Source organism: Dermacentor albipictus, chromosome 3, assembly GCF_038994185.2.
Source record: "Dermacentor albipictus isolate Rhodes 1998 colony chromosome 3, USDA_Dalb.pri_finalv2, whole genome shotgun sequence".
NCBI classification, from domain to species: domain Eukaryota; kingdom Metazoa; phylum Arthropoda; class Arachnida; order Ixodida; family Ixodidae; genus Dermacentor; species Dermacentor albipictus.
In genome coordinates, this window is record NC_091823.1 from 39,505,538 (window position 1) to 39,623,279 (window position 117,742).

The 117,742-nt window shown below is 48.4% G+C and overlaps 1 protein-coding gene across 2 annotated transcripts; it reads left to right on the forward strand.

The window, feature by feature from the left end:
- The first annotated feature begins 440 nt into the window (after positions 1 to 440).
- Positions 441 to 61,987, forward strand: LOC135902583 (uncharacterized). Of its 2 annotated transcripts, none has more exons than XM_065432766.2 (3): positions 441 to 816; positions 53,232 to 53,513; positions 58,777 to 61,987. In XM_065432766.2, exons 1-3 carry the CDS (start codon positions 790 to 792, stop codon positions 59,146 to 59,148), a joined length of 681 nt encoding a protein of 226 aa, XP_065288838.2. In that variant the 5' UTR covers positions 441 to 789; the 3' UTR covers positions 59,149 to 61,987. The 2 variants fall into 2 exon arrangements, with proteins under 2 accessions (XP_065288838.2, XP_065288840.2); XM_065432768.2 differs by lacking the exon at positions 441 to 816 and adding an exon at positions 7,511 to 7,637.
- Positions 61,988 to 117,742: the final 55,755 nt, after the last annotated feature.

Genomic DNA, 117,742 nt, shown 5'->3' on the forward strand with positions numbered 1-117,742 from the left:
GAAGGAAAAGATAACGAGAAGACCGTTGCGAGGATACCTAGAAGGGTAATTTGACATCCAGCCTGGTTCAACATTCGCTTTTATGTCCCCCTGACAAACTGCCAAGCTCAGACGGACGGCCGCGGGTGCTGAAGGATCCGTTGAGGACGGGTCCTTCAGCTCGGAAAGTGACGCGCTGGAACAGCCGGGCGAAGCTTCGTCGTCGAGTCGTTCGGTCGGTCGGTCGCGTTTGACGCCTAGCGTTTTGCAACGCGACCCGGTGACGGCGTCTCGCGCGCGCGCACGCTTGTTGTCGTCGTTTCGAAGGGGACGGAAGAGAGGGAGAGGAGCGGACATGCTTGCCAGCATCATCGTGGAGGGCGGGCGAATCGGCCGACCCGACCTTCGCGCCGGGCGGCTCGTGTCATGAACGACTTCGCGCGGCGCGCTCTTACGTCGCTGCTGCCGCCGACTCCTTTCTTCTCCTCGCTGCACGCCGGCACATCGTCCTTTCTCGGCAACACCCCTCTCTCCTCCCTCCCCCCTCCACCCGCGCGGCGCTGCTGCCTTCCGAGAGAGCTGTCGCCGCCGTCCGTCCGTGGTGCTCGGTGGAAAAAAAGCGCGCCGGTCCAGTCGCCGCTCGGACATCGCTCAGCGGCAGCGGCAGCGCCCCACCGACCAGCGTCACCCTCCAGCGAGTGAGCGAGAGCCGTGCTCTGTCCACAGCCACCGCGCTGCTCTTCGGCCCGGCAAAACCCGCGCACATACGTACAGCCAGCGAGCCAGAGGCGAGACACCCTCAGCAGAGAAATGCTCCCCACGGCGATGCTTCTCCACGTGAGTGCCGCCACCCGACCGCCGGCCCATTTGCCTCGTTTCGGACGCTTTAACTTCGCTCCTTTCTTGCTCTTCGTTTTTTATGTTTATCGCCCTTTTTATTTCTTTCGTTTTTCGTGCTTTCCTTACTGCTGCTTCTTCCCTTATGTTCTTTTTTAACGTTTGCTGCTACTCTCACGTGTCCACGCGTACGCAAACAACGGTCGCACCAGTGGAGACACTGGTGCGATGAGTCCTGCTGCGGAAGAGACGAAGAAAGATGGAAGGGGTGTTTTCAGTGAACGCTGGAAAGGGTTGCTTTCTGTGCGATAACTTTCTTTTCGTTCATGCGTGCACTCTCCCCTCGCTTTTCCCGAGCAGCGACAAGGCCGGCACACTGTAGCGATTCATTTCGCTCGATTCCATTGCTTTCTCATCAGATACCGTTCATGACCGCTACTGATCCTTGTTATGCCGTAGGCCAAGCCCCACTCGGATCACTGACGAAGCGCGAGATTAAGGAAGGACATTGGAATAGAATCGTTACGTATTCCTTTCTCTCAATTCTATTCCTCTCCTGACATCCACCTTTCACGTCTGGTCGATCCTGGTGGTGATAACGTACGAAGGCAGGCGCCTCTTCAACAACTGACGGAGTGCGGAACGGAAAAGTATTGGGATAGCCCAGCATTCACCATGTGTCGCGTAAGCGCTGCGCGCGATGGACCATCGCCGTCTCGTTATCACCTTAATCGCTGCCTTTAGTGTGGTGCGCCTCAACGCTGGCCCCGGAGGAAGCAATCTTACGTAAGACAAGTTTTGTGAATGCGTGCTCAGATCTTCAAGAGATGATGTCTGTACAAGGCTCGTGCTCCGCGCTTGCTGCTGGTTCGTTGAACTGAAGCGAGTGTGTTGTCAACAACTTTGTTTATGCCGGAGGGGCCGCCTTTGCTCTTATACAATAGATGGCTCTGTTTGCGCAAGTGCAACTTTTTATATTGCGCACGTCTTTGGTGGGATATTTAAGAGAGAGGTGCTCAGGCACCTCTTAAAGTTCCTCCTTGATACAGAGTTGGGAAGGGAATGGTGAGCAGTATGGGCCGTCGAGATTCGGAAGGCGCGCAACGTATTGGACTCCGAGTCAACTTATTTTTGGAAACTGGTGTTGTCAGTTGTACTTCGAAGTGTTTGAGATCGTATCGCGGTTGGTAGGTTGGTTGGCAATTGCCGGCAACTTTTGAAAGGCTATAGTTCCGCCTGCGGCAAGCAGCGCCCTTTCTCCTCCTCCTTCTCCTCAACAATTGGAATTGAATTGTAGGCAAAATGTAGGAAGAGTAACTCTTTATGGCGCTGTATTCATGACAAAGAAAGATATAGACTAGCAGTAAATTCGAAGTAATACGGGTACGTATATACAGTAATCTCTTACGATATAGAATAGTTCCAAGAGCAAATGCCAGCCGAACGTGATGCTGGACATATTACCGAAGGCACTCGGCCAATGGCAGGTAGCACTTACGAACGAAATATTTTGTGGATTCGTTCGTAGTTTTCTTGCTAACTCCGTTTCATTATCATTTCTTTTTTATGGTTCCATAATGTCGTGCCTAATTTAGGATCTGCAAGTCAGAGTCACCTGCTGGTCGACATTCATGCATGTGATATCCACGCGAAACTTTATCTTCTTTCTACATATCAACCGGCACATCTCCTCACGTCTTGCCCCACTAAAGATGCACGTAGAGTTTTGTAAAGGTTGCAAGTGAGATACTTCCGGCAATTCTCGTGAAGGTCAGCACCGATCGAGTTCGACAGAAATGTAAATTTCGCGATTACTTTGTTTCGCGTCAGAATTCCATGCGTGATTGCCTTCACTACCGGCAACTATAGCAATGGAAATGCCGGTTAATACTATTTTGATACGTGCTCAAAACAACGGGTGCTGTGTTAACAACATAGAGAGTTTCACAAAGTGCTAAGCGCGCAGCTCAAGCGTAGGGATTTGGCTGAAAATTAAGCTCGAAATTTTGGCTAGGGCTCGACTGGTCCTATTCTAAGTTTGATTCGCTTGATCGATTCTTAGTACGCTGATCAAGTATACTTTAACAGGAACCTAGTCCAGTGTTTGACAGAAGCTAATCTGACCGAAGATGCAACAAACGTGACATAAAACGTGCAATCGTCTAAATACACATACTAAAAGTAGAATTGCTGGTCATACGGGTCTCTTGTTCGCAATATCGATGAAAAGCTATGCCTATGCATTATTCATCGAAACAGTATGCCATCACACCGAAGCGTAAGGAACGGTTGAAATTTATAGAGACAATGACCGAGGACACAAACTCTGACGGCCTCTAATCGGAGAAAATCTTCCGGTCGCGTTGAGCGACGAAGCTGTTCGGGGAATCTATCGGAAAAGAATGTGGATCTCAAGAGGATAGCCCTATTTGGGCTTATCTGGAAAATATGTTTTGCTAGTTCAAGCATGTCGAACGCTCTTGTGCTGCCTTATTAGCCTCAATCAACACGCGTACGTTTCGATTACTGGACATGGAAGAAATAATTGCATAATATCCAACGTTACACAAACAGTTGGGAAAACAGTAAGTGCTAGGCGAGGCGGACTCGTCAGGTGCTATCAACTGGATTGCCGACTTGATAGTCAGTCAGCGTGAGCACTTACGTTGTCCGCTTCCCTTTGTCCTGTTTTCTGCACCGTTTATATAATGATAAAAGCAATTAGCACAACTTCATACACTGGCGAAAATGCGTTTATATGACGATGAATTTTCATGTGGCATGCGCCACCAGGCGAAGACCAGTAAACGTGCGTAACTATGCGTTTGTTTATTTTTGGATCTGCAAATCGGTAAGGTAAATTTCCTTGTGCCGCATTAGTTAGGTCAAATGACTTGCAAGTAATTCTGTCATTCTTTTTTTGCATGGAAAAAAAACAATACGCGAAAGCTTCCCTGAATTTCGCCGCGAACGTCGTGAGGTCAGGAAGTACATTCTTCAATGAAGGATGGTTCACCGTGTCACACTATGCGCAGTCTAATCTTCCATTTCTGAAACTGCGTTTCAAATTTGAAGCTAGCTTAACCCTTCAGTGATCGACGGGTGACATCTCAGCCATAGATGTAGCGCGTGCGTGAGCCACTCCTCTACTACCTTAATAAGAATTGTCATCCATAAATTACTGTCTTTCGATAGCGGCCAGGCGGCTAGACGACTGACGGTTTGACGCTTCCTTCGCATACGCATGCGCATGTAGTTACTGTGCCATACTTTCTATCACCGTTATTGTGCGACACTTAAGTTGATATTCGCCGCTTCTATTCAGTGTATTCAGTGTTGTCGATCTTCCTATACACATGTATAGGAAGCGAACGCAAGCGAACAAACCACATGTCTGTGGTTTGTTCGCTTGCGTTTCCGTACCGTGCAACTTGTCGAGACATATTAACCTTTTTCCCGCTGTAAGTTTGCTCGGTTGCTGAATACCAGCGTTATCTCCAGCCGAAGGTACCCTTATATATCCGCGAGGGCCCTTCACGGCTTTCGTGTACAGAAAGTGGTAGGGAACTACGCCCGTGTTTCACATTGTATAATGTATGTAGCAATAGAAGTGTGGTTCACGTCGTATCCTCTGCTTAAATGAGGCCGGTGATTACGCAGGAGGGGGTTGAGGGGGGGGGGGGGGTCGACTAAGCAATCGGTCGTTATACTGCAGGACAAATGTACCGCATGCTATCCGAATCGCTCGGTAGCGGCCTTCAGCTCGGGAAGATCGCCGTCATCAGGGCGCGGCGCGATCGTATAACGTCGCTTCTCACCCTGACCCTTTCTTCGCTGCGCGTACCGCGTATTTAAGATGTCTCGTCCTACGTGCCGTGCGACATTATAAAAGTGCAGCGTAGTAGAAGCCGCAGTTCGATGAAATAACTTGCGACGGAATTCAGATGCTTTTCGTATGTCACAGCGGTACATCGCCAACGCTATAGTCGTTAGAATCCATTCCGGCGGCACGTATAGAGGCCGGTGTTCCTGTTAAGTTCACGGACTGTTTGTGTGTGGCCAACTTACGTAGGCGGCTGCATACTATCAATAGTATGTAGCCGTATGCTACTATCAGTAGTATATGGTCCTAGGTTGTACACCACCGAGGACCATGGTTTGTATGCAAGTACATACAAGGCCATGCTCTCAGGCAGCTCCATAGACAGCTTTCACGTGACTTCGCGGTCACCGTGTTTACACCCCATTCATATGTTCCACTTCACTGCTGCTGATAAGCCGTAAACAACTGCGTAATATTAAGGTCCAGCCTCTCGACAACTAGTACTTTAACATGGCGGTTGTGATCACATAGGTGCAAATAATCGCTTGTGGGTATGTTAACTTGCAGCCTTACACCATTGGCCAAACGTTGTCTATATATATGATGACTGTAGGGTTAGGGTAAGGCTAAAAAATTGTGTACATGGGAACGCATAAAGTAATGTCCGTGAGCACTCTATTCACCATCTAGGTCTATTTCTAAATGGACTCACAGTGGTTTACACGCCAAGTCACAGGACCGCACGCTGTCCTATCAAGTTGGCTAGCGAAACGGACGTCAAGGCTGTAGAAACCCACGAGCCACTTAACAAACCTGCAGTGTTGTGAAGTGTAGTAGGGACTGCCATGCCTGATATTCACCTTCCAAGTATTAAGGGTAGTGTAAAATGCGAGGAGAGAGTGATACGTGCGAGAGTTTTAAAAGGGGATCGGCGTACTCGCCAGCTCCGGCTTTCGAGGCGGCGTGTACATATCTGTGAAGACTGCGAAGAGACTGGCGATGATGAGCAGTTCGCACTGCCTTGCTGTTCGTTATATCACGGAGAGAAGCTTACTACTTGGTGCCCTGCGAAGAAGAGGATTTTCACAAGATTGTGTGCAGTATTTTTTGCGTCATGGAGGTCAGGAGATTCTTCGACGGGATGTCTCGCACTTCCTGCTTAATTGTATTTCATCGTGACCGTAAGTGTTTACGAGTGTATAGTGATACGTATTCATATCTGTGAAAGAGGTGCTACAGGCGGTGCGACTGCCAGCCATGATTGCCAGCCACCACCAGGCCCCCACTAGATCTTTATAACATAGCCATAGCGCCATGCCGTTTGTATAATGGTTTGGCCTACAACAGCAGCAGATCGTAGTGACCTATGTCACTACAAGTTGGGGTGTTTGTACAGGTCAGGAATTTTCGCTATAGTAACGATGGTCATGATTGTGGAACAAGTTTCGCTTTTGCGCGAAACACGAGCCATTGCGTGATAAACGCGCGCACCGTGAAATGACAATCGGTGTTCATCGCATCGCCCTGCCTTGATGAAGCAATGGGTAATGTTATAGCGTGCTCAACCCGCTTGTACCTGTTTTGTATTTCATCTGCGGCGCCAAGACGCAGGAGGCTTATACGTGTCATAGGTCTAGCGGCAAGTCGTCAATCCTCCCTTTTGACCACATGAAGTCAGGAGTAACGTCTGCAAAACCTCAGGGTCTCTGTTAGTATACGTTGTACTCAACACAAAGTCGTGTTCCGATCAATAGACACACGCTCGTCTCGGGCCGCGTCATTTCGTGTCACCGCCACCGCATAGCCACCGATTCAGCAGCAATCATCTCCGTCTGGACATTAAGGGTTAGCCGCGGTAGCAGGGCGATACCTCTCATTATATATGCGATGAGTCGTAAAACCAACCGCGCACTCTCTGAGGCCCTCCCGCCGCCGGGACAACGGCGTCACATGGTCAAGCTCCGTCGCGCCGCGTCCGTTAGCGTCGACCGATCACTGCTTCTCGACCTCTTTCGCCAGCGCTGCTTTTTTACGCGGGGAGGAATTTTCTGCTCCAACGGTGTGTTGTGCAATGTTTCAACGCTGGCGTGTGCATGCACAAGGGTAAAACGTCGTGCTCCTGCGTAAATCGATTGCTTTTGTACTCCTTATCGTTTTCTTTTTATGCTTCTGCGTGTACGTGATCCGGGATATACTTCGAGTCCTGGACAGATCATTCATCCGTGCCTTTTAATGCGGTTCCGTGGTCGCGCTATGGAGCGCGACTTGCAGCGGCGACTGTTCGCGCGTGGTCGCGCAACGATTTCTCGCTGGCGTCATATTACCGCGCACGGATGACTGCGTTAGCGTCGATGCGATATCCGTGGATGGCAGCCGTTGGCCAAAACGGCGAAGTTGATCGGTTCTTTTTTCTTCTTCTTATTATTTTCTCACGCAAAAGGATGACTGCTTTCTTCGTTTTGGGAAAAAAAAATAGAAAGACCGGCGATACTGTAAGCGATAACGTTCTTTTTAAATCGAAGCCTTTATTTGCCTCTGTTCCCCCATTCTGCTGGTGCTGGCTGCAGGTGTCTTGTCGATTATACAACTTGGGTCACCGGGTGTATGACAGTGGCTGTGTGCCCGAATGCGCAACCTAAGCCACGTGTTCAACTCGACAAGCGCATGCGGGTGTGCGAACGTTGTTGGCCGATACATGCGATACAGATCGAGAGAAACCGATCTGATATCGGTGAGCTGATCCGATACAGATTGTGAGAGAAACCGATATCGCCTTTCTAGTGGGGTCTCTGCTTTTCTAAAAGAGCAGTCACTTGCGTGATTCGAACACACATAGAATGACTGAGCAACCAGCCGGCTTTCGCGACAAGGCGAGGCAAGGGATTTAAGAAGTGCTAGGGCAAAGACGGCCGGATGGGGCTGGAGATCGGTAACTCGGCACCACTCATGCACTACAGTGATTCAACACCACATCGCCACTGAAATGTCCTGTCACATCGTAAGTCATTACGCACAACAGAATTCTTATATACCTTCTTCCTTCATCCCTAGTTTGTACGCCGACGAAGCGTAATGTAGGTCGAAATCAGTAAAATACGCGACAGGAAGACGACCTCAAGTGGAAACCGCTTACTATGTTTGCTAATTTTCTTCTTATCATTTCTTGTGCAAAACCTGTTGAACGAGAGCGCTGACGGTGACTCAATCTCGTTCCGTTTCTTCTGAGCCCTAGGGGCTAAATGTATATATCCAGAACGCGCATCTTTTCAAATGCGTCGATGCCATTTCTTTCCTTTTTCCACGAAAGAAAAGAAGAAGAGAACAGGCTAGAAATGACCTAAGAAGGTGCTTCTGTGTAGCAGTTGCCTAACTCTGCAAGGTTGGGAATGGCATACATCCGGTAGCAACGTTCCGCTGGAAGCGGTGACGAGAGCTCATATAATATTTTGAGCACGACTCGCCTTTGGTGTTCGGCGAGTCCGCTAAGCGTATAGCTGCCAAGACCATTTATGAAATGTCATGCTTGTGCCTCGAGGGAAATAAAGACGCGGTGAACGAAAAAGAGCGCTATACGCTGTCTCGCTATATAGGAAAGCACAGAGTTATTCGTTGAGCCCACAATATGTGCGAGTTGGTATTAAAGTGGTTAGCGTTACGTGTGCTGCAGATCACTTAATTTCTTGCTGTGAGGAACGTCTGCTTATCGATGTAGACTCGTAAAAAACGCCCTCCGTGTCACGCCACGCTCGGTACCGCTTCGTCTGCTTTGCGAATTCGCGAGCAGACGATGCTGGCCGCAGCTTACAACCATCGTGGACAAATGGAGTTAGTTCGAGCGCCAACCTCTATTATGAAGAGAGGCAACGGTGGTCGAGGAAGGGCTTGTAATAACTGTGGCTAGAGTAATAGCGCGATTGATTTTAACCTGTCCAATTGTATGACCACACTTCGGAGGTCTAAACGAACCATGTTCACATACAGCTATGTCAGTGTGTCACTTTGAGAACCTCTGCTGCTGTCGCAGAAATTGATATCAAAGTCGTGGCATTTGTTGAAGTCCCTATTTTCTTTGTACGCTTGCCCCCATCAAAATGAGGCCACCCCTGGAAGGCCGGCAATCGAACCCTCAAACCTTGGTAGCTGTTGAAAGCCACAGTGGCCGAACCAGCGCAGCGGGTCATCGTTGCACCGTTCTATCCAGTCTCCTTTTGTACATTATATTTATAGGGTGCCACGGAGCGGGCCGGGCGGTTGTGCTCGTGCAAAGCACGCTGTGGGAATGTAGGAAGGCGAGGTGTTTGATTAACGACGTTCAGACGGTGTCCGTTTTTTCGCCGACGTGCAGACGGCGCTCACTCGGCCGCTTCCAGATTTCCGCGCTCTCCGCGTATTTTCGGCGACGAGATAGAGCAGCAGGGCTCCTTGACGCGCAGCGGCGTGTTGAGATGTGGCTGGACCAGATTGCGCCATCGAGCATGTGGATGCTCTGCCGAAGACGGTGTTCCGTGTTCGTTTCTGGGGTATACGTGCGTGCGGTTTTGCTTATTTTGTTTACCTAGTTAGGACAAAATTAATAGCCTCTCAGATCGTGCGCAAAACGAAATAAGCGCGTTGAGATTAGCCACACGATTAGGGAACATATAAGTGTGGCTGGCGCGATTATGATGATGCGCATGTTAAAAAAAGAAATGTAGAGCAATCACACCAATCGTGAGGTACAGGTCCAATTTTATTCCCCGGCGTTATTGAACATAATATAGAGGGATCGTAGTACTCCGTAGGCTGCGCCTACATGCGTGCTGTTATGCAATGCGCATCGTTTCGGCGTAAAGTGTGCCACTTTGTGCCGAGTTGATATCGCTTGCTAGGTGTAGTCTAGTGTGGCCGTAGGGATTACTGCGGTGGTCGAGTGATCGAGGCGCTATAGGGGGGCTACAACTCACCCAAAAGAGTAGGAGCGAGAGAATGTGTTTTTATTGAAAGGATGACCTCAATGCCTCAGTGCTTGCTTCCGAGTTACGGTTTTCCTCTGAACCACAGCGCCGGTGACTTCCGTTTTTCTGTCATCATCGTGACCTTCACCTGAGAAAATGGGTCAGTATGCAAAAGCCTCACAGGTCTTTCTGACAGTAAAAAGCACTCCCTCCCCCCCCCCCCCCGCCTCGCCCCCCCCTAAAAAAAGAACAACAAAAATAAATCGCTATTATTTGCAAACGTGAGAGCAACTTCAATATTCAGGAGGTAATTGTTTCACTGTACGGGCATCTGTTAGGTGCACAACATATGTTACGTGGCTGTAGTCATGACACTGCAGTTACGAACGCACCAGAAGCTGTAAAAATAGATGCCCGGTCTGTATACCGTGCGACGGTCTCCAGACTCTACTGCCCTTTGATAGGTCTCGCTCAAACTTTTGCAAGGCTAGGTCCGCCTACAGCAAGCAACGTTACTCCCCTCTCTTCTTTACCACGGGCGCTATAAAAATAAAAATAAAAATAAAAATAAAAATAAAGAATTAAGTAAACGAAAAAGAAAAGAAAGAAGAATATGCGGAATCATCCCACGCACTGTGGGAATCGACGTAAGCGAATGTTCGCTTTGATTGATGACAAATAGCCGTGACGTTGACGGCGAGTGCTTAATTTCCTAAATGCTTTGTCTAATACGAAGGTGGCGAGTTGATGTTAAACGTTACCTTGCGTGCACCATAGCTGTTTGTCTGCGCAGTGCACAGAACACACAGCGAGATGTGTTTGCTTGAGTCGTCACGCGCCGTTCTTCATAACCTCCGAGAAGGTTAGTATTGCCGCACAAGGCACACCGTATCGGGGCGCAAGGGTTCGACTTCAATTGAATTATGGGGTTGTACGTGCCATAACCACATTCGGGCTGCGAGTCTAGTGGAAAACTGTGGATTAATTTTGACACCCCGGCGTTCTTTAACGTGCGTGCACCTTAATTTAAGTGCACGAGCGTTTTTGTGTTTCGCTCCCGTCGAAATGCAGCTACCGCGGCCGGGATCCAACCCGGGACCTCGAGGAATGTCATAGCCGCAAAGCTACCACGCTGGGCGTAGAAGTGTTGATTTGATGTGCTACCGCTTCCGTAGTGAACCCTATGCTGCTTTAATGCGGCTTTGCAGTCTGCGCGCCCAGCGTCAGTCGTCAGCTTAACACATTTGCATTTTCATTTGCAAACACCGCTGTCGTGTTTGTAGTAGCGTATCCATGCCTTCCCACGTCATCTCTTTCCTAGCAGTTAAGGAAGGGGCAAAGTAAGCTTCGTTTTAATGTGCTTATCTACACAGTTCTTGAAACTCGGGAATGAACAACATATTCAAAACAAATGTTTCCTAGCGCCGAATCCTTCTCGCTGCGAAGCCAGTGAGCCCGTAATCACCGAGGGCAAGAGAAGGTAGAAACCAAATAAAGTATAGTATATAGAGTGTTATGGGCAGCACAGGCACACATGATCACAGCCGGTCACGATCGTGGCACACAGGTATCACAGCAGAGGGTCACGTGCGGCGCAGTGAACACCCATTAAGGCTATGGCCGCTTGCGCACGGTTGGTCGTTATCAAGTGTACTACTGCCTTCTTCAGGGCGTTCTGTTAAACTATAGGAGCGATTCCAACCCCGGCGCTTCATTCGGAAGTCCAAGACCGAGGGGGGGGGGGGAGGTTTAATTAGGCGTCGTGCACGGAGAATCACGTGCGATCTATAGCTGTACGCTTGCCCTGACTGTGCTCGCATATTGCCTGGCAAGGCGCGGCGTGCTCCACAAACCGCTCTACATGTTCGGCTGCCCCAACTGGGTCAGTCTCGTACACAGGGGCGCTTTCCCTTTCGTTGCGCCCAACTTCCGCCGCTGCGGTCGTCGTCGGGCTCGTGGAAAACCGCGTGTCGCCGGCGCATGCTCTCGGAAGCGTAAAACGCGGGCGTTTCCTGCGCGCTGCCTGGGCGGGTTTCCTCGCGATCCGCACCGCTTGCGCGGCGCGCGCCGCCTGTCACACCTGCACTGCAGCGGGAGACTGGCCTCCATTGTTTTCATCGCTCTCTTTTTATCCCCTCTTTGTTTTCTTACTTGCCTTTTTCCCGCTTCGTCGAGCACTTAAGACTCGAGAGACTGGTTTCTATAGTCCTGGTACAACGGCAACAACATTGCCGCGGCCACTTCCTTGCCGGAAAGCACTGCAACGATGTGCCTGGGATAATCGCATAAACGGAGCTGCCGCAGGAGTGCAGAACCGCAAGCTTGCCAACGTGGGCGTTGGTCCCCACCCTCCCGCTGAGTTCGTGTATAGTGCCGGCTATGAGAGCGTTGTTTGCGTTTTCGGAGATCCACGAGTGTTGATACAGCGTCCAGTCGACGTTCTGTGCGCATGCACTATATCCTGCACACACCTTTTTATAGAATGACGCGCAAGGCTGGCATGACAAAGAAAGGAACGCACGGGACTCGTGCTCCTTTGTGTCACGTGTCCCAAGGTCTGAATGCAAACCAACTGCGTTGGTGTTACCCCGGGGCGCCAAATCCCGGAAATTAATCATAGTAACTTATATGTTCATTTAATCTGTGCTTTCATTGGCTTTTCTGTATACTTTATGTGGTGATGACTTGTCTAAAACGTCGAGCCTCAATTTTCCCCCCGATTCTTCTCGATCAGTGCGCCACCATTGATGATTCTGCCCCGACAGCGCCGGCAGCTTTCAGCGCCCCTCTCTCCGAATGCGGGTCATACGGAACACAAATCGCTGGCACCGGCCGCCGCCTGTCGTCTTCTGTTGCAAGGACGTTTTACGGCCACCTTTGCCACCGCGAAACGTGTTTCCGATTCGATATGGTCACGGTGAATAACGACTAAGCGATGCTCTATTGTCGACCCATTCATGTCTCCTCTGTTTACTCTTCTTCTATTTGCTTTATTATTTCTTTCACGGGCTTCATCGCTTTCATGCCGCGCGGAACCGCCAAGGCTACCTGTAGTTACGTGGTTGCAAAGAATTGTGTGTGCGGACACAAAGAAGCATTACGCTGTATGCGCTAAACGCTTCTAGAGATGACGTACGCTTGTGCAAACATGTCGCAGAGTCGTCGGGTTGAAGAGCGCTCGCCCATTTGTCGCGCATTGGGAAACGAGTCGAGATCTGAGTCTACACCTTACCGCATAAGCCAGTTCCCACGAAGTGCATGTGGCAAGATTACCAACGCCAGCACGTGACACCTTTGGCGAGTGGTAGGCAAAGGGGCCAAGCAACGGTTATGGTGACGGGCGTTTATCGCGTGGGATTTCTGCACTGTCGAAATACCGTTTGAATTTTTATTCTTGCTGCAACAGAACAGTTCGGGTTACCATAGCTCTATAGCAGCAACAATGCACTGAGCACGATAGTAATCTCATTCGCCGTATCCAGGTTCTCTACTCGATTGAAAAAAAAAAAACGGAAGCTACGGGTCTGGATTCAAGGCTATGAGTAGACCTGCCCGTTACGTGGTATGAGTCTTCCCTCTGTCGTCATAGTCAACCACCTTGTTACTATTTTTCCCCTCTTCCTCAGCCCGCTGTAAATGGCTAGAGGAACGCACGTCAGGCCCACCTCTCTACCTTTTTTACCATCAAAATTTCTTTCTGTCTCTCTCTCGTTTACATGCACCTGACGCGAGCGGGTCGACTTGCGAGCCTGGCTGAGACAGCTCAGCGTGGCAACGCTTACACGAGCTCATTTTGGCGTTCCACGGAGAGGGCCTATACATCGAGACACGACAACGAAGCACACGAATAAAGCGTTGACCTATTCCTCGCTCGCTGCCAAGCAAGTCGGGTTAAGTACAACGCGGTTTTCTGATTCTGCCAGGTTCGTGCACACTTTTGGCAGATAAATGACGTAGGAATCCCGTAGACGAAGGAGTTGTGAGTTGGCACGTCGACAAGGGCTTCCCCACATAGCTTCTGTTCTTTGAAGAGGCAGTGCATATCTTGTTCAAAGTGATAAACGCAGCGTGTCCAGAGCGCATGATGTGAGCATATAGGTTGCAAGAAGCCCGGAGCGTGAATTCCGCTATACGTTATGTTTCTCGAGCGACAAGCTGAACCGCTGTTGTGTCGTCATCCTACACGCTAATGATATAGCTACTCCTGATTGGCAGATTATTCGCCAAAGTTTGCGTTTACCTTTTGGATAGTCACTGGGCGTTGTTACCTGCAGTTCGAATAGCTTGTGTATGCGCTGCTCAATGAAAACTTAACTTTTCGAACCGGCAAGGACATAATAGTTTACGGTGGTACACAGACTCTTCAATTTCTGGCTACACTGCCAAACCGCCTGGAGCTGCTTGGCAGGCATTAGGGAAGAAGTTTGGAGGGTTGTTTTTCTCCGGTATAGAGCGATTTTCCCCTGCAGAATTCTCAGAAAGTGATTCGGAGTATGAAGGACAACAGCGTGTATGTCTTGTAATTTCTTACTTAACACGACAGACGAGTTTCTGCCAACTTCAACGACGCTGGCTATTGGAAGGCGCAAAAAGCACGAGAAAAACGTATGGTGCCTCCATAGCAGCGTCGCCATTTGGTGAGACGCGGTTCCGACGTACTCTAGGAAAAGGCGCAAGTCTGTTGTCAAATCTTTTGTCGCGAGAACTTCCGTTAGCGGCTGGCCAGAACCCAAAGAACGTAATGGTGCTGGTGGGTTGACGAAGACGCGCCGCTAACAAGACAATAAGGATACCGGCATCCTCCGTTGCTATGGTAATGATAATGTCCTTCGGGCACTATTGTACACTGACACAAGCTTCCTTTCATACTTTTTTTTAAGCTCTCCAGGTGATGAGAGCTTTGGCTCCAAACGGCTACCAAACGACAATCAAGCGAGGTTTCTCCGTTAACGCAACGGCCGTACAAGTGCGTCACGCTCACGTAACGAGATGGTCGGTGCTAATGTTCTCGCGGCGATTTACTGTTTTCTCTTTCTTGCTTCCTGATGTAAACACCATCTGTTGACAAAGCTAATGTACGCCGCGGGTCTCGGGTGACCGGCGCCTGGACAATTTGTCTTTCTATAATTATTGTTGATTCACCAGCGACAATTTTTTGTCTGCCGCGCCATGCACCGGTGTGTGTCGGAAAAGCACGCCTATCACGCGAGGGTAAAAGTGACGACGAAAACAATAGGAGGAAACAAATCAAGCAAAAAAAGGGCCGCGCAAGATGAGTGGCGCACATGCTTTGTGGCTGTTTACGAACACGTATTTTTAATGCCCCGAACGGAAGAAGAATAGCGACGATTAGGCGTTTAGTGGTGGAGTCAGAAGCGTAGTGGCACTGGCTTCGTTCTAAGGTACCTTCTCTCGCACCCTATTCAACTCCTTTATTCACCCCCCCTCTCCCCCCAAGCCACTTCTTTTCCCTGGAAGTGTTTGTACCCAACCGCTTGAATCCTACGTCTTGGCATCGTGCCCACGGTTGCCTTCGTTTTAGGCGAACGTCTGCGGGGCAGCTTCATGACGAGTCTGAACAGGTTGAGGAGATTTTCTCTCGGAACTGTGCGTGCACGTCCAGTGGCGCTCTAATCAAACACGGGCTAAAATTTTATGCTGAAGGGATTCGACCCCTCAAGTACGGCTCGGTGTGTGCCACCCCAAGAGAGCGTATATGCTGTACGTAGTGAGGCACTCTGTCACTACAAGCCAAAAGCTCTCCATCCGTCTTTCGGAACAGTCCAAAACCAAGGTCTCACTCTGTAGTGTAAGCAACGCTAGGAATGGGTAAACGAGTTTTTGGGGTAACGTTGAGGTGGCTTCCTCACATAACATCACTTCGTGTGATGTGCAGAAAAGCTCCTCTAGTTTAGCCGTTGACTATTTTTTCATGTAACAGCGTCGGAAGTGAGAGATGTAGCAACGGAGGGATACAGTATCCCTTTCACAACTTTTCTTGAGACTTCGCGTGCCTGCCACTAAGCTAGAAAAAGAAGTCCTTGCATGATTTCAAGCAAGTCCAAATCTTTCCTCCACGATACGTTCCATTTCTGTCAGGCGCCGCCGACTACGACGACGATGACATCAGCAACAAGACGACTACGCAAGCATATGAGTATAGGCTCCACATGCTCCCGCGTCCCTGAAACTGTCTGACCTGAGAGAGGACGTACCTCAACTGAGCACGCCGACTAGACCGGCTCGTGCAGTGACCGTAGTATGGAAGCGTGTAGTTTCGGTCTCGGCTGTTTCCAGTGTCACCCCAATTTTGTACCGACTAAATGACGTGCTTCGGTGCCGAAGCAATCAGGCATTCAAATATGCACGCATATGCTGTTCGAGAAGGTACATCGCTACTTCCCCTTTATACACGGAAGGACGTTTCCTCAAAAGAATTTTCTTTTTAATCCTTAAGACAATACGCGATCTTGTAACGAGGGGAGGTGAGCGGGTGGAGGGAGAGGAAGGTGGCACATCTAGGAAAATTAAATTACGAAGAATGCTTAGCTTTAGAGTTTTATGTCACGGCTCTAATTAACGTACGTACGCCTTATGCCCTGTCTTCTCGGCAGGCCCATCAAGGTAAGGCTACTTCCGCGCACGAAATGCTTATTGAAAGTAAACGAAGGTTTCATACTGGGGGAAAAATAAGCCACACCTCAGCGATAGCGGTGGCAACGGCAGGTACGCTGGCAGCTGCGCTCAGGACGTCGAGAAAGGCCGACACATGTCAAGGACACAGAGCGTTTCGTTTCGGGATGCGTTTGGTCGTAGTAATTGTCGTTTATCTTGGTGTCGCTGTCGTCACCTGTCACCTTGTAATGAACGCGGGGTGCCTTTTCAGGGACCTCCGTGGAAGAAGTGACGCGTGAATGCTATACGCGATTTCGGCCTTAGCAATCTCGTGCGCCTCTCCCGTGTTCGACCCTGTCGGAATCTCCGATGCGTGACGCTTTAACTTCGTTCAAAGCGTTCAAAGTAGTTATTAATTTTTTTCCCTTCTACAGACTGGGACACTGAGTTTTCAAAGACGCTCGCGTCCTTTCTCTAGCTATAGCGACATGCGTCTGACCGCTGGGTTGGTGTCCAGAAAGCGCGTTGTCATTCCCCCGCCGTCAGTTTGCTCTCGTCTCGGTTTAGGGGTCCTTCGGAAACAAAACCTTGATATGTCGTCCCCGCCGCCGCCCCCAGCAGCGTTCCGTTCTCCGCGACCCGGGACCATTGTTTCTCGTTCGGCGCGCCTGACACACGGTGCCAATGCCGCCGCCACTAGGAGACAGGCCTTGATGGGTTGTCGATGGCGCGGGAGACGGGACGATGCGACCTTGCCTGGTGGCACTCACGCACGCACACACGCACACACATATGCCGAGTATGAGACGCGGTGACGCGCGGTTTCGTCGTGATTAGTCGCCGTCAACGCGGCGAGCCAGGCTGGCATGTCTAGTGCCATTAAAAGCGTGCAGCAGTGCAGATGCTGTACGACTGGCTGGCAGCAGCTCAGAAATTGTAGCAAAGCGCGCCGCACGACACTAGACGAAAGGTTAAGAACAAGACTAAATGTGCTGGAAAGAAGACGTCTGTTGATCTGTTAAACTAACGATACGTGTCAGTCGTAGGCAAATCACGGAAACCCAATAGGAACGAAAGCCTCTTTTAATCTGACCTTATGTTCGCAAAACCGTTCGTGCGCAGAAACGGGTCGTGAGACTTGTAAAGGTATGTTATCACATGAATCGTAACATGACGCAGCTTATACGAAACCACAACAGTCGGCCTGTCAAGAACGACGGATCATAAAAACGAAATAGTAGCAGGTGAAAAGGATTGCTATACATTACATACCAACCCTGCTATACTGACACCAGACCTAGCGTTCAGAATGCTGCACAGTATTCTAGCGAGACGTACTTTAGAAACTGGTCGCCTTTCATTCCATCAATGTGTTCGGAGCTCGCGACGTCATCGGTCTCCGCCCTTGCTCAGAAGCAGCCTTTGTCGCGTCTGCGAAAGCGGCTGGAGCGACGGCGGGAGCGCGCGAATTGTCCTTGCAGGCTCGACATCTTAACCAGGTCGTTGTTCCCCTCGACACATCAAGTCATGTATGTGGCCGGTGACACCGTTCATATGAGACGTCTCCCTTGATTGGGGCAACAGTCGCCCAGTCGTCCTTTGCAATAACGGATGTGCTTTCTTCTCGGAAAGCAAATGTCGAACGCGACGCGGAGTTGCGTTGCTGAGCGCTATAGCTGGTGTTTATTCACTGGTCTGTGGAGATCCGACACCGCAAATATCTTGCTCAAGACCGAAACCTAAACTATCCCTCTGAAAGTGAGATATCACAATTTCGCCGTTTCAGGCTGACACTGCCCCAGTTTCTGACAGCCCAAAATGACAAGGCGCTGAATTCACAAAGCTTTTTGTTGTAAGTTCTTTTTCCCATCGACTGGCCTCGCCATTAATAAAGTCAAGCATCAAGGTTGCATAGACTTCGCTCTTACGAACAATGCTAGCTTAACATATTTCTGTGAATACGGGCCCAGCTCTTTAATAATTCATCCCGTCTTTATAACACAGGTGTTACGTGCTTGAGTGTTTAACAGTAAGCGCTGGTCAACAGAGATAGCGAAATATGATTGCTAACTCACAAAAAAGACCTTGTGAACTAGAACTTTGGCCCAGGGACTCAATTCATAAAGCTTTGCGTCCGTTAGTGCTCTTTGCCATTGGCCGGCCGCCTTGGCTAATATTATGTCCAGCGTAAGGATTGGCTGTAATTTTCTCTTACGAAAGATTTTGGAGCAAAAGGCTTTTGCGAATATGGGCCCTGGTCATTAGCCCTTAATACTCGCATGTTGTTGTCCTAAATTCCCAAAGTAAGGGATCGGAGGGGTGAGGTTGGAGAGAATACTTGTTAGAGTGGGTCCAGCGGGAAACATTCATACCCTATGCCATGACACAGCGCGGGGAAATTGCCTGAGGCGGGTTTCAGAACATTTTATCCTTCTGTGTGCGCCTGATACGTCGCGTTTGCTTCCGCTTCCTGGTTACCACCGTTGTTTAATTCTCCGGTTACCGTCGCTGTAAAATTGCGTTGCACCTGTGCTCGCATTTCGGGCAGCCAGCGCTCTCCTCAGCGCTCTAGAAAAAGCGTGATTCCAACGACCTCCCTTGGTTTTCTCATGGCTAGAAGCCTCGGAACGTAGTTAACAGTCGCCTCGGCGCACGGTCACACACAACAGCCCAAACGGCAGCACCAGTTTTACACGAACAATGCGCCGCCGCGCATTTGTATATAGCGGGCAAACCAGAGCGGCGTACACATGTGCGCGTTAGTCAAGGACCGGAACGGCCGTGCCGGTGTGTGCATAACACTTCCCAGAAAAAAGCGAGGCAGTCCCAGGCTATCGAGATCATTTAACGACCGGATCGGAGGCGTTGCATCTGTGTTCGGAGCTCGGTTTGCGATCACCTTTTGGCCCGTCCTTCCAGTGCGAGCCGATAAGAGACCGCGATCTCCAGCTCGGGAACGCTGCCATATTCCGCAGCACAAAAGATCGTTAAGACGGCCGCCCGTGCGCTTCGCTGAACGCCCTGTGGTCTGCCAGCCTCGGTCGCTTCTCAAAGTTGCGCCGACTTCCGCAGCCCTCGAACGCGCGGACACGCTGTTGACTCAGGGTCGGTGAAACCGATCTCATTCAATGCTGATACCTCCTTCTTTGCGTTTGCCCTTTCTATCATCTCTTGTCTTTATACACCGTGTTCGTGCGAGGGTGAACACAGCCGCGGAGGTTATTTCCGCCAGGGTAAGCCGTATGCCGTCTTCAGAAATTTTAATTTATATGCCGGAAATCAATTTACAACAGCTTCGAGGAATCGGTTGATTTTAATGCAGGGATTTGCCGACTAGCAACGAAATTGGAGGCCCACAGCTCTGGCAGCCTTGACATTATTTAAAAAAAAAAGGTACGCAAAACGTGGAGTTAAACACGAAACGCAGCTACTTGGGAAAGAGCGGACGACGCGAGATGACGGCCGACGCGTCGCATACACGCGCACGTCCATACGGAAGCTATATACAGCGGACAGCGAAGGCAAAGTTACGGGGTGCCGGGATGTGCTGCGCTGTTTACGCGCCAAATGGTTTTCGTCAAACCTAACTTCACCGTGTTTCGGCGTCGTTTAGCGGCGCCCTACATCTGCGCGTGAGATCGCGCTGGGAGATTATTGAGGAGTGCGGCCCTCTCCCCGTGTGGCATGCTGCAGAGCGGCCCGCCGCGGCAGATAGCGCGTGAGCGAGTCGTCTTAAATGGGTCGCTCTTGCGTGATGCCTACATCCGCCGCTGCGTTTCGTCCTATGCCCGGCCCACAGAGCTGAGGACAAAGAACTTCCGCTGATTCGATTTAAAAAGCGTGAAGTTGGTGTGTGTGGTCGTACGTACGCGGGAAGAATGGAATGGGAGACAATGCAGAAGCCGAACGGCACGCGACCTCCTTGCGTGTTCCGTGTCACGGCTTGTGCCGACAAGAAATCGTGCCCATCCGCAAAGAAAACGCGAAAGAAATTTCACTCGAATGCCGCAAATACTTCCCAGTTACGAGCAGGGTACAACTGGGATAGGAGTCGGTGAACCGTGAAGGACTGCTACACCACAACACAAAGCAGAAGGCGTTCGCGTCAGGCTTATTTATTCTATATCCGCATATGTAAAAAAGCCTCCATTGCTGAATTCGCGAGTGTCATGTGGCAATGAAGAGTACTGAAAAGCACATTACTAAGAGCCTTGCGCAAATTGGAGGTGTCACATTACCCGAAGCCTTACCCGAAACATTACCCGAGCGCGAAGCTCTCCGAATAGCGTTGAACAGGCTGGACTCTAGACCATTTTCGGAAACGAAGATCCTCGGACCATGGCCGTACGCGTCGATGGCACAGAAGGCCACGAAAGCGTTGTTGCACTACCTCAAGTCGACACGTCTTGGCGACCGTGTGTAGACTCGGTACGAACCTTTAAAAGTGTGCGAAACTGTGCTATCTCTATGTCCTCTCTCTCTCTCTCTGTTCATCCTTATACCCCTTCCCCCAGGATCAGGGTAGCAAAACGGGCGCGCGTCTGGTTAACCTCCTGCCTTTCCTCACTTCTATTTCTCTCTCTCTCTCTCTCTGCACAAAAGCATCAAGTTAGTGTTGCCACAGTGACTATGCGTCTCGCAATAAATTCATCTTTCACGCACATTTGAGTTAAACTGGGAAGTAAATAAGGTATCTTTGTCGCTCATGTACGAGCGCTGTATAGCGTTTCGCGTAGTAGTACGCGTTCGAGTCTCTTGCCGTTTGAAAGTGCTGCCAAACGAATAAAATAACAGCTGAAGGGAAAAAAACATGAAAGGAAAAGAAAGGGAGGGGAAGCTTTGAACGCTGCATCATGCAGCTGAGTGTCTCGGGAGTTCGAAAATTGTCCTCCAGCGCAAAAAGCAATAGGCCAGAATTACCTTTGGAAAATGAGCACTGTATCTGCTGCACTGTAGTAAACAGCAAGCTGGACTTCCGGCTCTGATTGTATCTATCTCCTCTCTATCCGATACCATGTGTGAATGCCTCTATCATTCAGTCTAAATGCGAAGGTGGGATAGTGTCGGGAAAGCCTGATATGTAACTTCACGTGATGGATAGGAAATGTTATACGCAGGGAAAAAAAACAAAAACAAATATACCGGAAACAGCGGATACATGCACATGCATGGACACACGTACTAAATTATTCATAAAGCTGCGTGGAGGCCTATACATATAAAAAATATCACAGGTGCTAGGGAATATTCTGGTTTAGTGATACCGTTACTGCACAGGCAACGCAACGAGGTGGAAGCCTTTCAAAACGATGTAGTTTTCACACACGCACACCCATACGCACACGCATACGCACACGCATACGCACGCTAAAGCACGGAAACGGAACAAAAGAGAACACACAGACGCAGCACTGACTACTGTATTTATAGTTAGTGCTGCGTGCCTGTCTTCTTTATTTTCCCGTTCTCGAGCTGTCTTTTTTTTATTGCGATATCAATTATATGGACACTGTATGCGTATTTTTGCCATCAGCGTCGCCATGATGTTCGGTATAAAGTCCAAGGGCGATAACATCATCCCCGCGCGCCCTATGCTGCACGTGCGAGTGAAAGCGTGCCAGGATGAGTCGACGATGGCGGCTCAATCTCGTGCGCGCAAGGGAGGAAAGCGGGGAGCAAGCGCGCCGTCTTCCGTCGCGCGCAAGGCACTGAGTGGACAGGAGGGAGCTGGGAGCCGAGGGGGGGGGGGGGGGGGCGTTGGGGGCGTTCTACTCCGGTGGCTGCTGCGTATGGCGCGGGCCCTATCTTGAGGGCGATCTGCGATGGGAGACACTGAGTGCTGATAGCTTCGTGTGCGTTGTGTTTTCTCCGCTTAGTTCGCGTTGAAGCCACAGGCAGCACGAAGGTCAATTCGTTCGCTGCTGCTGCTGCGCTTCGTCACCCCAGCGTTTTGACAGCATGTTTCCGCGGTCATCCCCCACGAGATGCGTTCATGTTTGCTTGTGCGCGTGCGACACAACGCTTGCTAATTTAGTAAGCAAGCAATGTTTACAAGCTTATACTGCCGATAAAACTACTATCCTTACTTCGCGTGTAGCTGTCTACTAATATGCTATCGCAATCGATGCTTCGCCTTTTGGACGAAACTGCGACTTTTTTTCACGATGACCGCTCAATTAGTACATCTGTGTATCCTACAACGCAATTTTATTATTAGTTCTTTTTTTTTCAATGTCAAGTTTGGGTTATTTCTCATCTGCATGTTTTCGTGTCCGTGTGAAGGAGTATCAGAAGTATGCGGTAAGTTGGGGCATGTGGCAAACGAGGCCGAAGTGATCGCCTGCCTATCACTGCACTCGCCTGCTAAAGGAAAGCAATCCGTAAGCAACAAAGTGGTGCGGCCGCACCCTTTCGCCCTTTTTATACTTGATGTAAAAGGTGCCAGATAATAAAGAAATAATGTTGAACTCTTCACATGTAGCATATATTTATATCCAGACATGACTAAGGAAAATAGCTAAACTGTGAATAAATACTAATCACCTCTGCTTCTCAGACTACGTGCCATTAACTGCAGAGTGCGAGGTCTTACGTCTGATTTGTCCGGAATTCAAGGGCATACGCTTTAGCACTGACTTCGTAGTCGGAATTACGTCGCCCAGCATAGGACGCCCAGCTTCTCTAGCGCAAACCGCGATTGTCTTATATGGAAAACAAGCTAATTTATGAACCTGTTGAAGTACTTGATATCGACTTCAAAAGCAGTCAAAAAGTAACCTAACAACGTAGCAGCCCGAAATTCTGTAGATAGAATGCTCCTGAACTAGCCAATTTGGTGCATACTAACCGAGCCTGACAACCCTGACAGGTGTCGCCGTTTCAGGGCAAATTTTAACGCCCAGAAACGGAGCAGAGTGGTCTTGTTAATCACGGCGATGCCCCTGAACTAGCCAATTTGCTGCAGACTAACCGAGCCTGACAACCCTGACAGGTGTCGCCGTTTCAGGGCAAATTTTAACGCCCAGAAACGAGCAGAGTGGTCTTACATGTTAATCACGGCGACGCCTTTTCAAAACATAACATCCGCGCGCTTTGAGCTGTGACGTCACGACGAAGAGGTCGAAATGCCGTATTCTTCTGTGGGGTACGTGGACGACTCTTAGCGCGATCACGTTTCGCGTTGTTTCCCGATGGGAGCATTTGGTCATTCCTACAGATGACGTCATAGTCGGAGCGCGGACGCCGCCTTTCTCTTGCTCGCGCAGATGTATCCTACAGCTGGTTGCTGCTGTGTGCCTTCCTTTAACGTGCGTATGCATAACAAGGGAGGGGGGGGGGGTCTCCGCGCTACCTGCCTCGTAGATGCGGATGACTTGTCTTTCGTCCTCCGCCCATCTATACGCCGGAGCACGCCAGGCGCGCGTGCTCCAGCGCTTAGTCGCGCACTGTGCGCGCCCGGATAGGCGCGTCTTCGGCGGCGTCCGGACGCGCCCGCGGGCTCGGGAGAGGGGGGAGGAGGGGAGGGGGGGGGGGTGATTTCACTTAACCCACATTTTCCGCCGGTAGACAGCAGCGGCACCACGCGCGGAGCACAGGGATGAGCGTTCCATTGTGCGCGCGGCGGCGACGGACAGGCGCCGGTTGGGGGGCCACGCGGAAACTGATGGAACAACATAGAGAACCACGAAATATATGGCGGCAAATGAAATGAGGGTTTAGCGAACGAGGCGAGAACGAGAGGAAAAGAGATAAGTTGCACCGGCGGGGAGGGGGCGCCCTTTCGCGTCCTGTCGCAGATGCGAACAACACGGCAGAAGCTTGCGTGGCATCTATAGGTTGCGAAGCGCCCGACGTTTTCTGCGTGCCTCGCTAAATCTGCGCGGCACTGCGGAAACTCGTCAGGGGCACAATTCACTGATATTTTTTTTTTTCAAGAGGCGTCAAACCGCCGCGGTTGCTTAGTGGCTAAGGTGTTGGGCTGCTAAGCACGAGACCGCAGGATTGAATCCCGGCCACGGCGGTGCACCTTAAACATTTAGGTGCTCCTTAAAGAACACCAGGTGGCGTGCCTCATAAGAACACCCCACTATGGCGCGCCTCATAATCAGATCGTAATTTTGCCACGTAAAACCTCATAATTCAATTTTAAGAGGCGTTTGCCATTGGCCGGCTGCCTTCTATGGTAGTGTGTCTAATGTCACGATTTGTTGGTACCTGCTCTTACGAATAGCTCGTAAGTACATTATTTGTGAATACTGGCCCAGAGGACAAATTCACAAGGCTTTCAGTTTGTCAAAGTTTTTTATTTATTCATAGACACTGCAACCCTAGATGGTTATAGCAGAAGCGGACGCAAGGTATACGAAAGAAGTTGTCATCTAAGAAAAAAAAATGTTACCTAATAACTGATGCTAAACAGAAATATTAACAAGACTTTATATGTTTGCAATTGACCGCACGCGTTATCTAATAGTACGTCTAAAATCGCTATTGGCTTGCGTCTAGTTTTGCGAACAGTAGTCGTTGCGTAACAATTTTCTTGTGAAACGCAACCTATCTTACGCGAAAGTGTTCTTTCCTCATTGGCCTGTTGTTTCCTCAAGCGCGATCGATGCGATATGAAGAGAAGGTCGTTTCGTTCACGGCCAATCTCTTACGATGGTTGCGTAGGATAAATTTGGTGACCTAGGTACCAGGGACCGAATCAGGTCACTGTGTTGAATCGACGTCCCCAATCGGCATCGCGACTGGCGCGCACTCGCACAGTGGCTAATGAAGGAACGCCCATGGACTATTGATTCTTTATAAATATAGGGAGGTGCCTTGGGACGGTGGACCTAGCAGTCGGATTCACGAAGGCTTTGCTTTGTAAAAACTTTCGCTCATTAATCGGGACCGACTTCCCAAATGGTGTATTTCATATTGCGATTTGGGGACGTCTTTTCTTACGAACAACTCCAGCGCACGGCCGACTACTTTTTTAATGCGGGCGCAAGAGCACGAACGTAAAAGAATACTGTGCCTACAAAACAGCAGTCCGTGGTAGGCGGGAGCTTGGCGGTCACGGTATCTCTGCCGTCGACCAGCCGCAGAGACACAGTCACGATGGCGGCAACGGTGCTGCCGCTATAGTGGCTGCTTACAACACTTGGCTAGTGACCGTATAAAGCTTGTTGGCATTGTGGCCAAAATACATTAAGAAGTGCCACTTTTATGAAATTATATATATAAACTCGCATGCATGGAAATTATCCGTGAAGAGCCCACAAATGATCTTGTGAATATGTGCAATACTTTTTCGTAAAGGTACTTAAATTTTTCAGGGGCGCTCTACACTGTCTCCGCGGCACTTTTTGTTGAGACCGCGCGTAGCGGTGGTCGGGCCATCGCTCGGCACAGGTTGCGGGCGTAAGCGCGGTAATTGCACCATCCTACGCTCGACATAAAGAATAATGCACCTTCGTGCGGGGTTGATCATTCCCGGCGTCTTGGGTCAACGTGGGCGGTTGCTCGAAGATGAGGTCGCCGCCACTTTGCTCGCCCGCAGTTCCATACACGTGGAAGCTCGTGCTGCGTTCTCTCTCACGATAATGTTACAGTTCGCCGGGACCCTAAGGCGCCTGACCGACACCGTCGAGAACGTGCAGAGATTCGTTGAGTTAGTTATTGACAAAAATGTCATTGAAGCAAACAAAGAAATAAACCAGTCACGTGTATTTCATTTGCTGAGTATGCAGGCAGTTGTGTCTCACCTCCACCATAAAGGACTTGCAGTGATTTATTGAGCTATCGAGCGATAAGGGAAGTTAGTGAAACAAACAAACAGTCAAAGAAGCAAGCAAGCAAGCAAGCAAACGTGAACTTAGTTTGCAGAATATTATTTCCCCCAATGGGCATTGTTTCTCGAAAGCAATTGCTTCTCCGCTTTCTTAGCGATCGGTCTACTATAACTACACCAAATAATAGGTAACTATAATTGCAACACAAAGTTAAATAAAAGAAAAGGAGGAGTGAAATGAAGAACAAGAAGAGAGAGAAAGAGAAAAGAAAGGGAAAGCTCACAGGAAAAACGAATCGTTCAAACTAAACAGGCAGTACGTTTTGCGCTTTTCTTTGATTTGAACGACTTATGCTGCTTCGACGTATAGACCCATAACTCTAATCAAATCCAGGCCACGGCGGCCGCATTTCGGTGGGGTGAAATACAAAAAACACCCGTGTACTTAGATTTAGGTGCACGTTAAAGAACCCCAGGTGGTCAAAATTAATCCGGAGTTCCCCACTGCGGTGGGCCTCGTAATCACATCGCGGTTTTGACACGTAAAACCCCGTAATTTAATTAATTAGGTTAACCCATAAGAGTCGGGACTATACGACTGCTGAATTGAAGAACGAAAGAGAACAGCGCTGTGTGCTGCCTGAATCTTTAAAGTTAGAATAGCAGGGCAAGGACAGCAGAGGGGACAAAAAAGAGGACAGATCGCTCCGTTCTCTCTTCTGTCCCTTCTGCTGTCCTTGCGCTGTTATCCAACCTTTAAAGCATGTTTCACCAACAAGCACAATCCCACACCCTTCTGTCTGACTCCTTATTTTTGTCAACTGCTTTAAGCTATACTGCGTGTGAATCATTTTTACTGCTCACTATTTAACCGTGGTTCATGCGACATATGAGCAAGTTAGAAAACAAATGGGCGCAGATTTCTAATACTTTGGGAGGACTGTTGGCTTAATCCATTTTTTTTATTATGGGGTTTTACGTGCCAAAACCACTTTCTGATTATGAGGCACGCCGTAGTGGAGGACTCTGGAAATTTCGACCACCTGGGGTTCTTTAACGTGCACCTAAATCTAAGTACACGGGTGTTTTCGCATTTCGCCCCCATCGAAATGCGGCCGCCGGGCCGGGATTCGATCCCGCGACCTTGTGCTCAGCAGCCTAACACCATAGCCACTGAGCAACCACGGCAGGTGCTTAATCCATTCGGGTTAATTCTTGAAGTGATATACGCTTTTTTGCACACACCTTTACGGTCCGTCTATTTGACTAAGCTCATATAACTCTCGTTACACAGCCATGAAATTTTGCAAGAGTGCCTTTCAATCTAGTCTTTCCACTTAGCACTCACTCGTGCACCAAATCCAACGCACTAAATCACTGACGACACAATACAGAGGTAGGCGAATAGACGTGGCATTCAGTCCATGCGGAATATTTGAATTTTTCCCTTGGAAACGGGTTTTAGACAACCCTGTACACATAAGATTGCACCTCTGGGGTATCACGTATTGACGACACAAGTACTAAAGAGCAGCTGCTTCGACCTGCGCTACAGCGTCAGAAGATGCAACTGCACTTTGTCTGGAAGAACTGCGCGAAACAGCGCAATTGGCAGGTATACTGGAGGAAAAAATCCCTCACCTTCTTTTCAGATGACGCCTGCAGAAAGAAAGAGAAAGAAAATATCCCCCCTTTCGTTCGTGTAGTTTGCGAAATAGTCAGAAAGACCTGCGAAACCACAGTCAACAGACACCTATAATCTCCCGAGGAGGCTTGTGTTTGCCAGCGTCACATTTCGCTGTCAAGCTTGTACAACGTGGCCTTTAAAAAAAAGAAAAAGAAAATAGAAATAACCGCACATTTTACCGCACGGTGCAGAATTCGATCCGCCAAGCCCCGATAAATACCGGTATGCGCAAGGGCGCAAGAAATAACACCTGGCTGCGTCGTGTACGGCCGCGTACACAGGCGACACCTTCTTCGACCGAGCCCCTCTTGTCCTCTGCATGGGTACGGGCTCCTTTTCAGTCCGGGGAACGAAAACCACGAGTTGCGTACGCGCTCCCTCGATAGCAGGGCATATACGCGCGCGCGCACGCGAGGGGGCACGGCAGTGCTTGTAACCCTCTGTCACATGTATACTTGCGTTGCAGTGGAGGGCGGCGGAGGACGGGGGTGGTGATGCGGACTCCGTTCCACTTCTTTTCGGCCCTCCGCCATGGACGGCCATCGGCTGGTCGGCGTGACAGTGATCGAGCGAAAGCTATGTTCTGGTTCCGGCTTCCACGCGATGCCCCCCCCCCCCCCCCCCCCCTCTCACTTCGCCTTCGGGCCTCTGGTCGTTGCACCTTCGCGCAATCACGCTGGCACACTGACTCTGATTGTGTACGGCGCGCCGCCGAAGACACGACGTTCGAGCCGACCGAGGCACGCAGCGCGCTCCTTCCATACACGCCCACCAGCGCGCCTCGGTGACAGGCGTCGGTTCGTCGCGGCGACACTTCGTCGCAGCGCCGATGGGGATCGCCAACGGCCCCCGCCTTGTGCTGCAGCCCGTTCGTCCGAGAGGCGATCGTATACGCGCTGGCTTCGGCGCGGTCGATGCCGCCGGAGCACGAAAACGTGTGTGCAGAAGAAGCGGCGCGCGCGCTGAAGCCGAGAACACGCCGTGATCGCGCTCTCTCCCTCGGTGTGAATATGTAATAACGCGTATAGTGACAGCGACGCTCCGATCAGTGCGATGAGAGGAGAGTCCTGCTCCTCTGCGGCTTCGGAGCTGATGTCAAAAGACCCCCCCTTTTCACGCTTTCTTTCGACTGTATAGAAAAACAAATACTTCGCAGACTACTTTATGCATTATTCTATAGCATGACAACTTGCAGCCGACACGCAGCTTTTAACTTCGCGACGTTTACCAGACGGACTCGTACTGAGGCGGCCTGTATTGATCGCTTAGTCCCCTTGACTGGCGAACCTTATCGACGAACAACGGCGCGTTGTCGGCAGACGTGTTCCGTCAGAGCAACAATTGTTAGGGCCCACGTCGTCCTCAGTCAACAAGCGTCGACGGCTTACGCTTCGACGCTTTGTTGCTTTGTTTATATCGGTGACACGTTTCTGCATCGTGAATAGGCCCTAACCAGTTCATGATTATACGGCACGGTGCGTGGCTGACGCACGGTTGCTTGTTAACGGTTGTACGAAAAATGTGGAATCAGAGAGAGGGCTTCATAGTTACACTTACGGTGAAGAGAAGCAAGCTTCAAACGAGCAAACACGCCAATATGGGTCACGAAAGAAAATAAGCCGATTCCCTGGGAATTATATATCAGTAGGAGACAAAAAGATAATAATAATAATAATTGGGGTTTTACGTGCCAAAACCACTTTCTGATTATGAGGCACGCCGTAGTGGAGGACTCCGGAAATTTTGACCACCTGGGGTTCTTTAACGTTCACCTAAATCTAAGCACACGGGTGTTTTCTCATTTCGCCCCCATCGAAATGCGGCCGCCGCGGCCGGGATTCGATCCCGCGACCTCGTGCGCAGCAGCCCAACACCATAGCCACTGAGCAACCACGGCGGGTAGGAGACAAAAAGACTCACGTGGGAACGCGGAATTCCTTTAGTAACGGCATAGGCAGCGACAGTGAGGGCGACTGTGTGAACGCTTCAGGAATTCTGTTCCCGTGTAGTTTGCTCATTCTCTTGCATCCTATAAACCAGCCACTATTGCGGTCATTCTCGCTTATTAGTTCAGTTCTCATCTAACTCAAGGATCGGGTGATTATTTCAATTATCTGTTTTGTATATATAAGTAGGAAAAAGAAAGGACACATTATCTACGCTTAAGCGCCACTGTTATCTATACATCTCTGCGCCTGTCACTTCCTTAGTACCTTATATAGAAATTCAACCGCCGCTCCGACTATTAGGCAGTGAGATCTGATGTGCTTCTCGAACACAGGCCCACCTCTATGACGCTATTACGGCCTCTCCCGTTATACTCCAATGACCACCGCGGCGACGTAGTTAATGACACAGATTGTTACGCTGCTCCTTCGCGTATGATCGCTGCGGCCTGTTCTTCAATCCGTTTCCCAAGAGCTACTGCAGCCTGCGAACAAGCCTGTTCGCGAACTCGTTTACATTATTCTGCGTGATTCTCACGGGGGCATGCAAATGAGAGAATCCCCGACCCGGCGCGCTTTCCTAATCCCACGTTTCTTCGCCGGGTTCACTGTCCCTGAAACAGCGACTTGAGCGTCATTTGCACCCAAGTGTATACAAGGTCAGTGGGCTGTGAAACTCTCTGTACCTCACGTCACTCGGCACTTCTTTTTTTCGGCGCACGAGAAGCGACGTGCCACTTCTGCGAAGGGACTTCTGTGAACAGCGTTTCTCTCCGTTCCCCAAAATCAGTGTGACTCGGGTTTTACCAGTCTGTTGATGTTGATGCTGAGCTCGCTTTACGCGCCGCTCAAGTTAACTTTTTTTTAATCCTTTATATTTTTGCACTCATTTCAAGTTCTAATTCTGAAGAACAAAGCCCTTGAAATTTAACTAAGTACGAAATACAAGTACTCAGTTTTGATACCTGCGTTTACGATTGGACCAAAGGAGCCGTTATAACGCCTTCGAGGCTACGAACGATGCTTAGTACTCTCGGTGCGGTGTACAGGTCAGTGCACTGATAACATTAACACTGAAGACTTGCGCGTATCCTGCGCGACTTCTTATTCTTCATTGCCGAAGCTTCCTTATAGCCTGGAATTGCCGCATGATGCTCGGGGCATCAGCGTAAACGTGTCTCCGAAATGACAACATGCCAGGCAGTGAGAGGATGATCGCTTTCTTGTCGTCTGGTGTGCATAAACCTTGGTTCAAGTCGAGACAAGTATGGAGGACAGCAACCCGGGAAGCAGCACAGAAGTGTGCGGTTAGAATTTTCTTTTTCTTTTTGCAACGGGGCCTGTGTTGCACCCGCATCGATGTAAAGCGACATCCTTTGCGTTGCGGCTTGTGTCAGGAACAGGAGGAAGACTTGAAGGTTGTCTGGACGTTTGTTTCTCTGTTCACTCTGCGGACAAGGCAACCGCGTTCAAAGGGATACCGTTAGCACATGGAACAACGACTCACGTTTTCACCGAGCTTCCATGTATTGCGAAATTTCAATCGGCGTCGCATATACAACCGGAATGGAAATGCCGGATTAGTTGTAAAGCAAGACGGCATTTTTTAAATCGTGTAACGTAACTGATGATGAGGTCGTAGAACTTAATTAAAGTCTTAGTAAATCGTTAATTCTACCAAATTTGTAAGGAAGTAATAAAAATAAGCAGAGGAAATGTGGGCTAAGAGATCCCTTCTCATTAGACAGTGCTCGCCAGGCATGTTTAGACTGATTAGTTGTTTCAACTTAACGTCCTATAAGGCAACACCTGAGCCATGACGAACCCCGAAGGGGAGGAGATTTTGTCTACCTTTGACCACGCAGATCAACTTAACATCCTCGCAATGCTCACTTATCGGAATATACGGCTGCCGCCACTAAGGCATCGAAGACGTCGTGCTAACCTTATAGTCACTCAGCCACCTGACCAAATCGTAATAAGAATCGCCAACTGAGTTCAATACAAATCGTATTACGCGTTCCTGTAACGTAAAGTATCCTTTGTTGTACTGCATGTAAGCATGTTGTACTGACGGCTTTGAACTTTTGAGCAGATTTCGTACGGCATTATCAAAGTACGGCTCTAAACTTGCAACGTATCTTCCTTTGTCATGTCACTTTTTTCCGCCCTCGCTGCTACTTCAAAAGAAGTGACGGCTACCATTGCGTGGAGACTTTATTGCCGCCTTCTTTTGGGGTAAATAACGAAAATTTAATCCAGGTTATATATATATATATATATATATATATATATATATATATATATATATATATATATATATATATATATATATATATATATATATATATATATATATATATGGAGTTCAGCCCAGTTAGCCACTCTGTATTGGGAAAGCGGACCATACGATTAGTAGAATGAGGGAAGAAATTTTCTCAGTATGCGCGCACAGCCACGTGCACAAGCGTTTATCGTTCAGTCGGTCACGAGCGGTCATATTGGCTGGTGGATCTCTAGCAAAGCAGGAGCGGATTCGCGGCTTTACGTGAAATTTCCTTTACGCCGGGGCCGCCTACATAACACACGTCACCGCAGGCATGCAGCTAGTATGTATGACGGCGCGTAGGAACTCCAGCGTGTTGTGAAGCGTTCGAAGCAGGATTTTCTTGGCCAAGAGAGAATAGTGTCTCGGCACAAAAAAAAGCGAAAAAAATTAAAATTAGACCAAAATCCTCTTTCACGGACGCCCTCCGTGCTACGCACGTACCCGAAAAGTAAACGGACAAAGAGTGAAGAAGCGACCCGAACCGAAGGAAAAGGCAGCGATAGGAGAGGAACGGCTCGGGTGAATCGCGCCGCCGCTCAAAAAAAGGCCTCTCGTCGTGCGGCCGGCGCGGGACGCCGATCGGCACCGTGACCTTGTTACGCCGGGCCACGGAGCAGGATGCCTACGGCGCGGTCACAGGAATAGAGGCGGCGGCGTTGGCTGCAGCCGCTGTGCTCCATCGATGCGGCGGCTAAAAAGGCTGGCGCGCGTCGCGCTGCGCCGTGCGGTTTTGCACGGCGTGCGATGCGCGGTCTTCTGTGGGCGCCGCCGTATCAACCGGTTGTGGAGCGCGCTCGAGAAGCGCTGCCCATCGTGGCCCGTTTCCTGCCGCGCGCGCGCGAGAAAGAAAAACCCCACCGGAGTCGAGAGAGACGACGCGAGACAAAACCCGCGACGCCGAGAACGCGGGAGCTCTTGTTCCTCGCGAAACGCTAATCGCCTTATTTGAAACAGTTCGATGAGACGAAGGACACAAGAAAATCTCCCTGCATTTCTCTATCTCTCTCTCTTTTTTTTCTCCTCCTGCGAAGACAAGTCCGCTTATCGAAACGTTCACTCCAGCGACATTCCTTGTGCTCGACTTCTGTTTATAACTTTCAATATTCATCTTCCTGTGAACCTCGCGCAAGAAGAGGTTACGGAATAGAAAAGACTAACGCGTAGAGTCAGTTGAAGGAAAGGTGACACTTGTAGAACGACTGTACCTGCCCAGATGGCAAGGAGGATGAAAGCGACGATGACGATATCGATTTCGAAGACAGCGACGGCAGTAGTGATGACGAAGACAACGATGAAGGCACGACGAATTCCCCATGAAACAGACAACCCGCGTGTGCTCTTGGATTTGCATTCACGTCCAGGGGAAATCACCGGCATGTTTACAATCGCCGGTTCTTTATGAATTGAAGCAGGGTTCTTCATGAAGGTGGCGCGGACAAAAGAGAGGGAGAGAGAGGAAAGGAGAGAGGGGCCTTTTTAGTGAATCTTGGAGAGGTTTACCTAGCGGCATTCCTAGCAAGCTGCTGCAAATGGGTGTGATGCATTGAAATGGTATGCACTTTGTGTGTCGCAGATCTACACAAACATACGCGGAACACCGAACGTACAAGAACGTGCGGCACACAGGTTAAATTGTGGTGATCCAGTGTTGCTTTAAATGAATTGTTCTCTCATTCTCAAAAGATGACATCGGCTCACAAGTAGTGATCTCGGCATCGCGTTGTGGCTGGGGGTATAGATAAAGCTTTTCCTTTCTTCGCGACTTCTGCCCCGGGAACATGATATCATCTGTGACAGTATGCCACGATAGTTGGTGGAAGCGTACGTTATCATTTATTTATCAATGTAATAAGTTAAACCTGTAAATTGGGAAAAAAGTGTGGTTTTCTAAGGAAGTATTGATCTATTCACATAGACCATATATAAGCCCTGTCATAAAAAAAATATAGAGAAAAGAAAAAGGAAGCGAGGTAGTGGGAACGTTTCGTTTCGTTTTGTTGAGCCTTAGTCAAGAAAATGTAGGTATTAAATGTTAATGACACTACCTTTGAGAACACTTGAAGAACCTTCGTGATTTTTAGAAATTCCTGCTCCTATTCCTTATATACCGCTTAATTTATGTAGTTCCTGGAAAGCTGACCTCTTCGGTAGCCTATTTCCTTATGTTGTCATAATTTAGGAGCAACTTGAATGACCACGAAACATTGATGACGGACTAAAGAAAATAAAAAACACGCTCAAGAACATGATAAATTTCCCATATTTATGTGTTTTGACATGAGATGACGAGCAGGCAATTATTGATTGACCGATTCACAAGACACATCGAAATACTTGGCTGCAATAGGAGGAGGATGAAAGAAAGAGAGAAGGCAGGCATATGTTAACTAGAAATGCATCTGGTTGGCTACCCCACACTGGGATATGAAAATGGGGACTGATAAAGATGAGATGGAGAGAGGGTGGGGGAAGGATAAACGCGGTGAACTCGCGCCCGCGCCCGGAGGGTCCCATCAAGCCAAAGACGTTCACACAGGCCATTCGCCCTCAAGAAAGACAAAAGTGCCTTCACAGCCTTGTAGGTCGATGGGCGATGAGGACGGTCTTCAAACAGCGCCTGCACGGACAACGGCCGACCGCCCAGTCATTTGCATTAGTAAAATCTTAATTAGGGCTAGTTGGTTCATATAGTCGTTGCGATGCGATAGATAGTGTTCGCCTTTCCGACTGAAATCTGCGGCAGCGGCTTCTCTTCGCTGCCGCAGAAGTCGCACGCAGCACTGTAGGTCATTCCGATAAACGTAGTGTAAGTCTTCGTGAAAGCCACTCTCAGCCATAGCCGGCATAGAAGCGATGCCTCACGTCGGTGAAACCCGGGTGGAGGTAGGAGCTGGAACGAAGGGTTCATTTCTTGTAAGCTGGTGCACCTTATATTTGGGGTGTTCCACTCTGTTAAGGATAGCTTGCGTGCTAGGTGACGGAGCTATCTTGCAGCGTCTGCCCTGGAAAGGGGAACGGGAACGCTGCGTCATGTGTTTTTAACGCGCCAGTGCATGACAAGCGCCGTTGTACTCCAGTGTTCAAACAACACGGGCCACGGCTTCTCCCGCTTCCAGCGGAAATGTAGCTGCCTTGCGGAGCAACCGACTGCCGCGACAACCAGCCGAGCGGCGTGCTCTCGCGACAGAACGTTCTCGTTATTAGCCAAAGGGCGTCCGCGTCGCTATGCAAAACTCGTGGCAGAGCCCCGTCGTTTCTTGGTTACTTCTTTTTTTAAAAAGCTTCATTCGTATACTGCGGGAACATCCGGGAAGTCCCCAGCGCGACTCCGGGCGACCAACAATGGGAGACGTTATGTGAGAAAACTATAATGAGGCGTCCTCGGAAAGGTGGGGAGGGGGCGAGGGAACTCTCCTCTACCACTTCTACTGTCGTCGTTGCAGTCCTCCATATAGCGCCTTCTCTCTCTCTCTTTCTCTCTCGTTCTTTCGCATCGTGCGTACGTGAGTGAGCTGACCTCGTCGCATCCAACCGGGTTTTTCCCAGTGGGTCCAAAGAGAAAGAAAGAAATAGACTGAAAAAGCAAGCCACTTGTGCGTGAAGAATAAGGTAACGAATAAACAAAGTCAGTGAAAATGAAAGAAAAAGAACAGAAAAGATGGGGATTGAAACCTAGCGACGGCCAGGCTGTGGGAAACGATAACACGCACAGAGTGCGTGTGTACCTTCGAATTGAGGTAGCGGGGGCACACTTAAAGTCGACAGCGTATTACGAAATGAAACTGGTCGCTTTTAGATAGGATACCTTCCTCTTTCTCTCGCTCGCTCCCCTCCCCCGTTTCTTTTTTCTCTCTTATTTTTACCGGAGTTGAATCGCAGCTCGGGCTGAAGCAGCCTTTGATCGCTTATAACTACGCTTTTCAATCAAGTTCGCGCATTCACTAGCAGCCGAATCACGGTGGTCGTCCTCGTATACGTATACACTGACCGCAGGCGTGCGGGCCTGCTTGCATGCATCTGCAAGCTCAGACAACACACTTTATTTTACAGGTGGAGGCGACTTTGTGATGTCCTAGCTTTTTTTTTTTAGTGCATCGACTGTCCCGTCGTCGTGATACAGATAAGCGAAGGCAAGCCTTGAACGCGCAGCGACGAATATTCGATATCTGTATCTGGACCGTCAGTGGGAGATAGACCACTCATTTGAATCCTTGTTGCGCGGTCGTCCTCCTCCTCCTCCTCCTCTACACCTCCTCCTCTTATTAGGTTTTGTCTTTTCGGCTGTTGACGAGTGCGCCAAATCGAAGCGTGAGAACGAACGTGCGTTTTCCCAGGTGGTGAGAACAAGCTGGACAGCAATCGCGTATACATATATGAGTAGCAACGGAGCGCGACGCTGGAATCGGAGAGGAAAGAGCCGTTTATTCTGACCGGTGACTCCTAAACAGGGAAGCGTGGGTTAGAGAACGAAGACGGGGTTGAAGAGGTGCCCTAGGCGAAATTAAGAAAGAAAGATTGACTCAAACAACAACCGTTGCGGTTCTTCATCGACGTCTATCCCGGCGAACTACGAACATTTCAACAAAGCGATGAGTTGCGCTAGACACGAAGAAGTGTCTTCGTTTCGAGTCAGTGCTCATCTTGTCCCCGTTAGTGTGTTGTACATAGTGCAATAAGAATGTGCAAACATTTTATTTAATTTCTTTTTTTTATAAAATTCGTTTTCGTACAGAAAAGAGACCGTACAGATACAGAAACACGCCACACCGAAGCAGCTTTTTTGCCGCGTAACTTATTCGGAGTAAAGGACATTAGATCTTCGTTAATTGAGAAGTCAAACAACCGCAAGTACAGACAATATTTGTGACATGTGAGACGCTGAAAGGCTCGGAAGCAGGCAGGGGGCATTCCCGTGGAGCCTACAATTTTACTTTTCCGGATCCGATTATGTTAAGGGTGAGGCAGAAATCAAGTGCAAGAGTTTGACATTATTTCCCTTCCAAACTTTTTTGTCCACAGTCTTCTTCTTGTGGCTAGTGGGCTTGTTGTACTTTTTATACCAATGAATTTAGAGTGTAAGTTAGATATTCGTTTGGGTACCAATGACCATGATCGATCGCATTGTATCATTCGTGTATCGCAGTAAATGCTTCAAGCTTAGGCTTCCAAGCAAGGAAGAAAGGAAGGTTCACAGGGAACGTTTACAGGAAGATGGATACTTGATGTGATCACCAGTGTTACAACAAGGAATATAGAGGCATCTCTTCGGCCACTGTGGATCGCTCAAGCTCAGAATGTTGGAACAAAATCTTAAATTTTTAGCTCTGCAGATCCGTGGTTAACATGTTGTAGTTGGCTTTTAGCGTTCCACCCGGAAACCTACAGTCAAGCTCGTTCACTCACCAAGCACAGAATGATTCGATGCCGGGCGGGCTCATTTTGCCCTACTGGTGTATACCCCGATTAGTCTAGATACGTTTAGGGAAAGGCCTTTGGCGCTTCGAAATGTGGTTTATCGTGTTCTATTTCTTGACCCCTTTCTGTGTGTCTGAATTGTGCAACGTCCTGGCTCACAAACGGTAAAAACCGCGCTCTTCTGTTTCCTTCCCGCTACAATATCTGATGTCACACATCCCGGGCAGTATATATATAGGTCCGTCTTGAATTCCGGGAAGACGTCTGAGAGTCATCACCGGTGAAAACCCCGAACTTAGTTGCGCGATAGGCCTAACGTTTCGTGCTTACTCATAGCCCTTGCTGTTTTTACAGCAAAACAGAGACCGGACACACCGACGATGATGACGCCACCGTGCGCACCTTGAAGTGCCTAAACGATGAACCATTCTGAGTACGAGTACGTGTTGGCACTGGTAATATCGTGTGCCACCTAGGCTGTTGTGATGTTTACAAACAGGGTACGTAGGCTACAAACAGTTGTGGTAGGTTTACGCTTTGCAACACTGAAATAGAGCGGGCAAGAAAGGCTGACGAACGGCGCCTGTGTGGCAAAACGGAGCCCCGCATATTTTCAGCAAAGATAATCTTCAGGTAATCACGAATGCACAAATTCATTTTGCAATATAATAAATAAATAAATAAATAAATAAATAAATAAATAAATAAATAAATAAATAAATAAATAAATAAATAAATAAATAGATATACCTGTGCCGGAACCATGATAAGCGTTTATATTATTCGAAAGCGTATAATGGGGCATATCCTACGTCAGCTTGAAAACACGTCTTTCCTTTTCGGCAAATGATTTTTACGTGTCCTCTGCTTGCAGGACACTGGCCCTGAAGGTTCCTGGGGTCCGCGGGCTAACTTCTGTCAGGGAGCTTGTAAAATAGTCTATAATATTGTCTTATGAGTTTTAACGGAGCGCCGACAGACATAACTAACTTGAAGATATTTAATAACTTCAGTAGAAACCTTCGAAATTTCGGGCGAAATACTGCAAATCACACGAGCGTCCTGAATAATCTACAATGATACTTATTTCTATGAACCATACTTCCCATTTCGACATCAATGAGATTTAATTTCACTCACTGCATGAGATTTCATTTCACTCACTGCTACGTTCCAGCGATCATTTCGGCTGCCACACGCAAGAACAGACTGAAGAAACACAAGCAGCACTCTAGACTATTATTGTTTTTCATCACTAGCCTTATTGCGGCACGACGTCAGCAAATATTGCCCTGTGTCATGGTGGCACGGTAATGTCTATGACTCCATGTCTGGCATAGCGAGGCGATTGTAGCCTCAAAGTAAAACATCTTGGCCCGTATCAAAAAAAAGTTCTTGTGCCAGAATTGTTCGTAAGAGAGAAATTACAGCCAATCTTGATACTGGGCCTGTTATTAGCAAAGGCGTCCGAACATTGCCAAGGAGCCAGTGCTGCCACTCTCCGAAGCCAGTTTTCCCCGACTTCCCTAGGTTTTCGCGGAATGTCTTCATTTCGTGAATATGATTTCTGCAATCATAAATTTTTGTTTGTGTTATGCAAATTACTGCACACATTCTAGTTTCAAATTATGTCTAAGCTATTTTTAAAATATTCCAATAATGAAATCATATAACTCAAGCTGTAATGATTCCGGAGTTCAAGTTGTTACGCTAACAACAGAGCTTCTTGCTTGAAGCCATATTCGGAGAAGATGTCAGCACGTGTATACTTTGTTGTTGGATGAAGTTGTTTTGCACAGAGTTTCCAACATGTGCGTTGAATCTGCATAATTTTTTTCTCGCCCTTAATTGTCCCCATAAACAATTCTGAGCCAGAAATCGGCCGAGCGCTTTTTATATTGCTTTCACTACCTTTCCCTCTAATGTCCCTAGTATATGGGCCAACCGACAGCTTTTACCCTGCTGACGTCACGTGACTTGCATAATAATTTTGACGTCACCACTTGTGAAGACGGCACACGAAGTGTCAGGAAAATCCCGGAAAGGAGCACGTGCTTGTCTTGTCTAATTATCAGTGTGGTTTAAGGGCCCTTTAACCCTCTCCTTATGTAGAGTAGTAAATCGGACGTGCGTCTGCTTGACCTCCCTACCTTTCTTTCGTCCTCTGTCTCTCCCTCCTTTTGTGCACACATTTCGAGAATTCGCGCTAAACATCGGAAACTACTAAAAACTGTCGACCTAGTGGCGCGCACTTATGTTGCTTCGACAGCGTGTACCTCTTTCTTGTTCTCTACGTATTATCGAAGCGTCTCGATATGTGGAGCCCCCCCTCCCCTCCCCCTCACTCCCCAGCGAAGTGAGCGTCATTCCTCACAAGAGGTCAGGCTTTTCTTTGCCCTTTGTAGCGTGGTGGCTGGTACGGCTCTTTCTTCTTGTCTTCTTTTTTTTTTCGATTCGCGAACGTGCAGCAATCTCTGAGGTGAACACGACTCGCAGTTATTTCTCTCTCTCTTCTTGCCTTAATGTTTATTTTTCTGTTGGAACGTGTGCCGATAACGTGGGGTGACTTGTGCCGTAGAAATCGCCGTACAGCTCCACTCGCCAATCCGCACATGTTTGTGCGACGCGAAGCGTGAAAGACAAAAAAGGCAGCGCACTTCGTGGACGTCGCGAAACTATCGGGCATCGCTTCCTTATCGCGCCTCCTTCCGGACCGCTATTTTCTCTTCGCAGTCCAAGGGCGGTTACGTGCCGAAACTTAATCGTGCCAGCGCGACAACGAGTATAGTGGAGGCCATGTAAGGTCGAGATGCGATCACTGGTCTCGTACCGACGTGATCGCTGGTTGTTCTTGCGGCGTCTGGGGTGCATGGAGTTCAATGACCGCGACTCTTGTCGCACACGTTACGTCCAAGACATGAAGCTGTGTGGTTCGCCATTCTCTTTGAGTTCGCGCCCGAGAGCAGTTGGGACGCATTGGCCTAGCGCCGGAGGGTTTCTGTGTATTGTGCCCAATGCCGAACGAAGTCACGTTAGCGTAACTGTGCCGCCAACTGTGGCGCATGTTAAGAATTTATATGGCAAGACGTAAAAAAGCCTTGCGATGCGAGTTGTACGTTTAATTATTTACATTCCGGGATTCTAGATGTCAAAATGACGATCTGTTTATGAGGCACGCCGTACTGCGTGACTTCGCATTAATTTTGACCGCCCAGGGTTCTTTAACGTGCACGCAATGCACGATCCATGAGCGCTTCTGCATTCCGCCCTTTCGCATCGCAGCCAACGCGGCTGAGATCGAACCCGCTTTCTCGAGCTCAACAGCGTAAGGCTATCATCATCATCATCATCATCATCATCATCATCATCATCATCATCATCATCATCATCATCATCATCATCATCATCATCATCATCATCATCATCATCATCATCATCATCATCATCATCATCATCATCATAATCATCATCATCATCATAATCATCATCATCATCATCAGCCTGGTTACGCCCACTGCAGGGCAAAGGCCTCTCCCATACTTCTCCAATAACCCCGGTCATGTACTAATTGTGGCCATGCCGTGCCTGCAAACTTCTTAATCTCATCCGCCCACCTAACTTTCTGCCGCCCCCTGCTACGCTTCCCTTCCCTTGGGATCCAGTCCGTAACCCTTATTGACCATCGGTTATCTTCCCTCCTCATTACATAACGTAAGGCTATAGGTTCCGCCAATGAGCTACCATGGCGGAACCGAAAAGGATCAAGAGAGACACAGAAATGAGATAGATAGATAGATAGATAGATAGATAGATAGATAGATAGATAGATAGATAGATAGATAGATAGATAGATGAAAGGCAGGGAGGTTAACCAGACGCGCGTCTGGTTTGCTACCCTGTACTGGGGGAAGGGGTATAGCGATGAAAAGAGAGAGAGAGACGGACGAAAGACAGAAGAGATGTAGGGACGTTAGCGATAACCGAAAAATCTGGTTTGTTGCCCCACACTGGGGGATGTGGGAGGGAAGTTGAAAGATAAGAATGAAACGGAAAAAAGACAAACACACAAAACAGGGCACACGATCGCAGCGCAGGGTAGAGCATGCGTTAAGAAATGTATGACGGTTCCTGTCGCATCGCCGGTGCGCTTGTGCTCAGGAACCTTGCAACGACACCGGGGCTTGATCCCAATATGCATAACTAGTGTTATTTATATCTTGGTTTGTGCGAGCTTTACCTAAAAAAAGTATAGAGGACGAATTGAACATTGGTAACGCATCCAGTACATATAATGGAATAATTAACACACAGAAGTGTCGATGGTGATTGTTGATGATACTGGCAATGCCTAAATGAATGACTGCTTTTTCACATGCTTCGGTGTTGTAATATACAGCACGCTGGCTTGTGTTGCTGGAAAATATGAATTGTGGAAATTAATTCTCGATTACAAAAAGTTTAGAAAAGAAAGCACGATAAACACATCTGTTTGAAACCCTGCTTTAATGAAATACTGCTCTGTAGCTTCTGCAGCGGCCGCTCACAGATGTGGAACAACGCTTGTCTCGAGCCCTGGAACGAGACATACGGCGAAAAAAAAAAGTAAAAGTGGTGTGTGTGGCGGGGGGGGGGGGGGGGGGGAGGGGAGATGAGGGCGACAAAGAAAGGCGCACTGACAGCACGAGAGCCAACTACGAGCTGAGCCTGGAAAGAGAACTACCTATAACCACATTCATCACGTGATATCAAACACTTGAGATAGACAACACTACCAGACTAAACTTCGGCAAGCGTGTTGTGTCCGTCTGCTAATATGGTTGTGCCCCTGTTGTTGGGGCAGTGTTTGATATCTCCCAGGCACTGTGGTTATTAGAAGTACTTTTTTCCAGTAATAAATGAGTTGAGCGCTCGTCTTCTCAATGTGTGTTTCCTTGCCCACGTGTTCCTTTTTTTTTTCTTTCGCGCCATATTGCTTGTGCCCGCACGTACGACCAATTCTTTGCTCTACGTCGCGATGTCGTTCAACGCCCAGCATTTGAAAATGTTATGTTGCGCCACACGATGTCGAGGAACACCGCCTCCCTCCCCCCCCCCTTTCCCCCCTTCCCCCATTCGAAATAAAACAGATGAAGCCGAAAAGGAAGAACGTGATACAGAACTGCCTTTCAGGATGCAGTTCAGGGACACGCACGCATCATCGTTGGTGCAAGTACACACAGTCGACGCGAACCAAACAGTCCGCACCTGCGCGCGCGCTCACTCGCATTGTTTTCTTTACACGCGAGGGCCTGCTGTATATATTTTCCTTCTTCTTCCGTTCGCCATTCGTTCCCAGCGATCGGGTGGCTCAACGACCACGTCGAGTCCGCAGCAGGCATGCGACGTGCCCGCGCCTCACTTTGGGTCGTGACGCGGCTGGTCGGCCGCCACGATACCCCAACTCTCTGCAGACGTCCGAGCGGCGGACAGAACGAGTCGGGAGACGAGCGGCGAGGTGCGGTCGGGTAAATATATCGGCACGACCGTCGTCGTTTCCGTCCCCGTGGGGTCCGGCGAGCGCGCGCTCTCTCACGACGCCCGTACGTGCGTGCCGTCCTCGGCCCCCATCGACGAGACGGCCGAACTCTCGCGTTCGTGCGTTGCCGGTCAAGGCAACGGCGCCGTCGAACGGCACGACGAACCGAGCGGTGGCGCGTCCTCCGAATGCCGGAGTCGAACGCCGACGACGATTGGAGGCACGCCGTGCTTGTCACTGATGCCGCGGAGCGCCGATGGGTGCAGTGCGTGGCTATGATCTTGGGGAGCCGCGCCGATAGGACAACGCTGGTGTGTCACGCTCTAGTATAGCGTATATGTATACATATATATAGATGGTATGCATCGACGCCATCGAAGGGGTTGCCGTGTTGTGGTACTAGCGCGGCTGCTATAAACAAGAAACGCACAGCAGGGCCGCCGGTGTAACGCTGCGATTCCTTTCGATAGGTTCAATGCCTCCCTTATCGTCATTCACCGTTCACGGCCGGCTGATCCCGCTGATAACGTGCGCGGAGCGCAGCTCGAACGTGCGCTCTGAGCACTGACCGCCTTGGTGAAAGGGCTAAGTACGTGAGGTCACTTGAGAAGTATCTATAGCCTCAATTAGGGGAGGGGGGTGCCATATTTGGTGGATTTCAGGCTGGATAAGGCATAAGCGTGGCTTTCGTGAAATCTTATTCGGTAGTTCATGCTGAAAGGCTGAGGTTAAAAAAATAAAATGAGAACCTGAAGCTTAGTAGAAACTAGAAGATCTTTGAAGATTTGGTCTTGGGCCCTTGACTTGTCTTTCATATGGTCAAATAGCTAATCGCTTCGCAGGTTCTTTATTAAAAACTGAGATAATTTTTGAATACCTCTTTTAGTACCTTCTTGAGTGCCTCATTATCTAAGATTATGTTCTCGAGATATGAAACATTCTTTCCTCTTCATTCATTTAACAATTTGGCGTTGTCGACTGTACTTTTTGCCAACGTTCGCAACACATCATAAATAATTAAAGCACGAAGACGGTCCAAAGAAGCGAAAACTGCGAAACCGGCCATTGCCGAGTTATAGTGTAATGCCTTCTATAAACGCTAGGTTAAGTGATGTGAAATTAAGTCAGTGCAGCGGAAAGGAGATGTCGGTATTAATACGATTTAAAAAAAGAAGTTATGTCGACAAGAGTGATTACTAGACTTCGCATTTGTTATTTAAATAGGGGCACGACGAAAATATACGCTATACAGTTGAATACGCGCGGCTGGGCCAAATATAACCACGGCGGCAAAGTATGCAATGGGTTGTACGCGAATAAATTTAACTGTAGCGAGCATGGCCGAGCGAATCTTGCCTTCCGTACACTGCACAGTATTTGTGGAGTGGTCGTAGATCGGCGCCATCACGCTGGCTGTCGAAGTGATCACGATTTCTCGTAGACACTTGTGCCGACGCGAACGGCGGTGCGGGTGTTTTTTAACGTCGCATTTGACGCTGCATGGAAGCGCTGCGATTCGTCAGTTGACAAGTCCAGCGGGAGGCGCCACCGGCGTTTTTAAAAATTTTTTTAAATGTTTCTTTTAACAAATGAAGCGCGGTCGTTCTTGCAGCTATACCACTGCCGGCTGATCTCGTCGACCTCTGTTGAGATTGTGCATTACTGATTTTGTTCGAGTGTTTCTTCTTCTTTTTCAACCACGCGCAGATCCGACGCGTTCTTTTAGCGGGGAGGGACATCATCGAAGGTGATCGAGCGCGCGCTTTCGAAAGCCGTAGCCTTTAGTTTGAACTCATTCTCTTTCCGACTCTGTTATTTTCCTTTTCTTTTTCACGTTTTCGATTTCACGTGCGACTCCCCGGTCAGTATAGCAAAGGTTGTCGGGGAGTGGCTACTAAACGTGTTATCACGACACCGTTCGCATCGCCAGTATAAAGTTCATCCTGCGAATACAGCACAATGATTTTTAACATTTTACCGTAATCTTAATAATTTATTATTACAACGAAGCGGTAGTATTATCGCATATTTAGTTAACTGGCTGACCGTGCTTTGTCAAGGTCATGATCACAACTTATTTATGGTGCAAATATCGTTGGGAACTACGGCTTCCCAACGAAATCGACCAGAGTTGTCGGGGGAGGAGAGGGTGTGCTTTAATGGAAACTGACCTGAGTAATGCGGAGAGTTATTTGTAGAAGAAGAAAAGAAAGAAAGGAAAAAAGAAAGAAAAGAAAGTAATAAATGAATGAATGAATGAATGAATGAATTAATTAATTAATGATTAATGTGATCGCCCCAGTTTACTCGACACCAGGTAGGAAATAAAGATAAGGAAAGGCACGGAGGTTAACATGGTCCCACCTGTTTTGCAGCTCTACACAGGGGAACGGGATAGAGGGCAGGAAAGGGAAAAGGAAAGGCGTTTAAAACCTTACCTCCATAAGCAGGCTGAAAACAGTTATTTAAACTCGCTCATCGAGTGATCAAATAACATGTAATAAAGAGACGTGCCGCGATGTTTCAGTGGCTGTGACGTTCTGCCATGGTCGCGGTTTCTTTCAATTACAACCGAGCGGCAGTCTTATCGTATGCTTAGTTAACTGGCTGACCATGTTTTAACAAGGCCATGACCACAACCTATACTTATTTAGGGCGCGGATATCCTTTCAAACTGCGCAGAAACACGGCCGCAAGACTGCTGTGGCGGGTGCATTTAAGTGGGACAGAACAGGGACAGAAATACCCGTGCTCTAAGATTCTGAGTGTAATTAACTTGGACATTTACGCTACGTCATTCCTCTATGCCGTTCGACTCTTTACTACTACTACTGCTATTACCCACCGTGGTTGTTCAGTGGCTATGGTGTTAGGCTGCTGAGCACGAGGTCGCGGGATCGAATCCCGGCCACGGCGGCCGCATCTCGATGGGGGCGAAAACACCCTTGTACTTAGAGTTAGGTGCACGTTAAAGAACCCCAGGTGGTCGAAATTTCCGGAGTCCTCCATTACGACGTGCCTCATAATCAGAAGGTGGTTTTGGCACGTAAAACCCCATAATTTAATTTTTTTGCTAATAATAATCTAATTTTTATATCCACTGTCAGGACGAATGCCTCTTCGAACGATCTCCAATTACCCCTGGCTCGCGCTGTCTGATTCCAAGTACTGCCTGCAAGTTTTCTCTTTAGGATGCGACTGTTCAGGATGTTAGAGTCTGTAAATTGAAAAATCAGTGGAGGCTCGAGTACTCAAAGCCGCGCTTGTGGGCAATACGCGGCACTGCACACGTACGATGATCAGTGTTGCTTAGCTCAGTCAACATCGATATTTTGCCAGAGCATGTCGGAAATTGGCCCAGTTTGTCGTCGTCTCTTTACAGTAAACACCGTGCTGATAAATGAATCGTGTGTTCTTCCCTTTTATGCACAATACATCATGCATGAATCCAATAAGGGTTGTGACTTTTAATTTCCAGCATCACATTTAGGATGCCTCGTGCATTCTCAAACTATTGGATGTCCCGCCTTGGCAGTACACCGTGGGATGAGACGGGGTGTTGCAAACCCATTTTGCAAGAATATCTACATATTCTGTATTCGGCATCTACAAACATTCACGTACCTTTACATGGCGTGCACGTAAAAAACGAGTGGGCACACTGAACACAGGAACTACACTGTACCGGGCCCTACGAGGGCATTCTAAAATAGAGTAAACTATGCGATTCGCTGTATAAAGCAGTATAGCGAGTATGCTCTAATGTCTAACGGCATAACCGCTGCAAAGCTCTCGTGGCCACTCTGTTGCGTCTAGCTATGTCCATTGCCCCGCTCGGGGTCTTCCGAAGTCATTCTGTGAGCCACTGCTTCCACGAATTCGCTGGCCTTATTCCTATACAGGAGGGCGTCACGACCAGCACCGAACACGGGTCGTTCTATTCACCGTCTGCTGCGCGATGCGCACGCACTTCGACTTCCGCGCGCGCGCTCGACACGTGATCGCCGCCCCCCAAGAAAACCACCCGCGGACGGAAGCGGGCCCAACTCGCAAAACTTACGCCTAAACCTGCTTAGCGGCGAGCACCGTGGATGGGAGCGTCGCCAATTAACTGCGGATTGACCGCACCATACTCGGCGCGTATCTCGGTCAACGGGCGTCGATTTTCGCGGTCTTCACCGATGCGCTGCTGCCACCGCTGCCGTGGCGTCAGCCAGCGAGCGAGAGATCGTGTCTCTGCATATCTAATAACGGGGGGGGGGGGGGGGGGGAGGCGACGCGCGCGCAGGCGTTGTTGCGGGCTCGGACTTCGTGACGAGATGCAAGGGCGAAATGTGCACACGCCTCCTCCCTAACTCCGCTGCAGTTCAAACGCAGTGTCGTAAGAAGCTCCCGCGGCGCGCCGCTATACGTGCGTTGAGGGTAAGCAAAGGTTTAACGCGGATGCGACCGCGTCTTTCTCCGCCTGCCGATATCCACGGGCGTACACGTGTTGCTGATGCGCGCGGAGAGAGACCCGGCGGAACATCACTGTACGATATCTGGAAAGCGCTGCGCTGTGTACTTTGTGAGGGAAACCAGTAAGATTGCAGCTCCGCCAACGACGCGAACCAGTGACGCGATAGCTGGCGCAGGTCCTGCACTGTTTCGTCCTTTATCGGTTGGAGTAAGCGTTCGAAAATGCGTGCGAGAAACCTTCTTTTGTGCAGAAGAACGAAACGTTAGTCAGCGATGCTTCTATCCTGAGTCGTACTTGTTTGTGTATAGGCTTTGAAGAAGCGGAGAGAAGCAACTCTTTCTTCCTCCTCTTTCATGTCCTTCCTTTCGCTTGTTGCCACTTGCTTCCTTTAAATTGTTGCACTTCGGCGCTGGCTTACGAATAGGCTGCACAGCGTAGCCTGAGCCAACCTTGGTAACGAGAGCTCGAGAGGCCATGCGCAGTATTGTACAGGCACAAAATAGGCGGAGTGGCGGAGAGGTAGAATCTTCAACTGGCAACCAGTGGCTGCAAAATTCAGCTCCTGCGGTGCCCCGCGACTTTGTTTCTTGACCAAAGCCTGGGCCAAAATAATCTGGGATTTCAGCGATGTGTGCCGGCGGCGGCTGACACCATCGGGCATTAAAACGACTAGCGGAGTGAGCAACAATGACGCTCGCCGTAAAAACACCACTTTCTTTCTCTGTGGCCAGTAGTGGTACGCAATAACGGAGGCAGCTCCGTATATATTTGAGCTGTTGGGAACTTCTTAAAGTAATAAATGGCTTAATAAGAGTTGTTATAACGTTGTGACGGCCGCGGAGGTCTGTCTTCTATAACATTCTGGCTCATTGCTGATTTGAGTTCGTTTCATCATCGAGTGTTGTTTTGCTGTCCGCGAGTAATCAGCGAGCCTTAGCTTCCGGAACTCGCCTTAGGTTACCTTTTTAGGTTAAGCGCTTCTAATTCTTTAAGTTTCTTCTTTTGCCTTCCCGCCATTTCCTCTGGACGCGTCTTAGTTGATCCCTCTGCCATCTACTGCCGGACAGGGTGCTGTGTCTGATTTCGACGATGAGAATCTGCTTGAACTTCAGCAGTGCTTCGTGTGACACGCTCATCAAATCACAGATTACGCAATCAGGAACGCCTGATATTTCGCAACCCATCATAAGACACGTGTGTTCGCGATGCGAACGGCGATAAGTCAACTCACTGAAAGACCCAACGAGAACAGGCCCTGCGGCAAGTGTTTTGCCGCATAACATCATTGCAAAGCCAAAAAGCCCAATTGCGTGATCATCGCGTGCTTGTCTCGATACTGAAGGCGGCGAGCTGCGCTTGCCTGTACGTAACTGATCGCGATTACTGTGACTGCATGTGCGCACGCATACGTTTAAGTATACTCTAATGAATAATGAGCTGGGAATTTCTCCTTGGGTCACAAAAACAATCAAAGACACTAAGGCAATGAGCGCAGATACCTGCAGATGCTTGAATTGTGGGTACACGTAGAACCCTCGGCCTGAAGTAGCTCTACGCAAATAAGAAAAAAATATATATATATTTGTAAGAGGGGCCTGGCGCTTGGCGGACGTCCAGCAACGCGGGAGGTCGCATGACCCGTGCGCGTAGGAGTCGTATTGTGTTTGGCGTGCTCTTTTGCGATGGTTGGTGTAACGCACGACCGAGCCAGCCGGAGGGGCTCTTTCAGCTCAGCTGGTTTTCCACCTTGCTCAACTTGGGAGGGGGGGGGGGGCGGCCGCGCCCGTTGCACAAGAGTTAAAACGCCTCTTGCCATATTTATTACGCGCGTTTAAGCCGCACCCCTTAGCCAAGTGCCAGACGAAGTGACCCGTGTGTGCAGACGCGTCTGTCGCGTATGTTGTGTCACTCCAAACAGCGCGTTTCTCGGAGACACGCAGGAATTCTCGCGTGATCCCTGCGCTTCTCTCCACGCGGGCACCTGGCGGGCAGCCGGGAGCGTATAATCAATGCTCTCGAGTGCCGACGTCCGATCGCGCTTGTAAATGATCACGATGGAGATCGACTTGAGCGAAATTACGCCTGTGTATACGGTCGGCGATTGATGGTGCACGCCTCGGACGAAAAGCTACCCATCCTCGAGACAATCGACTACTGACGCGCGGTTGCGTACGCGCCGTAACCGTGGAGTCGCGGTCGCTGGAGAACCTGCTGTGGGAAGCAGCGTTTTCAAGGTTACACGTGTGCCGAGGTCTTCCCCCGCCGACAGTAATTTCTTTTTCATTCCGCCTTTATGGCACGGTGTCGTTAGCCCACGTGCTTCGCGTATGAGGATGCGCTCGTGGTTGCTGTAAACTGGCTTTCACTGGTTCGTCGTTACGCCTAAGCGGGCACGTCAGAGAGTGGTCGAGCATTAGCGCCCACCCTGCTTAATATGAACGCCACTCTCAATGCCCGCGTGTACCATGAAGGGTGCTGTCATGATAACGTCAGTATATCATCCATTCGAGACCCCCCCCCCCCCCTCTCTTTCCAGGCCACCCGGTTAGCCATGGCTAATCGCGTTGGCTCGGCTTAGCATCATTCCGATGTGATCCGCAAGGGTGAAGCGGATAAATATTCAGCACAAGTTCAACAGACTTGGACGTAGTGCATGCTCATCATGTTGATTTTTTTGCGCGAGAGTTACGGAACGCGCACGTAATCCAAGCGGCTCTTGGCGTATATATAACTACTGTATGCAGATTCGCTAATTATTTGTCCTGCGTAATGAAACTGTGGGAGAGCGCGTGGGCCCTTGTGTCACGCTTACGGAGCTCGCCTCGAGCGCTAATTGCGCTGACAAGCCGGCCTTGTTCGGGGCGATTTGCTGTGGGGGTAACGACGCGGAGTGATTTTTGACCTCGAGAATTAGGCCAACTGTCTATTTTGTGCCCATCCTTTAATGATTTCGCTGTTGTGCCGGGCTTGCAAAGAGCTGTCAGATGATCTTTACATGACGTTACTTTTTATCTGGAACTTATTTTGATGTTGCTAGGGTCAGGGTCGTCAACAGCATGAGCATAAAATAGTTTGCGGATTGTGCAGAATTAACGGTTCCTTTCGGAATGATGGAATGTCCGTTACAAAGCATGACACCTGCACGAAAACAAAATACCTTCTTAGTACACATCCATTCGGTAATGCTGGTGAGATATGCATCCAGGACAAAAGGCGAGGGTAGAAAGACGAGGTGAATGAGGGCAATGAGAAATAGCGATACCGCGTGGAATTAATGGGAAACAGTCGGAAAAAGAAGTCGGAGATTCGGGTTTCAGGCGGAATGTTCATCGACTTCTGAATATGCCCGACCATAAAAATCGATTTGCGTGAAGGACAGCTGCCTAATTCAAGCGAATGCATTTAGTTCATGGGCTTCTTGTGAGTGCGTATGTTTCAAGATGTAATTCGCCCCTGTGCATACTTTAAGAAATATTAAACATGCCTGGAGATTCTGCGCCAGCGCCAAGTCATAAAAAAGGGAACGAGAATATAGGCTGTAGGAAGGTTTGGACTGGGAAGTGCAATATTGAAATCATTGATTTATAGTTAATAAAGAAACAAACTAAGGAAACAGGAAAATGTAGAACCGTGTGAAAAATTTGTGAAGGCTCACGCCGACACAGGGATGGACATCTTTTTACACTCACTTTAGTCGACTTCTATAGCACTGCTGTCTGTATACACACCTTTGAAAACGACGTGCCCTCTTAGATGAACATGATGGTCCATAGACAGTGTGTAGATGTTGCGGCGTAAGCCTTGCTTATCTAGTACTGACATATTCGTGCTCCTAATGTAGTTGTAATAGACATTGGTATAATGGACACAATGTGATACAATGGGCGTTACTAAAGCTTCAATATATATATATATATATATATATATATATATATATATATATATATATATATATATATATATATATATATATATATATATATATATATAGTCAATTGCAGGCATGTTCTTACAAGGCTAGATCCGCCCGTAGCTAGCACCATCCTCCTATTACACTAACACGAAAGGTTCAGCACTGGTCGCTTGAGCAAGTGGCCATCGAATCTTTGCATTTAAATACGGACGTCGTAAATGAAAAAAAAAATCCGGCAGAACCTATTTCACGACGAATGTCGACGTTAATGCGATTAGCATTGGAGCAACGTAGCGACACACCGTATTGCCCACGTCGAAGCGTGCATGCAGCTGGGCTCCTCTATCGTGCTTCCAATTGCACACGTGGCGTCATCTAACGGCGCCGCCGCGAAGTCCGCGCGTGGCGCGGGTTCGATTCCGCCGAGCATCGAATAAACTTAAAAGGATATTTTCACGAGATAGGGGGGGGGGGGAGGGGGCTGGGCTGGCGATTAGCATTCTTAGGGTACTTCACGAACTTTCCGAGGTCTGTCTGTCTGTCTGTCTGTCTGTCTGTCTGTCTGTCTGTCTGTCTGTCTGTCTGTCTGTCTGTCTGTCTGTCTGTCTGTCTGTCTGTCTGTCTGTCTGTCTGTCTGTCTGTCTGTCTGTCTGTCTGTCTGTCTGTCTGTCTGTCTGTCTGTCTGTCTGTCTGTCTGTCTGTCTGTCTGTCTGTCTGTCTGTCTGTCTGTCTGTCTGTCTGTCTGTCTGTCTGTCTGTCTGTCTGTCTGTCTGTCTGTCTGTCTGTCTGTCTGTCTGTCTGTCTGTCTGTCTGTCTGTCTGTCTGTCTGTCTGTCTGTCTGTCTGTCTGTCTGTCTGTCTGTCTGTCTGTCTGTCTGTCTGTCTGTCTGTCTGTCTGTCTGTCTGTCTGTCTGTCTGTCTGTCTGTCTGTCTGTCTGTCTGTCTGTCTGTCTGTCTGTCTGTCTGTCTGTCTGTCTGTCTGTCTGTCTGTCTGTCTGTCTGTCTGTCTGTCTGTCTGTCTGTCTGTCTGTCTGTCTGTCTGTCTGTCTGTCTGTCTGTCTGTCTGTCTGTCTGTCTGTCTGTCTGTCTGTCTGTCTGTCTGTCTGTCTGTCTGTCTGTCTGTCTGTCTGTCTGTCTGTCTGTCTGTCTGTCTGTCTGTCTGTCTGTCTGTCTGTCTGTCTGTCTGTCTGTCTGTCTGTCTGTCTGTCTGTCTGTCTGTCTGTCTGTCTGTCTGTCTGTCTGTCTGTCTGTCTGTCTGTCTGTCTGTCTGTCTGTCTGTCTGTCTGTCTGTCTGTCTGTCTGTCTGTCTGTCTGTCTGTCTGTCTGTCTGTCTGTCTGTCTGTCTGTCTGTCTGTCTGTCTGTCTGTCTGTCTGTCTGTCTGTCTGTCTGTCTGTCTGTCTGTCTGTCTGTCTGTCTGTCTGTCTGTCTGTCTGTCTGTCTGTCTGTCTGTCTGTCTGTCTGTCTGTCTGTCTGTCTGTCTGTCTGTCTGTCTGTCTGTCTGTCTGTCTGTCTGTCTGTCTGTCTGTCTGTCTGTCTGTCTGTCTGTCTCCAACAATTTTCCCGCCAACTTGGCTCACTGGAAGTGTGTAGTTTGCGGTCTGATGGATAGCGCGTCGGGCTGTTGTGCAGAGGGAACAGTGTTCGAAATGAACCGTCAGGCCAACTTGAGTCACTGAGTATGTGGCAGTGGGTACACGCTGCTGTTCAATGGAAATTTCTTTGATGCGAACTTGAAGTAGTAGGTATGTGCCACTCCTTGGTGTGTGCAGTTCTTCAATGAACCTGATGCCAACTTGGATCACTCGGTATGTGCCACTAGCTATATGCGGCATTCTTCAGTGAACCTTTTTGACGTGTCAATAAAGCTTGTTTCTCTCTCTCTCCCTCTCCTTGGTGTGGGAATGTTCCTGGGAAAGACATTTTGCGGTATCCGCACTTTTACGTCTGACCACATGACATACGAAGGCACAAACGGGACCTTTGGCTTCGCTGTCTCTGCAGGTGGCCCTTGTATCCTGCTTTGCGTCCGTCACGTTAGCGGCCGCGCCCACTCACGGCCCACCGCCGCCGCCACCGAGGCGGCCGAGCCCGTACTCGGCGTTCCGCAGCATCCGGCCCCCCATGTGGTTCCGCGTGGAGCCCTCGACCAGCCGCCGAGCCGAAAGCTTCGTCGAAGTGCCCAACCTGGAGTCCCCCGGCGGGGACTTTGTGGGACACCCGCTGGACTACGGCAGCAGCCTGAACTTCGGTGGCCCACTTGCCACCTCCGTGGGTAAAGTGAAGGTAGGCGAGGGAGAGATTGCAGGGAACCCGCAAAAGATTGATGGTCGTAAGTCTGGCATGGTGCGCTTCTAGCAACGACGACATACGAAGCCGTACGCGCAGACAACATGGGCGAACACTTATAACTGCACCGAAATTTAACATTAGTGCCCTGTGTAAGCCACCCTCCTTGAGGACAAAGAAGCATGGGTGTTGCTGTCCCAAGTGTCAATCACGTCACACACCCCATGACAATGTCCGCGGCACGAATGCACGTCGGGATTGAGAGAAATACTGGAAGATTAGCGGATGCTGCAACCGCAAGGTTTGTGACGTACTTAGGAGTATTTCTTGTCGGACTAGTTTGTGAAACATAGTTATGAGAAGAGGGACCCAAATTGACATGACATACACAGAGAAAGACAGAGAATACAATACAGAAAGTGTGTTGCACTTGCTCCTATGCATCGCACGCATGGCACATTTGCGATCGTAATGGCTGAATTTTAATTAAGAAGTGGTTCGCACGGGCGAAATTCATGTGGTCACGGTGTAGGTATATGTTGTCGCGTTTGTTAAGGCCGCGCGTAGTGCTGAAAGTGTACATAGCTAGTACAGGGCACGTACACGTTGCCAGTACTGTGAACGAAGCAAGCGCCTTCGCAGGGATTAACCTTGGGAATTTTCGTGAGTAACTTGCAATGCGCGAAAAAAGTTGCGCAACGTATTCACCTTTTCGCTAGAAAGAAATGGGATGTTCCGGAAATATCCGGCAAGTGTAGGGGAACGGAGTGATAGACAGCGGTGCGCAAGGCACAGTACGACGAATTATATGCAATGACGCGTCACAAACAGAAAATTCATGTTGCGATAAAACTGAGTCCTCATATCGGCGCCTTTATCAGCGGTCCATGGACAAACATTTGTGTTGCAGCCGGCAAAGGGGTTTTTGGCGTTAGTTCTCAGGCGACACGAGATGCAATGAGGGCTTTGTACTTGACTTTGAATATATGTGCGTGCTTTTATCCTGTGCGCATAAATGATCATAAGCTGCGTTTCGTGTCACCTTTAACCAGTTTTTAAAGTGGAGAAGCGTTGAAAGACTGCGGCCAGATTAATTTCTTAAGCTTCCATTAAAGAAAGGAATAATATCTTCAGCTTCCGTCATCCCAGTATGTACTCGAGTTACAAGATGAAATCGCGGGACGAAATACATTCCGCAAGATTATCTGCCTCTGCTGAACTATATGTGACCGGTGGGTACCCGTCTATACAGCACAAATGACCAGTTTATACAAGAGAAAGGAATTGAATAAGGGAAGAACACTGCACTCTAAGAACAGTTTACACCCTTTGGCTTGCCCCTTCTGCCACAAAAAAATAATCGTCATCTGCCTTGATGCGTTTCCTTTCTTTATCGCTGCAAGCCCGGAACTTTCCAGTGACGAACGGCACGCGCGTTATCAGAAGAGGCACTCCAAAGGGTGTAAACTGTTCTATGCTGATAACGCGCGTGCCGTTCGTTACTGGAAAGTTCCGGGCTCGCAGCGATAAAGAAAGGAAACGCATCAAGGCAGATGACGATTATTTTTGTGTGGCAGAAGGGGCAAGCCAAAGGGTGTAAACTGTTCTTAGAGTGTGCACGTTGAAAAGAAGACAAGAAGAAAATGCCACGTTGGCTTTTGGTTTCTTTCGTGGAGGCGTGGAATAACCGACGCAAGGACGACGAAAGAGACGGTCACGTTTTCACTATAGTCGTGTACAACTTTAGAAGGCAGCAGCTTTTGCCCCTGAAAGGCGGATGCAGACGAGCCTCCACCAATGGGCGCGCTCTAGAGTGACGTCATGAGCCAGATTGCCGGTGAACCCACCGACGGAAAAGATGGCAGCTCGCTCTTCGAACTGGGCGAATCGCATCAGCGAGACTATCTATTTAGTCGCAGAGACATTCGGGTGCCGCACTTCGGTCATCAGAGCGGGGCCTCTCCTGCCTTCTTAAGTTGTACCCGACTACTGAGAAATCCTATGGTTAACGAAAACTTCAAAGGTTAACGCAAGTGCAGGTTCGGGGTCCTTTCACAGGTGATATGCAAGCAAGAACTGGCGTTCGCCTGAAGATAGCCGGGATCTAGACGGCAAGCCCACTTGGACTATAAACAACCTGACGTTGTTGACATCTCTACCCTCTTTTTCCTTCAGGGGGGTTCTCAACAAAGAGGAACCCCAAAGGGTTTTTTTCCTTTGTAGTGTGGTGCTATCGTCAAGCGGGTGCCAACTTTATATTACACGGAACCTATTTTACCATGCAGATTTCCACAGAACACGAATTGAATTCTGGGATTTTACGTGCCAAGACCACTATTTGATTGTGAGGAACGCCGTTGTGGGTGACTCCGGATTAATTTCGTAGAACTCATTTACATAATACAGCTGTGTATGACAGGTGTGCGCTACCTTTGCGACTATAGTTCCACTGCGACCAGTAGCGTGACGGTACGCACACAGAATGAAGAATATGATAAGATGGGTGTGTACTGTTGGCACGGTTGGAAGCTGGTGGTCACTTCGCTGCGTATTATTGCGACTTATGAGCGCGGCTTGCCACGGGCACTTGAGTACTCGCTTCAATTATGGAAATGCCGCTGCTACAAGTGTTATACTGCAATTTTCTCGCCAATAGTACTACTGGAAGGCGCGCTGAACGTCGTTTCGGCGAAGAACTCTTCACGGGCGTAATGATTTTGTTGCTGGAGATTGAAACAATGGCGCTTCTGGAGTGCTTGTTCCGGGAGATAATTGCGCACGATCAATCGCGGTCCTGTTTTGCTCCCGCGTGCCTCAAAGTCGTGTGCTATACCGGAACCCTTCGCTCGTGTGCCCGTTGCACAAGGCTTTCCACTTAGCGCCATTCCTACTCACACACGCACACGTGGTGATCGCACCTGCTTCCTGGTCGTCCGGCTTTTCCCGCTGACAGCCAGCGTTCGCAGTGGCCCTAACCTATCATTAATGCGAGCTGAGAGCTCGATGTCGACTCGGCCTTGTAACGTGCCGATTCTTTATTGTTCCCCTGCGGTATTTACGTCGATTTGTCTTACTACGTTTACGGCGGCGGTGACATGAATGGCCACGTGGCTGGTCCTCCGACCGCTATTATATCCATCATGTCTTCGGAAAAGTGATTGGCATAATTAAGGGTTGGCGGGGCTCGCGTCAAATTTTGGCGATGGGGATCGATTAATGATGCGTTTGACTGGCCGATTTGGTCAATGATTGCTAATACGCTTGAGCACGGCATCTCGACGTATCTGAGCATCGTAACCAGTTACGGCACAGAACCTTGAAAAATAATGATTTTATGTGCTGTAATACCCTCTAAAGAACAGCATCGGGGCCAGTAACACAAACATATAAATGCCAGAGGAATGAATTGCTTTCGTACGTGCAGCGTGATAGCAACACCATTGTCAGCAACAAATAAAAAAGTAATAGATTCCATCAAAGTTCCAGGCACGTTGAAGGAGTTGTATCAGACAACTTTGCGACTTTGACTTAACCGTATTTTATTGCCTTTAACAACGCCATTCATGTTGCACGAAAGATCACTTCTGTGCTTTATGTGCACCTTGAAGGCAAATAGATTCTGTGTGCACTTGCGATGATAGTTAAGTGAACATTCATCTGCGCATGTACGTGCCCCGTCTTACTTTCTATTAATAAACCAGCTCAAAAGAAGAAAGAAACTTTCACCTATAGTCGATTACCAGCGCACTGTCGTTCGCTTGATTACCGCTGGTCTTTTATTACTTCCTTGTTCGCTACACTCTGCAAACTGCGCTGATCAATGCCACGTGTCGATCGCGAGGAAAGTCTGTGCATGCTAAACAGAGCATGTAAATGAGAAAGCAGTGTGCTTTATCTTCTTTGTTTAATTTCGAGGCGCAGTACTTTACGGCATAGCAAAGAAAAAAACAAACTTATAGATATGAGCACAACCTTGCGTCCTGCTGGAAATCCAGTAAGGCTTTGTAATTACAGTTAACTTGACTCCGCCTGCTTAAGTCAGCATGCCTATACGCACCGGAAAGACGGCTGGCTGCATATAAGCATGCTCACTGACAGCTGAAACTAAGATGAAAGCGTTACTGAACGTCTTCGTTTTGACTTCATTATGCACGAGTGCATCCCAACAGGATAGTGTCTCGCCACTGCACTGCCACGCGCATTGCTTGCGTTGCATATTATTAAAGACGGCACAAAACAATCAAGTACTAACATTCAAGTGATACGTTCGTTCACTTCATTGGTGCTATGTACAGCTTCGAATGTCTTGTCGTCACAAATTCAGTACCAACTACGAGCCGGCACCGAAGGAGCAGCGATGATTAGTACAGCGTCCGTGACCGATGTGCAAGCGCGCCTTATTGGGATTCGCATCTTTGTCGGCTTAAAAATCTGTTGTACTGCGTGCTACCCATATTACTCAGCGATGGAAAGCGTTACAGGTTACATCGTTAACAAAATTGTCGTTTGCATGCATGTTCACAGGCAGCAACTTTGTGCACGTCTGAACAATGCTATTTAAACACATGAACTAACGGGCGGCGCGCTGTTTGCAAGCGGGTATGTGTTAACAAAAGCAACAGCAATAAAAAGCTCACAGATGAACGGCTAGACCCAACTGTCGCTGCTCAAGCGTTTGATTCCTCAACAGCGACAACACTTGTGCTAGTACTCATACGCTCACCACCTGCCCGCCATAGTGCAGGAGATGTGGAAGATGCGTGCTTCGGCGTTGTTACTAAGTTATTTGAGCTCAGTTCATCAGCCGGGCATTGGTGAGGTGTGCTTATTAGGGCCTGTGACGTGTTCTGTGTGTGTCTTCTTTTCTTTTTTTGTGGCTGTGCCCTTGCGCTACATGATGCCATCAAGTTGTTAATAAGCTTCGCAGAAATATGCCCGTGGAGCCGCACAGTTCTCTAACAGCGCCACCGAAGCAGTAGTCCCGCTGGCAGAGCATTGGTAAGCGTACGTGATTTCGCACAGAGTGTGTGGTCGGAGCAAGTGTGCGCGGTATTGGGCGCAATCAAGTGCTGCTTGAATGTTCTAGGTTGTTAAAAACGAAGGGAGTTGTTCGAAGGTTGTCGGTAACACTCACTTTCTTTGCCGGAAGGAAAAATAAACGCATGGGCGAAATTAACGCCAGAAATAACGAGGTGTACAGCTACGGAAACGTAGGTACATTAGGAGAAAGTGTGTTCACAAATTTGCGAAACATCTGCAGGTGCTGGACTACGCGAGTCGACTGAACGCCGAGGACGGCAGCAACAGCCGCTACGGCAAACCGCTCGTCAAGCCCTACGAGAGCATCTACGAAAGCAAGTCGCAGGGCGGCCAGAAATACACGAGCGCCACCAAGAAGCAGAAGCAGCTGCCGAGGCCCAGTTGGCGGTCGCAGGGCGAGAGCAGCGAGAACGAGATCGAAGGCTCGTCGGTCGGCGGCGGCGATGTCAAGGACGGAGCGTCGCCGGTGCAGCCTTCCCAACTCGAGGACGACCACCTGCCACCCTTTGACTTCGCAACCTCCCGGAGCGGCGAGGACTCGAGAGAGTCGCCTTTCCCTGAGGCCGGGGAGATGGCGGGGTTCTTCTTCTGATCAACCTATAACGGTGTTCGCCTTCGGCGATTCCGTACTCTGGCCGCAGTTCTCGCTCCTGTTAACAACATAGCGAGAGCGAAAGCGAGTGGACCCCCCTCGTTGTGTCGCGACAAAGTACTCCTTCTGACAGGACAGTATAGCGCAAGGGTTATTGAGCGGATTTTCTTTGGCTGAAGTACTACTTCCGTGCCGGGAGTGGAAGGATCGCCGGTGAGACTTAATGTGGCTGCCGTCTAGGGCGGAGACGATAAAGCGTTTGGGTGGTTTGGGCGGTCTCCTCATTGCCGTAAAGTCTGGAAGCTTGGAAACGTGCACGACGTGGCGCTGGCGGTTGCACAGCCCGTGCGCTCGAACGCAGGCTCCGGCAGGGTGGCAGTGATGCCAAGCGCGTTTACATTCTCAGCACTTGGAACTTTGCGATTGAACCATCGGCGTAATTGTGTGGCGCGACGGCTGTGAACTAAACTGGCCTTTTGTCAGGCGGGCAGCGTTGCTTGAAGCGGTGGTTTGGTACGGATAGCTCCAGTCATGAAGCTTCCGGAGGCAGAGGTACTCGTTTTGGTTACATTGGCTGTATTGCACGGCGTAAGGGGCAGTGAGTGGAAGTATATCTGACAAAGTGTACTGAAACAGTGCCGACGATGCGCGAACGTATTACGATGGGTGGCAATCTAGTTCACCATGTTTAGGAATGCATTGTAACGTTGCCCGTTAATAGCCGTGTAACACTGAATAGCGTTAAATAAAAATTTCAACGGTAGCGATTAATCTACGCATAGCTAACAACACCTCGCTTAACGTTTTTCCGTTTGTTAGATGGAGAGTTAGAAGTCCTGAGAGTGCAACTATGAACGGCCAAATGAAAGTGTATTCACAAAGTCTGGCTTCGTTGTGTTAAGAACCGGTGCCTTCATCTTTCTTTGCTGGTGCGAAGCCTTGGTCTCTTCGCTTGCCATTCAGGACGCATTACTTATCCTCACACGTACGTACGTGTGTGGGCGGGCGCGTACGTGCAAAAATGATGTAGCAACAACGTAGTGGCTTACCTTCGTGTGATGCGCGGCGTACCGTTGCAGTCAAACGCCTTGACGCCGTGCCGTTCGAATACGCGTCGAGATTCCTTTGCCAGTAAAGAGAAGAAGAATAAAAAAAAAGGTAGAATACTCACGCTTCAATTTCTAGGCCACGAACAAGACTTGTTACGTCCCCCGTGGAATATGGACGCGAATCCCAGTGACCGGCAGAACGACATATACGCCCTACCTCCACGATTAGCATGCGAAATACACTGAGGACGAGGAAGAAGACAGAATACGCCAAGACCCTGGTATATAGTGTGTGCAACCGCGAAGCGTCTGATAAGATGCGCTGATCCGTCATACGGCTAGCAACTGGGGCCCCGTATAGAGTGCGGAAAAGTTGCTGCTCCAGCTAATCTTTGGCATAGTACATGTCGCCAGATGCACTGATCTTGCAAATCGTCCACTCGTTTACTTCGACTTGGAAATGGCGCGAAGTAGCCCTTGATGTACAAGGACAAAGCGGAAGTTACCGATGACTTGACGACAGCAACTGCACGTTCAATTCGCTGAAGAACCGTGGAGACGCCGTCGAGGGCAACTTTTCATTACTTGCTTTCAGGAAGGTCAAAGTGATTTAATTCGGCCTGCAGAGTTATTTGACAGGGAATAAGAAATATGTTTCCTGCGTGACCTGCAAACAAGTAAAGGTGCGTTCCTGCAATCCTGCTGAACTTGCAGGCTTTTTCATCTTGTGCAAGTTGCGTTTCCCAACACGGAGGATGACCGTGGTGCACGGAGTCCCCAGAATCGTACGAAACGTTAAATGTATACATGTACTCCCACTTAGTTTTCTAACTTTAACTTTACGTGCGGAACGATAGCGCAAGAGTGTCGAAGACAACTTTGAACAAAAAAAAAAGAAAATACCTTTTGATGGATGTTTGTTATGTTTGCACTGTTCGGAAAAACAGATAGCATATGTGACCTAGGACAATGCTTCAAACACCTTTTTGTGGTGCGAAGATGTTAGTGAACTCCTGTGCAGTATGTAAAGATTCCTACTAAAGAGTGCATTTTCGCGCGCTCCTAAAGTAAGTAAAACGTTTTATGACGACAACTTGCAGTGGCGCCATTCGTAACTATGTAGAATAATATAAAATCCGCATCGGAGAGTCGTACAAATTGCGAAGCATGTTTTACACGCCATCGCCTCAGTATGCCCCATTCTACAAAAGGAAAAGCAAGGGTTATTGCCTGAGATTGCGCAGCTGCTTTAAGGTACTCGAGCTTTTGCTTGTTCAATTTGAACGCAAGAAAGTTATATTGAAAAGCCATTCTTCCGTAATCGTAGATGTCGTAGGAGCGTTGAATGCTTGTCGATCAAGAAATCTTGACTAGAAGCAAAATCAGGCCGCGTTATTTTTAGTGCGGAGCGTGCTGTCCTGTTTTCCTATAAGTGCACCTATGCTTGAAGCAACTTGAAACGTCCTTCCATCTGCTGTATATAGATTATCATCTTGTTTATCTGTGTCGTATCTGTTCTTTGTGGTGTGTAACGGCAGTTTCAATCATAAATAGTGTGTAATGTTGTGGTTATGGACACGAAAACTGCTGTCATGTTTATGTGCTTGCCGTGCTTTGCAGAAACACCCACGCGATTTTTATGAGGGTGAATCACAGCAGCTGTTTTTTTGTTTCGTGAGACATATTATACTTCTTTTTAGCCTACATCCTAAGAAAAAAAATGTGAGTCGTGTGCGTGATACTATGTGCCTGATCACAGTGTTGAAATAAACCTTATTTTACGTACAAAATGAAGCTCTGTTCTTGAGTCTCTCGCTTAGAACAGTCTTATTTCGGAGCATCTGCTAGGAAAGCGCTGCCTCAAGTCGAAAAAGAAATGCTTTCAGATCTGCTTATTCATTCAAAGTCTCTGCCGGTAAAAAGTGCCATGGCTGCAGCTCTTGTTCCTGCGTTCTCTTTGCGATTGCATTGTTGTTATACGTTTCGTTTTGGGTTCATGACGTTTACGTCCATACTTCATGCCAAAAAACACACACTATGTGCTCATGGCAGTGACATGGCGACATTAAGTGGCACAATATGGTCTGGTGAAGCGAGACATAGATGCCCGGAGACGGCGTGAAGAGGCCTGAAGAGGTGATATACGATTATGATGATGATGATGATTATGATGCTGCTGCTGCTGATGATGATGATGAAACGACGAGGACGACGACGATAACGACGACGTCGACGGTGATAGTGTTTGGAGAATAGTAATCGCTGAGTTCGTTCGGGGAAGGGGGACTTCCGTTTAGAGTTGTGGGCTAAACTTACAGATAATTCGTCTGATAAAAAAACAAAAAAACACAGACACAACACATGAAGAAAATCTGCGTTCCTCCCTTCTTGTAGGTCGACTGATGGCAACTCAGGCAGGGACATCGCAAAATGGGCCTAGGTTTGGCCCATTTGCCTTGGCCCATCTGCCTTGGCTTTGAGGCAAATGTGCTTATCTTTACTGCAAAATGCGTATGGAGATTATGCTAATTTGTACGAACGACTTTGTTTTATCTGCGAGCTGCCCGAGCCCCTTTGCCATCCCAGTTAAGTTAGTAACGTCCAAGTTCGTATTGTCCCCGATGATGATAGCGACAGCGACTGAACTTACCGCTACTTTTTTTATTACATTAGTTTGCCCTACAGCATCAAAAGTAATCATGCACATAATTATGAAGCTCTCTCTCCCGCATAAAGTGCAAAAAAGAGTGGGGTCTTCTTACTCAATTGATTATGTCACTGAAGAACCATCTGAGAAAGTGAGTCATCTTCTGTGATTTCAAGCCAGCCCTTCAGAACCTGCTGTAAAGCTTACGTAATGTAACCCATGACTAGTTAGTGCCTCAAGTCCAGGATTCTCGCCATTGTACACTCGAAAATGATCGCAACATGACTGTTAAGTTGCTGCAAGGTAATTGAAACATAATTAGTAATGAGTTCACTGATAGGGCCGCTGGGCTTACCCAGGACACTGCCCAGAAACGGACGCTAAAAAAAGTAAAGAAAAAGAACAGAAAAAACAACAGCTCTCAGATTAAGGGCTCGTAATTCCACTCCATAGCTGACTGATCCCACTCTCTAGAACTGTTTGTTGCCCACGAATGTCCGACCTTTTTCCTAAAGCTTCAGCTATACAACATCTCCAGCTGTGGTGCAGCGTTATTGTGTCACTTGTAGCTGGGGGTGTGGCACTCACAAATACCTATTTAGTATCAGACTTAAATTTATACAATTAATTTTAATTTTACACTTAAATTTGATTCCAATCCTCTTGTTCTTGACTGGAAAAAGATTTCCTAACCATTAGTCCCCAATATGTTTTCGTTAATATTCATTGATATCTTCTGTCTCCCGTTATTCAAGGAGTGCCGACTGCTTGGTTAGTTGGGATTGCACTATAATTATGGTAATTTAGCGCAAATTAATACACGGGCACAAAAGAACAAAGTGAACAAGGAAGGGCGCTTAAGGCGTAACAAAGGGAAGGGTCCTCGGCCCTCTTCTTTTCTTGATTTACATAACTGACTTACCTCCTTCCATATAATCCATAATCCAACACCCGCCTATTCGCAGACGACTGCGTTATTTATCGTGATGTACACAGCAGCTTGGATCTCTCAGTCTTGCAGTCTGATTTAAACCGTATGTAGTCCCGCTTGGAAAAGTGGTTAATGTGCATTAGCGTAAAAAAAGAAAGAAAGAAAAAGAATCCGGACACGTCTCATTTCATCGCAGGCTATCTTACCAATCGCAAAAGTGTATACGCCATCAATGACTCTGATGTTCTTTCTTAGGAAGCTTTCAAATGCCTCGGCACTAACCTCCCGTATGATTTGTTTTGGACATCTCATGTAGCACACGTTACGAATGAAGCTAATCTTTTTCTTAGCTAATAACGCAGAAACGTAGGACTCACCCATCCTTCAGTTAAAATTTTAGCTCATTCAACTCTAATTCGCGCTAATTTAAAGTGCGCCAGTGCTATCTGGCATCCATACCAATCCAACCGTAATGACAAGCTCGATGACGTTCGGAATCATGCGGTTAGATTTGTTGGCTCGGATTATTCCTATTTCAGTAGTGTCTGGGCTCTTAAATCCGAGGCTAATCGAAAACCATTAGCTTAACGGTGAAATGTTTCCCGTCTCTGTTTATATCCCAAGTTTTATCACGCTATTTCAAATATCATTCCTGCAAACCATCTATTTTAACGCATCGGTCACCGCGAAGCCGTCTATTTCTCGTCAGCTCGCACCTCCGTCCACTTTAATTATTTCTTTGTCCGAACAGCAAGCGATAGTTTGCCTACCGATGCTGCACACACTGCTCCAACCAGAAAATTCGATGGAACTATCGTCCGTCTTATCCAGTAAATTTGTTCACCGACCCCCTCATGTAATACCCTTCATTGGGCCAGTTCAGTCCTAATAAATAAATAAATAAATAAATAAATAAATAAATAAATAAATAAATAAATAAATAAATAAATAAATAAATAAATAAATGCGTTCTTCGTTGGAACAAGATAGGACACCTTCTTACGAACGTTTCGGGCATGAGGAGTCTTTCGAGCATCTCTGCATCTGTGCCGGCTAAGAAGATCAACGCCTACCATTACGCACCAAAATAGATCACCGTTGGATCACCTGAATTCAAGATTATTCTCAGTGTCAAAGGCACTTGCACAATGGCCACATGCGTTGATCAAACACCCCTCGATCCATCATATATTCGTTGGTCAGTCACTCTCAAAGCCAGCGAACTGGGCTGATTCTGAAGCAACCAGCTTTTTTGGTTACAGACACGTACCATGACGACGGGGCCGAGGGCTCCCATTAACTTGAAGGGACACTAAAGAGAAAAATGATTTCTTCTGGATCACTAAATTGCCTTTCTACTACACCAAAAACACCGCTCTTACTACGATAAGACGCTTGGTAAGCCAGAAAAAGCGCAAGAACGAAAGACGGGTAGCGACACCCCTTGAAGTTTCCGTACGTGGTGGCTGTGACGTCATGGATTTTGATGGCATCTTCTAGGGCCTACTTAATTATATAGCCGTACAGATTGACTACATTCTGTTCTAAAGCAACCAAATATTCAACATGGCAAGTTTCGGGAACCATTACTCAGACGACGCGGCCCAAATGCGAAAACATACTTTGGAATCCTTGAAGTCACACTGACGTACCGGTGCCGGGGTTATGGCGCGAAATTCAAGTAGTGATACTTTGACCTTCATTTCCTCGTCTAGTAATCAAACTATTATTTTGAAATGACTGTGTACAGTGTTCTCAAACAATGCTTTATTAGTCTAAACTGATTTGTTGCTTCGCTTTAGTGTCCCTTTAACATAGCTAGCAAAAAGAAAAAAAAAAGAAAGAAAAAGAAACGAAATGGCCGTGAAACCGCGTAAGCCACAACCACGTGTGCCACAGCCGCCAAACGCCAGGACCAGAGGTCGCCGACTGCAAACTTACGGCGGCGCAACGCGCGCAATGAATGGAGAGCAGGCATAGTAGCTCCCGGTGAACGCATCGTTCTGCGCATGGTCGCCACGTGGCGCTACCTTCTTTGGACGCGTGGCGCATCTGCCTGACAGGAACACTGGCCCCTCTGCATCCTCCCGGAGCGTTTCGCATTGGATCATCGCCGCCGAGCTCATGACGGAATGATTAGATATACTTTATTCTTCTTTTTAATGTTACGCGCCTTACGGGCCTAAACTACGATATGGTTGCGAGGCACGACACAGTGGGGTTCTCCGGATCAATTTTGACCATCTAGGCTTCTTCAACGCGCGCCCTATGCACGGTACACAGACGTTTTTTTTTTTAAAATTTCGCCCCGATTGGAATCCGATGGCTGCGGCCGGGATTTGATCCCGTGCCCTCGGGCTTTGCATCGCAACACCGAAGCCACTACGCCACGCCTGGACTGGTAGCTGTACTTTCAACATGAAATTCGATTTGTACACACTGTGTTAAGAACACAAGCTTCATAGTAGCTTGCTCTTGGTTAGAGGATAGTAACATGAGTACGCTGGCTATATGAGTACCAGCGAGCTGGAGCCATGGTTAGGATAACTATGGTGTTAAATACAAATAGGTAACTGATTCTAGAAAACGAAGAGGGGAAGCCGGCACTATTGTAGGGTGACTAAATTTACATTTTTTTTGTTTTTTCAACCATCTAAACAAACAAGAAAGACTACAGTTCACACACGCACATTACTTAGTCACAATAACGCTATCGGCTGTCCCACAAAGTGTTTGCGTTGTAAGCATGCCACACTCATGCGTGAGGAAACACATGAAAAGTCATTCAAGGATACGAGTCTGGTTGCCGATGTGCAAAAAGAGAGAGTATATTTCTGTGTGTGCGGGCGAAAACAGGGAGCAGTGAATGTTCATTCGTGCAAACTGTCCCGCAAATAGAAATTTCTCCAGAACATATTCAAATGTCCACCTTTTGTCAGCGGAAACAAATTCTTATTTCGTAAGAGATTTTTTTTTTTTACCGTCAACCACGCATCAGTTTTCTCATTCAATGTGCACGAAGTGTTTTCGAAATCATCTGTGTGCTTTAAAACATGACGCTCAAGCCTCTTACCTAAATAACTATGCTATGATAACAATATAAATTCTACTTTCAAATTAGGACATCTTTCATCGTGGCTTCTCCTGTGTCCTGTTCCACGAGCCGCACGTTTCCCACCGACGTGGCGAAGGAAAAAAGGGAACAAGAGGAAAGAGCAAACATTTTGATACTGATTGCGTCGGGATCGCAAGCACCGTTCTCCTACTGCATACTTAATTTCTTCAACTGATCGCCGAACTTCCGCGTTTTCTACCCACGATAGAGTTGTTGGTTAGAATGCAAATACCGGGATGAGTCTATCGCGACGAGGAAGTAGTATTCAGCTGTGATTGAACTGCTGAACGACGCTGATTGACCAATTTGTTGATACAGCGGGGATTCGCTTGCGCGGTTTGCAACTGTCCTTGCAGGATACGCCGGGAGATGAAGCCCCGTTCGACCAAATGAAATCTCGCCACGAAAGAGGCGAAGCTCTATCTTGGCTGTGTATAGCTTGACTGCCAAACCAGCTACCAATTTGTCTTTCGTTGCCTGTCCTCACTATCACACATAATAATTCTCGATCGCTGTTGCTACATTTTCCTTTATCGTGTCGCCGAATGGTTGCCAGCGCAACCTTTCTCGAGACGACGTCTATCAATTACCTTATCACGTTCTCTTCCCTGTCTTTGTCGGCCACCACGAACACGCTGGTTCTCATCGCATCGCGGAAGTTAAGTGGCACTGATTAGCAAGACTCCCAGGCAAGGTGACAAATCGCCTGGGAACGCCAAGTGGCTGTTAGCTTCTTCTATGTCTTGGCATAGTTCGTGTGTCAGCATTCAGCGACACACTTGCAGTGTCCGCCTTAGGTCGTTTCACCATCCTTCTGTCAGCCAGATTATACGTCTGTACCTTAGTAAATTCTTGCATGAAGCAGGTCATATGGCAAAAAAGAAAAAAAAGGATACGAAAGAAAAAAAGATTGTGCAGCAACCATCAATAATGATTGTCAATGTGAACTAATTGCCCGAACGAATGAGCAGGAGAGCAAGCGAGCGAGAGGGAGAAAGCGAGAGAGCAAGCAAATGTTTTTTTTCACCGAGTCCGACCGCCGACCATCGACCGACCATCGACAAACTACGAAAACGGCCGGAAGAACCAAGGGAAGCTATTCGCTTTAAAACAAAAATCAGAGCAAACTTCAGCACCTCCCATGACTCTAAACGCGTTTTCTGCGACCATGGCCTTCACAGCGGAAGCTGCGACGCTGCATGCTTACTTGCTCCTCAAATAATGGATTTATACTTAAAGGGGGAAAAAATGAGACGCCTACAACGTACAGACTTCGTTGCTGCAGTATTGGTTGCTGTGCTCTCCGAAATGAATGCCCAGGCTCCACCACTCTCACAGTCTGCGTGGAGCGCAAAACCCCGCACGAATTGCCATGCGCGATTGTTTCACGATGGTTCAGTGGTTGGAGCGTCCTGCTCCCAACTGCACGTTGCCACAGGGGTATCGCCGCAAGCGAAAAAAAAGCTAACATTCAGCTGCCCCTACTGTAACACTCCAGGGGATTCTGTTGAGCTTTTTGGCATGAACTGCCCGCAATGTGATCATCAGAGCGTCCAGTTGCTCGATAAGTTGAGCTCTTTGGATAAAGGTGATTGTTTTGTAGCAAATATGGTATTTGGTCATGCCCCGTGAAAGAGAGATATGCTTGGGTAGCCCGAAGAGACTTTCTGATGGACAGCAACCTAATTAAAATTTGCTTTGATTTGAAAATCTTGCGAACTCTTCCAACATGTTGTGTTTGCTTGTAGGACTATTAGAACAAAGCAATATTCATGCGCTCGTGCGTGCACATATAGCGGTTTCTTGTGTGCAGTGTGCACGAATCTCAACGCAGGTTCATATATATAGATGCTGGACAACTGGTTTACATGTGCCTTGGAACGCAGGTGATCAAACTTAAGGTCTCAAGGAAGGCTGTGTTGTAGCCAAATGTACCTGAAAACTACCACCCGTTGAGCAACAGTAAGATTGCAGTAAACGAGAAGAAAGGGGGTTAACCAAGGGGCCCGATTTTATGCGAAGCATATTACGAGAGCTCAACCCAGCTTCTCAGGCGCGGCGGTGTCGCCTTGAAACCACGTGACACCGTGACGTCACCGCACAGGAGAAGTGGCTTTGGCTCAACTATTGCAAGACGGGCTGGGTGGGAATCGAACCAGGGTCTCCGGAGTGTGGGACGGAGACGCTACCACTGAGCCACGAGTACGATGCTTCAAAGCGGTACAAAAGCGCCTCTAGTGAATGCGGTGTTGCCTTAGAAACGAGCTGTTTCTAAGGCGTGCGTCTCTTGCTCAGGCGCACATTTCGTTGCCGCGCCGAACGCTGCTTTGCTCGACGCTCACCGCGTCCAATGCGGGGCGCGTAGTCGCTGCCCTGTAGCCCATTGTCTTACACCCCTTGGCGGGTCGACGGGAACGCTGTCGCGTTCCACTCTTCAAGGCGAAGCAGTAATGCATGAGTTGTTTCTTCGTCTAGCAGAACCAAATATAGCCAAGCAACAGCAGTTCACCAGGCTAAACAGTGGTTCAACAACTAAAATAAAGGCTAGTATGCTTCGCATCCTGGGCTTAACCTTACCTAAGCCACAGCCATTTTTTATTAGTCATATCATAAGAAGCCAGCAAACTCTGACACCAAGGACAACATGGGGGAAATCACTTGTGCTTAATAAATGAAATAAAGAAGCTATAAATTAATGGAAATGAAAGTGGATGAAAAAACAACTTGCCGCAGGTAGGGAACGATCATACAACCTTCGCATTTCGCGTGCGATGCTCTACCAATTGAGCTATCGCGGCGCCGTTTCCCCACCCATTTTCTTGGGTGTTTATGTTTGCTAGTATAAACCTGGGAGTGTTAGCCAGCGCCACCACTCACAGACCTTGGCGGCGGATGTGGAACATCCTTTCTGCCGCAGGCGTCACGAGAACGTATGTTGTCCCTATGTTGTCCTTTGTGTCATTATTTGTGGGCTTCTTTTGATATGACGTGTAAGTTTGCGGAGGCATTGCCACAGTTTCTGTGCGATACACAGTTACAAGCTATTATTTGACTATCTTTTAATTATCATTTATTATCTGCGCATAGGGATAACCGGCTCTCATGCAGCCTACATTTCCGTTTTTCAGCAGTTATTAAGCTATTGCTTAATGCTCCAGTAATGTTGATGCGAAGTTTTGTTTCTGCTTGCCATATGGGGGCCTAGGTGAAGCTGATGGCGATATCTTAGCCCACTTTCGAGAAGCGCTGGGATAAGGATAAGCGCAGTCGGGATAAGTAAGGGACTTTTAGAGCATTGGCGAAAAAAAAAACAAGGACGAAATTGATAGCACCGAATCCGTTACAGGCGAAGCTACAAGGTAGAAATAGAAGTTTTCAGGAAGAAAAAAAAAAGGTAGGCTGATAAACATCTATAGAATATTTGATTAGTTCAAGCGGGTTAGGGGACTATTCGTCGCCGTCCCGTCTTGAATCGGATGCCAATAAATCATCATCAGCAGCAGCATCATCGCCTTCTTCTTCGTGTTCTTCTTCTTCTTCTTTTAAAAATAAACGTTTCTAAAATAAATGTTTCTTTCTCTCTCTTCTCGTGAAGCTAGACCTGTTGCACAGACCTTTCTACAAACAAGAGCGCGGAGGCCTTCCTTATGCAGAAATTTCAGCAGTAGTTTAGCGAACTTGTCCTCCATAAGCCAGCGTCTATAACTGGTAGCCTGGTAGCTCTTAGCATCCCCCCCCCCCCCCCCCTGTTTTTTTGAGTAACCTTCATGCTTGAGCAGTGCCACAACAGGGGGAAATGTACGCTGTCGGAGCTGGAGCAGCACACTTTGGACCGTTCGCCTTGTCCTCAGGTGTTCGACAACAGGCACACGTGCTGGAAGGTGCAAGAGCTACCCCAGCCCGTATTCTCCGAAGAGAGACTTCCTTCATCCGAGTAAAAAATATTTTGACGAGAGCTCGCGCGAAACTATAGCAGCAAGGATGGTGTTGTGCAAGATAGCGCGTACAGAGAGCGCACCGGTAAATTGCGGGCGTTTTAGAGAACGTGATTGCGCGTATACGGCTATGACGCGAATGCACCTAGACAGTTCCCACAACAGCTATCCCTGCGTAAATTGTAACCTGGCAAGTTTGCGCCTTCGCTATTCGCAACTCCACAGCATCCTCCCATCTCTCAGTGCACCTTTCGCCTATACACCCCTGACGTCACGTGCTCGGTGATGCAGAACCCCAGGCGCGCAGCGCACACTTCATTATCGTATATAGCAGCACTACGTTTCTCGTTACGCAAACAAACAGGCTTTTCAAAGCCAAGAGGCTCGGAACACGACCGCAGCTGCTATTAATGAGCAAACTGCTTTGAACTTTGCACCGGAGGCGACTGGGAAGTCTCTCTCTCCCTTCTTGTGGGAGAGAGAGCTTGGTAGAGAGAGAGAGAGAAAGAGGGAGAGAATGAAGCTTTGTGGCTGAATATGAAGGCCCGTCGCAGAAAACACCGCGGCGCTTACTGGCTGCTCGGGCAGGTGGCTCGGCTTGGCTATCCTCGCCAAGAGCGTCTAATTTGCGCGCTCCCAAATGGGGCTACTTATTTGAAGCCTAAGGAGGCCCTGAACGCATGCAACTCCCTCACCCTCCTCCCCACCTTCTCGACTGTTTCTCACTGCTAACAATGGGGCTGCCATGAAGGCCCTTCGTCGGCCGCTATTATCGCCGGCTGCGGCGCCGAGGGCAACCCTCGGATTGTCCTTGCAAGAAGGGCGCGATGACTTCCTTCCTCGGGAACGCGGCGTCGAGACCTGCGCGGGTTGCGTCCACTGCGCGGTGCCAAGTTGGCGCCGTGCGAGGCGAAAGAATCCTGCGAGCGGTGTCCCGTTGCGACTTGCGTTGCTGACCCCTTTGGTCACTCGAAGCGCCGTGTTTTCCCTTTTTCGCGACGCAAGCAGCTCCTATCAATAAAGCTCACATAAAGCCCACTCGCGTTTTGCCCCTCTAAGAGCCTGCGGTACTACGGGAGCTATAGCCGGCCGTGGAATACAAGACGAGCACGCAATAAATGGTATTGTTGAAAGTATACGCAGCCAAAAGTGAGCGATAGATAGCGTATACCTGTGCAAGCGCACCCGTGCTATAAACAGTTTTGGAAATAGGAAACCCAATTTTTGGGGAGTGCTATTATTATTATTATTATTATTATTATTATTATTATTATTATTATTATTATTATTGTTATTATTATTATTATTATTATTATTATTATTATTATTATTATTATTATTATTATTATTATTATTATTATTATTATTATTATTTGTTTTGCAAACACATATACGCTAGACAGGAAAGGGAAAGTGAGGAGCACGCTGGCAACTGCCACCGGAAGGGGCCCAACGCCTGGCTACCGGCCAGATGGAGAAAAGAACGCAGAGTACAAAAGAACCCAAAAGGCGTGCAAAATGTAGTTTTGATTTTTCGGGTACGCAAAGCCACTTGGGCACGCTGTTTCTAGAACTCTCTATTGGTTAGCCACATAACGGGGTTTCCATGACGGTCTTCACGTTTCTTAAGCTTCGAAAGCAGAAGCCATGAACTCTTTTTGCACTCTTGAGAACATTGCGGCCAAATAATTCTAGAAGAGTTGCAGCACACATGCTAGTCTTCTCTGCAGACACCATTATTGTGATTTTGTTTACTTATTTACTTGAATGCAGGGAGCAATTGAGATCTGCGAGTGCTGTCGTTCACTCCTAGTGATCACCCGTAGCAAACCAGTGAAGTCTCAGCCTGAAGCCAACACTTCAGGCTGAGATCCCGACTTCAACGTGTAGACAATGTAGGCCTTATCCTTTTAAACACAGACACACACAAAAACAAAGCAGGGACGTCGAAAATGTTAGGTGCATGGTGAGGTGAAGCTCCATGCTGCGGCATTCGGAACGCCGTCCCTCCAGCCCCCATCACCCCCCACTACACGTTTTTTTCTCGACCATCTAATTTGACCGATTGACATAGGCTCTGGAATATAGAATGTGTAGTCTGCTGCGTGCGGCAGATGGAAGCAACGCTGCTGAATACGCGCTCCTTCAGTCTCGTAGTGCCGTCGATATACGCCTGCGGAACCAAGTGGCATATTTATTTCTTTTATTTTTCTTTATTGTTTCTTTTTTTGCAGTGCGATTTTCTCGTTTGTATCCGCGCCACACGTTATTTCCGAGAGGTCGCACAGATTTAGCGAGATACGTAGGGCTAGATCATTGAGGAAGTAGCGAGTGAGATGAGGCTATAGGGAGGGAGGCCCATTACGGAAAGAGAGATAGAGCAGCACGTGCGACCGTAACGCAGACGAGTTGTCGGGAGCTTGTTGCCACACTGAAAGCTGGACCAGTAATTAATACGCCAGAAATGTTTCAACGCACTACCAAACGCGGCCGTTGTCTGCACGCTGTCAACAAGACACGTTGGGAGAGCGAGAAGACGATGAAGCTGCTGCTGCCTATATAAATAGCTCTGCTTGTATTTATTGTTATTTTCTGGTCGTCTTACTGGTCGGAACTGTTCAAGCCGTCGCACGACTCAAAAAGATACCTTCCGTACCGGAGACCGAGGGATGCTGCGCCACCCGTCGCCTCACAAGGTGCTAGCAGGACCTAAGCTGGCTCCGACGAGCCCTTCGCCATGACCTCTCAATGGGTGACACCGGGTCAGAAATGCCAGCTGGTTTGTATAAGCCTGCCTGACTTCAAGCGACAAGACACTGGGGAATCTGAGGACAAGCAAAAAATATTCGGAGACGACGACGAGGCGAACTTTTCAGACCTAGATATGGACAAGGCTGGCTTCCGAATCGTGTGCCATCGTAAAGACAGGATGGTGGGCATCCTGTGTTAATCACTGCAGCGTCAGAAAAAGCTGATTTAAGGCAAGTGAACTATATTGTCCTACTTTCTGAGATTGAAACGATTCTCGGTGGAGTACACCTTCTCTCTCCCTTCCTACAGCGTAGGATAGCCAACCAGACCCTTGACTGGCTAACATCCCTGCCTTCCTCTATTCCTCTCTCTCTCTCTCTCTCTCTCTCTCTCTCTCTATATATATATATATATATATATATATATATATATATATATATATATATATATATATATATATATAATATATATAGCATTGCTCTTGGATAGAGACAGAAGGACAAGCTAACGTCCTTATAGAGACCAAGAATATCGGTGGCATAGCCATATCTGCCCTTGTTCCACATAGTTATATGAGAAACATGTGCATTGCTAGGGGAGTCCCAAAGTGGTACTCAGATGAAGAGCTGCTCACCTACCTGAGACACAGGGAGTATTCCATACGAGAAGAATCATCCGTCGGGTTCAAATCTCGTGGTCTGAATAGGAGTCAATGCGCACTGACCTGTTGTTCTCACATTTGCTCAAATTCGGAGTGCCCGGAGAAAATTAACCTTGGTTTTACGAGACAGTAGCTTGTCGACTACGTGGAGACACCACCACGCTGTTTTAAGTGCCAGCGCTTCGGACGTGTAGCTAAGTACTGTCGTGGGGAGCAGAGATGTAAGCGCTGTGAGAGGCTTCATGGCTTGAAGACGTGTGCAAGTAAAGACAATCTTTTGTGTGCAAACTGTGGCGGCAACCACCCAGCTAGCTACGGCCGGTGTCCTGCAAGGACAGCCGCTCAGCGAAGGAATAAGATGTTTGTCTCGGGCCCAAAGGATGCAAGTGCACCATCGAACGAGAAGACGTCCGGCGCGCCACAACTAAGTGGTTTGGAACCGGAATACCCATCGAATCTCCCGCGTCTCACACCATCAAAAGAAGTTATTGAGCCAACGCAAGTGGTCAACGCCGCTGGAGAACACGTTCCAAAAGAGTCCGAAAAGCGCACCTATGCAGCCGCAGTTAATCAACCTCAAGTACCAGTTTCCTGGAAGCACTAAGCAGGAAAACTGCCAACATGTGATACGTGCTTTGTTCACGGCACTACACTCACACATCGCGAAGATGCCTGCGAGTTCAACGAAGGATGTGCTGGAAGCAGTGCTAGCTCATAAGTGAGTGTTACTCTGCTCTACTTCCGCGTACGCTTAATAGCATATTGGCACTTTTTCGCCCACCTGGTCCATTCCATCGTTCAAAGGTGCCCTTCATAATTCAGTATGGAATTGCGCCGGCATTCTACAGCGTTTGTGCGAATTTGGACTTTTCCTTCGAGACATCCCTATACCAATTCTAGCCCTCTCGGAGGCTGGTCTCCCAAATGGAAGGACAATCCCAGGGTACATCAGACACGGCAATGCGAGTATACCTTCATTTTCAAATGGCAGTGCAGTGATATACACCAGGCACGAAATACCTCATGTCACCTTGCTAGTTTAAAGACCTTTGTTCTACCTCCTTGTAAGTTAGACTTAGGCCTAGGAAACCGAAAGCTCAGTGTGGTGTCGGTGTATGTAAATCCACGAAGGAAGGTCTCCATGGAGGCGTTTCTAAAGGAACTTTGCATTCGTTACCCCTCGCCTAGAATAATCTGTAGGGACCTTAACGCATATCATTCGCCTTGGGGAGATAAGACTGTAGATTTGCACGGCAAAGAACTTGTCACTGCCGCGGATGCTGCTGACTTATGTGTGGCGAACGATGGCAAACCCACTTTCTCCACGCCGCCAGATTCATGGAGGGCCATAGCTCTACATACCTTTTTGTATCATTGCCAATGGCCCCAGGCAAGATGGGCACTGATCATTTTCCAATCTTCACAAACATAATAAGATTTCAGGCTGCTGGTCCACAATTCTGCGCTGTGACACGGTCGGACACATACAGATGAGTCTCGTGGATGAGTCTCGTGGTGAGCTGTTCGCAGATATGTTGCGGACTGGCTACTTTAGTGTTGAAACTTCCAGGTCCTTTCCCTACTCCAGTCTTGAAACTAAAGAATCACTGTGCAGCGCGTAAGAGAGCGGAGCGGAAACCAATGAAAAAAAAGAAAAATCTATCTGCGAAAACTCTGCGAAAATCAAATCACCCTCGTCTGGACCCCAGCACACGTCGGCGTTGTCCACCCGCACCTCACCAACCTCAACGAGGTTACACACTCCGTAGCACGAGGACTAGTCAACCGTGCCGAAGGCGGTGCAGGTGCACCCGCAGGACGCGACCACCTTACAAGGTACAACGACCTTGTGAAGTCATTTTACCTCGCAAGAAGAACCTTCCCCACCCCTCACCACAAGTTAAACAAAGCACAGGCAACCACTCTTCGCCTGTTACAGACCAATACATACCCTCCCTCACACGCTATCAAACCATATACCCCGACATCTACCCGAGCCAAACGTGCAAGGTCTGTAAAACTCAATCAGCAACACTCCCCCACATGCTATGGGAGTGCAAACATCAATACCCAAAACCTTAATCCCGTGACCCTCTCGTCGAGATGGCACGCCGCCCTGCGCAGCTCCCATCTCGACGACCAACACTGGGCGACCCAGCAGGCCTACGAAGCGGACCTCGACGTCCCATCGTGGGAGGCCTAGGCCCAGCCGACTAAACTGCTGGTGCTCATTAAAGTTCACTCTCTCTCTCTCTGTCTGCGAAAACTGAATATAACAGGATGTTGTCATCCGTCTCCACATAAAAGGATTAAGGTGAGTTCAATGGGCGGCTTTTTGTGAGAGCTTGTCAGTATTCACTCCCATAGTAGCCTATCCGGAAAGATTCGCCTGCACAAGCCATTCGAAGCACTTGCTTTAAGGGAAGAAAATGATTTACCAATCCTTGCAGAAGATGTTGCAGATGTATACACGTCTGGTAGATCAGCAGGGATGGCGCAGCCTTTGTCATCTCAATCATTACATGCGATGGACACACCGTCCACCTTTCGTGAGTTGGATTTGACGTTTCGCAGATTAAAAACATGCTCTTCTGTGGGTGCCGATTTTATCAGCATCAAATGCTGACAAATCTACCATACGAGCGAAGGCGAGCCCTTATGGACATATTTAATCGCGTCTGGAGCTCAGGAGATCCCCGAAACGTGGAAGACAGCATGGGGGGTGCCAGTGCTCAAGTCTGGAAAGGATGCTGCAAACCTTGCCATACCAGCCAGTATCACTTACATCATGCGTATCAAAGCTCATGGAAAGACTAATATGTACGAGACTAACTTGCTATCTTGAGCAAGGAAATGGACTGCCATCGTGTATGACCAGATTTCGCCCACGTTTGAGTGTCCAGGACAGTGTCTTGGACTTACTAAGCCACATCGAGTACCTTGGCGTCGGCGGCCTTTCGACACTCGCCATCTTTATGGACGTTGCCAAAGCATATGACTATGCTCCATACTGGCACCATCAACGGACTCCAAGCCATGGGTGTTTCTGGAAATGCTATTCGATTTGTCCATGAATTTCTTAGAGAGCGACATGTTCAGGTTAAGCTCGGAAATATAATGAGCGAAAAGCGACGCATTTTCCTCGGCGTCCCACAAGGAAGTGTCCTATCTCCCTTGCTTTTTAAAATTTCCATGGCCACCCTTCCAGATGCACTGAAGGTAGGTTGGACTGTTGTTAAAATGTCCATCTATGCAGACATCTGCGTTTGGATCTCGGGATAGCAACACAAACGTTTGGCCCGGATAGCCCAGGGTGCAATCTCCGTCCTCAATCGTCACTTGCCGACGCTTGGACTACTTTTATCAGCGGAAAAATCTACCTTAATGCTTTTCTCAGGAGTGAGGCGCAAGTAAAGTCGCCTGTCGTTGAATATTAGAGGCCACCCAATGCGCCATGAAACTAGTGTTCGATTCCTGGGCATCACCATCGACAACAAGCTACTATGGAGACTCGCAGTTGAAAGTGTTGCGGCTGTATCAGTGCGAAGAGTCAGCGCACTTGGTCACACGGGAGGTGTACGTTGGGGAAACAATCTTATGCCTATGCTTAAACTGAACGCTGCACCGATAACAAGCCGCATTTTTTATCAGCTGCCGCTGATATCACCATCAGCGAGCCAATTCGAGCACTCGGAGTCAGTGCACAGAAAGGGGCTCCACTTGTCAATGGGAGTTTCACAGGCGGCTTCAAACAAGAAGGTTAATACTGAAGCGAAGACTCTTCCACTCGTCCTTTTGGCATCTCAGGCATTGCTGACGAGGCTTTTAAGGCTGGACGAGTACCCCACATGCGCGGCGCTTCTCCGGTGGTTAAGAGCAAGAACTCGCCCCCATTTCCATGCAGCGCTGAACACCTTTCGATTTTTAGGATTGGAGTGGCCTAAACGGAGTCGCCTCGACCCGCCATGGTCTTTTTCGGACGTTACGTGCAGCCTCGGTGTACTCCACCTACCGGCGAAACGCACCATTTCAACTGCCGAAGCAAAGTTTCTCGTGCTAGAACACTTGAGCACGTCGTTTCAAAGCCACCTACAAGTATACACAGAGGGGCTGGTGTTTGTACAGGCCGACAGCTGCGAAGTGGCATTCTGCATACCCTCGCTTGATGTGTCATGGCATGGCCGCCTGGATTGCATAGTTTCGTCTACAACAGTAGAAAGTGCCGCCATTACCGCGGCCTTGAGAAAACTACGCGCTTATTCCGCACGTGTCGTCGTGGTACTGATGGACTCAAAATCATCGTTACAACAATTACACTATGGCCTACCTCGAGACACGTTTGCAAGGCAATCTCTGGCACTGATCAAAGTTTTAATGAGCAAGGAATTTAACGTAGAATTTCAATGGATCCCATCCCACGTAGGAATTGAAGGAAATGAAAAAGCTGGCGCTCTTGCACGCCTGGCACTGACATGTGTCCCAAAAGTAAGAGTTCCAAAGATTTTTGAGAGCCCTAAGGATGCAATCCGCATTCACATCAAGACAATCGACCAGACCACACTGAGCCTGTGTGACCCATGGACTAGCTCGGGAAAAAGCAACGCTGTTGTACCGCATCCGAACCGACTCCGCGTACACCCCGGCTTGTGTTATTCAAGACTGGACGATGCGCCTGCCCGTCCTGTGCCTTCTGTGGTGATATTGCCGAATCGAACATTTCATTTCGCTATGCCCGCAGTTCGACACAGAAAGGAAAGCGATGGCCGACCGCCTGCAAAAAAATGATCTTTCGCACAGGACCTTTGAAGACTTCGTTTTTTTCGGAGGGCCTGCGGGAATCAGGAAGAGGGCAGAACGACTGCTGATCGCCTTCATGCGAGACACGGGGCTCTTCGACACCTGGTGACACTCAAAGTGACCCTCATAGCAGGCTCAGGCGGAACAATTGCCAGCTATGTATGCCAGGCTAACCCTTCCTGCTACAACACCACCACCACCGCTTCGTTGGCGTCTGTGTCGAATGCTGACGAAGGCCCGGTGAGTTTACGCACCCTAACGTATTCGCGACGTAATTCTCGTGCGAATACGGAAGTGCTGAGGGTGTGAGCACTAACCCGGGCGAAGCATAGAAAGGACTGCGAAGCTCATACGCGGAAAACTAAGCCTACGTGAATAAATAAAATGTAAAGTGGACGAGACCTCTCGAATTTTGTCAAACTCAGATTTGATAGCTTCGTTATCGTTATGCGTCTTTCTTGCGTTTCTCATTCAGTACCAGGAGCCCGAGTGCTGATAAATGTGCCTCTGCACAAGCTAGAGGATTGTTCTTCGTATACTAAGAAGGAGTCGTTTCTCCCTCTTTCTCAATATGCTCCGCTGAATCTTTCGCGTAGGTTGTCACACTGTTCACGAAGTAAAATTAGAAACGTTAAAAGAATACTGAGGAATTCTTGCGCGTCGACTGCCCTCCGTACGAGTGCTGTAATTAAGCATTCTCGAGAAACTGATGGGCTACTTGTGCAAGAAACAAGAATAAGGCCCACAGGAACGCTTGTACGTGCATGGCCGTTCCATTTTCTAGCCGGAATTAAGCAACCGTGCCACCTTCTCGTTCTGGTACGCTCTAGATTCTTGCGCCACGGCGAGTCGGCAAATATACAAGGCAGAAAGCGGCTCTTTACTGGTCGCCCCATTAATGAACCAGGCTCCTGTCTCTTGTCGCCATTTGCTTTATTTTCTCAGCTCCTTAGAAACATGTTAAAAGCCATATGGCTTTTAATGGCTCAATATTATCCTGGGATCTTTTGAGGTTCCCGTAACAAGACAAAGCGAGCATTAACTAGCTTTTTATACGCATCCCACCAACACAAACTATGCTAGTGCTTTAGGTAGCGTGCATCCGGTTCATTGACGCAAGAGTGAGTTTTAAGAATAGTCGGAAGCCAGTGACTTTGCGGACCAGTGCTTAAAATGGTTCGCTTTAAAAGAAGATCCTTAAAATGTAGCCTGGCGAGAGAATGGCGTCAGTTTCGTAGGTGTTCTGCAGCTTTGAGTATATAGAACACAAATAGAGATGATGGGCTCCTTGGCCAAAACTTGCTTTCTGCAGAGGACGAAATGATAGCCAAGCAGATTGTGCTACTTGGCATTCTATTATGTTGCAAGCTCCTATTTCGCGAAACAATAATAACAGGACGATAATAGACAGAGGCGAGTGCTAACTTGTAACTAAGCTTTATTGTGAAAAGGTGCTCACCATACAGATTAGCACAAGGTATAGTGCAGGGAGAATTCCATATAAAATAATGCGATTTGAACCACAAAACTTAACCAAAAATTTGTGACAAATGTGTGCCTTGTTGTTACTGGTTTGCGCTATGCACCCTTGCAACAGAATAAAATGATAGCAGATACAGTGAGGAAAAAAAATAATCAGTGAGGCCTTCGTCATTTCATAAGAGCCTTCTGTAACCTTTAAGGGTGTGCGAATAGTGATTTTTCAGACCGGATGAAACACAAATCGAATATTGCCCCATGCGAATCAAATCGAATTGAATATCGAGTACCTTTTGAATAGTTTTTTAACAATGAATGGCTTATGTAATGTAATGTAACGTAATGTAACGTCATGGATAGCTTATGCAATGCCCCTAAAAAAAGGCGCCTTTAAGGAATGAAACTAAGATGTTACCACAATTAATGTAAAACGATGTTCACATACCAGTATTCTTAGTGTTAGCAAGTTTCTGTCATTACATAGTACGTTATGAACTATTGTTTGTCAAAAGCACAAACCCGGCATTAGGAGCAAACAAGTAGTTCTCCACATGCACAGGGCTCTTCAGAGAGTGCGAATGATCACTGTACAACCTGTAAGGTATTGCTATCCAAGTGAAGAAGCCTGCTCCACTACCCAAGTACTCATGCTTTATGTCTATACTAAGCCCGCCAGGGCGAAAACTTACCGTACTTCTGCTCCAACTTTATGTGTGTTTGGGCGCAGTTGACGCTTTAAAGCATTCGAAAAGTATTCGAACAATATTCGCATTTACGAACAGTGACTATTCGATTCGTTATTCGAAAGCATCGAATATTCTCACACCCCTAGTAACATTAAAGAAAGAAAAAAAGAAAAGCACATTAGCCGGCTTCACTGAGCGAATTACACGCACCATATACACAAAAAACAAACACCACGCTGATGAGGTTGCCATCGCTCTGGCGATCGCCGAGGCCGAGTGTCGCGCCGTGCTCAGCGACTCGAGGAACACCGTGCGCAACTTTGCCAAGGGGCGAATATGCGCGCCGGCGGCCGCTATCATCGGCAAGCTCCAACTTCAAGACCGCGGCAGCATCATCCGTGTCAAGTGGTTCCCGGCGCACGCCGGCGAGTGTGCATCCTCACCGAACCACAACGAGACGGCCCATTCGGCGGCGCGAGCGCTTACCTTCCGTGCCCCCGAGAGTGACCGTTCCGTGTGGTGGTTCTAAACCAACGACACATTGACCAGTTATGCCGAAGTAACCAAGTGTTACCGCTTAGCTCGACGGACAATGCCGCGTCCCCACCCCGCACTCAGTCGGCAGGAGGCCGTAATCCTAAGGCAAATGCAGACCGCGTCACTCCTCGCCCCCGCAATGCTGCACGTGCTTCACCCAGAGCTCTATCCGAGTGGGCTGTGCGGTGTTTGCGCAGCGGGTCCGGCGGACCAATGGCACATCATGTGGGACTGTGCCAGGTTCCCGACGGCAGCTACCTCCAGGACTTACCCCCCCCCCCCCCCCCGAACTTCAAGGTGCACTGCAGTTTGCAGACAAGGACACACAACTATGGGCCGTCCAGCAGGCCCGGGGTGCGCTTGAAAAGCACAAACCTCATGACCCCCTACAAACGGGTTCAGCTGGGGTAGTGCAGAGTAGGGTATAACCCCGGGCTGACCCCTATCCTATAACTGAAACTTGCAAGGCTGAATTACAGCAAGGTGCCAACTTTTCAATAGGTCGGCTAATCTTCCCGAGGCTATGAATCAATGTTTAGGCACCATATTTGCAATGCATCATATATATTTCCTTTCGAACCCTCCATTCCACTTGAAGACGCTGACAGTATACAGTTCATGTTATATGTAAGTCACATAGCACCATCACACGCTCGTAGCATCTATACAAACTGGTGAGTCAATAATTCGAATAAACTGGAACACACTTTTGCGTTTACAAATTCGCCAGAGCATGCGACATTTGTGCGACCCGGTTTGAGACAAACAACCGCGGCTATCGATCGTGGTTACATTGTACCATCGAGTTAGCATTCGTAAACAGAGTGTTGTTTTTTCGCTACTTACCTATGATGAACAGCAAAGAAGCTTGAGAGAGAGAGAGAGAGAGAGAAAAGGCAGGGAGGTTGACCAGATCGGAAGATCCGGGTTGCTACCTTATGCTGACGAGAGAGGGGAGGAGGAGGTGAAAACTAAGCGCCATGCAATGAGCGAAGGGGGCGATAAGTGACAGGCGTAACATCAAGAGGTAGGGTGATAACGATGTGGATTAGAGATCAAACGTGGGCAGCACATATTCCAGTTGAAATTTAGAAGAAGAATTAGAGCCGGGAAGGCTGTATAACGTGTACGGCGGAGATCCGGTGGCCTATTAGACTGGTGGGAAAGAAAAGGTTTCCGAGTTTGGCGGAGGTTTAGTTGATGCGACGAAATTGGGAAGCTTCCGCACATGTGATGGAATCAGCAGACCTAACACAGTGGTGATTGGAGGTCGCATGGAAGAGGCCTTCGTCCTGAAAGCAGACATAAATAAAGTGGATGATGATGATGATGATGAGAGAGAGAGAGAGAGAGAATAATGCAGAGAAAGGCAGGGAGGTTAACCAGAGGTAGTTCTATCTATAGCCTAAATCTGCCAATATAATGAAAAAAGCTCTCAACATCGTGGCTATGCCGTATGGCATACATTTCGCATTTGGCTGTGATCAAGTTACCTAGAGCACTGTTCGACTTTCCCGCTACCTCGGGACTGTCACCGAAGCGACGCATGCGCATATATTCCCAGGACGGGTGAGTAAACCCGCACACTTTGGCCCTTTTTGGGTTCCTCAAAAGTCCCAGCCACATCCTTCACACAAACTTCACGTACCTTGGCGGCGTGAACTCGGGTCGGGTTTTTCACGCTTCAGAGCAACGCTAGCTTGAAAACGGCAGTGCCGACAAGGATTGCCTTTGAGAGGCCGGTTTTCTCGGCTCTGCGGGCAAAAAAACCCGCTTCTTATTCCTTTCTACAGTGCAACCGAGTTCTTCTGGGAGCACGCGCCAACGTCAAGCTGCGGGCCGCCGCGGCTCTGTTCAAAGGTAAACGGGTCGCGCCACCGAGGATTTGTGCGCTTCCCTCGTTTTTTTTTTGTTTTTCTTCTCATACGCGTCGCGGGGTCAACGAACAGAGGTAGGGTGAGACGCACCGCACATATCAAAGCGGTCGGGAGAGAACTGAGCAATGATATCTCTTGTCATGGTTCGGCTCGTGCATGGATGCAGCGCGGAAACGCTTCACGCCCCCGAGAGCGAAGGACGCTTTCTACATGCGCTTGCGACGCTCTGGGGAGAAAGCGTCTGGGCCCGCTGGGTTCTTCACGCACGTGCGGTTGTGTTTAGGCTGGCGCGTCCTTTGGAAACTCCGGCCCGTTCTCTGCCTGTACGCGTGAGACCTTGAAGACCGCTTCGGAGAGCGCTGCTCAGGGCGCATGTCGGGAAACTTTCCTTTCAGGAAGCGAGAATGAATCGAACTTTATTACTGGCCTTTCACGGCCCTGAGGTAGTATAAGGTATTCACGTGGTGGCAGTACGAGTGGAGACGGGGCGAGGGGGGGGGGGGTGCCATGTTGTCGGCTGGTGTAACTCCCAGATATTCATTGTGCTTCACGCAAACGATATGATGGCGGCAATGACGTCAGCGCGTACTGCCTCTTCTCACGACGCTTACTCACCCCAACTACTGATTACACACTCTCGTACTGAGGCCAGGTTTACTTTCAGGTGTTAGGCCTGTATACTTGTACCGTATAAGTCAAACAAGCCCGTGTACTTAGCTTGTTTTAGATTATAACTGGATTATAAGTTTTCCTCAAAGCGGACTGCAGTGAACTAGCTATTCTGCATGTATTCATTCCAACAAAAATGTCTGCAGGTTGTGTGATTACCGCTCATTCTATTTACACCTCTGCTACTCTTCTCTTTTTGATAGCAAGCGCCGTCTGGTTGACTTACTTGATTTTCATTCCCCCCTGTTTTTCTACTCTGAGCAAGGCTCATTGTACTTTAAGGAAAGTATTTTATTCCTGAGCAAGCACGAGCTCACGTTCTCACATCGCCACGACGAACCTACATCCGGGAAAATGGGCTACTGGACGACATTAGCTACAGTGCGTCAACTTTACTACTGGCCGAGACTTAGTGCCTGCGTCAGGCGTTATGACAAAGGCTGTCGCGAATGTCAGCGACGGAAATCCCCACTCTTGAAACCAGCAGGCCTAATCCAACCCATTGAACTAAGTGGGAATGGACCAAGTGCGAAGGGACCTTGTTGGACTGTTTTCATTGGCTTCCTTCGGAAACAAGTCAATCATTGTCGGTGCTGATCAGTCGACTCGTTATACCGAGACGAAAGCGCTACCGCGCGGAACAGCATCAGAAGTTGCTCAGCTTTTTTTTTTTTTGCGAGTGTGAGTGACGTTTTTGTGAGTGTGAGTGACGTGAACTATGAAGTCATTCCAGATGAAGGCACGCCGCCGAGTCAGCGTTGATTAAAGCGTGCAAAGATTGTACATATCGTCCACCTAAAGCCTTATTTCACGTGGTGATGTTAACGACCAGCTGTGATACTGACACAATTTTATTTTCCTGCTATCTCTGTTGAAAATTATGTGAACGGCGTTACTTTCTTGTTCCCGCCCATCGAATATATATATATATATATATATATATATATATATACGGTTGAAGAAAAAATCGTCCTGGTCCGGGACGCAGACATTAGCTAGATTGTCCTGGTCTGGGTGGAATTTTTCTTCAACGGCGAGGCTTTCCTATCGAGGAACCCATATGGGTTTCCTTTCTTGCGATTGCTACGATTGAGTGGATGTCTCATTTTCCCTTTAGTAATTATTTCTCTCCACCTTGCGAGTTTCCGCGGAACTATTACGCCATATAATTTTTTTTCTTTGAACATCGAGTCGATGCTCCGATGGGAGGGAGAATAATTCCACTGGGTGTTTCTAGGCTAGCTGACGAGAGGGCATTTTACACAAAATAAATACAGGAGCCATCGACAGATCCTATCTCCTGGAGTCGTGCCTGAATCCCTTTCGTAAGATTCCCTCTCGTAAGCTAGCCTAGAAAGACCAGGTGACAATATTATCACGCATGTTTCAGGAACGAGTGAGGCATTTGACTACCGGACAGCCAAAGTTGCAGCGAAGAGAGAATCAGCAATCATTGGCGCGTGCTGTGTAAAAGGCTATGTGCTGTTGTATCGGGCAATAAAAGGTTCATATCATTGTATTAATGAAGTCATATCGCGAACTCTCGACAGGGATGATGACAAGAACTACTGTGATATCAACGTGTGTTCAATGTTCTAGATTGATTTCCAATATTTACAATTTCCATGACACGCGGATTGATGTATGCCTTTATCGTTAATATGTGGTGACACTGACAAACTTCCGCAGTGTAATTGGAATCCTATATCATCATCTTTTAGCTGTCCGGTTTCTCGATCTCAAACCGTAACTTCTTTTGCAATAAAGAAGAAACAATTCGTCATTATCGTCTTTCTTGCCACCATTTTACCACGTTGCGCATTATTTCACTCAGACATCTTGGGCTCTCGTTGACTGTTCCTACGCTAATGTTTGGAGTTATTCATTTTGGCACAGGGCAATTCAAGCTGCATTTCGCAGATTCATTGATTCTTCTATTAGCTACGCTGCTCGGGGTGCCATATCTACTATGTTGTATTTTCGCTTTTTTTTTGTTCCTTTAATGTGTGTGCACTTTTTTCAAAAAGCTTCCTGTCTCCCCCTACCCCTTACCCCTTCCCCAGTGCAAGGTAGCAAGCTGGATATCTATCTTCCGGTTAACCTTCCTGCCTTTCTCATCTCTTTATATATATATATATATATATATATATATATATATATATATATATATATATATATATATATATATATATACGTATATATGTACGTTTTTTTTGCGCGATTCCATATTAATTCGTTTCATTTCTTTACATATTTTAGCATTTGTTTGCAGTGTTATTGACTATACTTTTTTATTGACCATCCAAATCGAGCGTGAACGTTTGTTGGGGTTTAACATCTTAAAGCAACATAGGATCTGCAAAAGAACTTTGCAAAAGTAATGCACGATATTCTGTGGCTTTCTTTTTAGCTTCAAATATTTCATGCGTCGCACGAGTGAGTTTGGAATCATGGGGGATGACGGCTGCTCATGCTTGTTTAGTCTAACACTGCATATCAAAGGTAAGCTGGCTCCAGCTATTGGGTAAAGTTAGGGCGTCTTAACAGAAGGCAACAAAAAGATAAACAGATAGACTGAGAATGCGTCTAGTGCAAATTTAATGGGGAGACACCATAGTTGGGGCCTCTGGATTAGTTTTGGTCACCCCGCGTTCTTAAGGTGCGCGAAAAGCGCGAAACATGGTTATTTATGCGTTCCGCTCCCCAACGGTATGCGGTCACTACTGTCGGAACTCGAACCATCGACCTCGCGCTGGGCAGCATATCGGCATAGCCACTGAGTCACCGCCATGAATCGCTGTAGCGGGTGACTCCCTGGAGACTATTTCCACGTATACGCCGATTTTTCAGCAACATCGCCTTCTCGCATTCCACGGCACCACAGGAACGAGACTACCACGGTCTTAATTAAATCTAAACCGCTGCCTCGTGCCCACTATAGCGGAATGCCGCAGCCACCTATAGCGCGTCAGGTTTCCAGGCGCGGGTCAAGCAGCTCCAGTTGGGCCGACGTTAGCAACGTTTTCCTGCACAACTCCATTGTAAGTTGGAGATTATTCGTAATCCTGCTCGTAGCCAATTGATCGCGCATCGAGTGCCACGAGGATCGCGAGTATGCAGCCGCATATTGTGTCGATGTTGTTTTTTGTCTTGCTGTTCCTATTGTCGCTCGCAGCGTTACTCCATTTCGACCGCGTTACACGTATACTACGGCGGCCCAGTTCCTCGAACACTGTTGCGGATCTTGCTTTTTTCCCGCGAACTCCTTCGCACGTTCCGCCGCTAAGAGGCGCCTTTTCAATTCCAGCACTGCACCGCCCATTCACCTGCACCGCGCAGCAGTGCAGCAGGTCCGGTCGTCGTTTTGTTCTGAAGACACGGAGAGGCCGGCGCCGAGAAAGAGCACGAAAAAAACGGCGACGCTCAGGAAAACAAACAGTGCCGGCACGCAGCTAGCATCGCGGTGTAAGCGCCGGCACTGCTCCCAGAACTCCTTCCTTTGTTTCTTTTCTTTTTTTTTAACGCTGCTCGCGGAGGTATATAGTATACGGCCTCAAGAGGCTGAAAGAACAATCAGTGACGTGGCTGCTGTGAGTGAAGAAAGCAAAGTAAGAAAACGAAGATTAAGAAATAAACAAGAAAAAGCTGAAGGGGGGGGGGAGGCTAGAGGAGGGGACGGGGGAGAGATGCAGAAAGAGACTGGAAACTGGAATATCGGTTACGTGGAGGCCTTCTTCGGGACGATTCAGTTACGCTGCAGCCCAGCGTGGGCCGCTTCTCTTTCTCCGGGGTCTCGCGATGGGCGCTTTGCAGCTTCACTGCAGTGCGCGAGCCGGCGCGTGCTGCAGATCGGCACCGCTCTCGTCGCTGCCGCCTTCTTTGAGTCGCCACTGCTGTTGCTGTTGCTGCTGCTGGGCGCCAGTTTCGGCCGTACACCGTTTAAACGGTTCGCCGCTGCCTTCGGCCCGCCATGGAAGGGGGAGCAGCCGCAGGGCACGGCGAGGCGAAGAGTCTCGAGACAGCGCGCGGCATGCAGCTCGAAACGCATCAGAGAACGCGCGGGAGTTCGGTCTGCTGATAAGCCGCTTTGCGATTTCTTGCTTTCTTTTATTATGTCATTTTTTTGTTAACGTCGTTTTGGTAGTACATCGCCCTCGCTGGGCGAACTTGCTCCCCTTTTGATCTTTCGCTTATGTGTGGCGGTATTTCTAGTTCTTCGTTTCCCGTAGTGCTCCTCTTTGCACGGCGCCTCGGGCGGGCGCCTTCAACCGCACGCACGTGTGCCGTGCTGGACTTTTTCGTCGCGAGCCGTAAAACGTTGTCGTTTCGTGTAAGACCCGTTCGGCCAGCCGGTTCGATGTCTTAGGGATGTTTTGAGCGAGATTTGCGCAGTTTAGAGATACGAAATGAAGACACGAGCGACCTTCGTTGCGGCTTCTTGAATCTGACGACTTTACACGGACAGACTGACATTCTTAGGTGGCCACGCATGCGCATTCGGTGCTGCGCGACGCCCCACGTAGACGCGCTCTAGCTCGTGTGCGGCGCCGGGAACGGCTTCGTTAAAGAAAATCACGCTTGTTCGGGTTTGTGCCTTTTCTAAATTACCGTTTACACTCTTCACGTTGCAAAATGAATACAAAGTGACGCCCCTGGCTCTGTTCCTACTCACTCGCCTTTACGAAGTGCTGGGCATCCTAGAAAGAGGTCACTGATACTCTGCTTATCATAGGCGCCGACTACGGGGAGGGTCCGGGGCTCGAGCCCCCCGTAGTTCTCTCCGGATTTTACCGGAAGTCATATGCACAGATGAAGCCAAATTTCGCAGAAATGCCTAGGTAAGTTAGCATAATGCGCACTATAGGACGGACTCCAATCTACACTGGGTAAAGCGCAATCGGCACCAGTACCAATGGCCGCTCAATGTGTGGTTCAGAATTTACCCCGGTGCTATAATCGGTCCCATCTTCGATCACGCACTGACTGGAGATTGTTACGTGATCGAAATCCTTGAAAGAGTGGTGGATGAGTTTCTCAGCGAAGTCCCGCTGTCACGTCTTCCATCTGTAGCATCAGCAAGATGGGGCACCTGCACACAGCTGCAGCCGAGCACGAAACTGGCTGGATGCGACTTTTCATGCGCAATAGATTAAAAGGCACGTGCGTGTAAATTGGCCGGCTAGGTCACCTGACCACTCTCCACTCGATTCCTTTCTTTGAGGTTATGTGAAAGATCGTGCTTACGTGATCGAGACTGACGTCAGATTAGTTCAAGGCAAGGATAAAGAATGTCTGCCGTAGAATTCCGGCGTCAGTCATCAAGAAAGCCACTGAATATGTGATAAAACTGACACAGTACTGTAAAACACGGCATTTAGATGTCATTTCGGGGTACCAGAAATGCCTCTGCCACTTTAAAAATTAGGACAGTACATCTCCAGTTGGATAAATAATTGCAATTACCGAATTAAATCCCAGTAATGAAAGAATTTGTGGCGGCTACTCCATGGCACTGGAAACAATATCCACTAAGTCCTCTTGGAGTAACGCCACTGCCATTTTTTAAAGACTTGGTGCATGATAGTTGGGGAACACTGTTTAATTCAGTCAGTAACTGAAATGAGACCAGGTTGGATTCACTCGAATTAAGAATCAACAGCAGTCATGCGCAGCATCGCTTATACTCGGACTCACAGAAAAAGAAAAGAAAGAGAGACAGAGAGAGAGAGAGAGAGAGAGGCTGCAGTTTCGCCGGAAAGGCGAAGCAGTATTAGTGATAGCCAAGCATGCGACAATTACACCAAGGAAGACTGCACCGCCGAGAGAACTCAGGCTGTGAAATTGAACTGATCCCTACTAGGAGGTCTTGTATATACGCATATAACGCCGTCACTTGAGCGCTCAATTCTACGAGGTCACACGAAGTTTCTTAAAGTGCAAGAAATATAGATATATATACGTATGTGCACATTGGGGTGCATATATACCCCCCCCCCCCCCCCTCCTCCCTCCGGAAGAACGCAAACTTTCTCCCTACGCTTCTTGTCACAAGCCCTCTTCAAACGCACGCCATTCAGGTTCTCACTGTTGGCTGGGGTTCGTTTTCTCAACCCACGAAGAAAAAAAAAATGTCGCACCTACTAACCTTAGTGAACTTTCGCGGAGGCATACCGCTCCCGCGGTTGTTATTCAGCTCGAACTGAGCGCGCCTGACCTCAACTGTTTCCTCGGTCCTCTTCCTCAAAAGTCTGAGGTGCGAAAGTACGCGCGCGGGTGCTCGTACAGTCAAGCGTTCTGTGCATTTGACCGACATTTTAAGCAAGCACTGACGGCGTGCCTTCTACACTTCGTCCCAGTCGCACACACCCACGCATAAATTGCACGTTATGATTGTCGCTGGTTGTGCTTTCATTTTTCTTTTCTAGGATTCGGGTGGTTTTGTTCCAAATACCATGTGTTTGAAAATAAAGCAGATTGTGGGGTTCTACGTGCCAAAAATACCATATTAATGTAAGGTAAGACCTGGCGAGAGACTCCGCATTAATTTTGACCACATGGGGCTTGCAATAGAAACGGGGCCTCCGCGACCTGAATCCAACCCACGACCTCGAGCTTAACAGTACAACATCATAGCCACTAAGCCATGGCGGCAGTTAACGTGTTTGATGCGCCTGTATTTCACTTGATGAGCATACTTAGGTCAGATGGAGGGGATAGAGGGGCCGTGCTTTGGAAACGGCTGGCTTGGGCGGGACCATGGAAGCGATCCCTCCCCGCAGACTACGTAGCTGCATGGCGGACTCATGAACTATATTTTTGGTGGAAAGAAGGTATCAGCGCAGAGAGTATTCCCAGGTGGTCGACTTTTTAAACAGTGACTGTATACAGTGCTCTGATGCTTCAACGATGTGACACAAAATCCAGCGTATTCATCATGACATGTCCAAAGTATATATATATATATATATATATATATATATATATATATATATATATATATATATATATATATATATATATATATATATATATATATATATATATATATATATATATATATATATATATATATATATATATATGAAGAACTTTTTATTGCATGTTTATCTTCCCCCACGCATATCTTAGCAGGCCATGGGCTGGTTCAAGGAGGTCACATTTCCGAAGCGTGCATCCTTGCATTTCGATGTTCGACACCACACAGATAGTAACTGAAACAGTCTTCCTCACTTTTCCACAATTCGTAGCACATGCAGCAAGTTCTAGAGAAGCCCTCAGGGGCTGTCGGATATCTGCTCCGTCGACCACGCCCTAAATGACCCAGGTATTTTCGATAAAGACTGCACGCACGCTACAGCGCGACGATGCGGGAGCGGACACTCGCTCGCGCTGATATCGCCGGCGCACCAAACGGACGCAGTCGTTAGCCCATCGGTGCGTCCGCGGATGCCGAAGGCGAATTCGCTGCATCCCCTCCCCTCCCCCCCCCCCTTCTCTCCTCGCGCGGCATCCAAACATGCCAGCTATCCCATTACGCGCTCCGTCCAGCACGCAGCCCCCGCGGCAGCCTCTGGGCCGGCTCACACCCGATTTCACGCAACGCCTGCTTTCAGGGGCGGACGCCGACGCCGCCGCCGGGAGCCCTCGATGCCCAGTTCACAGGGTTGGTGGTGTGGCTGCGCGTTGCACTTCACCGCATACCTAGGCACCTGTGCGCTGGCCGCCGTTGCAGCGCTTGCAGGGGAGAAGCAGCAGCGGCTCGCGTGACTCCCCTGCTTAATGCCCCGACGCGCGTGCAAAACCGAGGGCGCATGGTATGGCGTGCCCAGTGGAAGAAGAAGCCTCTCCCCCCTGCAGCAGCAACGAACCAGCCGCCGTTGTTTCTTGCTCCGTTCGGCGCGCACCGTTCCTTTTCTAACGCCTACGCCCTGTTACTTCTGCTGCTGCTGCTGCTACGGACATTATATACAAATTAATCGCCGCCACAGCACGTGAGAAGCCGCTCTCGAGAAGGCGAGAGTTTGAGAGCGATGCGCTCGCGTTGTTGCGAAACCCGACGATGCCTCGAGGTGCTGCGAGCCCACACGCGCACACATACGCGACGGGCGCCGAGCGGCGGGTATACGACGCTGCGTGCGTGCGGGGCGGGCACGCAACATTTTGGCGCGGAAGAGCCGCCAGGTGGTCCAGAGAAAGAAGACGCGGCCGGCTTTGCATAACAAGGTTAACGGAGAAACGCTCGCGATGCACATGGAGCACACGCCCCCCGCGAGGTGCCATTGACATTTGAAGGCACTTGGGTTTAGTCGTTGGACGGCGCTGCGAGCAATCGCGGAACGAAAATGCCGTATGTGTTTCCGAGTTAGCTTTGGACGACAGTAACCGTTGTTTAATTTTAGGGATGACATTTTGCGAAGGTGATGACAACAACAACGTACCAGTGCGTTAGCGGGAAGGACGTCATGTAATGCCTGGCAGCTCATTCACAGGACTCGAAGATGTGCAGCTAAACTTGTACTTTGCTCTGTAAGGCGCTACGTTCTACTGTGCCTGCGGCAATTTCTCTCTCTGTCTCTTTAATTCCCCTCCCCACGTGTAAGGTAGCAAACTGGACTCAATCTGGTTAACCTCCCTGCCTTTCCTTCTTCCCTTCTCTCTCTCTCTCTTTTTTCTACTGCAGCAAACAGCTGTTGATGCCAAGCTCGATCCGTACCAGGCCTGCCCAGCCATGTCCCGCTTGCTACCAGACGTCCACAAAAAATAATGATCCTGATCATGTCTTTTGAAGAGGCTTATTCACGAACAGCTGTTAATACAGCACTGCGTGCCAAAACTGAAATGATTGTCATTACGCTATGACAATGGCAATAAGACGAAACATAACAGTTAGAAGAAAGGAAGGCATTACCGGCATCGAAAGTGGTCGCTACTCCTCTGCAAATCAAGTGCGCGAAGTTAGAAACTATGGGTAAGAGTAGAAGACACTCAAGTGCAAAGAGGAATGATTGCCGACCGTCGGATAATGAACTATTTTGAAGGAATTTTAATAGTGCGCGCCAACCGAACAATGACTGATGTTTTCAAAACATGACCCGCACCAATTTAGTTTCTTGTATTTTGTTTGATCTCGAAAAGTCATTGTACGGCCTTAAATAGACAATAAAGAAAAGAAAAGCGACAACAGGAAGACAATCAACGAAAAAAAAAACCTGACTGCATCATAATGTGAAAGCAGACGAGGCCTGCGATGGGTGATGAAGTTTCCTGCTTGGTAATGGCTGCTAATTGAAGACTCAGGTTGTTTGGACATGGATGAAATGACGAAAGTGTTACCAGTGGAGCATGTGGCCCGATAGTTACTGGCTCTTGCTACTGAAACTTGAGCAAATAACCGGCTTTTATGTCCGATGTTCAGACTGCGAAGACGCAACGTACTCTGTCAGGGTGGAACGGCTAAGAGACAGAAGTGCTGAACAAGGTGATACCTGTGGAAAGGGCTGTTTTCGTGTTGTATAAGGTCGGGTAGCCGCGATACACCACTGCAGCATTCGAACTGGTACACGACAAGCAGATTAAGCGATTTATCCACCACAATACCAAGCCAACAGGAAGAAGAGGAAGGCATCCACAATTACCGACCTGCATTGAAAAGTCACGCTAAACGTCGCTGAGATGCTCAGTGCAGTTATAACGATTACTGAATTCAAAACTCGCCGGGGCGGATTATTGTTTATGACGTTGCTCCTCTAAGCACGATGTAGCGTGATCAAATCTCGGCTGTGGAAGCCGCATTTATATGGAGGCAAAATGCAAGAACGGTCATGTATTGTGCATTGGGAGCCCATTAACGTATCTTCAAAAGGTTTGGCTATTTGAAACAGACAAGCGCAGCGCATAATTCACGCGTTGACGAGCTTGCCTGCAAAGTATTATACCGCTGCGTGTGCCGAAGACAGCAGAAATGTCAAACCAAACGCCGCGAACCCGCCCCCCCCCCCTCCCCCCCCTCTGAGGGAAGCGCGTCCCAGCCAGAGAGTCAAGGTCACACGCGCAAATGCGTCTACGTAAAACTCACTCCCTAAGACATCACTGACCATGACTTCGGAAAATCGTCCAACGCGGAACACGAAATGCCGCCCCTGCAAGTGCGCAGCTCAGCAAAAACGCAGAAAAAATAAGACACACAAAAAAAAGGGAGGCGGGACTCGTCACGCGAACATGACGCGATCTGTCGGCTACGCCGCAGGAGAAGTAGCAGGACAAAGATTGCAGTAGGACAAAAATACGCCCCAAATAATGTTTTTTTTTTTTGTGCGCAGGTAGCCAAATCAATTCGTTGCCCCCGCTACGGCATGCCTCAAAATCAGATGGTTGTATTGGCACCTAAAACTCCAGCATTTAATTTTAACAGCGTTCTAGCTGGAACTAAACAGCTTGGTTATCGCCTAATTATGGCTATATATGATCTGTAGTGACACAAGGAATTAACTGCATGGTCTCTAAAGTAGCATTAGTTATAAAGATAACGACTACAGCGGATATTCTAGCTGTTAACATGAGGGAGAAGTAGAGCTGGGTTGATCATGCAGTGAGCAGGCGAACAGATAACCGGTGGTTGATTAAAATGCTAAGATCACTATCTAGAGAAGGATAATGCTCTCGGCGGCCGCAGATGATTAGGAGATTTCATTAGATTAGAAAATTTGAGATCAAGAGGAGCATCTTTTGTTGTGCAGTGGTCCTAAATTGATGAAATGATGATGATGACGATGATAATGACGATGATAATGATAACTTTAACTGTAAGTCGCGCTGGTGTTAGTTACCTTCATATATAGATATATAACTGTATAGCTATTCGTTGCCTTCATTTCGGCGATCTAATGCGACATGTTCAGTCCTTGACTAAGAAGCAGTGAGCATATCTGACATTAAAGTTGTAGTTTTACGCAGTAACTTCACAATTGAATGCGCCAGACTCGCTTAAGTAGGTTCAACAACTCGTATTATTACATAAGTGTTTCTACGTTCATGACAGTGCTGTCCATCCCACGCTCGCGGGTCGATTGTCCTTGCGGCGGCCCACACGCACATCGAACGGAACGATACGATGACTACGGGTTGGTTAGTTTTAAGCCCCCAAAAAACTTCTGGCGCAAAACAAACACTTTGCTAACGCCAGGCAGGACAACTCGTTCCTTATCGCAGCGATGTGTTTACATATGAACGAGGTCTTGACATTTGTAATCGAAGACTTCAACTGCGCAACCAAGAGCCTACTGTGGACGGGCTCCGTCGCGGCGCGTGGTGTAGAAATTCCGAGTTGTGATTTCAACTATATTTTGTTTCGCGTTCGTTCTCAAGTCCCCGGGCACGTATCCTTAGGGGCGAACGGGGTTTGGGCATTAGCCGGCTTCAATGCGGCGGAGCCAAACCTCTTCGGACGACTGGGTCCTCTCCCGCCACCATTGCCGTTGCACCGGGAAACCGCAGTAAGGAACCTCTAGCCCAACACTGTCGGGGCGTTCGCGGCGACGGTGGCGGCGCAGACTCCACATACCGGCCGCGAGGCATGGATGACGGGGAGACGACGCTGCGGGCCGACCCACATTCGGGCGGCGGCACAGAAGTTAAAGGCGGGTGGAAAGGGGGGCGTAAGGGGGGGGGGGTTGTAGGTAGGCTCAACGGCTGCAGGTTCTCCCCGTCCGGCCGACGAAGAAACGAGGCCCCGCCACCTTCGGCCGGCTTTTAGAGCTGCCCGCGCAGCTCTAGAACGGAAAGATATGATTACTAAACAAATTGGCGGGTTTTTGAGCGAGAGGACGTAAAGCGCACACGAGTATTTTCCAAAGGTTAACCAATAATAATTTTATACGGGGTTGTGGTGACAGATCCCCCAATCGAAGTGCAAACACTGCAACAGGCACTCTAAAATATATAGCGCATATATTCTACGGAAATGTGTACCCCGTAGGCTATCAGTCCCCTCCAAAACGAACCTCAAGCTACCTCCGTCTGCGGGTGCAGGTCACATCTACTGAGGGTCCACGATATGTGGGCTCTTATTTTGAATCAGCAGTGATGATACTAACGTTAAATTAAACAAACTTATCTTTATCTCTCGAGGAATATCTTGTTGTTCGATCTAGCTTGATGCTTGAAATCCCTTCCATGTACATATATCACTACAGGCCCTTCTTTTCAAACGTCTCAAGCATAACATGAGAAAGCATGGCTCAAGGACTAACACGCCCGGCCTAGGGATACCGGCTGCGAGGCATTTTTCCAAATGCCTCGCGGCACACTTCCAAATGATCCGAACAGGGACGCATTTAAATTAGTCTGATGATATCATCGGTTTGTTTTGTACTGCATAGCTCAGTTTACCCACAAAACTCTAGCCACTTCCCTTTACCGCTGCCCCTATACCCCTGCCACATCTTTACTTTATAAACCAACAAATTCCGTAAAAGAAAGAGAGAGATATAGGCATTCCTTAACCAATGCTAGTTCGAGATATTAGCCTGACCACATGCCTGTCATGCTACACGTGCAATAGCACATACATGACATACACGCACACTATGTATATGCACAAGTACATGCGGTGGCTGTGTACAAGAACATCTGTCCGAGGCAGATGTTGCAGAGGAAGGCTTCCTATTAAGGAAATAGCCTTATATGCCCCATAAATCAAAAATCTGGCGACCGGCCTCGGTCGTTATCATCCGATGGTACCAAAACCCACATTACCAATGATCACGTCCCGTTCCTGGTGCTGGACCCGCTGCGACTTGCACTTCTAAATCCCACGGTCAAAAGCCACGGCGTCGGCCAGAAGCCGTGGCCCACGGCGCCAAAGTGCAAGCCGTCTTCATCTACCTTAAGCTCAATAAAAGAAAAATGACGTGTACAATGCGAGCAAGAAATAGCACTGTTATACCAATAACGTAAACATCGTTCAACCGCAATCACCACCACATCATACCCGCCACCACCGGTACAACTGTATCATCGTCATCATTATCAAAACCGGCATATCATCCCCACCCCACTGCAATCAACGTGATTGTTATCATCATCCCCGTAACAAGCACAACCACCACCGCCAACAACACCATCTTCACAGTTATTGTCATCATTTCGACTTGAAGCCCACTCCATCCTCAGAAAAGAAAGAAAGAAAGGAAGTCCTCCCCGGACCCGCACTTATATCGCGGCGCGCCGCGCGCTCGCAGCATATACCTTAGAGCGCGAACGGCACCTAGCGTGTCTGTGTGTGCATACGCTGGCTAGGACCACAGCTGGAGTTTGCATTGTGGGCGGGGAAGTCGCGGCTCGCCCGCATGCACGCTACGGCCCATTGCTGCAGGCACGCCAGAGGTCATTGCCGCCGCCGAATTTGTCGTCGTGGGAAAAACACTGCACGTCTCTGAGACAGCTTGGAATTTCGAGGTTGCGTGCAGATTCACTTTTTGACAACTGAAAAGGGTCTCTGTCGAAGGTTCTCGGCTGACTTTTTCACCCGCATATGGAAGCACGCTAGCTTTGAGCGTGCGAACCGTCCTAGTGTTACAAGCAACGCGAACGCGGTCGTCCCGACGTGGCACGCAACCTGTGGTCTGAAGGTTACCGGCGTGAATTCTTGGGCGCTGTAGCGCATTGAGAGAAGGGAAAATCATAGAGGCAGTAAAACGAAAGGCGAAAAACCAGGGGTGTTCAAAGACTCTGCGCACATGCATATTCGTTGCGATTTCTTGAACTTATAATGCATTATTTTGTTGAATATGGTAATCTGCTAAGTGACAAAGCCATTTGAAGCCGGGAGGATGAAGTTCAAAGAGAGAGAGAGAGAGAGAGACATAAAAGAGAGAAAAGGCAGGGAGGTTAACCAGACGCATGTCCGGTTAACCTCCCTAACCTCCATGACCTTAACCTCCTTAGACTCCATGACCCTGCACTGGGGGAAGGGGCATAGGGACGAAGAGAGAGGAGATAGATAGAAAGCGCACAGTTTCGTGCACATTTGAGGGTTCGCACCGAGTCTACACATGGTTTCCAAGACCAGTCGACTTGAGGTACTTCAGCAACGCTTTCGTAGCTTTCCGTGCCATCAAAGCGTACGGCCATGGTCCAAAGACCGTCATTTCCGCAAATGGTCTAGAGTCCAGCTGGTTTAATGATGTCCGGAGAGCTTCACCTTCTACGTCGTAGTGGGGACGGATGCATAGTACGTGTTCAATCGCTTCTCTGGTTCTACAAGAGTCGCACATGGGGGTACGCCCTATTCCAATGCGGAGCGAGTAGGCTTTCTCAAATGCCACCCCTAGCCAGAGGCGGCATAATACTGTCGCCTCAGAGCGGGAAACTTTTGATGGCACTTTAAAGATGGATCAAGCCCATGAACATGGCACTTTTGGAGGCTGGGAGAAGACCAGTATTTGTGTGTCGTAGCTTTAGCCACGATATGAAGCTTTCCTGCAGTGTCAGTTCTGAATAAGGGGATTGGAACTGGTCGGGCTTCCAGATAGGCAGACCGGGCTGCTTCGTCGGCGAGGCAATTCCGAGCAATGCCGGTACGTGCAGGTAGCCACTAGCTTGGTTGTAGTCTTCTCTTATCTCATATGTCAGTTGCTCATGACTCCTATGATATAGGGCAAAATTCAGGCTTGGAGTGCTTCGCACTTCAAGCCTGAATTTCATCCTGAAATTCAGGCTTGAAGTCGCAAAAGATGACCCATTTCTGAGGTGTCTCTTGCAGGACGTATTTGACAGCTACACGCAGGGTAGCAAGGTCTGCCGCCGTTGATGTTTTCATGTGTGATAGTTCAAACTTCATTGTGGTTATCGTAGCCGGAATGACAACGGCACCTGAAGAGCTGGTAGGTGAGACCCAACCATCGGTATAGATGTGTATTCGGTCCCCGTATGTCTCATTGATTAATAGCAGCGTCATCTGTTTCAGAGCTATTTTTGGGTGATTCGCCTTCTTGTTTACACCCGGAATACTTAGGCGCACCTGAGGCTGTTGGAGACACCACAAGGGTAATGAAGACCTTGCTGCTGTTGTGTATCCTAAGGGAAGACAATCTGTATGGGTGATTATAACTAAAGAAAACATTGCACAAGATCTATGCGATGTCAAGAGTGCCAAGTGATGATCGGGGACGCGGGAAAGATGACGGGCATGCGCCCTGAGACAATCCAGAACAACATATGTTTGGATGGTATGATCTTTGGCGAACACGATTGTTGCAGCTGCTGACGCAAAGCGAGGAAGTCCTAAACACGTGCGCAATGCTTAGCACCGTAAGCACTCCACTGAGCGAATATTTGACTTGCGCGTACTGGACAACAGTCGAAAGCTGTAGCGTATATATCCTAGGAATATAGCTCTGTGCAAATTATGCATGGGGTGTACAGATGTGCCCCATGTTTTCGCGCACATGGATCTCAGTACCTGGGCAATCGACAACCTTTTTTTTCTTCAGGTACGCGCAATGAGGGCTCCAGGAAAGATTCGGGTCGATTACTGTACCCAAGAATCGATGGATGTTTACATAGGTGATAATGTGTCCATTAATGGAAACTGGGTTTGGTGCCATAGGTTTACGAGTGAATGCAATCAATGCACATTTCTCGGTCCAGTCATGCCTTGTGTTTGAAAGTACGCTGATGTCAAAATTCCTACCCGCTGCAATCGCGCGCGAACCTGAAGGCGAGTGACCGCAGAAGTCCAAATGCAGATGTCATCTACGTATATCGAGAGGTAGATTGTTTTAGGTAAAACTTCAGCTAGTCCAATGAGTGTCACATTGAATAACACGGGACTCAATACTCGTCCTTGAGGCACGCAGCAGCAGATGTAATATTCAGCAGTGGGTCCATCTTCTGTTGGCACAAAAAAAAAAAACGGCCGGTGAGTTATGTAGTCGGATAACCAGCGAAACATGCGGCCACCGATACCAAATGTCTCTAGGGAGTAGATGACAGCGTCATGTGCAACATTGTCGTACGTGCCTTTCACGTCGAGAAAGAGCGCAATTAATATGCGCTTACGACTTTTCTCCTGTTCCACAAACGTTGTAAGGTGAATGACGCTATAAATTGAGGAACGACCCTGACGAAAGCCTGACATAGAAGCGCAACGCTCGAGATACCATTCTAGACGTGCAAGAACCATCCTTTCCATTACCTTTCTGATGAATCTGGCCAGAGCGATAGGGCGATATGTTGCCAAGTCCAACGGAGATTTCCTCGGATTTAGCAAATGTACCAGCCGACTTAACTTCCATGCCGGGGAACTGTACCTCTATGTCATGAGTTGTTGAAACTGTTGAGAAGCGATCTTCTTGCCTTTTGTCCAAGATGTCCCAGGGCAGCATAGGTGACGCCATCAGGGCCTCGATAGGGTGGTCGTTTAGAAACGGCCAAGACAGTTTCGAGTTCTTCCATGGTAAAGGACACATCAATTTCTGGTACCCGAGTCGCACACAGGTCACTCACATCAACGTTGGTGATGACAGGCTCGCCAGTGACTCGTGGACAGAATTCCTCCGCCACACCAAGTTCAGTTCGGCCAAGATGGAGGGCAAAGCTGCGAATGGGTGTCGTTGTTGCGGGGATGAACGAAGACCGCGGACTGTCCTCCACATACGTGATAGCGGCTTGCGGCGGTCCAGTAATTCACAGAATGTCTCCCATCGCTCACTATGTAGTTTGCCGATGCGACACTTTCTTCTGGATGCGTCGTGCGTCTCTGAGATCATGAAATGATTTAGTGCGTCTGTATCGTCGCTCTGCACGCCATCGAATCACGCGAAGTATCTCAAGTTCAATGTCAAAATTCGTTCAGGTTGACGACAGGGATAACAAACGCTTCGCAGCTTTAATTGCTTCTGCGATGGTGTCGTCGACGTTGCCGGTGAAATCGCCCGACACGCTTCTTCCATAAGCGACGTAAACACAGTCCAGACAGTGCTCTTCAGGACACCACGAGAGAAAGACCGAGTGAGCCTATTAACCTTTATGTAGGTGGGAATGTGATCCCTACCATGTGTCTCGATGTCGCAAAGCCATTTAACATGTGACGTGATGCTCCGTGACACTAAGGTCAAGTCGAAGCAGCTGCTGTACGCAGGACCCTGCAGATACGTCGGGTTACCATCGTTCATTATGCAGACGTCACAATCAGAGGCTAGCGGCACAACATTCCTTCCCTTGTAATTGATCTTGGTGCTTCCCCAAATCAAGTCGTGCACATTAAAGTCCCCAGTGATGACCTAGGGGCCATCAGTTTCTTTTAATATATATTTCAGCCTTTCACAGTCAAACTGCCTTGATGGGGAGATGCAGCAACCAATAAGAGTGAAATACACTTTGTTATTTCTTTGTAGTCATGGGGATGAACTGTATGCAAAACATATATGGTCAAGTCCCAGCGGATGTAAATGAGAACGTTGTTTAGTTCCTCGCATGTGGAAGAAGCAAAAACTTCGTAACAAGATAATATGTAAGGAGTTGATACGTTCGGTTTGCAAATAAGGTGTTTAGGCACATCTATATAATAACCATCATTCTCAAGCTGTGTGAACCGACATGCTTGCAGAGCATGGCCAGATTCCTTCCAGTAAGCTTTGTAGAAAAATGTGCATAGTTCAACACGCACGCACGTACTCCTGCACTCGCCAATCATTTCAAAGCGCTAGTTGCCATTGGCACAGGAAAATAATGCATGCGTCTGTTGCCTTGTGATAAAGCGCCGGGCTATTGTCCTGGGAGACTATGGTTTGAAGGCCACCATCGGATGAGAAGTTAATTTTTCTTGAAGAGGCCCAAAACGAGCAATGTGCTTGATATGAGGCAAAGAATGCGTTGCCAGACGAACATTTTCACACGGGCTGGGGAGACTTGGGTTAAGGAGGAGAATGAAGTGTTGTCACTGTCCTTGAGACATTCGGTAAATACGCTGGTGGAACTGATCACAGTTCGATTGAGGAAAAATCGCTGAACGCCCATAGTACTTCTCGACACTGGCAAGTAGTGTCGGGTCCTATACACAAATAATCTTCGGTGTTGCGAAACGTGCGAGCTCCGTGTTCGTATTCTGTGCTTTACGAAATCATCCGGGCGACTTTACAATTGCAGGGAACTGTGACGTTAAGATAAACTAACCATTTGCGAAGTGTCGTATAGTCAGCGAAATGCGCACAATTATTTCCTCGATTCTCTCGCGATTCGAGAAGCTGACAAATTTTTTTTTCGTCATTAGAAAAAGCTTGCTGAGCATCTCGTTACCATCCCTCGCACTTCCGGCTACACCCTGTGTCCCAGCTAACGTTAGCCAAGCTGTTGAACGAGAATAAAGATTAAAAAAGGAACACTGTGCGTGATGCAATTATAAAACCTACGGCATTCGGCCGTCATAGTGCTTATGACTCAGAACCGTAGGTCTTGAAATCGTATCTTGCATCATGTTATTTAAATATCTTTTTTTTTTCCTTCGTTCAACAGCTTTGCTAACGTCAGCTCGGACACCCTATATTGTAGAACCACGTATCGCTCTCGGCAATGGATGTGAGCTGCGTATATCAGAGCCAGTATTCACAAAAAAGTTCTTATGCTAAAACTTCCTTGCTAGAAGCGAAATCTTCAAGACGTAAGGTTAAGTTACCATGGCCATTGTTTCACATAATTTTTTTGTTATACTGTTTTTGTATGGGAGCCCCCGACAGTTCCCCACTCTGGAGATCCCTGTGTGTTACCAATACTGAAGATACCTTGGATAAAGGTGAAATCGTTGGTTAATAAGCTTAAACATGAAGTTTTTTTCACTATAGATGCTAGCCAATCGTGTAAGCGAAGACAGCCGGTAAACAGCTCTTACGAATTATAACAGCTTCGAGAGTTCGGCCTCATTTTCATGGATGTCCAATTTTTCAATGTCTGAATATTGTTTCGAACCCAGCCGCAACGAACATTTTCATGCGCATCGGTGACAAAGAAGGTTAGAAAGGCTGCTCATGAGTGGCCAAGTATAGCGGTCATTGCACCCGCTGCACCAGCGCGCTCGCGTTGGGAAAGGGGTGAGAATGCCGCCGATACAAGGAAACTGCTGCTTCGATGTAATGTGTTACAGTAGCCCTTTAACAGAGCGCAGATAATGCTGTCGGTGGTGCGGTGGGCCTGCACATATACATGCGTGTATGTATGTATGTATGTATGTATGTATGTATGTATGTATGTATGTATGTATGTATGTATGTATGTATGTATGTATGTATGTATGTATGTATGTATGTATGTATGTATGTATGTATGTATGTATGTATGTATGTATGTATGTATGTATGTATGTATGTATGTATGTATGTATGTATGTATGTATGTATGTATGTATGTATAGATGGATGGATGGTTAGACGGGCGGAAGGAAGGACAGTTGGATGGGTGGACGGATGGACAGACAGATCTATCACTTGCGTGCTCAAGGAAGGCGAAGAATATAAACAACGAAGAAAAGGTAGGGATGTCAACGAAACGCGTGTACGGCTTGCTACCATGCATCGGGAAAACGCATAGGTAAAAAGAAGAAACATGGACGACAGGAAAGAAGTAAGCGCGAAAACCATTAGCAGTGCGAGCACGTGAGGCTGGACATTATACCAACATCCGTCGCATGAGGCCTGTTGATTTCAGAAACTGTGGCAATGCCCAGGTTGCTTTGTAAGCCTGCCACACCGCAGATATTATTAAAAGGGTCGCGTTTCCAAACATGCCTTGAACATCCTCGAGAAATTGGACAATTTTCAATAAATATACATTGTCTTGGCCCCGGGACACGAGTTTCTGGCGGGTAATCTAGAGGCTCACGCCGCTGCCTGAGATCACATCCTCCGGGCTGTTCCAACGGGTTCACGAGCACCGGTAGGCCGACATGATGGCGTGCCGAAAAGATACACTGACATCCTGAGCCAGGATACACGCTGTGTAGGAGGGCCTACCCACCTCCGCATCCCAAACTGACCAAAGAAGAGGCGGTGATGCTCCCAAAACTAACACCTGCGCGTTCCCACACGACATTATGCTGCACACCATGTATCATACGAGCTACAACTACAACTGTGCCTTCTCTTCTGCATCCAATACCATCTACCACATGGTATGGGAGTGTGGGCACAATCCTTTGACACCATCCCTTACAGGACCAACCCTGGAGCAGTGGGAGGTCCAGCTGACAAGCCCGAGCCCTGAAGACCAGTATCGTCTGGTGAGCAGGTCCAAGCTACCGGCTCAGGCCCACGGCCTTCTGCACTAGGGACGCCGCCCACCTCGCAAAATTTTACCGTCGGCTCATTTCTACAGATAAAGTTCGTTCCTCCCCCTGTCTTACTCGAAGCACTCTTCCGTTCACTAAATCCACGCTTTCCTGACAAACGAGAATATCACCGGACCGCTGCTGCGTGAGTCAGGCATCGTCGTCATCGCGGCCGATGTATATACACACACTTACACCGCTCGCATCGTGGCCCATTTTTTTTTTTCGCTGAGAGCGCGGACGAATTGCGGCGTCGAAGAACGGTACGCACGCACATCCCGGCCGCAGCCTCGGGGCGGACTTACGCAGCCAAGTGCGCGCGGGAGGGCGAGCAGCGCTCCAGTTGCGACGAGCGAGCTGCGGATTGCGCGCGGGGCGGCTTCTGTTTCGGCTTCGACCGAGGATTCCCGCGGCGCTATTTAGCCGGCTATGCCAATCTCGCATGGAATGCGATGCGGGCCAAACCTCGCCAGCTCCTCGAGGCGGCGGGAAGTTACCGCGCCGCGTTCCTCCGGCGACCCCGAACGCCGGCCGGCTCTGCCAGGCCCGCCTTCGCTGAAACCGGTGGCACACTGATTGCAGCGGGGATAAGTCGCTAGGTGACAAAGTAGACGTGGGAAGAAAGATACAAAGAAGGAAATAAAGGAAATACTCGGGCGACTTCCCTTTGGGCTCAGTTATACACGCAAGCGCTTTGCTGTCATAGGCGACAGGATTACATGATAGTTGCTCTCGCTCCTTGGATGTACGAGAGAGTCGGTCTCGAAAAGCGACATTTAAAAATAAACGACGCAGATTCGGCAGTCAATGGCTGTGCTAAGGAGCTCTACTGCGCTGTACTCCTTCCAGTGACCTAGTAACCTCAGTTACGCAACTGATCGAAGGAACGTTTACATAAGCGATGCTCAAGATTAGTCGCCGTTTGAACGCCATTGTGCAATGAGGTTCGGGGTATCAGTGACGTGGTGAAAGTTGCAGTTCTCCGTTCCATCGATGCATCAGTCAAGAATAACTCCTTCAAAGATGGATAAATATGTACATAGCGGTGCACTGTTAAGAGGAGCACATTAGTGTGTAACGTGTTAATTTTGCCCCCTGGCAGATGTACAAACCCCCCATTTTGCATCAGTTGAGTTGTCGTTGGTGGCACTGGCACCCTTATACACAACATTGACGTAGCTTCAGCAGGCACTTGCATCCAGCCACAGCGCCAGCAGAGTGAGAGTGCACATTGCAGCGTTCCCTTCAGCTGTGGACCGCACTGTGCTCTTCAACAGTGGAACATACAGCAGAGCTTGTGATGGCCACAGATTTTTGTTTGTACACGTTGGATCGAACGGAGACATATAGCATGTGTATACGCTCCAAGTACGCCAGAGATGGGAGGCGAGTCAACGACGAAGTTTCGGAAACCATGGAACTGGCTAATACTCTTCGGCACACGCCGCTTGATCGTGTAGCACATTCGCTCCTTTAGCAAAGCTTTAAAAGCTTGATTTCAATCCCGAAATCAGTTTCATACTTTCTTTTTTCGTGTGTGGTCACCATGTAGTGATCTATAAAAGTACAATTACACTGCAACTCATTCTCTCTCTCTCTCTTTAGCGGGGACCCGGGGGGGGGGATGTAATGCTGCAGGTTCAGCTACTTTCTTTTTATTCGCCCTAGTTACCACGCCAGTGAATTTACCGGCTGGAACACAGCAAATGTGATGTGAGAAGCAAATAATCATTTGAAACTTCGCTTACGTAAATTTGGAGGTATAAAATGATCGGTCTCACTGACCTGGCATTCACGCGATATTGAGCCTGGAATGACTGGATGCAAGAAGTCGGAAAGGCATGCTGTTTATTGTTTATTCTTTTCTTGTGTTCTTTAAAGGATAACATAAATTGATAAAGAAGAATTTTATTATTTTTATTCTACATGCCACATGACCAGTTAAAAGCATTTTGTATAGCGAAGTAACATTATAAAATAATCTTTTTTTTTTCAGGGGATGGGAGAACACGAAATGTTGCTTGGGTGATTGGCCCTTGGGTACTTTTAAGGCACATTTTCATCCATGGAAGAAATAGCTTGATGTTTTCAGATGCCATTATCGTGACCCGTTAAAGCCAGTCTGTGAACTAGGAGAGTAAGCCCATGACACAATAATTCTTCATCACAAATGAAATGCGGCTTTGTAATTGTGGTTGAACACGCACGCTTCAATATCTTCGTGCTCGCGGTTCGAACCCGCATAAGTTTGCGAGTATTTTTTCTTCTTCTATTTTGCTTTCCGAAACATTGGACCTGGTGTTACAAGGAACCGAGATGGAGCATGGATACCCATATATCCAGTGCTTAACTGCTTAGCGCACTAAAATTTGTCGCCTTTGTATACATTACCTTTTCTTAACGCTACGCTTCCGTACTAAGCTTCCAGGTCACGAACGGCATGCGAGTATCAGCGAGGCATATAGCGTTCCTGACAGGAAAGTAGCGCAGAGTGTCAAGTAAAGGAAGTGTTACCCAAGATTGGTGGCGAATATTGCTTGGGGACAAGATACATTTCAAGAAAAACTCTTGCTTGGGCTAGTTGGTTCATGCTTGAATTTATAAAGGCAAGGCGCAGAAGACCAGGACTCAAGAAGAAGAACACAAATGACTGGACCGGCGTCGTTTGTGTTCTTCTTCTTGAGTCCTGGTCTTCTGCGCCTTGCCTTTACTAATTGAAACATTTCAAGAGTGTAGAACATTTTTTTTAAAGTAGTGCAGTGGCCGCGGCGAATAGAGACATCACGATTGGAGTCACATGGTCGAAGCACACAGGCACTGTTCACACAGTAGTTACACGGCCGTACACAGCAGTACATTATGTTTGCGGTCTAAAAGTTCCTCTAAGCAGGAGTATCTGGCAACGAGGTACCCGCTGTGCAATCTCAAAGTGGCGAACCGGTTCCATCGTTTTCCTTGCTGAAACCGCGTATGGGGCCACCCCTTTCTCTGGGCGCAGCCGCCGTTTCTTCGGCGCTGTTCTCGGGTAACCTTAACGGCCTGAACACAGACTATATCTACTGGTATCTAGCACTGTCTACAGCCCTTTCAACCAAAGGAGTGAGAGAGAGTGCTTAACGAAAAGGCTTTAATATAGAGATACATTAACGAACCCTATACTTTAATCTGGGAGAGCGGCCCAGTTCAATTCATGACCATATCTATCTATCTATCTATCTATCTATCTATCTATCTATCTATCTATCTATCTATCTATCTATCTATCTATCTATCTATCTATCTATCTATCTATCTATCTATCTATCTATCTATCTATCTATCTATCTATCTATCTATCTATCTATCTATCTATCTATCTATCTATCTATCTATCTATCTATCTATCTATCCATCCATCCATCCATCCATCCATCCATCCATCCATCCATCCATCCATCCATCTATCTATCTATCTATCTATCTATCTATCTATCTATCTATCTATCTATCTATCTATCTATCTATCTATCTATCTATCTATCTATCTATCTATCTATCTATCTATCTATCTATCTATCTATCTATCTATCTATCTATCTATCTATCCATCCATCCATCCATCCATCCATCCATCCATCCATCCATCTATCTATCTATCTATCTATCTATCTATCTATCTATCTATCTATCTATCTATCTATCTATCTATCTATCTATCTATCTATCTATCTATCTATCTATCTATCTATCTATCTATCTATCTATCTATCTATCTATCTATCCGTTCGTTCGTCTGTCCTTCCGCACGTCTGTCTGTCTTTCTGTCTGTGCATCTGAGAAGTTATATTATCTGTTATCATTATTATCATTCTTTATCTATGAACTGATATGATTAATTTCTGCTCATGAATATTCATCTACCTTGCAAATTTCCACACTGCCGAAAAGATTCGCCATAGTTGGCGTATCTGTGCTTTGAGTATGTGTTTGATTCGGCCTCGCTCTGTGATCTGCTAGACTACTACTACCTGATTAGCTGCCTGAAGAGCGACCGCCCGAGAAAGGCTCTGTTCACGTGTTGAATGATGCAAACAAGCTAAATCGAATTTCGCAATATCATTTTAGCCTCTTTGTTACTTTAAAGAAATATTATATTTTCCTCTCAGCTGCGAAGCTTTATTTCCGATGAACCTACATGGAGTTTCTTTCGTCGCGGTACCGTCTGCATAGCCCGTCACAATGCATACATGAAAGTTCAACGACCAGGACGGCGTTCAACCTGGACGCAGTAGACAACTTGCACGTCACCCATTCCACTCGAAAAGGGCCGCTCGGGCGGAGCAATTGCCAGCTGCTTTTGCAAGGCTATCTCCGACGGCAGTTGCAATATCCTTCCCTCCTGTTCTCTTCCCGTTTTTTTTTCCTAGCTACGTGCTGGTGTGAGCGGACAAGTTTTGAGTGAGTGAGTGAGTGCATAAACTTTTATTTGGTCCAGCAAAGTGCGATAAAACGCGCACCCGGCTAATCCCACGACGGGACTGACAGATCTAGTCTGCCAGCCCGATCGCGGGCGCGCTGGACGGCCAGGATTTGGTCCTCAAAGACGGGACTCCTCATCGATTTAAATAGTTACTCACTTGCGTTCTTCAAGAGAGCCTTGAGCTATTACCAAAATGCGATGAACGCGAGAAAGAGCCGAGCGCCTACGTATCCTGATAACCAACACGTCGCGCGAGTGCAACGTTGTTTCTCTCCTACATCGACGTGCGTTTATGCACAGCTAACATGACACAAACCCGGTTAACGTTTCTCACTGTTACTATTCCTTTCGCTCTTAATCAGCGTTGCTTCAACATTGTTGTTGCTGCTGTTAGAGGAAGGTTCGGTTTATTGCGTGCTGAGAAACGGGTCTCGTCCAGCAGGGAAGACAAAGGCCACAACAGCGGCGCTCTTCCTCTGCGCGCCAGCGAAGAGTCCGCTGGCAGCCGAGAGCACGGCCTTCCGTTTACCGGCATTGCAGAAAGCGGCTTCTTTTGCACAACAAGGAAGGCACAAAGAAGAGGAAAAGAAAAAAAGAAGGCGAGGACTGCTTGGCTTTCCCACGAGTCCCACGAGGTCAACGGGCAGGCGCTTTGGGTCGCGGTCGAGGGATCGCGCGCCCGATTAAGATATATATGCTCCGGGTGCGCGCGCGTGCGGGCGGCCTGCGCGACCGCCGCTGTGCCAGCGCGCGACGACCTCTTCGAGAACCTGGAATATTGCTATTCTGCTAGGTGCGCTGTTCGCGGTCGCTGCGGCGCGCGCGCGCATCCTCTTATACGGTGCCCGTTTTAGAAAGTGAGCAAGAACGCATTCACCTCGAGTTGTGTGTGTGTGTGTGTGTTTTCTTTTTTCCCTATATAAGCCATACGAAGTGGAGTCCCCTACTTTCCCTCTTATCTGAAACTTTTGGTTATACGGCGTATATGCCCAGCCGAGCGATCGTCACCGGCTTCGGGAACTAGCACGAATGTCTCGATTTCTGCTTTCCTTTTTGTTCTTCGCGATTGCCTCACGCAGCGGCACGCTCTCGCTATGAGAGCGCGTTTTTATACGAGAGGAATGCATCGGTCACGGCTAGTATAGGACAAGAAACCTAACGTTGCAATCTACAACTTTCGCTTGCCCGCGACAAACCCAGTGCAGCTCACGTGCTCCGCCAAGAATCTAGAACCACTCCTAATGCAGCCTTTTTGAGCCTACATTGGCTACAGGCGGCACTGTAAGCTGCGGTTTTCAAATGTCCCGATCAGTGACCCTATATAAAACGGCAGTCGCACCGACGAACTGGGTCTTGCCGTCGCAGTAGGAAGCGGGTCGTTCCACTTTCCTAGGATGTCCAAAACTAAGAGTGAGCACGGCATCTCCGTGGATATTATACTGAACGACGCCCCGGCAAGACGTCTCGCTTTTGTTTTAACTCTCGTTACATACGTGCTTCCGCAAAACGCCCGTCCGTCCCGAAACGCAGGAGGCTTCCGCAACCCGTGCGCCGTTTCCACGATACTGTTTTCTTTTTCGCACCAGCTGCACGAGGGTGTCAGGGAACTGCTGCACGCACCTCTACCCGGTGTTTTGCTCTCTAGCACACCTCCTTTCATTACAGGGAAGTCATTTAAAGGACGCATTAAGCCAAGATGGAAACTCTAAACTCGACGTCCACGGGCACATCCACCTACATATCCTACCTCTTTTGTTCGACACGCGCCCGTACTAATTACGCTATACATAGAATGCTCACTCCTATCAAGGGTAGAATTCACTTTATAATTGCAGCGCGCAGTTAAGGGAAACGGAAACAAAAGCTACCGCGCGCGCGTCTCGCACTTATCCGTGTCGCTTTCCTCAAGCCCGTCTGCTTAATTGGCTACCGACTAGCTAGGCGGCTAACAGAGCGGCTCCTGCCGACAGACGGACGGGCAGACATTCCGCCTTCGCGTCCGTCGCGCCCCGCTTGTGCGCGCAAGCCGAGCTTTGTTCGGGAAGCAGGCAAACCATGCCGAAGAGCAGGTGCAAGACGAACGGCGGCTCTCTCTCTCTCTTTGCGCACGTCTCGTCTCGCTCAAGATTTCGCGTATGCGCACGAAGCTACATAGCCATGCCCCAAAGTCTTTTGCCTGTGATCCGCTTGCTTTCCCAGCCTCCATATCTTCGCAGCAGAAACGCCACCAGCGGACTGACCGCCTTCCTGGCTCCTGTTTTGTTGGGGCAGCAGCGAAACTATATGCATTCGAGGCAGGACGCAGAAGCCAGACGTGTATGCCGGCTGCTGACTTCCCGGGCGTGGCCCGGCTCGCCGGGCTATCCCATACGCTTCTTCCACGGACACCCGATCCGCTTCGGCTACAGCCGAGAAAGGATACCACACTGGCGCGGCAAGGATTTACGGCGCAGTCACTCAAGGGTGTAGGGCAATACAAGGCAAGAGATGGAAGAATGGTCATAGTGCGACAATTTGCCTGAAATACGCACATGGCGGACCCCACACGCTCTTTTCCCCCACAACTTCATTCCTTATTTACGCTATGATAGGGAAAACGACTGAGTAGAAAGATTGAGAGAGAGAAAACAAAAGTTGCAAAAGGCTGGACTAACAAACAAGCGAAAGAAAAAAGAAACGAAACAGAGAGAGAGAGAGAGAGGGAAAGGCGATAACGGGGAATCGCTCGAGCGCCGCTTTCGCTCATCAAGTGCCGAGTGGGTGCGTGGGCCTTGGAGCGTGACCCTGGGCGTTCGTATGGGACTCGCCGCATGGGACTTGCATGGTCTGAGTGGCTTGCCAGCATCCTCGGGTTGTTCGTCTTGCCTATTCGGAGCGCCCGAATTGAAAGAGAAAAGAAAAGGAACAGACTGCATGTTTATCAACCAGCTCGAACGGAACGAAAGAGTAAAAGTGATGGAAAAGAGAAGTCCAACAGATATACTATTCTGCGTGCGGAGGCGGTCATCGTGCCGCTTGAACAAAAGTAGCCTCTATACGGTTCGTGGCGTTCTCGTTGCTTGGCAATCATGCGAGAGTGCGAAGGCGCCTCTCCAAGGGGCGCGGACCACGGTTACTTTCTTTCTGCTTGCGTGACAGAATCGGAAGGTGTACACGAGCAAGGCTGGCCGTAAAGATGGCTGTTTAATGTCGAGGGTTCGATTGTCACCGGCGACGATCGCATTCCGGTGGAGAGAGAAGGCACAAAACGTGCCTGAACATATATACTTGGTACCCGAAAAGTAACTGTTCAGTGAGAAGATATATATATATATATATATATATATATATATATATATATATATATATATATATATATATATATATATATATATATATATATATATATATATATATATATATATATATATATAATGATAATGATAATTGTGAATGGCATCGCAGATTCACGTGCGATATGGCAGCGCTAGACCTACAGTTCGGCTCATAACGTCTTTTGGAGTCCACGGTATAAATACGGGCAGTCATTAGTCAGCACATCGCATAACTTCAGCAACCTTCCACCCAATGTTTAACAGTATGCAGCGTCGTGCGTAGACATGTCTTCGAGTCGGTGGTAGAGATTTTCAGCATCTTATACAGGATGAAATGCACTGCCGTAAGTGAACCATTAAATTTTAAGACTACCGTTTTCATTACACATTTATTTTTCGGACAACCAGGAGCATATGCGCAGCGGTGAAGGATCACCATGGGCGAAATGTCTCAAATTAATACGAAATCTTGTTGGGAAGAAAAAATAAATAAACAAAAGATGGACACCATGCGCCATTTTATGCGGGGCAGGACAACACAAAACAATACAGTGTGCACCTTGTTTGTCTTGAACGCGAAAAGCCACGAGCCAAAGCTTCACCGATGCTTTTGTTTTGTTTTGTTTGGTTTACATTCTTGTTTGCATTGCTGAACAAAAGGCGGAGGCAACGTCGCCTCGCACGTATGCACGTCTGTGGGTGTGTACGAGTAAAACGAGCTTACGAAAAAAACGGAGTTGCGCAGAGCCTTCTAGTGACGCGGCGCTAAGCTTTATAGTTGCCTTCTCGCGTGCTTTTGCAGTGTAAACGAGTTGTTTCGTCAGCGCCAGCCTTTTCGTAACCTCTGTACGCGTCTTTTTAACGCCGATGCTCGAGCGCGCTGTCAATGTTGCAGCAAGAGATGCTGCAACTTGCAGTTCGTCCTTTGGGCGTCTCGAAACTGCTTTGCAAAACGCGCACCTTCACCGAAACACAGACGGAGGGCGTCGTCTTCCTGAAGCGCCGCTTCCGTCATCTTCCAGCCACAAAAGACGTGTACGATAGGCGCGGCTCGCTTCTTTTGAAGGGAGGCGTGAATACGCGAGTTCCAGACGCGGGCGACAAACGGGACGGTGGCACAAAAAAGACACTTTGCTGCGTGAAATCGTTAAGTCACGGCGTCCACGCTAGTACCGTGCAGCGCCAAAGAATATACGACATGCGTGAGTTACTGAAACGTTGAATGTTACTGGCATGAAAAGAGAAAAAAAAAACATTGCTTTCTCGCAAAACAACAACTTTCGTTAAGGAAAGTTTTGCGCACACTAAACGAAGACAAGAAAAGGACACAAAGACCAGCGCAATTGACAACTGAAATTTATTCCTACAAGCAGCACATATGCACTCTCGAGAACCATCTCATGATCACCGCGCATGGGCAACAGAACATCCATTTCACATGATAACATCAAGGAATGCATCGTGATCAATGCACTATATTCTGTTATTGAGGAACTTAGTAATTTCGCTGCCATTCAAACCGACAGACGGATGACTAACACATGCTGCTGAGGAATCACAAATTACCAGGATTTATGAAAAGTGTGAATGCGTTAATCGAGGCACTGGTCAACCCCAAACCTTCTTTTGTTTTGTAATGATGCCTTCGTTAACGCTCCTTCTGACGCCAGAAACAAAAGGTGATTGAAGACTCGTATCTACGTCTTTTTTTTTTTTCGTGATGCACGCCATACTCCAAAAGCATAAGCGCAAGCGCAGCAGAGAGATATGCTGATCTTAATGAAAAGCTGAAAGTGATGTTTGCCTGGTGGACCCTCTGTACTCTGATTCAGGTGCAGGGTGGGTTGTATGTGGTACACAGAATAAAATCGACGTCTGGTCCGCGGTGGCCCCTTACAGCTCAGGCGTATAGCCTTGGGAAGTAAAGATGATTATATTTATGCGCATACCCGTGCGGAAGACGTTATTGAAACAGGGGCTCAATTTACGAAGGTTCGCATCTGAAATCCCTGTTCGTGACTGACCGACACCATGACCGACACCAGCTTCGTCGTATAGTGCACTATCATGATTGAATGGTGGTCGTCGCAGAAATTGCTTTTGCTGCGAACGGCGACGAATCAGAGTATAGAATGTCTGTGATAATGTTAACAAAACTCCTTTCGTTTACGAAAATGTGGCTTGTCTTTTTTTTCAATTCTAGGGTTGTACGTGCCATAACCACGACCTGATTATGAGGCGCGCCGTAGTGGGGAGACTCCGGATTATTTTGGACCCCCTAGGGTTCTTTAACTTGCACCCAATGCGCGGTACACGGGCGTTTCTTGCATTTCGAAATGCGGCCGCCACGGCTGGGATTCGATCCCACGACCTCGTGCATAGCAGCGCTACACCAAAGCCACTATGACGGCGGGTTGGCTTGAAGTTGACCAAGCGGAAACCTATAGCTAACAAACTGCGGAGACTGAGGGTCGACCAATCATGAAGCGGACATAGAAATAACGCCGGACATACGATTTTTTGTCCCGTGAGGCGTCTAAAGCTTTCACCTTAATAAAATTAATTGCATGTCCGGTGGTGGGATCGAACCTCGATCTCCCAGAAAAGAGCCCGATGCTCTAACCACTAGACCGTAAGCTTTTTATAATTTCTTTTCATTATAAATGAGAAACGTCATTGATGTCGCTCAGAGGGGGTCGCTTGCTAAAATCGCATGTGAGAAAAACGTCTTAGAGTAGCGTCACTTACATCTTTACAACTGTACTATTCACGTGCCTTATATTGGCATTAATGTCGTTATGTAACGGAGAGAACCGATTACTGGATTATCCATGTGTCGCGGGCGCTGGTGGCAATATTGTCGCGGCACGCATGTCGCAATCGGGGCTACATTTAGCCTCACACTCGAAGGTCACTGAAGCGTATAGCTCCGCAGCACGGTTTGTCAGTTCGATCGGAAATGGTCGCGTTTGAGAGCGCCCACTACGATATAGTAGGTAGGTTATGTATGAAACTCATACTGGTGTCCATAAGGAGTTATAAGGCCTTGAAGTGCACAATTTCTTGTAGATGTTTCATCCTTGCTCGCCTATATACTTGCACGATAATATATCTACCTAAACCAGGAGGAGCACTTGGCAGAGTAGCAAAGTAGCTCAGGAATATAGCAACGACGTCACTCAGTTGCTGCCTATATGTAACGAGACGTTGTTAATTCATAACACTGTCATTATTAAGCGAGTTTATACAATTTCACTTGCGGCACAATCGATAATCGTGGATTACCCGCCGTGGTTGCTCAGTGGCTATGGTGTTGGGCTGCTGAGCACGAGGTCGCGGGATCGAATACCGGCCACGGCGGCCGCATTTTGATGGGGGCGAAATGCGAAAACACCCGTGTACTTATATTTAGGTGCACGTTAAAGAACCCCAGGTGGTCAAAATTTCCGGAATCCTCCACTACGGCGTGCCTCATAATCAGAAAGTGGTTTTGGCACGTAAAACCCCATAATTTTTTTTTGTAATCTTGGATTTTCTGGTCGTCTAGCGAGAAGATCGAGAGAGAGAAAAAACTTTATTTTCATGTTCGGTGGTAACGTGGAAAGGCCCTCAGTCCAGAGCCTCGCTTGCGGCATTCTTCAGTGCAGCACTGATAAACGCCGCAAGGTACCGTTGGTCGTCGGCGCTGGCTGCTTCTGTCAGCCACCCGGCATGGGGTTTAGGGGAAAGATTTGTGGGGGCAGGAAGGGGAGGTGGGGGTGGTCCACAGGACCAGAGGATATGGGATGTGTTCGGGTGTTCACCACAGTATCGACAGGGTGGGGGATGTTCAGGTAAGAGGCCGCGGAGGAGGTGCATTCGCGCTGGTGTAGGGAGTGTTTCAGTCTGGGCCTGACGAATCAGTACACCCTGTTCACGGGTGAGCACTTTGCTGAGTTTGGGGAACTTGCGTCTTGCCTCTTGATATGGCCGCAGAAGCAGGGGAGCCCACCTTTTCGTCTGGGTTGGTCGCGGAATGCAGGGTGCCTGGTTCAAAGTCTCGCAGGCGAGCTTATTAGCTCTTTCATTTCCCGGCAGTCCGTCATGACCAGGTATCCAGATGGAGAAGATCGAGGACTACACACATAGCTTGAACTATGAAGCAAACAGCGGTGAGTGTAGTTCGCACAGATTGCAATTCACAACTCAACACTGAGTGCCTCAAAGAAAGCAGGAAGAATTCCGGTTCCGTCCTGATGTGTCGAATCCTATAAGTAAAAGCAGGTAAAAGCCTGAGCAAACCTGCTGTGCTGGAAGCGCTGCGGGCGGGACTCGCGCTGCTGAAGTCTCAAGTAGAAACAGATTAAATAAAAAAATAAAAAATAGCTATGAACAGGTGCCGATCACGCTGTGCCGCCAAACGCCTTCTCGTAATGGAGTCGTCAGTATTAAGCCAGAAGCTTATAAAGCGGTACAACAGCGTCTGCTTTATGTTTTCTCTTTATATGGAGTTGGGGATGGTGTTTCTGCGTGGAGAGGAGGGGGGGGGGGGTGAGCGAGGCAGGCGCTCGTTTACACTCCGGAATAACTGTGCACTCCGGCAAAACTTGAAGGACAAAAAAAAAAAAAGTCATACTCGGTACAAAAAAAGAAAAAAAAAAACGAACAGTTCTTAACGACATTATTATACAGCACACACAACGGTACCTTGTCCGGTGTAAGCGAGCGAAATATAAAGTTTAAGGAAAGACGCTCCCAAACGCAGTATTTCATTTAAAGGACATTCCTATTCGTACAACTCAATATCATAATTGAAAGAAATCACGCAGACTACAATCTGATATGACTTGGATAGCATAATGGCGCAGAGAGATAGAAGCTTACAACAGCTAATCACACTATAGTGCAAGATTTCATTAGAGCACGATCGCTTCTTGCACTGCACTTCACTCTGATCGCACACTTTCAGAACAGTGGTAGGCCGATGCAAGTAGTCATCAAATACAAACACAAACATATAGGAATTTCGCCGCCGCTCACGTAACCAAGATCGCCCATCACTCGAGCACTGCCCGGAGAAGCTAGAGGCAATTTCATCGGGCTTGTGATCCTCGTCCGTGGAATACATGTGCACTATACCCTCGCACCGAAAACAACACGAAAGCAAAGATATGCGCGCATGCAATTTCACGAGCGCGGAATTATAGGCGCGGCCCTGTCGTCGGGGCACGTTTACCCGATCCCCGCATGCAATTGCACGGTGATACCCGTTGACACCGAGCCACTATCCCCGTCCCGGAACGGGGATTTAAGCGAACCGCTACCGGCGGGACGGCGCATTCTCGAGGCGCCTTCCGACAACGGGACGTCGCTGAAGAGCCTTCACCCGCG

What these genes read in the sequence shown, in the direction of transcription:
- LOC135902583 (XM_065432766.2), top strand. Translation starts at nt 790, where the DNA reads ATGCTCCCCACGGCGATGCTTCTCCAC. An exon ending in CCACGGCGATGCTTCTCCAC is followed by an intron (nt 817 to 53,231) that starts GTGAGTGCCGCC and finishes CTGTCTCTGCAG; the next exon opens with GTGGCCCTTGTATCCTGCTT. An exon ending in CCTCCGTGGGTAAAGTGAAG is followed by an intron (nt 53,514 to 58,776) that starts GTAGGCGAGGGA and finishes AAACATCTGCAG; the next exon opens with GTGCTGGACTACGCGAGTCG.